Below are 143,818 nucleotides of genomic sequence, written 5' to 3' on the forward strand. Positions count from 1 at the left end.
GCTTACTCCACCCTGCATGAAACAGAGGTCAGAAAGAGCACCCAGTGGGACAACATGTGACGTGGCCCTTCCTCAGGGCAGGAGCAGCTTTCTGACTGTGCCAGAGGCAATTAATCATCATGTCTTGGTTCAGAATGTGGATGATAGAGGGCTCAGGATAGCGGTGGCCAGATGGAGGGTTTCCCAGGACAGTCAACAGTCAAATAAATTTGTGGTGACTCCTGTGGTGTGGTCTTCACCTCCCTCTTCACCCCTCACCCCAGTGTTAAGGTGTGTCACTTTCTGATCTTCTGATTCTCACCTCCTAGCTGCAGGATGGCAGCTGTGCGTCCAGACATTACATCCATGTTCCAAACAGGAAAGAAAGGTTGAAGCAACATCAATTCATGCCTCAAAATATCTTTCCAGATATTTGTGACAGGGACAAAAATCTGACAAATGTTTGAATGCTCCTTCTTTTACTTATGCACTCCACAACTACCACATCCAGAGAGGATTTTCTATTTCACCTGCCCAATTTTCTGCTCTCTTCTGTGCTCCATAAACAGCCTGGCCTGATCCTGGGCCTTTGAGAAAGATGAGTGAGAAGTGATGGATAGGGACAGAGAGACTGGTGAGATGAGAGTCACAGGAAATGAGGAACTAACTCAGCTTGCAGAATCTTTGAGGTTGTGTCAGTTCTGGTCCTCTGGGCTTCCACCAAACCTGTATTTACTTCTATCACATCAAATATTTGATTTCTTCTATTCATTCATTCATTCATTCATTCAAACATTCCTTCCTTCATTCGTTCATACATTCATTCATACATTCATTCATTCATACATTCATTCTACATTCATTTATACATTCATACATTCGTTCATTCATACATTTATACATTCATTCATGCATTCATACATACATTTATTCACGCATTCATTCCTACATTCATTCACTCACATACATGCTCATTTATTTATTCCCTTTCTGATGTTAACAAAAACCAAGGGGCTTTACCTCATCAGCTGCAGTGTGATTGTCTTATACTTGTCAGTGTCTTCCATGAGACTTGAGCTCCTTGAGTCTCTCAAGGACCAGGCATCTGGTGTGCTGCATGTTTATTAGGCAAAGGAACGATGCAGGGACCATGTCATGATGCTTCCCCAGGAAGGACCCTGGCTGAACAAAGCTCAACTAACCAGAAATCTCTGAATCAGAGGAAATGGGGATAGTGAACATTCCAGCCACCTTTCTCCATGATCCCTCGATGGTGGATATCTTGCTGAGATACCTTGACCTGTCTGTCTGCCATGGTCAAGATCCATGAACTTGATTGACTTGATTGGATCTCTCTTTAGCACCTGTGGCTCTTAGAAAGCTTACCACATCACCTTGAGAGTGGAGGCAGATGGAGAGGCTTCTAGGAGACTGGCTGGACTCTGCCTTCTCCCGGGACCTGCTGGCCCTTAACTTGTTCTCCACGTGTTGTGAAGAGTAGAAGTGTCAGTGCAGAGTGGAGGCAGAGCAGAATCTGTTCAATGGGCGTGCTGATGAATTGAATGCCAATTAATTGTGGTCTCTGCTATGGTTTGAACATGGTTTGTCCCTGCCAAAACTCAGGTTGAAATTTGGCCGTGTTGGGAGGTGGGGCCTAGTGGGAGGTGTTTAGGGCATGGGGGTGGATCCCTTGTGAACAAAATAATGCCCTCCCTCAGAGGTAAGTTCTCAATCTCCAGAACTTTCTCCATCTCATTCTCTTGCTTCCTCTCTCGTCATGTGGTCTCTTTGTACACATCTGCTCTCTTCCTCATTCTTCCATGAATGGAAGCGGCATGAGGCCCTCACCAGATACAGCTGCCCAGTCTTGAACCCTCCAGCCACTAGAATCTTGAGCCAAATAAACCTCTTTTCTTTAGAAATAACCCAGCCTCTTGTATGCTGTAAAAGCAACATACATGGACTAAGATAGTCTTGCTTAGCTGAAGGTTGACTCGCAGTCTGCTCTTTCCTGCACCTCCCAGATCAGACAGCGGCCACCTACAGCAGAGCAGGGATAAATTCTACTGACACAGAATCTATTGTGTTTCTTGAAGAATAGCAAAACGAACATGGTAATAATAATAAGAGCAATAGTAACACCAGTCACTGTGTACTTTAATTATGTGCATATTTTCACAATATGCTCAGCACATGATATTTATTTTTCTTTTAAATCTTCACAACAGCCCTATGAGGTAGGTGCTATAATTACATCCATTTTGTAGATGAGGAAACCAAGGCTCAGGGAGGCCAAATAAGACAGGCAATGAGTGGGTGGATGTGGGAGCTAACCATCAAGGCACACACCAGATGGTCCTCTTTCCCCACCAGCCCCACCTCTGCCATGTCACCCTCCTGCCTGCCCTCCAGCAACTGCCTTACACTGGGCTTTCCTTCATCTCTGTGTAAATTAATTTATTCTCTCATGTGATGACTGCTAAGCTCAAGTCATCCTAAAGATATTTGCCTTTTTAAGTCCTAATCCAAACGTGTACTTCATTCGTAGAATGTGGAAAAGCACCAACCAAACAAAAGGGCATCTCCTGATGCCATCCTCATGGCATGGGGTGGACAGAGGTGCTGAGAAAGGTCAGCTGCCTCTCTCTTGCAGCTACAAACCCCACTGCAGCAGAGACAGTGAGAGCACCACCTCCAGCCCTGCCCTTGGCTGTGAGTAAGTCCTCCCAGGCTTTTCCATGGTGATTGTTAATCTTCAGCCCTAAACGACCAGCCTGCTCTCTGCACTTCCAGGTCTTGTTTGGACTGGAACCATTTAAAATGCTGTCTTATAATTACAGAGGTTGCGCGGGCGGGGGCTGCACTGCCAGGCGGCTGTTGGACTTGCACGTCTCTGCTGCAGCCAGCAATTTCAGTAATGATAGTCATGCACACCGTTTATCTTTGGGGTTTCCAGAAATACAGGGACTTTTCCAGACACTCACGGGTGTCTGACATGAGTGATTTCATCTGCATCGTTCTCTGAGGCCGCGAGGACGTGCTTCCTGCATGAGCTGGGATGCTGGCAGGGGCTGTTTGGGGAACACTGAACACGAACAGGTTCGGAAATCCAGAAGCCTCAGACGTCATGGCTGGAGAAAGGGTCTCACCTGGACTAAGGGGTTTCCTGGGAGGTAAAACTTCCCGTTTTAAAACCAGCGAGTCCTGAGCAAACCCAGGCAATGGGTCACCCTGTTCGCGGTAAACACAGGGAATGGAACAGAGGCATTTTTCTTTGCTCCATCCAGAGACCTTTCTATAAAGGTAACAAACTGTTGAACAAAGGTATAAACCTGATGAGCAATAAACAGGAAAAGAGGAGGCGACAACAGCAGTTGAAGGGCCCTGCCAAATGCGGGAAGGTGGAAAGAGGTGGGAGGGGACCCCCCATAGCCCCATGGAAAAGCTGACCCTTAAGAAGCCTGGGCTCTGGGACAACAGCAGGAGGCCAGGATAACAGGCCCCCAGTTCTATTGCCTTCCCAGAAGGAGCTGGGAGGACTGCCCCTCAGAGGCATTGAACCTGAGACTCCAAAGCCTGAGATGCCGGCACAGTGAAGGGTGGGGGCGACCCTGTGGTGAAAACAAGACCTGGGGTGTGGGGAGGACTCCAGTCTCCCATCACATGGAACCAGAAGCTGAAACCCACAAGCAGAAAATGATGGAAGGCGCAGGAAGCAATGATGATGCAGGGAAAAGAAAAGTTAGAAACATTTGTCAACGGAAAGAGTCAAACTCTGTACAAGATTTGAAGAGATTTATTCTGAGTCAAACATGAGTAACCAATAGCCCAAGGCACAGTCTCAAGAGGTGCTGAGAACATGTCTTAGGTGGTGGGGCTACAGCTTGGATTTATCCAATTTAGGGAGACATAAGACATCAATCAATACATGTAAGCTGTACATTGGTTCCGTTCAGAAAGACAGGACAACTCCAAGTTGGGGAGAGGGCCTTCCAGGTCATAGGTGGATTCAAGAATTTTTTAGTTGGCAACTGGTTGAAAGAGTTGAGTTATTGCCTAAAGACCTAGAATCAATAGAAGGGAGGCTCTGGGTTAAAATAAGGGGTTGTGGAGATCAAGGTTCCCATTATGCAGATGGAGCCTCCAAGTAGCAATATTCAGAATCAATTGTAAATGTTTCTTATCAGACTTAAAAAGAAAATGTGCCAGACTCTTAGTTGAATCTCTCCTGCATGAGGAGAAAGGCCTGGAAAGGGAAGGGGATTCTCTATGGAAGGCAGATTTTCCCCACAAGAGACAGCCTTGCAAGGCCATTTCAAGATATGGCAAATAAATGTATTTGGGGTTATAATATTTAGATTTCCTTTTTTATCTGTCATGTGAGGTGATGCCAGCGTCAGGTTGGAGAGTGAGCTATGTTACACAGGGTTAAACAAGACAGCTCTGATGAGACTTTATGGTTTGCTGGGGGGAACTCCCTAGACCTCTTCGATATGAATTTGGGCAAGAGAAGAAAAAGGTCAGAGTTTAGGCCTCACATTGTTAATACCCTCACACAGACAAAAGATTGAATTTATGAAACAAGAAGGAAATGCTGTTTTTTAAAAAGAAGATCCTTCCAAGAAGCAAGTGTTCACTGTCATAAAATTATTAGTCGATAGGACAGTCAGAAGGTAAAGGTGAAGGAATATTCCAAAATTTTGCATAAGAACCTGGAAATAGAAAACAAGAAGAGGTAAGAAAGTTAAAGGATCCATCCTGGAACCCAACTTCCCTGATCAGTGGGGACCACCAGAGCACAGTGAATTTTAGCCTAAATGATCAAGTTTGCTCATCTAGAGTGGCCAGAGAGCAGGAAAACGGCCAGATCTCCTCCTTATGCTGCACTCAGTGGATTACCAGTAAAGTCACTTGTTTTTTATTTTAATTCACCCACATTCAGGTTTGGGCACGAGGCTGTTTCCCGGGTTCCATTTCAAGTTCTCTGATCATGAGGCCCCACGTTTTTGATGTTCAAGGGCTGGAGCAGAAGCCAAGAGGAGAAAAACAAATTGCTGGTCTGTGGGAGTAGTATCTAGGTTCTCCCTTACCTGGGCAGTGGAACCATTCCAACAGGCAGAATAGTGCAGGAGCTAGCAGCAGGAACTGGGGTGGGACCAATCTGGCCTCAGACCCCTGCTCTGAGCTGTGAGTCCCTGGCAAGTTGCTGTCTCTGGGCCAATCCACTTTTCTCCTGGGCCGTTGATAAGCCCATCCAGTGCCTTTGTGTGGGAGGAGGAAGGATCCTACCTTTCTGGGTAGATGTGGCCCCACACACAGCTCAGGAGTGGAGCTGGGCTGGGTTTCAGCGCCCACTGTTAGTTGGAGCCAATAACAGCACCTTCCCTTGCAGGCTGGACTGTGATAAAGGATGGAAGTGCTCAGGCCACACCTGGCTCACGGAAGGTCTGCAATGCACGGCAGCAAACAACTAGCAGAGAGCTTGCCCCTTTTCAGGCTCTAGTCTTGACTGTTATGTGGGGTTGTGAAGCCCCCCCAAACAAATTCAAATCAGTAAATTCAAAATTCAATAAAATAGCTCACCAGAAAATGTAAAAGGAAAATGACAGTATCACACAGTGGCAAGGATGTTGAGCAAATGTCTTCCACATGCTGCTAGTAAGGGCTAGTAAAGGTTCAGTCACCTTGGAAAACAGCTAATGGGCAGATTCAACTAAAGTGGATAATTTACACATACTATAACCCAGCTATGCTATTCCATTCCTAGGATTAGACCTGACCGAATCACAGACATATGTTCACCAAAAGATGTGTTCAAGAATGTTCATGGTAGCATTTTCTCATTAGCAAGAAACTAGAAACTACAAAATGCCCATCAACAGTAGAATGGAGAAACTAATTTGCTCCGTTCACATAATGGAATATTACACAGGAATGAAAATGAATGAACTACAGGAAACACAACTGCATTGGTAAACCTCACGTAAACACATCATTGAGAAAAATTTCAGACACACAAGAGCATATATTATGTCATTTTGTTAACACAACTTCCTAAAACAGGCAAAACCAATCTACAGCGTGAGAATTCAGGGTAGTGGTTACCCTTGCAGGGAAGGGGACGAAACCTGTGGGGGGCACAAGAGCACCTCTGGGAACCACGATGCTGTTTGCTCATCTCTCCCAGGTGTGGAGGCCTCACTTTGGGAGTATTCCTTCTTATAATGTCGTGCCCTTTTGTATGAGTATCACATTTCAACAGAAAATTAAAAATAAAGTACAGTCACATAAACAGGGTCATGGTTCCCCTGCGAACAGGGGTTGTTGGGACTGCGTTAACGGTGACGTCCCTTGTTGCTCTGGTCTCCTCTGAAATATCACCTTCTCAGAGGAGCCACCTCTGCAAACTCGTCCCCAAGGCACTGTCACGATCGCCCCTCCTCTGTAAATATCCACAAGGGCTTGTTTCTCCTGAGTGGTACTTCCTTTGGGGTGGGCTGTCTCGGGTTTGTTTGGTTGTGCTTATGGATGGTGTCTCCTCAGTCTCACCTCCCAGACAGCCAGACAGCGAGCCCTGAGAGTGGGGCATTGTCTGTCTTGCGTCCTGCTGCGTGCTCATTTCTAGAACAGTCCCTGGCGCAGAGTAAGGAGCTAAGTGAGTCCTTGTGAGTGTGGATGTTGAAAGGGCTAGTCAGACATCGATCGACAGAACAGAGGCGTGGAAAGGCATGCGCCCAAGTCGGGTTCTGGGGCTAAGCAGGCCCTGAGCAGACAAGAGCCTCAGAGGCCTGGGAGATGAGGCTGTGGGGTGGGTGGATGAGGCTAGACCATGGTGTGAGAGGCCCCGGGGCCTCAGGGTCATTTGAGACCCCACCATGAAGGCAATAGGAGACCACCAAAGTGTCTTCCTGCTGAAAATATATTTTTAATTTTTACATTTTTTTACTTTACGTATTTATATTTCATGTATACGTATTCTTCTGATTTTGTAAATATATTGGAGAGTCTTAAAACCACAGAAAATCATAAAGAAGGAAATAAACATCACTGATAATCCCACCAACCTAATATAATCAATATTAATATTTTTTTCTTCCAGTTTTATTTTTCTTTTTGTTTTTCTATACAAAACCCAGCTGTGATCAAGGTCATGAATCCCAGACATTGAGGCAGAAGGAGATGCCATGCCAGGTGGATCTGGAAGATGCAGCTGCACATAGGACTGGAGAGTAGCTGGGGGATCGACAAGGAAGAGGCTGGGTTGGAGTCCAAGGAGTGGGCTGGGGGCAGTGAGGCCAGAGAAGAGGGTCCACTTGGACTTCTCAATGGGGAGCTGATTGGATGGGATGGAGGTTGGGGTGAAGGGAGAAGCCAGGGGCCAGTCTCAAGAGACTAGGAGATGGTGGTGCCTGGAACTGGAGTAGGGGAGAGGATGGCTGCAGCTTCATACCTATTGATGTCAAGGGGCCAGCAGGACCCTGCATGATGACGTCCACATGGCCAGAAGGGCAGGCTCTGTCGGCCAGGGTGAGGAGTGAGCGCTCATGATTCATTATAAAAGTGAGGAAGTTTTTATAATGAATCGTGAGTGCTCACTCCTCGCCCTGGCCAGCACAGCCTGTCCTTCTCTCTTTATTGCAGCACTATTCACAATAGCAAAGACTTGGAACCAGCCCAAATGTCCATCAGTGATAGACTGGATTAAGAAAATGTGGCACATATACACAGTGGAATACTATGCAGCCATAAAAAAGGATGAGTTCATGTCCTTTGTAGGGACATGCATGAAGCTGGAAACCATCATTCTGAGCAAACTATCGCAAGGCAGAAAACCAAACACCGCATGTTCTCACTCATAGGTGGGAACTGAACAATGAGAACACCTGGACGCAGGAAGGGAAACATCACACACCGGGGCCTGTCATGGGATGGGGGTAAGGGGGAGGGAGAGCATTAGGAGATACACCTAATGTAAATGATGAGTTAATGGGTGCAGCACGCCAACATGGCATGTGTATACATGTGTAACAAACCTGCACATTGTGCACATGTACCCTAGAACTTAAAGTATAAAACAAACAAACAAACAAACAAACAAAAAAAACAAAGAAGTGTCTTCCGAGCATGCCTCCAAGGCAGTTCTGTGCAGCTCCTCCTGCTGGTTCTGGGGCTAAGAACCCAGCTGGTCTGGGACAGCTGGGCGTGAACTCTGTGCTGAGTGAATTCCTGAGGTTCGGCAAACCTGCGCGAAGGTTCCAGGGACCCATTTTCTGAGGGGCTTCTCCTGCAGGTGGTCCAGGCAAGTGGAGGGGACCCAGCTCTACGTCTCCTGAGTGACTTGAGTAGGAACGAGAGGAGGCTAAACCACAATCACCCCAGAGCTTCTAGAGCCTAGGTGGGTGCACACAGCCTGCCCCAGGGAACCACAAACATCAGGAAGGGAAAAATCCATTGCCACACAGCATGTAGATTGTCAGCAGGGCTCAAGAAGAATAAGCAAGAATTGTTGTCATGGGCAGGAGTGATGGGGATGAGGAGAAGCACACTGTCAGCTTTCTGTGTAGATGGAAAATTTCAAATGGACAGAGAAGTGAGTTTAACAAACACACCCACATGCCCACCACCAAAAGCAACACAGGTTCATTTTCACGTTTGTTTCCGATTACTATAAAGTGTTGCTAAATAATAAACACAGCTACAACCCTATGTGATGCACTCATTTTCCAGGTGAGAATACTGAGGCTCAGAGAACACAGCACCAGCCCAAGGTCCATGAGTGAGAGTCCAGTTCTGACCAAGCTTCCTCCCACTTGCTGCTTGACCACGGGGCACTTCCTGCCCCTCTCTCAGCCTCAGTTTTCCCATCTGTGGAGTGGGGGGTGTGTGAGTGCTGAACTGGATGCTCTCCCAGGGCCCTGCGCAGCTCAGCTGGGCTGCCCCAAGTTTCCAGCTCTCTATCCAGCAGCCAGAACAGTCTCAGTGGGATGTGGCCAGACCACTCTCCAGAGTGTGATCATACTGGCTGCCTGCTGCTCTCAGATGCGGTCCCTTAACTGTGTCAGCCCAGCATGCTTTTGCCTCCCTGCGCAAAAGCCACTTAACAATTGCACATGTGTAAAGAACAGGAGGCACGGGGAAGATGGTGTGGTAGTAGTGATGATGGTGATGGTGATGGTCATGATGATAATAGTGGTGGTGGTGATGGTGGTGATAAGTAATGGTGATAATGGTGGTGGTGGTGATGTTGATGGTGGTGATGATGATGGTGGTGGTGGTGATGACGGTGATAGTGGTGGTGATGGTGGTGGTGGTGATGCTGGTGGTAGTGGTGATGATGGTGATAGTGGTGATGGTGATGGTGGTGGTGGTGACAAGTGATGATGATAATGGTGATGTGATGGTGGTGGTGGTGATGATGATGGTGATGATGATAGCGGTGGTGGTGCTGATAAGTCATGGTGATGTGATGGCGATAATGGTGTTGTTGATGATGGTGGTGATGGTGGTGGTGGTGGTGGTAGTGATGGTGGTGGTGGTGGTGATAATGATGTTGATAGTGGTGGTGATGATGGTGGTGGTGATAATAATGGTGGTAGTGGTGGTGATGGTGGTGGTGATGGTGGTGGTGATAATGATGGTGGCAGTGGTGGTGATGATGGTGGTGATAATGATGGTGGTAGTGGTGGTGATGATGGTGGTGATGATGGTGATGATGATAGTGGTGGTGATGATGGTGGTGGTGATAATGATGTTGATAGTGCTGGTGATGATGGTGGTGGTGATAATGATGGTGATAGTGGTGGTGATAGTGGTGGTGGTGATGGTAGTGGTGATGGTGATGGTGGTGATGATAGTGATTATGATAGCGGTGGTGGTGATAATGATGGTGATAGTGGTAGTGGTGGTGGTGATAATGATGGTGATGGTGGTGGTGGTGTTGATAATGATGGTAATGATGTGATAGTGGTGGTGAGGATGGTGGTGGTGGTGATAATGATGGTGATAGTGACAGTGATGATGGCGGTGTTGATGATGGTGATGGTGGTGATGATGGTGGTGTTGATAATGATGGTGATAGTGGTAGTGATGGTGGTGGTGATGATGGTGGTGGTGGTGATAATGATGGTGATAGTGGTGGTGATAATGATGGTGATAGTGGTGGTGATGGTGGTGGTGGTGGTGATAATGATGGTGATAGTGGTGGTGGTGGTGGTGATAATGGTGATGGTGGTGGTGGTGATAATGATGGTAATAGCAGTGGTGATGGTGGTGGTGGCGATATTGATGGTGGTGTGGTGGTGGTAGTGATGATGAACTTAACAGTGATGATGGGGACAGTGGTGCTGGTGGTATTGCTGGCAGTACTAATGGTGAGGATGATTTAACACTACCCATACTCACTGTGAACCAGGTACTCTTTCTTTAAAATTTTTTTTTAGGTTACTAATTCTTTCCACTCACTCTTGCTGTCATCTTATGAACCAAATACTCTTCTAAGCACTCCACATATTAACTCACTTAATTCTCACCATACTCCTATGAGATTAAAAATGATTATAAGCCCCGTTTTACATGTGAGAGGACCACAATAGAGAGGTTGTCACTAGCTCACAATCATACAGCTAGTTAGGATCAGGACATGAGCCCAGGCAGCATGTGTGTGTGCTCAGTCCAGACGGCAGGCAGGCGGCCAGCAAAGACGGGGCTGCAGGGGCGTATGGGGCCCAGGACAACATTTGTGATTCAGTAAGTGAAGAGAGAAGGCTACAAAAATTGGGTATAATCTCTTTTTATTAAAACAATAACAAAACGATGAAAGTATGGACAGAAAAAAAAGTCTAGAAATAAGTATAGCTAATATCCAGTGGAAGCAGAAGTTCGGATTTAAGGACAATTTTTTTTTTTTTTACCTTTTCCTGTGTGCTTTTCTTTATTTCCAAATCTAGGACCAAGAATGATAAATGTGAACAAAAGAAGCATTCTGATGATGAGCTGTGGGCAGCCAGAGAAACGCTTAAGGCACGCTATTGAAGGTGAGCACCCTTCAATATCCCTGTCCCTGAAGCAGGGACAAGGAGGTCACAGCTGGGCAAGGCTGGGAGGAGGAGTTCACAGGGCAGAGGCAGCAGCAGGTGTCTGTGCACCGTGGCTTTGGTTGAGTGTCACATACCAGGTGTGCCAGGCTCCGCCACTGCTGCCATGCCTGCACAATCAGACGTGGAGCCTCTTGGACTATTTATACCCCTTGGAATATCAGCAGGCCAACTAGGAGGCAAAGACCTTCGCAACACGTCCAAGGCCCACAGCTGCTACCCCTCCTCGCCCAGGGCTTCCGTGAGGACCTGCTCAGTGTTATCAGCGCACCCACTCCACAGATAAGAAGCCGTGCCTGGCCCCACTAATGGTATTATTTTAGGGACCACTCAAAGGACAGGCCAGGATTGGGGCCTGGGTCATCTGTCATTCCTTCCTTCATCGACACACTAAATAAGTGTCAAACAGAGACCAGCACTTGTTTGCAGGGCTGGAGGGGCTCTGCCAAGCCGGAATATCATCCTCCCCAGAGACTGCTGGGAAAGGCATTTGCTCAGAGCAGCTATTTCTGTCCCACTCACAGCACCTCTCGGTGACCCACCCACAGGTCGGGGTGACCTTGCAAGGTGGAAGGACAAAGACATTGCTGCCTAACTCTTGGCAAGAGGGAATGTATATGATGGCTTATGCTAAAATATCCCAAAATAGAGAGACCACAGATCTGGATTCTGTTAGGAAGGGTCAGAGCTCAAATATATAATTTCTCTGCTGGCTTTAGCATTCGAAACCATTTTTATTCAACATTTCTTTTTCTTTTTTTCTTTTTTTTTTTTTTTTTGAGACGGAGTTTCGCTCTTGTTGCCCAGGCTGAAGTGCAATGGCACAATCTTGGCTCGCTACAACCCTTCCGCCTCCTGGGTTCAAGCGATTCTCCTGCCTCAGCCTCCTGAGTAGCTGGGATTACAGGCGTATGCCACCACGCCTGGCTAATTTTGTATTTTTAGTAGAGATGGCGTTCTCCATGTTGGTCAAGCTGGTCTCGAACTCCCGACCTTGGGTGATCTGCCCATCTTGGCCTCCCAAAGTGCTGGGATTACAGGCATGAGCCACCACGCCCAGCCCAGCATTTCTATAATTTAATTGTGTTAGATATGCACCACCGAGGGTCAAGTACAAGGTTGTGGACCTTGGAGAAAATTGTGGCCAAAGTCACCACCCACCATCCATCTCCACCTTCACCCCCACAGATACCCCCTGCCAACACACACGCATGCGTGCACACACACACACATAAACATTTCTTGGGAATTATTTAGTCTGTTACTCAGTGACTTGCTTGTGGCATTAAACAATGATGTGAGTTTGAGCAAACATGCATCTAAGGTCAGATTCATCACACGTAATTTCTTTCCTAAAGCCACTTCCTTCTCTAGAACAAAAAAAGAGCAGAGGTAACAGCTACAGGGTTTGGGATGAGGGTCAGCAGGTAAGGCCACTGCTCTGTGGGGGGACGTACTCCTGAGTACACCTGAGAACACTTTTCACTGATGACCTGAAGATGCCGCCCAGCACTACCAAAAGGGGCCAATCGGATGACGCCTACCCACAAGCCCCCGACAGTAACCTTGACCTGAAAGTGGGAGGCCCAGAAGACCAGGGTTAAGGCTCCCCCCAGGGTCACTCAACTGTGAGGGGCAGAGCCCACGTGTCCTGATTTCCAGCTGGTAACAACAATGACATTTATTCGTCAAAACATGTCAGATAAGCTCTGCTGTGTGCCAAATCCTGTGCTGGGAACTGGGGACACACAGTGACCAAAGCAAAGTGGCTGCTCTCCAGCAGTGGAGACAGACAAGCTGTCTTCCGTAAGGCATTCCATCGTTGGATGGCGATCAGCATTAAGGAAAGAAAAGCAAGTGACACGGGAAAAGAGACTGCCAGGAGGAGACTCAGGATCAACAGGGGTCAGAAGACTCTGGGCAAGGTGACTTTGGACAAAGGCCTCAAGGCGCCGAGGGAGTAGCCCTGCAGCTGTCTGTAGAAACAGTATTCCTGGTCCCAGAACCAACCCTCATTCACCAACCTGGAAGCTCTCTGAACCCCTTTGTTCAGGGAGGGATATGCGTGACTGATTTAATCTTTAGCCATTGGTGATTAGATCAACCTTCAGCCTCTCTCCCCTCCCCAGGGCCAGGAGGTGGGGCTGAAAGTTCCAACCCTCTAATCACAGAGTTGATTCCATTGGCTATTCAAAGGTTACCTGATTAGCATAAACTCAGGTATGGTCAGGAGGAGATTGGTCTGAAGGACCACCGACGCTCCCATCACCCCCTCTGGGGGAATTCCAAGGAGTTTAGAAACTCTGTGCCAGGACCAAATATTTATTTTTTTATTATATCACACTTTGCACAAAAGACTTTGCAGGTATGATGGAGTTCAGGATCTTGAGATGGGGAGACTATCCTGAAATAAGTGGGTGAGCCCCATGTCATCACAGGGTTCCCGTAAGACAGTCAGAGAGAGAGATGACAAGACTGTCGAGAGCAGAGGTCTGAATGAGAGCGAGTGGGGAATGCTTCAGTGCTGGCTGTGAAGATGGAGGGAGGGGCTGTGAGCCAGAGTGAGGGAGGGGCTGTGAGCCAGAGTGAGGGAGGGGCTGTGAGCCAGAGTGTAGGGGCCCGAAAGGCTGGACAAGGGAAGGTTTCTTGGAGCTTCTGGAAGAAGCCAGCTCTTCTGAGATGTCTGACCTTAAAAGAATAAATATGTGTCATTCTAAGGTACTAAGTCTGTGGTCATGTATTACAGCAGTCATAGGAAATGAAGACTGGGGTGGAGGGGGCAGATGTAATGCCAGTGGGGAGTGGGGGGTGTCCTGTACGGCCCTTCTGGTGATTTTACCCGAGTGAGGCGGGAGCTCTTGGAAGGCTTTGAGCAGAGGACCCTAAGTGTCATTGGATCACGGTAGCAGCTTCAATAAGCCAGCTCTGTGATAAAGGTTCTGCTGACATCACCTTAATGAATGACCCCAGCAACCCTAGGAGGTTATTATGGCTGTGCACATTTTACAGAAGAGGAAACTAAGGCTTCAAGGAGCTACGTGACATGCCCACGGTCACTCAGGTCACAAGAGGCTCTAAATTCTTCTTTTAAAAGGACATACAAGGTCCTTCGTCTGGTGGCCCTATTTGCCATAGAAGTTTCCCTTCAATAAATTCACAGCTCTCCATGTCCCTTCCCAGCCTCCTGCAGATCCCTGCGGCTTTCATAAGGAGACAGATGCTGGCAGACCACAGGCTCATGATGGCCAGCCCGGCAGGCTGGATGTCACTGGGGTCTCCAGGAGGCAGGACAGGGCTCAACCCCAGCTCCTTCACTTGTCCACCTGAGGATCCTTGAGTAAGTGGACCCCATCCGTCGAAACCCCCTGCTTCGCCCCAGACCCCAGCCTCCAGCCTCATTGTTGACTCCAACTTCTCTGATGCAGTGGTTCTCAAATGGGGGTCATTGTGTCCCCCAGGGGACACGTGGCAATGTCAGGGGGATGTTACTGGTATCTGGTAGGTAGAAGCCAGGGCTGCTGGTAAACACTTTACAATGCACAGGATGTCCCCACACAAACAATGCTTCAAACCCTAACGTCACTAGTGCAAAGGGTGACTTCCGGAACCTCTCCAGCTTCACTGCCTTTCCCCAGAAAGGGTCCCCTCTGGCTTTCCCTCGGGGTCTCCCTCATCCCTTTAGGCTTGGGGGCATTTTACATGGATTCCGTGCACTCCGCGTTACAAGGCTTTGTACCTGTCCCAGCCCCTTCTCTTCCACCTTCCCAGTTGGTCCTAATTTGAGCCAATTTTGTTTCCTACAGGGATTCTTTGCTAATATTTTTGTTTTGTTTTGTTTTTGTTTTTGTCTTACCCTGTCACCTAGGCTGGAGTGCAGTGGTGCAATCGTGGTTCACTGCAGCCTTGAGGACCAATGATCCTTACCTCTCAACCTCCCAAGTGATTCGGATTAGAGATACATACCATCACACTCAGCTAATCTTTGTGTTTTTTGTAGAATGGAGACTCACTATGTTGCCCAGGCTGCTTTGTTTTTGTTTTTGTTTTTTGAGACAGTTTTTCTCTTGTTGCCCAGGCTGGAGTGCAATGGAGCCATCTTGGCTCACTGCAACCTCCGCCTCCGGGATTCAAGTGATTCTTGCCTCAACCTCCCAAGTAGCTGGGATTACAGGCGTGCACCACCACGCTCAGCTAATTTTTATATTTTTAGTAGAGATGGGGTTTCACCATGTTGGCCAGACTGGTTTTGAACTCCTGACCTCAGGTGATCCACCCGCCTCAGCCTCCCAAAGTGCTGGGATTATAGGCATGAGCCACCTGGCCCAGCCTACTCTGTTAATATTCTACCTGACACCCACCATTGCCTGAGGGCTTCCTTGATGATGTACTCACGAGCCTGTCCAGGCAGGGGCCACATCATCCCAGAGCCCAGAGCCCCTCCCTCCTCACCCTAGAGCCCGGCCCCCTCCCTCCTGACCCCAGCGCATCCCTCTGCCCAGAACACTGCCTGCAGCTCGCAGGTGCTCAAGACGGACTTGTTGAACGATGAATGTGACAGACACCAAATTGGATTCTGAGTCCTTGCTCTGTCCATTGAGCACAGGACCAGCTAGAGAATCTGCAGGGCCCAGGGCAAAATGAAAATGTGGGACCCTTATTCAAAAGGTATGAATAAATTCAAGACAGCAACAAAAAAAGCGTGAAACCAAACTCCAGGCCCTCCTGAGCACAGAACCTGAGGGACTTGGCTGGCCAATAGTTTGTACCTGTCTTCCAACTCGGGCTGCCAGTGTGGGCTGGTGATCTGTGGACACCCTCAGTCCTCACACCAGCCTCCAAGCCACTCAGAGCTGGGAAAGCTCTGGGCATTGCATTCTGCGGAGTCACAGGCCTGAGACCCGGCCCCGTCTTGTCTACCATGAGAGCCATGTCTGAGAGGGGCTGGGAGAAGCACCGAGATTCAGTCAAGGGACTGTGGCTCTTCCAGCCCAGGTGCACACTGCTTCTGTCCAGACGGCTGCATCCACTCCAAAGCTTTGGAGAGTTCTGTGTTTTTCCTCTTCTATTTTTATTTCCTCAAATCTGAGACCAAGAAAGATCAGCTCTAGAGTCCTGGAGGGGTCTAAGCCAGGAGGAATTGATCCACAAGCAAGAAGGAAAACATGTCTGAAGAAGGTCACTGTGAGTGTCCTTGTCAGGGATAGACGGGTGCCAACTCCAGTGTGGGCTAGGCCCCGACAAGGGCTGGGTCCTGTGAGAGAGGGTCCGTCCTGCCATCAGATACCCCGGCCTGGGGCTGGCCAGGGCCCCCTCTGCTCTGCCCCACCCTGGAAGAGTTGTTTCCATTGACGCTTGCGTGAACAGCGCCCCCTGGGGTAGTGAGGACCCAGCCCAGCAAAAGGTTAAAAGTCCTGTTTGGTCTACAGAGGCAAGGGCAGTTTGTGGTGCAGCTCTCAGGTTTGTGAGCGTTCAGTGAATGAGATCAAGTGTGGAGCACTTGTTATGCCTTCAGCAGGGTCCTTGGCCCAGAGGGAGGGCTCAGAACCTTGTACTGTGTTTTGCAAAGATTCAGACCGGTCATCCGTCCTCCTTCCCAGCCACACGTAGGATAACTGGGGTGACAAGTGACTCTATGAAGAATTGGGGGCCTACAGATAACAATGCCAAGCACATAAAACTCAGGCCTCAAATTGCTCAAATCATCAGATGGGGTGGGGGGATTCTTAGTGGGAGGCCCCTGGATTCCACTGCAGTCCCTGTTGTTTTATTTTGCACCTCCTCTGTACCAGGTACTTTATTCTTAGTGCAACCTGTGGTGTGTAGTGTAGCTTAGGTACTGTGGGAAGCAGAATTCTAAGAGGGCCTCAAAGGTTTCTGCCCTCCATATAATCTCCACCCCTTGAGTGAATACAGTGGGTATTGCTCTCCAAAGTAAAGGGATTCTGCCTATGTAATTTAGGTCCCTAATCAATTGACTTGGAGTTAAGCAATGGGAGATGATCCTGGGTGGGTCTGACCTCATCAGGCGAGTCCTTACAAGAAGTAAGAGATATTCTCCCACTGGCTTTGAAGGATTCACTGCCAAGTTGCAAGAAGGCCACATGGAAGGGAACTGAGAGAAGCCTCAGGAGCTGGAAGTGACTTGGTTGACAGCCAGCATGAAGATGGAGCTTCAGTCCTACAATTCCAAGAGACTGAGTTTGGCCAAAACCTGAATGAGCTTGGACAAAGACCCTGAGCTGCAAATAAGAACACAGTGCTGACATCTCACATTTAGCTTTTGTAGGATCCTGAGCAGAGAACCCAGCGAGGCCATACCTGCACTCCTGATCCATGGAAATTGTGAGAATAAATGGGTGTTGCTTTAAACCACTAAGTCCATCGTAACTGTTATAATCATAGGAAACTAATACAGATAGGTAATTGCCAATTGCCAGAGTCTTTAACATTCTGCTGGTGATAGGACTTGGACTTCTGATTTTTGGCTGTGCCTAGTGTCACTTAGAATAAAAACCTATAGTTCCCAGTCTCCCTTGTAGCTAAGTGTGACTGTATTTGTGCTAAATGAGAGGTAAATGGACTTTTTGTGTCTCATCTTTGGGTTGGCTGCTTAAAGAAAGCACACAAACCTAGAACACAGATGATATGGTCTGGCTGTGTCCCCACCCAAATCTCATCTTCAATTGTAACTGCCACAATTCCCACGTGTCGTGGGAGGAACTCGGTTAGAAGGTGATTGAATTATGGGGTTGGGTCTTTCCTGCACTGTTTTTTTGGTAGTGAATGAGTCTCATGAGATCCGATGGTTTTAAAAACGATAGCTTCCCTGCACAAGCTCTCTCTGCTGCTATTCATGTAAGACATGACTTGCTCCTCCTTTCCTCCTGCCATGATTTTGAGGCCTTCCCAGCCATGTGGAGCTGAAAGTTCATTAAGCCTCTTTCTTTTGTAAATTTCCCTGGCTTGGGTATGTCTTTATCAGCAGCATGAGAAGAGACTAATACAACAGATATGACTGGCACTCCAACAGCCATCTTGGACCATGAGGTGGGTTGTGAGGATGAAGCCATGAATTAAGACGGTAGAGAAGAAAAGTAGGAGCGTAGATCCTTAGGGGCAGAGTAAGACAACTACCGTCCTGTCTTTGGATGGCTGACCTTCAGACTTCTTTTAGATGAGACAAAAACTTTTATCTTCTTTAAGCCACTATTATTTGGGGTTTTTCTGTTACATGCAACTGCTCTTAAATATCCAAAGTATGGGTGGGCAGCACACCCATGTCACAGATGAGGAAACTGAGGCACAGAGAAAGTGATAAGTTGCCTAAGATGGAGGTCCCACAGCTGACTAATTAACCGGGTCGGGCTCTGAGCTGGAGCCAACCCTGGCCCCTCTGCCCAGCATGTGCTGCCTCTTGCCTAGTGGCATGAGAATTCTCCTTTTTCCCAGATAAATAAGAAGGTGGCAGATGTCTTCCCCAGAGGAAGTGTGTGTCCTCTCAGCCGCCTCCACATGCAACCTGACTGGGTACCACTTCCCACTCTAAACACTGGACAGAGTGGGCTTGTGCGCCCGTCCCACGGCCAGTCTCTGCAGAGCAACCTCCCAGGACGAGGAGGAGGAAGGGGGAGCAGCTTGACTGGTGCAAAGTGGGATTGGAACGCTGCTTCCTCCAGGTACCCTTAACCCTCCCCACTGTGGCTTCCCCTGGTCTCCACATTTCCAATGGCCCCCAGTGCACTTTGGATGAAACTCAGGGTCCCTCTGTGGCCCTCAACGCCATGCACAACCAGCCTGCTCTCTCCCTGCTGACGTCCTGCCTGCCTCCCTGTGCCGTAGCCACATGGCCTTCCCGCTGTTCCTCCCGCCTGCCACCCCAGGGCCTTTGCACACACTCCTCCCTCAGGTGGAAGAGCTCTTCCCTGCAGTACCCCCGCCCTGTCACAGCCCACTGTGGCCTGCATTCAGGTCTTAGCTGAAAGGGCCTTCCTCAGGGTCCGTCCCTGACCACCCTATCCTCCCTGTCACCCCACACGCTGTGGCTTCCCGACACACATCGTTCCTTGGCATTAAATGGCTCAGTCAGGTCTGGCTTCTCCACTAAACATGGTAGACACAGTGCCCGGGCCCATGGGACTTTCAGGGACCCACAAACGCATTTTAATGTCCTTTAAAATCAGAGCAAATGAATATAACTCTGCCTGATTGATATTCATCTTTATGCCAACACAGTAAAAAGTAACAATTTGTCTTATTTCCAGATGGACGAGGGGCCGCAGTCATCCTGGCATGGCGCTGGGTCCTGTTTGCTTGCTATGTCCTCTGATTGGGACCCACTTCCCTGAGCGCAGGCACCTGTTACCTGTACCTACTGCCCGCCATGGTGCCTGGTGCACGGTGGACACACAGTGAATTAGTGAATGAGCAGATGAAGAATGAACACTTCCAGCCAAAGAGGAAGCTCGTGCTGTCCCCAGAGCCCACCCTGCTCCTAGAAAGGGCATCGCATCACAGTTTGGCTGCCCCAAGCCACCGTGGTCATCCTTATTTATGGCCACCTGCTCCTGGATAGGGGACCCTGGCCTGGAGCGCCCGTCCATCCGCCAGGCCCCTCGCGGACAGCGCCTCCCGTAGCGCACATGAGAGGAGTTGGAGCTGGTGGGAAGCTGAGGTTGGGCTCCTGCAGCTCCTCCTCCAGCTGTGGGAGCTCCAGAGTTCACTCTGCCCAGCGTGGGTAGCAGTGGTGGCGCCAACCAGGAACAGTGAGGACCAACTGAGGCTGGATTGAGAAGCTCTGAGAGGCCCAAGAACCCTGTGGTGGGAAAAGGAGAGGGTCTTGTGATGGATTGAATGGTGGCCTCAAAAAAGATATGCCCAAGTCTGAATCCCCCAACCTGTGAATGTGCCCTTACTTGGAGAGAGGCTCTTCACAGATATTATTAACGATCTAGAGGAGGTCATCCTGGGTTATCTGGGTGGACCCTAAATCCAATGACAGGTGTCCTTATCAAAGGCACACAGAAGGCCAGGCACTGTGGCTCAAGCCTGTAATCCCAGCACTTTGGGAGGCCGAGGTGGGCAGATCATGAGGTCAGGAGTTCGAGACCATCCTGGCTATCACGGTGAAACCCGGTCTCTACTAAAAATACAAAAAAAAAAAAAAAAAAAAAAAAAATTTAGCCAGGCATGGTGGCGGGCGCCTGTAGTCCCAGCTACTCAGGAGGCTGAGGCAGGAGAATGGTGTGAACCCGGGAGGCGGAGCTTGCAGTGAGCCGAGATTGTGCCACTTCTCTCCAGCCTGGGTGACAGAGAAAGGCTCTGTCTCAAAAAAAAAAAAAGAAAAAAAGAAAAGAAAAGAAAGAAAGAAAGAAAGGCATACAGAGGAGCGATGGAGAAGGCCATGTGCCATGTATAGACAGAGGCAGAAATTGGGATGATGCAGTCACCAGCCCAGGAACACCTGGAGCCACTAGAGGCTGGAAGAGGCTGGGAAGGGTCCTCCCTGAGAGCCTCCCTCTGCTGTGCACCTGGGTTTTGGATGGCTGCCCTCCAGAGCCACAGGAATGAATCTGTGCTGTTTTAAGCCAGCAGTTGGTAGTGATTTCTTATGGCAGCCCCAGAAAACTCACACGCTCAGTGTCTCCAAAAGATCCGAACAGAGGGCAGGACTCAAAACATGCCAGTGAGAATCCACTCTATAGATGGCCCCGGTGACCACTGCTAACCCTCCCAGCCACCCAGCATGGTCCACACACTGTTGTCACCAGGCGATGGAGGAGAAGACAGAGGGAAAGGACTACTCATGTGCAGCGTCCACGGTACAGCAGGCTGGCCATCAGCCCCACCCACCAGGAAAGCTAAAGCTCAGCATCAGTGCACACTGAGGAAGGCCCTCAGGCAGTCTGGAAGCAGGAGGGAGGCCGAGCCCTGAGCATTGGTCCAGCGACTCAGTCGTCAGGGCCTGACACACAGGACTGGGGACGGACATTGGGAGGCTCAGAACTGCCAGCCAGGAATCCCCACGTTTCTCCAGCAGCCCCGGGAGATTCCAGCTCAGGAAAGCCTGGGGTTGAGTCCAGGTTTTGAGGTTCAAATTTCAGTTCCAGTAACTATTAGCTGGGGGACTTTGAGTAAATTCCTTCACCTCTCTGTGCCTGACAGTGGGCGGGACTGAGAAGAGAGGCAACAAGAAAATGCTCCGGGGGGAAATGAGCAAGAGAGGTGGAAACCAGGAGGATGGAAGGTAAAGAGGAAAGGTGAGGCCATTTGTGGTGCTACAGCCACAGATGCACATGCCTGCAGGGCCTGCCCAGGGGGCCAAACAGGAAAGTGGGACAGCGGTGACAAAATAATGTTTGTCCTTTCCAAAGTGTCCAGCTCTCCCAGGCTAGCCTCTAGTTTCCTGCTCTTAATAGGGACATTAGGGACATGGATGCACATAAATAAGCATCTACAATTTTAAAAACAGCAACTGACATTCACCCTTTTGTAAGAGAGGCGATAGGGAGCAGTGGAGACTGGGCACCAGCTATCCCTCTGCAGCCACCCAGAGCGGCCACATGTGTGTGGGGCCCAGAGTGGCCAGGCCTGCCGATTCTCAAGAGAATCCAGATTTGGGGAGTTTTTCTTCACCCGCATCTTCTGATACTCAAAAACATGTTGGCAATGAATGCACATTTTAACACACGGATAAACACCATGCCGGGGAGTAAGACCCATGTGGAGGCCGCATCTGGACCTCCGGTGTGTGGCTCTGGTCTTCAGCCTGGAAAATAGAACAAACGCTGAACTGCTCGTCCGGACAATGGCAGGAGGGTCTGGAAATCACAAGGGCTGGGACCTGTGAGGAGCAGCTGCTTTATTTCGGGCAACAGGGGAAGAATGGGCAGCCTGTCCAAGTACCAGGCTGGGATTCCAACAACAGACATCAGGTGACCTGAGTGTGCTCTTCAAAGTGGAAAGGCGTCCAAAATGTTGCTCCACGCTACACGGCCGAGTGCTGCTCCATGCTCGGCGAGACACCTTCGCCAGGCCTGCTGGGGGCCGTCCACATCCACAGCCGCGCTCCAGCAGCTGCTCCCAACTGCCCCAATCATTTGCACTGGACAGTGTCAGCTCTGGGGCCGGCACTGCTTTAAAGTTTTGGGTGTGCACCTCCTGCCCTTTTTCTCTCTGTGCTGCCTCTATTTTATTGGGATGACTAAATCTTTCAACTATGTTAGCAGTAAACACAGCTAATTTACCCCCTGCCTCTTTGAAACAGCTGCTGACAGCTGCACTGTAATTCAATCAAGGACCTTTGTAGTGGAGCCTCTACCAAATTCACATGTGTTGTTTGGTTCCATCCCTCCTGCCCAGAGCCCCACACAGCTGCACCAAATATTGACGAGCGCCCACGTCCCCCCAAGGCCTGAATGCTAAACAGTGCGTTCACGGTGGAGGCGAAGGCAGGGAGCTCTCAGCAGTGTGAGAGAAATTCAGTGTCCAGGAACTGAGAGAAAAACACAAGACACACACACAGACACAGGCCAAAGAACCAGAACCAAACATCTCCTTTTATTGCAAAGTCAAACCCTTTTTATTTTGTCTATTTATACAGAATTTTCACTAAAGACTGTTCGACGCAACAGCCAGGAGTACATTGGTCCAACCATTAATAAATATTCTTAAATAAGAAAACAAACAGGTTGAAGGAAAGCAAGCTCGCCATCCTGAACGAGGGATTAAGGGGTGGGGGTTTCAAAAGAGCTTTGGATGGAAATAAATAATCTCTTTGCTTTGTAACAACTATTTACAGGTTTAAATGTACAAATGATGCTAACCAGAGGCTGGTTGGGTCAGTAAGTGGTGAGAAAACCTGCACCAAGAGGGATCACACAAGAAACCCCAGCTCTGCCAGCAAATGAAACCAAACCTAACAAAAAATACTTCTCCCCAGTGACTAGAGAGTGGAGGCTGCAGCCCAAGCTACTAAAGAAGAAAAACATCAAGGAAAATAAAAACAGAGCCCTGGTGTTTCCAGGAACCGTCTGAGTCAAGACAGAGAAACAGTCCCCCACAAGACCGGGTGCCACATGGCCACAGTCTCGGATCACCTTGCTTCCTTTATAGATGTGGAAAACGTTTGTAGACAGTGTAGCCCTCCCTCAGGCCTTGTGTTTGTGGCTGTAGGCTGACTGTGTACTATTTATGGGACTCACCAGCCAAGGCAAGGCGGGCTTACACCAAGAGCCATGTCAGAAATGCCACCTCCAAATCAGGACACTTGGTTAGGATGTTACCCTCAATAAGGCTTCTGTTTGCAATGTGAGTCCAGCACATCCTGCACCCATCAGACCTCCTATTATGCCATCTCCCCCTTACTTCAAGGAGCAAATCTGTTTGCAGAGACTTCTGATCAGGGTCTGCAAATGAAGAGACAGCCACGGGTACCCCTGCCAGGGCCCAGCCTTGGAATACCGCTGCAGACAAAGACCAGAGGGTCCACTGGGAGGATGTGCAGTACCCTCGCTCACCCCACTCCTGTGGAGAACTAGGCTTCATTGGTGCTTCCTTTTTTTTTTCTTTTGAGATGGAGTCTCGCTTTGTCACCGAAGCTGGAGTGCAGTGGGGTGATCTCCGCTCACTGCAACCTCCGGCCTCCTGGGTTCAAGCGATTCTCCTGCCTCAGCCTCCAGAGTAGCTGGGATTACAGGCGCGTGCCACCATGCCCAGCTAATTTTTGTATTTTTAGTAGAGATGGGGTTTCACCATGTTGGCCAGGCTGGTCTTGAACTCCTGACCTCAAATGATCCACCCATCTCAGCCTCCCAAAGTGCTGGGATTACAGGCGTGAGCTACCACGCCCAGCCCATTGGTGCTTCTTAACAACAGGGTCGAGTTGCAAGTTCCATCCTATGTGCTGTCCTTGTACCCTCTGCAATTTCACATGGATTTACTACCACTGGGGCGAGCTGAAAAGCCAATTCCAAATGTCTGTGGGTGTTTCACATACCTAGTTTCATTTCTGCCACTGCAAATCCAGCTGAACAACAGAACATATTTTTCCTCCAAAGGTCAACACACAACTCTCCTCCGAGCAGACATTTGCTCTTTCCCCTCCCACTAGATCTTGGATTTGGGCAAACCTCGGTAAACACTGGACCTCTGCAGGCCTCAGAATGAAACCTGTAGGGAATCCCCACCCTCCACATGACACAGCTTCTGTTTATGCATCAGGATAAACCGAGAAATGGGGATAAATTGTTTAGGAAAATATATCTGTAACATCCTAACCATTTTAATTCATTCGTTTTATTGTGACATTTATTACAGGAACTTCCGGGTCAATTTTCCTTTCGCACAGACACCAATGTGCCCACCCCTTGCCACGCCCCCTTCCTCCCACGGCTGGGTGGCCTGGCTGGCGGGCCCTCATAATTACCTCTGGAAACGAGTCCATGCATGGCTGAGGCTTGCCAGCCAATGACCTGGCCCGACCATTTTTCTTTATGCGTGTTTTTTTTTCCCTGCTAGGTTTTGCCTGCACAGCTTGTAGGATCTTGTTCATTGGATGAAAAATTGGTCAAAAGCCATATGCTGCTCACGTTTCCTAATACTCTTACACCTTTAAAGTTGGGGATAGGGACGGAAAGGTCTCACAAAAGGCAGTTGGTCTGCTGGTTCCTGGCCAAGGCGAGCAATGGAGGATCCAGAAAAACTTGGCCCCAAAGGGTCTGAATTCCCGGAGGGGCTAGTGGCAGCCACAGGCCCGGACCACCATGTTTCTGTATTTCTTCAGGATGACATTGGAGCTGTCATCGAAGTAGAGGACGGAGATGGCATTGAGCTGTGTGGGCGCACAGCAGGGCTTGGGCACTGTTTCCGGGTTGATGAAGTGGACCTGAAACACATACCGAAACATGGGCAGTGGTGAGAAGTGGTGAGTCCTTCTAACTGGCCTCCACATTTTTATAAAGAAACATCCTGTCTGGGCATAATGAATGACCGCAGGTGACACTCCCCAAGCCAAGCGCTCCCTGTTCTAAGCACTTTACCCGGACAACTCAGTTCTGGGATTATCCCTGTTTTGCAGACAAGGGAACCAAAGCATAGAGGTTTTCACACTATGCAGTTGGGAAGGAAGGGGCCAGATCTGACATTCAGGACCAGGTAATTCTCTGTTGGGGAACTGTCCTGTGCACTGTAGAATGCTGAATAGTGTCCTTGACTTGGAACCACCAGAAGTGCTCCATCTTGCTCATGGGCTTCTCTGCACCTTACAGAGGATGTGGGCCAGGGACACACAAACTCAAATGCCTATGGGTGCCACATGAGTGGCAAAGTAGACCAGGGGTAAGACAATAGGGAATAGTGGGGATTAAGGCAAACTAAGGGAAGAGGCCGCTACTCAACCTAAGCTGACGGCAGCCGACCGAGCTCAGTATTGGCAGATCTGCCACGTGTCCAAGACAGGCCAGAGATTCCACTGTCCTGTTGTTTTTAATGTGAAACTTCTGGGTTTCCAGCAACTGCAGGTGCCAGGCAAGAGCGTCAATGACTGGCACTCTGTTCCCAGTGTCCAGGCTGTGACCGCTGACATAGGCTAGCATGTTTTTACACATTTTATGATGGACAATTTCAAACTCTTACACATCCATACCCTTCCCTACCTGCTCCACCTTGAATGATTTTAAAGTAAATTCCAGCCATCAGCTCATTTCCTCTAGAAGCATTTCATCAGAACTCTCTAGAAGACAGTCGCCCCCTTTTAAACATGACCACGATTGCATCATTTCACAGTCCCTGGAGAATTCACTTTGATCCTGCAGATCTCTGGTGAAATACTGATGGAAGTAGGTGCACACAGGACGATGGCACTCCTGTTCCATGGGCCATGAAGGCAGCGGTTGGAGAAGGATAGAGATGTGTCCCTGGCGGCTGGGGAGACATGCCTGGCACCTTCTAGGGCATACTGGGACAGCATAGCACATCCAGGCCAAGGAACACGTTGGGGAGGGCTCCTCCCTTTCCAGCCTAAGGATCTTCAATCCCAAGTCAGGCTTTGGAGTTTACAATTGAGGAGAGGAGAGAGGGCTTTGGAAAATCAATGCTTAAAAGGGCAAAGAAATAAAAACCCTTGCCCTCAAAGAGCAGAACCAAATGAAAGGGATAGATGAGATTTTTCTCCAGGATTTAATACACAGGACAGGGGCAAGAAAAGGAGGCAGATTACTAAATGAAAGGAGGGAGTAGTCCCAGTAGTGAGCTCTCTGTCACTAGAAGCATTCAAGGCAGGGTGGATGATCAGTTGGCAGGAAAGGTTCAGATGATGTTCATGGCAGGGAGCTACATAACCAAGGTCCTTGAACCTTGGATTCTAAGCAAAAGAACACAATCCCTATAGCTCTTATCACTATGGTGGCTGTTGGCAGAGCAGGAATAACATCTACTGAGTGTCGCCACGTGCTGGGCACGTTCATCTCATTATCACACAGAATCTTCCCAGTGACCCCACTGAAATTTAACTCGAAATGGCCCCGTGGGTCCCCACTCATCTCCCCATCCCATTATTCCACTGGCCAGCTTCTGATCAGTCTGCCCCTTGCTGAAATTTCTCATCTGTTTACCTGTTTCCTGTACAGGAAAATGAAGCAGGGCCCAGTGCTCTGTTAGGCACAGTAACCAGCACCCATAATACTACAAGCGTCCTCAAAGGAGCCCATAAAACTTTTGGTTACTTTTAAAATTAGGAGAAATAAATGAACTTCAGGGTCAAAGATTATACTCCTCTTTATATCAAACCAGTCATAAAATACAATTTTTGCTTTTTTTTTTTTTTTTTTTTAATGGGGCAAGGAGCCCCTGGAAGTCATGACATGGCAATGGGCTGATGTCTACTCAGGCCCCAGCTTGGAGGCAGCAGGATCTGGTGGCCCCACAGCCTGCCCGGCCCAGGTAACCACACCCCAAGATGGCGTGACACCCACCAGTGTCTGCACGATGGCGTGGTTGGTGGCGTTCATGTAGGAGTTCAGAGGGAAGGCACACTCCCCCTCACAGTAGTAGGCGGCATAGCCTTCAGGCGCGATGATCCAGTCCTGAAGAGGAGAAGAGAGTGTGGGAAACCATGCGGAAGGCCTGAGCCACATCATCCCAACCCCCATGCTGGCCAGAAGCCACCACGCCAGGCTCACGACCTGAGGTTTGAAGGCTCAGATCATGCCTTCTGAGCAGCAGGGGGCCCAGCAGGGGCAGGAAAAATGGGTGGCCTCTCATGGTCCCACAAGAATGGAAAGGAGGACCATTCTATAGTCTTGACCTACAGTCCAAGCTACTTGGGAGACTGAGTGGGAAGACAGCTCAAAGCTGCAGTGAGCTATCATCACACCACTGCACCCCAGCCTGGGTGACAGAGCAAGACCCCATTTCCAAAAAAAAACAAAAAAACAAAAACAAAAAACCATAAAATAAACATGAAGGACAACCCCACAGAGCTTGGCTGATCGTAAAATGGACATCCATGGCTGTGTCTTCTGGACAGAAGGTGGCACAGCAAGGAGCCTCTGGTGTGAGGCAATCATCAGCTCTACCCACCACTAGGTGGTCATACACTGGCAGTTCACCTTAAACCAACCTCCATGGCTTGGTGTGCCCACCTGCCAGAGAGGCTAATAACTCCTAATGGCATCACCCATGCTGGCTCAGGATGAGAATTCAGTGACAGTGTAGACAGGTATGTACACTGGTCAGGAAGGGATCCATGTGCCATACCTGCCTCTAGGGTCTGCGTGGCACAGAAACGTTGCCCAATAATCAATACACTCCTCAGTGAGGCTTAAGCGCATGGAATCTCCCAGCAGAGGCCCCTGGAATTTGGGTTCTGTCCCAGCAGCGGGTGGATGTGGTCGTCAGTCCCGAGGGCAGGCTCACAGGAGGGCTCAGAGCTGGCTGTGTGTGTGCACGCCCTGCGTGTGTCGGGGCATAATCCCCAGGGAAGATTCTGGACTCTCCCACTGAACTACAAGCTCCCTGAGGGTAGAATACCACCAGTTGCCCTGATGACCTCATGACAATACCCTCTCCAGGGGTATTTGAGCCCCACGGGGCAGATACATTGCAACGTTCAATGCTGCGTCTCCAATCCGATACCAGCACAGGGCCCAGAATGCTGCAGAAGCTGCACGCTTGCTGAATGAGAATCACACCAGAGCTCAGAGCAGACACATGGTGGATCACATGACCCTCACTCCACTCCTAGGATTCATCCCCTGCCTTTTGCCTCACTCCATGCAGATGGCTCCAGAGGGGGCAGCCGGGTGCCAGTAACATGACCACGTCCCTAAACAGTTGACTGGTCCAGAAACAATGGCCTGAACCAAGTTGGGGAGATCCGTCCCTCCCATGGGAATGGGAATGGGATGAGGACAGAGGGCAGAGGGGGAGATGGCTCCCCAGGTATCTGGATTCAAACACACAGCCCGGCATCATCTTGAGAAGCAGCCAGCCAATGGATGGGAATGAGGTGCATGCACAGAATGGGGTTCAGAGTTCAGTGTTTGGGTTCCTGGTTCGGTTCAAGTCTCACACACATTTCTGCTCTTGGATTTCATGAGGCTGCCTTGTATCCTCAGCCCAAGTTCCCTTCTGTAGCGAGGCCACTTGATACTGGAGTCTTAACTGGCAGAGATGAGAAACAGGACCGAGCACAGACCCGCTGCCTTGTGGGAGCCCACGCCAGAGGCCCCATGCCCAAGACAGACCCAGCCAGCCCCTTACCTGCCAGCCCAGGTCTCGGAAGCTGACATACAGCTCGTGCTTCTTACAGGCCTGCCTCTGGTCACTGCTGCTGTTCTCTGCATTGACAAGGAAGTGAAGAAGCAGAGCCCAGTGAGGAGAAGGAAACACACACATCCGAAGTTCCCTCCATCTTAGGCGGTGATGTGCACAGCAACCACGCACAGATGGCTGAGGGGTAAATTTCCTGATCCAAAAGCCAGGCCAAGGGTCTAACTGCCTTAAAACTCATTTCTACCCCCAGCAAACGCCCTACTAAGGGAGGTGCCAGTGCCCCCATTCCTCTCTCACGCAGTCTTATCCCATAATACTTTCTGGATCCTTCTGCGGACCCTGGTTTCTTTTATACACGTGTGTTGTTTAAATGCTGACACCTGCCTGGATTCCATAAGGGAATCAAACCCCAGCCACCTCCCACAGTGACACTGCGGGGCCCTGCTCAGAGACCTGCTTACAAACGACCTCGACGTGTGAGGCCCCAACACACTCATCCCTCTGCAGGGGCAAGAGGATGCAGGGACCAGGCCTGGGACAGGCCCCCATCACCACCACCAGCAAGAAGCAATGACACGGCAAAGAGTCAAAACCTGATGACCTTTCAGAAAAAACACCCCTGAGGTTTCTTTGAGCAGTGAAAATTACACACTGGGATTTTCCAGAACTATGTAAGTTTGTAAGCATTTGGGTCAGGGCCTGAGCACTTGTAAACACTGCCGCAGTTTCTGTCCGTCTCTCTCTCTCACACACTGCAACCTTCCTTCCACCCCATGGCAGAGGGATTGCTTTTTTCTTAGTCATGACCTGTCTTTCCTCCACCTACAACTTCCCAGGGGCTCTGTCATACTCAGAGCAGGGCCCAGTGTGCTCTGACAACTGATTGATCAAACACCAAGCTCACTCCCACCGCAGGGCCTTTGCGTGCGCCGTTTCCTCGACCTGCAATGCCCCTTCCTGCAATCTTTGTTGTGCCCGGCTCAAGCCTTGGTTCCAATGTCACCTCCTCAAAGAGGTTTTGTAGAGTCACTGTCGGATCCCCATCAGTGCACATCCTGTCCAGGAGTCAGGAAGTGGTTCAGGGAAGGGCAAATGACCCGGCACAAACTAAAAGAGATTGGGACTTCCGGAAACAGTTCCCCCGTTCCTAAGAAAGACCCATGGGGAGACATTCATTCTCTTCCTCCTACTGCCCGGGAGCAAAAAATAATGAAGCCCCACTGGCTGTCCCCATGGCCACCTGCAGCTATGGCCTTGAAAGGAAGCAGCACTGAAGATGGTGGGGTGGGGGCAGAAGGACCCGGGGCTTGGAGGACACTGTTGAGCTCCTGAATCCACCAACCCTAATGTCCACCCAACCCCGGCTCTGTGGGCTGATGAATTTTGTACTGGTTGAAGCGCATTTGACTTGGGTTTCTGATATCTGCAGCCAACCTTCAACTCATCGCAACTGGCCGCCCTGTGAAGGCTCATCCCACATAGAAAATGGTGGTCAGCTTGAGCTCAGGTGTCGCCCTTAGAGGTGTAGACCCTGCAGCACAGTCAGCCTCTGAGTGGAGTCTAACCTGTGAGTCAAGACCAGGTCCTGGGGGCTGCTCCAGCTATGGAGTCCAACCCCAGCTCTCCTAGATCTTGGACTCCTGGTTTGCAAAATGAAGAGAGCTCCTGGGGTAACCTTGAGTGTGCATGTCAGTTTCATATTTTATTCTTCTTGTAGCCCACTTGTTAGGGAAATGTAAAACTACACACATTCTCCATTCACACACACACACACCTGTTAACTATTTGAATGCATGGCTGTTTCCTCCACATCCACTACATGCCATTAGGGTATATATCAAAGAGTGGAACATCACTCAGTTTTTGACTTTTCTCTGATTCATGAGAATTCTATCTGCATGATTTCTAGGATAATGAAAAATGGTAAGATAAGAAGGGCATCGCTGAACTCCCTTCCCTGAGCCTCACTTTCCTCATCTGTAAAATGGGTGGGACAGGAGTGGTGCAGTAAGCTGGCCTCCCATGGACCACACACTGCAAATTAGGACACCTCCTCAGACACAGACTGGACATTCTGTTGGTCCTGGAAATCTTCAGTGTGCAGCCGCCTTAGCTACCCCATGACTGAGAACAATTCTGGAACGAAATGGGCTAGAGACAGCGAGCGAGAGCGGAAAGCAGAAAGAAGAAGAAAGAAGAGTGTTGAGGGGGAAGGAGGCAGGAGAGGGGAGAACAGCATGGAGAGTACAGAAGGAATCAGGAACCGGCCTCCAAGGCTCAGGCTGAGACAGAAGCACCATGCTCCCTGCTGGGGACTGAAAAGCAGGCTGCTTTTGTTCTCATCAGCAATTTTTTTTTTTTTTTTTTTTGAGACAGAGTCTTGCTCTGTTGACCAGGCTGGAGTACAGTGGTGCAATCTTGGCTCACTGCAACCTCTGCCTCCTGGATTCAAGCGATTCTCCTGCCTCAGCCTCCCAAGTAGCTGGGACTATAGGCAGTCATCACCATGCCCGGCTAATTTTTGTATATTTAGTAGAGACGGGGTTTCACCATGTTGGCCAGGCTGGTCACAAACTCCTGACCTCAGGTGATCCGCCCGCCTTGGCCTCCCAAAATGCCATGTTTGAATGTATCTATTTATACAGATATAAAATTTATCTATAGTTCAGAAAAGCAATGTGGAAAGATATGCACACCAATGAGGAAATGACATTTAATTGATTATAACTGAATCACGTGTGTTTAGACCTGGTCCTGAGGAGACACTCGAGACTCTCTGTGAAGTGACCTCTGTGAAGGCTGGGGCGGGGCAGGTGGCCTCCAGGCTGTGGGGTGGAAGCGCTTGTGCCTGGGTGCCCTGTCCTCACGGCCTGCGTGCCTGGTGGAGTCACTCATTCATTCAGCCATTGCTAGGGGCTGCTTCCTAGTGTCCAGGCATGAGATGAGTCCCGGGTGTAAGACAGCAAAGGCCTGCCACTCAGGGGCTTTTCCAGAACGAGAGGCGGGTCACAGATAAGTGAGTGCACATGACTTACAAGAAGATGAGGTCTACAGAGGAAAACAAGGCAGGAGAGGCTGCAGCGAGTGGGCATGCTGCAGGGGTGCCAGCAGGCGCTCTCCTGAGGAGGTGAGTGTGGATAAGAACCAAGAGGAAGTGAGATAGGAGGGTGGGGAGGCATCCGAGGGCGAGGCATTCCTGGATGAGGATGCCGAGCAGCGGGGCGAGGCGCCCTCCATGCCTGAGGCCGTTGGAGCAGCATCGGACAGAGGATCCGAAGCAGGCACGGAGCCCCACAAGGAATGAGAAAGCTGGGGCCTGGGTCAGCAGACTGTGTGGGCGGAGGGAAGATCAGCGTGGCTGGAACCAGCCCCCAAGGCTCAATGCTGCAAGGGGCTGCTCAGAGTGGATGGAGGCAGCCAGGGAGAGCCCGGAGGCCCCTGGTCCCCACCCTCAGTGGGTGAGTAGCAGGGCTGGGAGAGAGAGAACCAGCTCTGGGGCAGCAGGGACCTCCCCAGGGTCAGGGTGTCCTCAACATGAGAAGGTCAAGGTCAAGGAACCATCAGGGAAGAGCCCAAACAGCTGGACTCTACAGCCTGCCCTCGAGAACACACAGACGCCAAGCAGAAACCTAAGATGGCCTCCGTGGCTGCGGCAATGTCCAGGGCCACAGGTAGCCACGCCTCTCCACGACTCTACTCCCTCTTCCTTATGGGGAGGCAGAAGGCAGGGCAGAGGAGAAGGAACATCCCCTTAGCTCAAGGAAGTGCCGGGTGAAGCTGCTAGCTGGAGCCAGGGACATTGCTGACTCCTTGGTGTCCTGAGTCAAGGAGGATTCTGCAGCTGCGTGAAGGCTCTGTCAGAAGGAAGTCCCACGATCTATTAGCAATGTCTGTCATGAGCACAGGAGGGGCCATGATCTATTAGCAATGTCTGTCATGAGCACAGGAGGGGCAAGGAGTGGCCTGAGTGCTACTTTCCCCAACCCTGTCTTAAAGCAAAGCCACGACATTTGGCATGACTTAGTTCAAACCCAAGGCCAAACAGATCAAGGCCGAACACAGCTCATGAAGCTAGTTGTGGTGTGCGAGTGAGGTGTGGGCACTGGCCCTGCCACCAAGAATCCCAGACCCTGCTCTGTACTTCCAGGGCTCTTTGATGATGGCTGTCCCAGCAGAAAGTGGCCGGAGCTCCAGTGTATCCTTAGGACTTATTAGCAGAAAAGCAAGGAAAGGAAACAAAAGAGAGACTCCCAGCTCCTGTCCCTCCAAGCCTGCCCCACCCGCCCCAAAGCAACAGAACGTGAGCAGGAGACAGCCCAGATGCCAGCCCTGTGGATTCATCCACCTCCTCAACCCCCTGCCTGGGCCGCAGACAAGTCAGGACTGGTGCTCAGGCTCAGCTCCCGCCCCCACGGGTCATCTGGTAAAGGCAGCTGCTTACCAGGGAGCTGGGTCCAAACGTGGGTGGGGAGAAGGAAGTGTAGGGACCCAGTTTCTCAACCCCAAACCGCACCATCTGAAGAGCACGTGAAGCCCCGGGGAAGGGGGCTGGTGGGCAGGAAAGCGAGCTCCGCGTGGGGTAGCGTGCCAGAGCATGTGCCCCCCCCCCCAGCATACACAAGGCTGCCGAGATTCAACTTGTGTGGCCCCAGGGCAGGGCTCCAGCCCATCACAGGGGTGGGGGGACGGAGGGGAACGAGCGATTCGAAGGGGCAGGCACACAGGCATACATACTCATACTGAGGGACTCTGGCCTAAGCCTAGGGTGGGGCCCGGGCCTTGGTATTTTTTATTTTTACTTTTTCTTAACTTCCAGGCAGGTTTTAGAAGAACTTCAAACAGGGCCATGAGCGATCCGCGGGAAGGAGGCAGGTTCCCAGCAATGAATTTCTGCCACGGGAAACAGTGAGAGCCCCGTCCTAGGAGCTGTGTAAATGGAGACTTGGTGGGGCTTTGATGAGGAGGTGGTGGGGAAAATCTGATTGAATTCTAAACCTGCGAGGCCTAGTTCCTCTCCCGCTCGTTACCCAGGTGCGTGCACCCGATGGAGCTCCAAGACACGGAAGTCTTCGCCAGGATGGAGTTTGCTGCACTTCCTGCCTGGATGATCTGTAAAAATCCTCTAGGGAGTCTCCAGGCTCCGAGCACCCCCTCGGCACCCACCCCGTTCCTCACCTTTCTTAGAGCAGCCAGAATGATCTTATCACCTGCACCGCACACCCCAGCTTGAATCTCTGCAAAGACTTCTGAACATGCTTGGCATGAAGTTCAAATTCAAGGCTCCCAAGAGAAGGCCTGACTCACCACCCTCACTCCCCTCCCCTGCTTCAGCCCCCACAGCCTCCTCCCCACTCCCCAAAGCTTCCAGGAAACCCCACAGCACAGGCCTCTGCCCCTGCAGGTCCCACAGCCCAGAGCAACCTCTCCGGACCAGCCTGGCCTCATGGGCACCCACTGGGCCCAGAGCTCTCAGCTCATTCACCACAAAATCTTGTCTGCACCCCTCGGGATGGGCTGGGTTCCCTGGGCACCACCCTGACTCTGGGCCTGTTACTATGTATGGATGTGAATGGCAACCCTATCCTTCCTGTCCTAAATTAACACCCCTAAGGGCAGCCTTTGTGTGGGTGTTCAGCATTGAACCCCAGCCTTCAAGAGTCCAGCATAAAAGAGACTTCAAATACAAATGAAGGAATTCAGTTGGTTTTTGATTTGGGAGACCACAGACCCCTTTGAGACACCTGGAACAATGGATCCACCTGCCAGAAAATAAAATACACAGAATCCCTATGCCCCCTCTGGGCCACACAGACGCACTGAGGTCCACCTGGGGGCCCCAGGACATCTGCCAGGGGTCAGGACCCCTTGTCTGAAAAAGGCCACCAACGCTGCTGACCTGCCTTCTCCCTTGAAAAGTAAAATGAACACAAATTTCAAGCTAGGCTAGGTGAGGAGGAAGAAGCTATTGGCACTAGAGGGTTAGTTTGGGGACGGGGCTGCTGCTGTCCTCTCGCCAGGACCTTTCTCGATAGCCCCCCTGCTCCCCTTGGGTGCTTCCTGGGACCAACCGCAGGCCCCAGAGCTGATAAGCAAGTCATAGCTTCCCACATAGCGGCAGGGCAGGTTTGCACCTCAGACCTTTTTCTGCCTTGTGATCAACCTGGAGCCAAGAAGGCTGCAACTCCTCCTGAGCCGGCCACCAGACGGCTGTGTCCCAGCTCCTTAGCTGGATGAAAGAAGCACTCTGAGGAGGCCGGGAACTGTAACTTGCCTGTAATCTCAGTACTTCGGGAGGCAAAAGTGGGAGGATAGCTTGAGCCTAAGAGCTCAAGACCAGCCTAGGCAATATAGGGAGGCCCCGTCTCTACAAAAAATAGCCAGTTGTGGCATCCATCTATAGTCCCAACTACCTGGGAGGCTCAGGCAGGAGGATTGCTTGAGCCCAGGAGGTCAAGACTGCAGTAAGCTATGCTCACACCACTGCACTCCAGCCTGGGCAATGGCGTGAGACCCTGTCTCTAAAAAAAAAAAAAAAAAAGAAAGAAAGAAAAAGAAAATCACTTTGCCAACAAAGATGTATTCTTTCCTATCGCTGCTTTAACAAATTACCAAACAAATTATCAAAACAATACAAACGGATTACAGCTCTGTGGCTCTGAAGTCCAACACCAGTCTCAGCAGGTAAATGCCAGTGTGGGCAAGATGGGCTCCTTCTGGGGGCTCTAGGGGAGGATCCCTTCCTTGCCTTGTGCAGCTTCTCTAGGCCACCCGCATCATGGGGCTGGTGGCCCCGCTCATCTCCACCCCTGTCCTCTGTTCTCACATGGCTCCAACCACAGCTCGCAAAGGCTCTCTCCTATAAGGACTGATAGGGCCACCCTGCTACACAGAGCCTGCATATTGGAAGGCCAGCTGATTAGCACCTGTGATTCCAAGGGCAGCCTTAACTCCCCTTCGCCCTGGAAGGTGACACGTTCACGGGTTCCAGAGATTAAGACACTGGCATCTTGGAGAGGCTGTTGCCCTGCTCATTGCAAATGGCTTCCTGAAGAGCCAGAGAAACAGCACCCCCAGGCAGCAGCTCCCCTGGCCGGCGGGATGGGATTGGGGATAGGGAGCAAACTGGGTTCCTTGGATCTGGGGGTGTGTCACCCCTCCAGTCCACTGGAAAATGGTTTGTTGTGAGGTTCATTGATTCGAAGCTTTGGTTTTGGTCTGGGAGGAGTCCAGATGCATCTTCTGGCAGACTTGACACTGCATGTGCAGGGGGCGTGAGCCAGGCAAGGGGTGTGGGAGGGCTGTCCACAGATGCCCACAGTGCCAGTAGGGCTGGTCCAGGCCAGTCCACCCCTAAAGCCCAAAACCAGAATGCACCTTCTTGGGACACCAGCACCCGCAGGCCACCAGAGGCTGTCAATGTCGGTTCCCCAATCAGCCTATGGGGAAAGGGATTGCACCCCAGCCACAGCCCCAGTGCCCGGGACAAAGCCAGGCTCCTGTGGGGGCCCCACAAATGCCTGGTGACTTGTCAGAAAGCACTCAGTGGGATTACTGGGGACACTGAAGTTCGTCCAGGCCAGGCAGATGGCCCTGGCAACGTCCGACAGGGAAGAGGGCCTGGGGCAAGGGACAACCCGGACCCCAGAGACCCAATCCCAGGGCTGCCACTTACCTACACCGTGCCCTTAGACAAACCACTTACCCTCTTCGAGCCTCAGTTTTCCTCTCTGTGAAGTGGGAGGCCATCTACCTCAGAGCCTCAAGAACCACACAACATGATGGGCTAAAAGCTGTCTGCTCTAGAGGACCTGCAGAGTGCGACCCCCTGGAAGTCTCCTTCGCACAATGCGTTAACTGGACTTATATTTACTGTTAATGTTTGATTTGCTTGCAATGAAAATATTAGCTTTAATTTTTAAAAAATTTGTTGTAAAGAAACATTTCAAACAGACTGGAAAGTATCGCAAATCATATATTCTTTTTTTGTTGTTGTTTTTGAGACAGAGTCTCGCTCTGTCACCCAGGCTGGAGTGCAGTGGTGCAATCTTGGCTCACTGCACGCTCCGCCTCCCAGGTTCATGCCATTCTCCTGCCTCAGACTCCTGAGTAGCACAAATCATATATTCTTTAAACACCTACCACCTGGCCAGGTGCAGTGGCTCACGCCTATAATCCCAGCACTTTGGGAGGCCAAGGCAGGTGGATCACTTGAGGTCAGGAGTTTGAGACCAGCCTGGCCGACAAGGTGAAACCCTGTCTCTACTAAAAATACAAAAATTAGCTGGACACAGTGGCACACACCTGTAGTCCCAGCTACTCGGGAGGCTGAGACTGGAGAATCACTTGAACCTGGGAGGCAGAAGTTGCAGGAAGCTGAGATCGCACCACTACACTCCAGCCTGGGTGACAGAGTAAGACTTTGTCAAATAAACAAACAAAGAAAAAACCATATATATATAGACACACACATATATACAAACATACATATATACATATATGTTTATCAAGTATTAAAGTTTGCCATGAATTTAAAATATTTTTCATTTTATGAAATAAAGAAACAGCAAACTCTTCTACCTCCCCATTTCTTCCTCCCCCTCCTTCCATGGGGTAAGCCCCCCGGGGGTCTTCCCATCCACGTTTCAGAGTCTTCCTTCATCCCTGTGTAGCTGCAAGCGCTGCCACTGTTCTATTTAAATATCTATATGCTTGGCATTGTATTATACTCATGTTTCGCAACTTGCATTTCTAAGCTAGTTTATTACTTTTACAGAATGAAGATGCTCTGTGTAGGGAAGGATTTGGGGATTTTCTTCCTGAGCCATCTGGCGAGCACCTGAATGGATTTTGAGTCAGTCCCCTGCTGGGTCCCGCTGGGGCCCTGCTGGGTTCCTGTGGTGAGTCTGTGATCCCCCCTACCTGGGCGTACCTGCCACATTGGCCATCCGCAGGGCTTCCTGGTTCTTGGGCGTCTTGGAGCGGTTCTGGCTGCGCTGTTTGCTCCCCGTGGACCGGATGCTGCGGAAGTGGACCTCCGTGGCCTTGAAGAAAGCCACCATGAAGGGCTGCTTATTCTGGGGCCCGTGCCGCCCAATCAGGCCCGCCAACTTGGGGTTGATGCTCTGCCCTGGACAGGAAGCAGCCAAGTGCACAGAAGAGTAGTTACAGGAGGGCCACGAGCGGGACAGGGCTGCAGAGACGCTATGCCTCCCGGTTCATTCATGAGCTCTTTATTCCTCCATCCAGCAAGTATTTATCGAGTACTCACTCTAGGCCAGGTATTGTTTAAGGAACTTGGAACACAACTGCAAAAGCAGCCAAGAAAACGTCCTGTTCTCTGGGTTTCCATGCAAGTGGGGAAGGCAGGCAGGAAATATAAGGGGTGGGGAACCAGGCTGAGGGCTGCGGAAGGTGGCAAGCTAGCGAACCCCATAAGTGCCACTCACATTCCATTGGCCAAAGTAGGTCATGGTATGTGCCTAATTTCAGGGAGTTGGGGGGCAATCTTGCTCTGTGCCAGGGAAGGTGGGAGCAACTGCAAACAACCCTAATGACTACATGGGCCATCCGAGTAGAGATCTGGGTAACAGTGAGTGAGGGGGCTCAGTGGATGTTTGGGAAGAGTGTATTCCAGGCAGAGGGAACTGCAGAGGTGAATGTATGGAGGCAGGAGCGAGGAGGGTGTGTTCAAGGGGCAGGGGGGAGTAGCAGGGACAACTGGGAGGGGCAGAAGGGGCATGAGTCAGGTTGGATCCTATGGGCAACATGAGCACCTGCCTCAGTCCAGTGTCCTGCGTGGCTGGTGTCCCCTAATATTCACACCCACAAGCACCTGCCTCAGCCCAGTGTCCTGCGTGGCTGGTGTCCCCTAAAATTCACACCCACAAGCACCTGCCTCAGCCCAGTGTCCTGGGTGGCTGGTGTCCCCTAAAATTCACACCCACAAGCAGCTGCCTCAGCCCAGTGTCCTGTGTGGCTGGTGTCCCCTAAAATTCATACCCACGAGCAGCTGCCTCAGCCCAGTGTCCTGCGTGGCTGGTGTCCCCTAAAATTCACACCCACAAGCACCTGTCTCAGCCCAGTGTCCTGCATGGCTGGTGTCCCCTAAAATTCACACCCACGAGCAGCTGCCTCAGCCCAGTGTCCTGCGTGGCTGGTGTCCCCTAAAATTCACACCCACGAGCACCTGCCTCAGCCCAGTGTCCTGCATTGCCAGTGTCCCCTAAAATTCACACCCACACAGAACCTCAGGATGTGACCTCATTTGGAAGCAGGGTCTTTGCAGATGTGCTGTCATCGGTTAAAATAAGCTCATACTGGATTAGGATGAGCCTTAATCCAGTGACTAGTGTCCCCATAAGAAGGCCACATAAAGACACAGATGCAGACAGCCCGGGGAAGACAGAGGCCATGAAGCACCAAAGATGGCCAGGAGCCTCTGAAGCCGGAAGAGGCAAGGAGGGATTCCTCCCTAGAGCCTTTGTAAGAGGACAACCCTGTGGCACCTTGACTTTGGACTTCTAGCCTCCAGACTGTGAGAGAATAAAGCCCTGTTGTGTCAAGCCACCCAGTGAGTGGAACTTCACATCCAGGGCCCTGGTTAGGACATCAAGGCACTCTGCAAGAAGTGAGAACCACTAGGGTGGGACTTTCAGGGGTTTTTATAAGGTCACTCAGGCTGCCCCTGGAGACCTGACTGCAGGGTCAACCTGGAAGCAGGGAGACCAGGTGGAGGCAACAGAATGGTCCAGGTCGGAGGTGACGTGAAACTGGACCCAGGGTGGTGGGGAGGGAGGCTGGTGAGAAATGGCCAGATCCTCAAGAGTTCATTTTTAAAATCCATCTTTAGAATTTATTTTGGTTTTAACTTTTTGCTGTGAAATGATTACAGATTCACAGGAAGTTGAAAGATGATGTACAGCAAGGTCCCAAGTGTCCTTCATCCAGTTTCCCCCAAAGGTGACGTCTCAAATAACAAGAACACAGCCTCCAAACCAGGAAAGTGGCGGATTTAGGACTGAATTTGGGGAGGGATTATAAAAGGTGTGAGAAAAAGGGGAGTCTCATAAGACTGGCATGCTCTTGGCCCAAGCCCCTGGAAGAAGAGAGGGGCTCTTTACCAAGGTAGGGAAACTGAGGCAATGGAGCATAAGCTGGGAAATAGAGGGGTGGAAGACAACATGAAGTTTGGTTTAGCAGATATTATCTGAAATCCCTACTTGACACCAAAAGGAAGGTGTCAGGTGGGCAGCAGAGGTCCAGCCTAGGCTTGATCAACTAACTGATCAGTTGGAAGAGATGAGTTCTGGGCTAGTAAGAGAGGCAGCCGGGCCCAGGCCAGACCACCTTGGTTCAAAGCCCTGCCTCTGTCACTTAATGCACAGCTGGGGCTCAGGGCAGAGCTTTGTGCACCCTAAGTGCTCAATAAATGCTAGCTCAGGGCAGAGTTTTGCACACCCTAAGTACTCAATAAATGCTAGCTCAGGGCAGTGGTCCAGATAGTAATGTAAGCTTGGGCATCCCCAGCATAGAGATGGGATTTAAAGCCAGAAGACTGGATGAGCTCACCTGGGGAAAATGTGCAGCCTGAGAAGCAGTGTGAAGACTGAGCCTAGGTGGCCTCTGTCTTCCACTGAGAGGTCAGGAGAATGCAGTGGAGACTGTGCAGGAGAACCCGGTAAGGAAGGATCTGAAAGAAGCTTGGGCAGGAAGAATGGGGATACCAACAGGGTATGGGGTCCCGGAAAACAGGGGAGGAAAGTGGAGGGAGCAAACTCCATGTCCTGTGCTCTGCAGATGGACCTAAGAACACACTATCTCTCCATTGCCTTTGACAGTGATGAAATCATTGGCAATAGATATGTAGTACCATGCCTGGGGGTGATGAGTATTTCAAAGCCAAGAAAAAAAAAAGCATCCAGTGGAAACAAAGCCTATTTTACACATGACAGCACAAGCTCAGAGAGGCTGAATAACCCACCCAGGGATACCCAGCTTGGAAGCAACAAATCAGAATCTGAACCCAGATGAGGACAACAGGGAGTCGGGAGGCTGAGCCTCTGCAGATACGGTGCCCCCAAGTTGGGTGGGAGGGGTCGGAGGCCAGCAAGTGATGGGCTCGTTCACATCTGGAATTAACTTCACCTGGAGTCCCCCAGACGAGCCAGAAGTCAAGAAACCCAGCCTCCCAGGACCAGATCGGCACCAGGGGGTTCACTTTGGTTTTCTAACAACTAATGTTTAAAAGAACAAAGTTCCCCCCACCCGCCACTATTCTACCTTAACTCCCTTTACCATTCGGCTTTCCTGCATTCTTGAGCGGGGTTTCCCCGAGTTCAGGCATCTATAATTTGAATGGTTCTATAAAAGAAACCATTAAAGCTGACCCCCTAGGAATTCTGTTTCCCCCCAGAAGGCTTTTAGGGCAAAATAAAAATGCCTGGCCTGAAAAGCTGATGCTGTTCCAGATACCTTAAATCCACACGCTGCAAAAAGTCTCTCCGCACCTCTGAGCGGAGGCATCTGGGTTGCTTTGGGCAGCTGTCAGGAAAGCCACATCCAGGGAGCCACAGCCTCAGCTGGGAAATGTCAGGACAGAGGGGCAAGAAGTGGGTCTCAAGGGTGTTTAAACCCACATCTGCCACTAACCAGCCTATGCGGGCTGAGAGAGGCAAGTTGTATGCTGGGGCCTGAATGTCCTCATCTGTAAAATGGGGGTGATGCCACGAGACACATGTTCCCCCTTTCCTTGGTAGCCAACCGGATTTTCATTGAGGCAGTTGTGCCTTACATAGCCTCCACCCTGGCCTTAGAGGTGGGGCCTGTGGTTTAATAAAAGGCAACTAATCCTCTGGCTACAGTGATTAGTTCAGAGATGAGCACATGACCCATTTTGGCCAATGAATGAAGGAGAGGTATCCTGGAGGTTTCTGGAAAAGAAGCCTCCCACTCTAGTGTCCAGAAGGAAGCCTGCCCCCCGCCCCCTCCCCCCGCCCTCTCTCTCTCTCTCAACAGGATTGAGGGAGGAGGCATGGATGGAGCCACAGAAATGGCCACCATCTGGCAATCACAGGTGACCATGTTTCCAAAGAGGCCACCCTGATAGAAGGCAGAGCAGAGAGACGGGGTCTCTCCTGACATTGCTAAGTCACTGGATCAAGTCAGCCCTGAAGTCCGCATTCTCACCCCAGCCACTAAGATGAAAAACCCTTTGACTGCTTAGTCTGAACTGGTATTTTGGGTTGTTCTTGCCCCTTTCGTAGAGACTTGGGGACAGGGAGCATGGTGCCAGCCATCTGGGCTGGCCGACATGGAACAGGTGCTCTGAGGGCAGGTATGGAATCTTCCTTCTGTCACCGAGTTTGGGAAAAGGTTCAGGTTTTTAACTTAAAGCCTGAACAACACCACGGCAGACACTTATTCACCTTCAACAACATCAGCAGAGGGATACAGAAAATACACTGGCAATTCCTAAAAAGGGTTTAATTTGTAGTCTTCACGTGACCCAACAATTCCACTCCTAGGTGTGTACCCACGAGAACTGAAAACACAGGTTCACACGAAAAACCTGTACACGAGAGTTGGCGGCAGCATTATTTATGGTGGCCAAAAAGTGGAAACAACCCGACACCCATTAACTAATGAAGGGATAAACAAAATATGGTGTACCCATACAGCGGAGTACTGTTTGCCATAAAAAGGAGTCATTTTCTGATCCATGCTACAACACGGACAAACCTGAAACTCGTTACACCGATAGGAAGAAGCCAGATGCAAAAGCCACACATCGAATGATCGCATTTCTGTGATATGTCTGGAACGGGTAAATCCATAGAAATAGAAAGTAGCTGACTGGTTGCCTGGAGCTAGGGGTTGGGGTAGCAGGGAGTGGCTGTTAAGGGATATTTCGGGGGGAGTGATGGAAATATACTAGAATTAGACAATGGGATGGCTGCACAACAATGAGAATATACTATAAAAAATAACTGAATTGTACACTTTGAAATGGTGAGTTTTATGTTAGGAAAATTAGATCTCACATTTTTAAAAAACTAAAAAGCAAAACAGGGGTGGGAATGACCCACTCACTGCGCCTTAGAGGGACAGTTTTTATGAGTAACTGTAAGGATGCCTACCGCAGGGTCTGGCTATATACTCAATAAATAAATGCCTGCCTCACCAACAGCAGACTGGGAGCTCACGGCCATCCTCAACACAGCCCCAGGGCAGATGCCGCAAGCTCACTTTGCAAAGGAGGAACAAGACTGAGTGAAGAAGGCCTTTGAGCTGGTCCCTGGCAAGGCCAAGATTCGAACCCTGGTCTGTCAAAACCAAAGCCTGCATTCTCTGCCATGACAGCCACAAGCCCTTGTGCTGCAAACACATCCAAGGCCTCCCTTCCATCTGGGTATACAGTTGGTACTCAACTAGGATCAAGGTTCCCCAGAAGGGCGTGGGGCCTACACATGAGCTTGGAGGTCAGCACCCCAGGGGTGGGGAGGGGACAACTTCTCCCAACAGCTAGGTCTTTTTGTCCCTGGTATTCCTTGTAATGTCAAATGCCTGACTATAGTCATTTGGAAGAAATTGGACTGAAATACTCTCAACTCAGTTATCTGACTTTTTCTTGGGGTACAGGGGCTCTGAAAACAATGCCTGATGCCTGCAAACAGAGGAAATCACAGAGAAGAACGCAGGCCCTGGAACGTCTTGCTCAGAGCCCATTTGTGGGCAGCGACCTCCCATTCATCTCCAGGCGCCAGCACCAGCTATACAATTTGCCAGGCCCAGTGCAAAATGAAAACACAGGACCTCTTGCTCAAAAGTGATTCATCATTTCAAGGTAGGGACAGCAGAAGCAAACCCAGCACGGGGCCCTTCTAAGTTCACCCGCACCCGTGAGGCTTGCCCCGTCACACACGCGTGACGCAGACACAGGGTGCGATTCCACGTGATTGGGATGGCACCGTCAATCCTGTTTCATATAACTCTGCCCTTTACGTAATATATTGCAGACATATTTCCACGTCAATGAAACACACACCGACCTCCCTGGAGGCCACAGAGGAGCTTCGCATCTGGAAACGCTGAGATAAAAGCATCCTTTGCCTCGTCCTCTTCTCCTCATGTAGGTGCTATGTCCCAGGCTTGAACAACTAACTTGTTTTTTCATTGATTCATTCAGCAACTATTTCTTGAGCACCTACTATGTGCCTGCCAGGGGCTGGGGCACATCGGTGAACGAGAACGCGACCACCCAGGGAGCTGACTGGAGAGGGAGATCGGCTCAGGGGTGTAGAGTGCTGTGTCTGATGGTGGCAAGGACTAGGAAGGACTCAGGACAGGGCAGCAGGGACACGACAGTGAGGCACAGTGGGGAAGGTGTCTGGGAGGCACCTGGAGCACAGAGCGGAGTGAGCCATGGGAGGCCTGGGGAGGGAATATTCCTGGCAGAGGGAATGGCACATGCCAGGTTCATGAGAAATACAGTGTTTCAGCACAGTGAGGAGGCCAGCGAGGCCGGAGAGAGTGAGCCAGGAACCAGACGGGGTGAGGCTGGAGAGAGTGAGTGAGGAACCAGAGAGTGTGAGGCTGGAGAGAGTAAGTAAGGAGCCCGAGGAGATGAGGCCGGAGAGAGTGAGTGAGGAGCCCGAGGGAGTGAGGCCGGAGACAGTGAGCAAGGAACCAGAGCGGGAGAGGCTGGAGAGAGTGAGTGAGGAGCCCGAGGGGGTGAGGCCGAGGTAGGTAGGGGCTGGGTCACGCAGTGTCTCCCAGCCCAGCGAGGGATTTGGGCAGGGGGCGATGTGGCCAGGGTTCTGTGGTGGGAGACCCATTCTGAATTCCGTGTGGGGAACCAACAGGGCTGGGAGAGAGAGTGGTGGTCCAGAAGCACGTCCCCTCCTGTCCACCCCTCCTCCAGGCCCCACCATGCTCAGGGCCAGCCTCCCTGGAACCCTCACACATACTACCCTCCTCCTCCTCCAAGCTCAACACCTCAGGGAAAGGATGGTCTCCTTCACCCAAATGCTCCTACACAGAAGCCAGCTTTAATGCTGGCTCCAAAGCTTGCTCGCCAGACAGGCCACAGCCAGCATGGTGGGCCTGCCCACTCGGGCGCGGTCGGCATCGGGGCTGCCTCATGCATGGTGGGATGTTTAGCGGCACCCTTGGCCTCTTCTCACTAATGCCATCTGCACCTCTCCATTTCATGACAACCAAAAATGTCTCCAGACATTGCTACATGTCCCCTGGGAGGAAAACTGTCCCTGGTCAAGAGCCGTGGCTGTACAAACACACTCCCTAAACAAGCCAAGAAAGGAAGATGTGTAAAGGTGAGTCATCGCAGCGGAGTCTGACCTACAAACCCCGACAGAGAATGTAGTGCTTTATCAAGGTGAGATTAATGAACTTAGAAGGTGCCTCATGAAGCATCAACCAGTGCCTGAAGATTCATTTACCGAACACGTGTTCACACCTCGGGTACTGAGCCCAGCACTACCCTGTGCTCTGGGGTGTTCCAGCGGCAAGACAGGCCCAGGCTCTGGTGGGGCCAACAGAAGGAAAGTTCCCTCCCATGGGGAGCTGCACGCAAATTAGCCTGATTACACCTAGGAAGAAAGAAATGTAGGCTGAGTGCGGTGGCTCACGCCTGTAATCCCAGCACTTCGGGAGGCTGAGTGCGGTGGCTCACGCCTGTAATCCCAGCACTTCGGGAGGCTGAGTGCGGTGGCTCACGCCTGTAATCCCAGCACTTGGGGAGGCTGAGGCAGGTGGATCCCTTGAGGTCAGGAGTTTGAGACCAGCCTGGCCAACATGGAGAAACCCCATCTCTAGTAAAAATACAAAAAAAATTAGCCAGGCGTCATGGTGCATGCCTGTAATCCCAGCTACTTGGGAGGCTGAGGCACGAGAATCGCTTGAACCTGGGAGGCAGAGGTTGCAGTGAGCTGGAGATCGTGCCACTGCGCTCCAGCCTAGGTGACACAGCGAGACTCCACCTAAAAAATATATATATATAAAATATACTATGATATAAAAATGTATATTATATATAGTATATATATCATAGTATATAATATAGTATATACCATATATAATGTAGTATATATGGTATATATATATAATATATATTTATAAATTTATATATTATGTATATTATAAATTTATATATTACACATTATATATTATTTATATTATAGGTAAAGCAATATATTATGCTATAATATGTACTATTATATATTACATATAATATATACTTATAATATAATATATACTATTGTACATAATGTGATAGAAGACATATTAATATATATTATATATATATAAAGCACATACTAACGTAGGTGTTTGCATATGTAACATCTATTTTGTTCTAATACCACAGGAAGGGCTGAGAAAGGTTATTTTGCAGGAGAACAATTCCTTTTCATTTTATATTATAAAATATCAGATTTAGTCAGTGCGTGTAACTATTTACTTTATTTGTATTTAAATGTCCTGGACAAGTCACACTGGCTAGGGAGCCAGCCCGCATCTGTAAGGCATAGGGGTGAGGTGGGTGAACAAACTGACGTAGGCAGGGAGGCAGGACGTGCATCATATTTTAACCATAAAATCTGTATCTTTGAGAAAGTTGGAAAACATATTTTAGCAGAGGTTTGATAGGTTTTTTTTCAAGCCTGCAGATTTGCCCAAGAATAGCAGATTTTGCAAAAAAAAAAAAAAACAAAAAACAAAAAACAAAGAAAAACACAGGGTGCCTGATTGAATTTGAATTTCAGATAAACACATAATGTTTGCATCATGGAGGACATGCTGAACTAAGTGATTCTTTGTTATTCATCTGAAATTCAAGTTTAACTGGGCATCTTGTATTCTATCTGCCAAGATATGCTCCTTAAGGTTGGGATAGAAAGGTTTTCCTACGGGCTAATGGCATCTGAGCCCTCTGCAGGCTGCACCTCTTTACCAGGTGGGAAAGAGGCCTGGCCTACCTGAGAGGCAGGTAGAGGGGCCCAGAGGCCATGGCTTTGCTGGTTTCTTCACTGGGACTCAGTGCTTGTCTCTCTGTGGTGCGTTTTGCTGCATTTTGCAGTCTTAGTTTTTAAGTTACCGTACAGTAAAATCGACCCCTTTCGGTATGCCGGTCTGTAAGTGCTAGCGCGTGTACAGATGCCGGTACCCAGCTTCAATGGGGATACAGAACAGCTCCACGCCACAAAGAACTCTCCGAGCTGCCTTTTAGCTCAGTGGCTCCCAACTGGGGTGATGCTGCTCCCCAAGGGACATGTGGCAATGTTTGAGACATTTTTGGTAGTCGTAACTGAGCAGTTGCTACTGGCATTGAGTGGGTGGAGGCCAGGGAAGCTGTTAACATCCTAAGATGCACAGGATGGCCCCACAACTGAGAATTACCAGTGGTGCCAAGGCTGAGAAACTCTGCTTTGCAGTCACGTGGCCCCCACCGCCGGCCTCTGGCAAACACTGACCCACTCACATCCCTATGACTGCATTTTCTAGATATTTCATGCTAATGCCACTCTTTGGCATTGGCTTATTCCAACCTGTATAATGCCTTTGAGATCATCCACGTAGCTGCGTGTTTCAACAGTTCATTCTTTTTTGCTGTATGTAAGCAGCACAATTTTTATCCATCCATCTGGAGGTTCCAGCTTTGGTGATTATACATATAATGAGAGACACAGTGTACAGGTTTTGGGGTGAACTTACCTTGGCATTGTTCCGACATAAAGCAGAAATTGAGTCCTTCACATTGTCAAAACTTCAGCCCTTTGCACACTGTAGGCGCCATCTGTTCACAAAGCATCACAGCTACTATTGTCTGAAGAGGCCAGGAAAGCTGTCTGACCACACCTTTGCTCAATGGTCCAGAGCAGAGTGGAGAAGTCCCAATTATTGCAGGGAGGTGAGGCAGAAGTGGCTAGTGTGGACCCCACAGTCATGCGCGGCCCCCTCATGCCTGGCCTTCCTTCGTCCATGAAGGTTGCACATTAGACCCTTTCCAGCCTCCCCTGCAGCTCCCGCTGGGGATGGATACTGCAGGCTTCTCAGAAATGTCTTCTTCCCAAAAAAGGCAGGCACATGATGAGATAAACATCCTTTCTTCTTGCCCATTGCATTTTCCTTCCATGCTTGGGGACTTGGAGGCAGCCACGTTGGCAACCATGATGAGAGAGCCTCAGGGCAAAATGTCAACATTGTCAAGGTGAGGGGGCCGGAAGGGAAAAAGCCTCGAGCCTATTGATACGCTAGCCCAGGGGTCAACAAACTACAGCTTGCAGGCCATATCCAGCCCACTGCCTGTTCTTGCAAATAAAGTTTAATTGGAACACAGTCGACGCACAGTCAGGAACACATGACCTGTGGCTACTAGTAGTTACACTAAACAGCAGGCAAAAACAAACATCTGACCCTCAAAGCCTAAAATATCCACTCTCTGGTACTTTACTGAAAACCTTTGCTGACCCTGACTCTAACCAACCCTAGATCCACTTACTTCCAGACTTGTAGGGAAAACCATCAATATCCTCATGAAATAAGACATCATTATCTTCAATTATTTGTTAGCATAAGTATTCTGGGTACAGCTGATTCCCTTGTTGCTTCTCAACAAAAATGAAAGCCCACCAATGTGTGCCAAGCACCGTGCTGAGCCCGTTCTATGTATCGCTACTTGCTGGAACTTCTCAAGGTAGAATCGTAACTCCCCATTTACAAAGGAGGAAAGCAAGGTCACAGGCGCAAAGTCACCCACCAGGGACCCAATGCTAGGGAGTGCAGAGATGGAGTCCACTCTGGCCCAGCCAACTGGAGCCTGCGAGCTTGACCCCTGCACCATCTGCCAATCAGTCCAGGTGATGGCAGGGAAAAGGATCCCCCAAAATTCAGAGAGACTGCCCAGGCATGGACATAGGTGACCTACGGGGACTCCAAAGGTAGGAAGGATTCACTGAGGAATAGAGGGAAAGGCCTCCCAAGAGGAGCCAGGCGGAGGCAGGACTCAGAGTGAGCTGAGGACAGGGCCCAGCCAGTGCATCCCGGCACCACTGGCAAACCCCAGGCGACCTGAGCAAAATCGGCGTGGCCAGCCTGAGGAACCCAGCGAGCTCTGCGGAAAGAGCCTGGAGAGCAGGCAGGGAGCACGGTGGGGCCCCTTGGTAAAGGAGGGGATGTAGCCCACCCACGCCGCACAGGGGTGGCATCTGGGTTTCCTTGTGGCTTCTTTGTTTTCCAGGCCCAGGGCTATAGGCTACCCCTCCAAGGCCCACACCACAAGAATGTTTCTCATTAATTGTGAAAAACACGTTCACTCCAGTTATTTCTCTCGATGGACCAAGGCCCAAGTGACAAGTGAGAACTTAGTTAACACTTGTGACATCTGCCTGGCCCCAGTTACCCAATTCCGCCCTCCCCATCCCTGCCATCCCAGCCCTGGAAGGGCCGATCCCAGCCACTGGGTCATCAGGCCTTTTCTTTCCTCTCCCTCTCCGGCTTCTGGACAAACAGGATGTGAAGCAATCGCATGGAGCGAAGGCACCTTGGAGCCAGCTGCACCGTGGGCAGCATCGCTCACCAGCCTTGGCTTTGTGGGGCTTAGTTTCTGCAGCCGCCGCAGGCGAGTGGCTCACCTCCTGGCTCCTTCCTCAGCTGCCACAGCTGAGCGTCACATTGGACAGCACATGCCCTTCAATCCTTTAAATGCTCTGCAATCCCATCCAATTCAATCTGGAATGAGCATGAAGCGAGACACGTGCTCTTGTGTGTCACAGGAGAGACGCTCGGGGTTCTCTGCATGCAGATAGCCAAAATGCACATGCTCCTGACCCCCAGGCGACTGCAGGAAGCAAAGATGGGGTGCAGGAGGGAGAGAAGGTGCCCTATGGCCTTGGAGTTCAGGGGATGGAGAGCCAGCGCTCACAGGAGCTGGAGAAATGGGTCCCCAACGAGGGAGTATGATATGAGGCAGACAAGCCTCCCTGATCATCTTCTTGGATCTGAGAGGCAGGGCTGATTGACATGGCCCTCCTGAGTCTCGAGGGATTTCTTCTGCAAACAAGGAAGAGAAGGGGTACACCATGAACCAGGACAAAAGGGTGCAGCCCCTTTCTTGGGACAAATGACTTGCTGCTTCCATGTCTGCAAGGATGAGAGTCTCCCCAGCCCAAATCAGTCTTCATCTCTCCGCAGCAGGCTTTGCGGGTGGAAGACGGCACAAAGAAAATGGGCGTGTTGGTTTGCACAGCAGCAGGAAGCCCTTGTGAACCATACTCAGAGCCTCAGACCTCATCTGCATGGCTCCACCCCTGCCCTTCAGTACGTGGTCTCTCATTACTGGTCGGCCTCCTCCTAGAAGAATGTGAGCAACACAACAGCCAAATCTTCCTTTTGTTCAGGCTATACCCCTGGTGCCTAGAACAGTCCTTGGCTCGCTACAGGGGCATGCAAATGTTTGTTGAGTGAATAACTGTACGTCCAACACAGGTGGAGAAGCTGATTGCTGTAGGAAACTTGTTCTAACAGTGGGGGTGGGGAAGACCATCATTCATCATTCACTCCCCATGCTGCAATGCAGGGCCCATGAAAATGCAATAATGTCTCTTAAAATCGGAAGATAAAACATGAACTTTTAGTATCTGAGAATGTTTTGCGTTTTAATTCAAAGCTAGCACCTGCGATTCCAGCTACTCAGGAGGCTGAGGCCAGAGGATCGCTTGAGCCTGGCCAGCCTGGGCAACATCACAAGACCCCATCTCAAAAATAATCTTTAATTTTTAATTCACCCGGAATTATAATATTCATCTTGATACCAACATGACCATAAAACATACTTTAATTTAAATTTTTTTTTTTTTTGAGACAGAGTCTCACTCTGTGGCCCAGGCTGGAGTGCCGTAGTATGATCTCGGTTCACTGCAATCTCCACCACCTCCTGGGTTCAAGTGATTCTCCTGCCTCAGCCGGGACTACAGGTGCGCACCACCACACCTGGCTAATTGTTGTATTTTTAGTAAAGACGGGGTTTCACCATGTTGCCCAGGCTGGTCTCACACTCCTGACCTCGTGATCTGCCCGCCTCGGTCTCCCCAAGTGTTGGGATTACAGGCATGAGCCACCGTGCCCAGCTCTAATTTTTTTTTTTTTTTTTGTAATGGAGGGAGGAGCCCATGGAAGTCAAGTGCAGCCCTGGCCACTTCTGCAAAGGGGGCTCCTACAGTGAGTCCTACAAGAAGACTACTGTCTTCTGAGTTCTTTTTAGAAACACTTTCCTTCCCAGGTGAGAAGCCAGGCAAGACCTAACATGTTAGAGGGTCCTGGCATCTCTACCTCTGGACGGCCAGGCTGGGTCCCCTGCAGGGGCTCATCTACCCCTCCAAACCCCATCCTGAGGCTGGAGCCTGGTGAACACATTCGTTGGAAGATTTTCCAGCAAAGAGGAAGGGGGTTGGAGTCACGATTCTCTGGTCAAAGCCCAGGTCTACACCTGGGAGTCATGAGAAAGTTTCCCAGCCTTCTCAGTTTCTATTTCCTCATCTATAAAATGTTGGTGATATCAATTGTGCTACCTGGGCAGGATTATTGTGAGAACTAAATAAATCAACAATTAGAACATCTAACATTCATGAGCACAGACAGGGAGCTGGGCCCGGGATTCAGCATGTTCTGTGAACTCACTTCCTTCTTCCAGCCGCCTACAGAATCCGTGATGTTATTATGTTCATGGAGCAGACAAAGGAACAAGACCCCAAGACATTGGAGCAGCTGCTGAGACTACACAGAGGTGACTGAGGAGCTGTGCTATGACAGGGCCTTGGGTGCCAGAGTATGTATGTGCAGGGGCTGCTCTTCCATCCTGCTTCTAAAAGCTGCACCGACGCTGGCAGCTCAGGGCCTGGCCTGCAGGGAGGGCTCCTCTGCCTTAAGGCCACAAGGTGGGAGGAGCCCCAAGCTGCAGGATTCCCTCCACTCAAGGGGTGCCTGGCCTCTCCTCTCCTCTCACTCTCCTCTCCCTCTCCTCTCTCTCTCCTCTCCCTCTCCTCTTCTCTCGCTCTCCTCTCCTCTCCTCTTCTCTCGCTCTCCTCTCCTCTCCTCTCGCTCTTCCCTCTCCTCTTCCCTCCCCTCCCCTCCCCTCCCCTCCCCTCCCCTCCCCTCCTCTCCTCTCCTCTCACTCTCCTCTCTATCCTCTCCTTTCTCACAGGGCTCTGGGCAGTGCTAGATTCACCCCCGGTCCCTGACACCAGCATCTAGCGTGGGGTGTAGGGCACAGCCAGTCCATGGGTGGGAAGCATAGCCTGGGGGCTGCAATAAGTGGAGAGGCTGCCTCTCCTCGCTTCTGTACTAAGGGAAAGATAAACAGACTCCAGCCCTGATTCCTGCAGCGCCAGCCCCTCCCCAGGGAGATGAGACCGGGCTCCCCGCTTGGCCCCTCCTGAGGCGCTGCAGGTGCCTGGGAGTTACAGGCTTCCCCCCATGAGGGCATGCTGGCCCGGAGCGGAGCCCCAGCTGCGGCTGCTGCTCCGTGTGGTGACTCACAGGAGGGCCCAGCTGGGAGGAAGAGGGAACAGACGCACGCTTCCTGGGTGGTCTCAGAAGGGCACCTCCGCACTTTGACCTCAAGACCCCCCACCCGTGGCCAGATGGGAGGGAAGGAGGGCGCCATCTGGGCTTTGGAGTTTTGGAGACCACTGGCAGGCAAGGGCTCACATAGGGTCAAACACCAGGCTTCCGCAATAAGGTCTTTGATGGCTGCGCCCCACTAGAATGGAAGCACACTGGCCCCAATTACTCTCCTCCACATGCCCATTGTGTGCATGAGAAAAGTAAGGTCCTAGGAGGTGTATAGACTCCAAATTCCAGCAGCTGCCACGGCCCCTCTACATCCAGGCACAGTGTAACTGCCTAGTGGTTGCAAGGTTCAGGTGACCCTGTCTTTACCCCTTCTGGATGGTGACATGGGCATGGGCACTGCTGCCTGGGCCCCTGTCTTCTCTGGATGCTGGTGCAGGCAGATTATTCTCTGAGTTAAGGTCAGTAAGAAGTTCCCAGGGTAGGGACCAGGGCCTCTGCAGCCAGCTCGGGGCCAGGCACAAAGCAGGTGTGCACTGATTTGTCAGATGCACACCACCTCCCACAGGCCCTGCTGTCCTTCCCCGTGCAGGATCTGGCAGGGGAGGGTTGAGACCTAGAACCTGAGGGGCACCTGTCAGCCCAGGCACCATCTTGTAAACAGGCTGCCACAGGCACTGTGCACAACTTTGCCAGAGTATTGTCACTGGGCCAGGCCTCAAGTTACCCAAGTCTTATTTTCAAAGGTGACTAAGGAATAGAAAACTCCATGTTGGGTGCAGTGTATACTACTTGACTGACAGGAGCACTAGAATCTCAGACTTCACCACTATATGATTTGTCCATGGAACCAAAACCACGTGTACCCCTAAAGCTACTAGGGAAAAAGGGCATATTCCTGGGCGCATCATCAGAATCCCCCACAGTGGGTCTGAAATGGAGCCCGGGCACCCGCATGTGCAGTTTGCCCTGCAGGGTGACCCTGATGGACACCAGGCTTGAGATCCTCCACAGTAGGGAAAACAAAGCATTTTCACAGCCACGATGTCTCGAAAATCCTGGACTCACTTGCTCCTTAGCTCATCCCCAAAAGGTCCAAAACTCCACACAGCCAACTGGCCATTATACACTTGGCCCTTGCCTGACAATCTGAGTGGGTGATCCTCCCCTGAGTTGGGCAACCACACCAAACTCACTGCCTGGGCGCGCACAGCACCTGGACAAGCCAAGTCCCTGGGCGGTGGCACCACACCCAGCCCCCAGGGCCCTGCCCAGGAGGGGCAAAGAGGGTGTCACGGAGCCAGAGGGGGTCATGACACAGCATCTAATCCTCGATCTGACTCTAGACAGCAACGTGCAGCCACTAGGCTGCAAGGAACGGAGAGGGTCTTGGGTGGGCTGCTGAAATACAGAACCCCAGCAGGTTCTCAGGAGCCTCCATTTCCTGCCTGCACCACGGGGATGTGAACCATAGCATCTACCTTGCTGGGTAATTGTGACAATCACAAGAGACAGTGGTGCTTCGTAGCAACCACACACTGAGCAATTAAACTCTTCACTCACATGAGCTCATCTAATCCCTCACAACCACCCTTGGGGATGGAAACTATTATTAACCCCATTTTCCAGATGAGACACTTTACGTGACTCACCCTGGGTCACAAGGCCGGAAACAGCAGGGCTGGGATTTGAACCAGGGGAGCCTGGCTCGGGAGCCCGAGCTCTAACCATTGGGCAGCACTGCCTCCACCAATGCTGAGCCTTTTCCCATAACCTGGACAATGCGGGGAGTAGGTGCTGGAGGCAAAAAGGGCAAAAGGACTCTGAATGTGTCTGTGGCGAATGGTGAAGGCAGGAGCGGTACTAGGAGGAGCTGGCCACAGGGCTGGCATCAAATAAGAGAAAAATCACCTGAGCCAGCCGGGCAGGCAAGACAGAGAAGCACAGAACCCAGTGGGGCCCAGTCGGAAGGTCTCCCCAGCATCTACAAGTCCACAGAAATGGTTACTGTGAAGAAGGGAATTAAGTCCACCTTAGCCATATGACTTCATTTTTATCTTATCCCTAGAATGTTCCACAGGGGCTTTTAGGGAAAAGAAGAGTCAAATGATTCTGTTGCTAGATGAGTTGGGAATTCCTTGAGGCAATATTTCCTATCCAGAGACTCATAATGGACACCGGCAAAATAAATGCTCTGATAAGTCCTGCAGAGAAATCTGTTTCATTTATTCAGCCTAGCATTCCTCATACTTACACGACTGTGAAACTCTTCCTTTTTCCCTGAGGCACCTGTTAGCACTTCACGGAACAGTCTGAGGACTGCTGGTATACAGCAGGCATCACAAACTTTTTCTGTCATTATTTCTGAGAATAATACATGTTTTCAGCTTAGCAGGCCACAGAGTCTCTGTTATAATTACTCGACTTTGCTGTGAAAGCATAAAAGCAGCCCCAGACACAATGTAAACAAATGAGTATGGCTGTGTCAATAAAACATTAGGTATGGACACCAAAATGTGCGTTTCATGTAATTTTATATGATATTAAATATTCTTCTTCTTTCGATTTGCCTCAATCATTTAAAAATGTGAAACTATTCTTAGATCACAGGCCACACACACACACACAAATCAGGCTGCAGGCTGACTTTGGTCAGCGGGCTAGAGTTTGCTGACCCCTAAGACAGCAATGGAAAGCTCCAGTGTCTTCTAGGACCACTTTTAACTCTCAGGGGCATGGAAAGGGGAAGAAGAACAAGTTGCAGGGTGGGGCGGAAGTGGGGGACAAGCAGTAGAAAGAAGACTGGTCTGGGATGCAGGGGACAAGAGTGTGGTGCTAAACTCTTCAGTCCCCTCACATGGCCTGTGACTTTACGTGAGTAATTCTACAACTCAGGCAGAGCGCATGTTCTGGATGGTCTGGGGTGAGGAGGGTCTCCGTTTTCTCACTCAGACCTCCCGCAGGCCTATCAAAGGCTGGAATTGTTCCTGCTACCCACATCCTACTGCCAGGCACCTAAGCTGGAGAAACAGATAAGGGCCCCTAATTTATCCACTTTGATAAATTGTCCCCAAGATGCTGGCCAGGATGTGCCCCCAACTCCAGACTAAGGCAGTGGCCTTTGATAGGAAGAAAAAGAGGCAAAGGCCAGGATCAATCAAGGAAAAGGTTATTACATTCAGCTCTATTCTTTTTTTTCTTTTCTTTTTTGAGATGGATTCTCTCTCTGTTACCCAGGCTGGAGTGCAATGGTGCCATCTGGGCTCACTGCAACCCCCACCTCCCGGTTTCAAGCGATTCTTCTGCCTCAGCCTCTCGAATAGCTGGGATTACGGGTACGCACAAGCACGCCTGGCTATTTTTTGTTGTTGTTGTTTTTTGGTTTTTTTGTATTTTTAGTAGAGACAGGGTTTCACCATGTCAGCCAGGCTGGTTTCAAACTCCTGACCTCAAGTGATCCACCTGCCTCGGCCTCCCAAAGTGCTGGGATTACAGGCGTGAGCCACTGTGCCTGGCCAAGCTCTACTGTCTTAATCTACGTGGCAAAATCCAGCATACGCAAAGTAAAAATTAAACTGAAAAACTGGGGAAATGTTTGCTGCTCAAACTGCAAAGAACCAAAATCATATAGAAAAAGACCAAAACCTACCAGAACAATGGGCAGAGGATATGAACATACCATGTGTAGGAAGAAACTGCAAATGGCACACATGAAAAAAATTCCCCACCTCACACAGAATAAGAAAAAAAGCAAAGTCAGGCTACAAGATACCATTTGTTATCTGTTGGATTAGCAAAAATCTACGTTTGAGAACTTGAACTGGCAACAATGGGAAAACAGGCATCCTCACGCACTGCTGGTGGAGACGCAAGTGGAATGGCCTCTAAAGAGGCCAAACTGACATTATCTATCAAAACTACAAATAGGGTGCAGCACACCAACATGGCACAAGTATACATATGTAACAAACTTGCACTTTATGCACATGTACCCTAGAACTTAAAGTATAATAAAAAACAAAACCACTACAAATAGGCCAGGCACGGCGGCTTGTGCCTGTAATCCTAGCACTTCAGGAAGCCAAGGCGGGCAGATCCCCTGAGGTCAGGAGTTCAAGACCAGCCTGACCAACACGGTAAAACACTGTCTCTACTAAAAATAGAAAAAGTAGCCAGGTGTGGTGGCAGGTGCCTGTAGTCCCAGCTACTCAAGCAGCTGAAGCAGGAGAATCACTTGAACCTAGGACGCAGAGGTTATAGTGAGCCGAGATCGTGCCATTGCACTCCAACCTGGGTGACACAGTGAGACTCCATCTCAAAAAACAAAAACAAAAACAAAACAAAACAAGAAAACAAAAAAAAAACTACAAATAGACAACACCACCTTCAGGAACTGGTCCTAGAGTTACACTCAAATGAAAAATGACCTACACACTGAGGTTTCCCACTGAAGCCCTGTTTGTGAGACCAAAAGACTAGAAAACACCTAGGCATCCATCCCAGGAGAGCTGGGTAAGTCAGTTATGATGATGATGGTGGTGGTGATGATGATGATGATGATGACTGCTCTCCTTTACATGTGTATGACAATTAGGTCCTGTTCTAAGCCTCATTACTCAAAGCATGGTCCAGGGACCAGCAGCTTCTGTTACCTGGTGGCTGTCTGAAAACACAGACTCCTCTGCCCCAGGCCAGCTGAATCAGAATCTGCATTTTACCAAGATGCCTGGGAAGATCCCATGCACATTAAGGCACTATTTTTAAAAACTCTTCCCATAATAACCCATTACATCTTGTAACAACCCAATAGCCCAAACCCTCTCATCACCTGCATGCTGGAGATGAGAAAGCCCAGGCTCTGACAGGCTAGGGAAATTGTCCAACGCCACAGTGTGTGTGGGTGGCAGAGCTACATGGACACAAAACACATGGAACAAGGAAGCTCTTTAATGGCTGACAGGACCAATCTCTGAGATAAGTCATCAGTTGGAGAACACTGTATATGCCAGGCCACCATTTATGGGAGGGGGAAAAACTGAAAGCTGAATCTCCATGTAATTTCTGAAATACCCAGAGAGCATCTCTGAAAAGAAGGAAACAGCAATTGTCCCTGGGAAGTGGAACTCAGCAGCTGGAGAAGAAAGTGGGAGGGAAACTATTTCGTGTTACACATGTATCGCTCATAGCTCCAAAGGCAAACATTGCGAAGGTGTTTATTCAAAAATAAATGAAAAAAAATGTTTGTTCATAAAACTGGTGGAAGGAAGAAGCTACACAGCTGGAAACCATCACCACTGAATTTTAAGCAAAGTCAAGCTACAAGATACCATTTGTTATCTGTTTGGGGTGGGGGAAAATTAGCATAGAGAAGCCCATTCCCACTTCCCCACTCACCATCCTTCCTTCTTTCCTTCTCAAAGGAGGCAGAACTGTGGTGGGAATGAGAGGTGTGGGGGAGGGCAGACTCACAATGGATTCTCCAGGAACTGGGGACTCAGACCCACATTCAGGTTCTAATGTGGAAGGGACTAATGCCTTGCATGAGGGCAACTTTGTCCCACAGGGGACAATCTGGTGATGTCTGGAGACATTTTTGGGTGTCACAACTGGGAGATGCTACTAGCATCTAGTGAGTAAGAGACGAGGGATGCTGCTAAACACCCTGCAGTTCACGGACAGTCCAGAATGTCCTGTGTCCGGTGGTGTCACCTTGGAGCTCTAGTTAAAGTGCAGGTTCTGATGCAGCAGGTCTGGGAAGGGCCCAGGTTTATGCATTTCTCATAAGAGGGCTGCCCTCACCCCTGCTGATGTGGGACCACCCTTTGTGTAATGAAGCCTTACCCAATTCTGCTATGGCCAAACATGTAATGTTCTCATGGAAAGAGGGGAAGGGGCTGCTTCCGGTTTGGATCAAAAGTCTGCACATGGAGTACTGGTTGGGAGGGGTGGGGAAGCCTGTTTATAGTGAGGCAAGCATGAGCACTGCTGACACCCTCCTGAAGTCCAGGAGCACAGGCTGCATTAGGACTGGTGGTGGCAGTGGCTGGGGGACTCACCATCCAGCGTCTCCACCGAGAGCTGCAGGCCCAGGTTGTGCCGCGGATTGACCACCCAGTGGTTGCTGGTGGCTGTGATGTCGAACACCAGCCAGCCCTCCTCCGAGGCCCAGAGGGTGCGGCTGTCGAGCAGGAAGAGATCCGATTCCCTGCGAGAGAGGAGGAGAGACACAGGCTTTGCGTCAGCCAGGTCACAGCTCAGCTTCCCCAACAGATGGGAAGCAGAGCCTCATGGGGTGGGAGGGGAGGGAAAGAGTCCACTGGTCCCCCACAAGTGGGAACATCAGACCAAGATCCAGGCACAAAGACCCCTCAGTAGTTGTGGTGAGGAAAGAGAGTGCAGAAGAGCTACAAAGAGACACATGCAGGGAACAGGCAGCTGTTACAAGGCGATATCACCCCACAAATTGTTAGGGGCATCCCAGCGGGACAGAGTACAGGAAGACAGGGATTATGCAGCCTCCGTGTTGCTGGAAGAGTCTCAGAGAGCAGAAGTTGATAGTGACTGAACTATTCACCATGTGCCAGATACTGTCCCACAGGCTCAACACTACGCTGTCTCATTCAATTCCCACAACCCTAAGTTCATTTCCAGGACGTGCACCATCTTCCTGAGCCCACCAAGAGGTAGGAGGTGAATCTCTGGACTGATGGTATTAATAGTGAAAATCCTTTCATTCTCTCTTCCTCACTTTTTACAGTAGCAAAATGGGTAAAATCATAATTAACTCGATAGGGGATGGAGGGTGGATGGATGGGTAGATGGATAGGTGGGTGGATGGATGGGTATGTGGGTGAATGAGTGAATGGATGGATAGGTGGGTGGATGGATGGGTACATGGGTGAATGAGTGGATGGATGGATGGATGGATGGATGGATAAGTGAATGGATGGGTAGATGAGTGGGTGGTTGGGTGGATGGGTGGATGGATGGATGAGTAGATGGGTGGGCAGGTAGGTGAATGAGTGGATGGGTAGATGGGTGGATGGATGGATGAATGAGTAGATGAGTAGATGAATAAGTGGGTAGATAAGTGGATTGTTATGTTTCTGGATAGTAGAAATTTAGTATGAAAAATCTTCATAACATTTCTTGCACACTTTTAATAAAGATTCAAAGTTTCAATACTTTAAGTCCTTTAATAGCCAACTAGAATGTTTATACCTCTGTGTTGTACCAGAAACCAAGGCATAATGATGAACAACGTGACACTGGTCCCTGCCCCAGGGCAACAACAGTCTCTATCATACCTGGAGTCATCTAATCTTCCTGGGGATTACAGTGAATCTTCTCTGCTCACACGTAAAGATGGCAGACATACCCTTTATGGAGCACTTACCATGTGCCAGGCTCCGGGTTGAAATGCCTGACCAGTCTCATGTCACTTAGTTCTTACAATACTATGTGGGGTAGATAATATTCCCCATGCCATTGTGCAGAACTCAAAACTCAGGCTCCGAAAGTTTGAGTTATTTGCCCAGGGTTATACCACTAGGACAGTCCAGGCAGGACTGGAAACCAACCAGGCTACCTGCAAGCCCAAGCTTGCAACCATACACAAAGACAGTTCTTCTGGACACTGCCTTTTCAGAGCCTTTCACCAGTCAACCTCATTGGAATGTAACCCACTAAACCACAGGCAGGAGCTGAGCCACCGATGTCCCTTTGATGAGGCAAACATCTCCAGTTGGCTCCAGCCCCCAGCTCTCCCTACTAACACTGTGGAAAACCACCCCTATTTATCTTCCTGTCTGACCTGGACAACTCTAGGTTTGTGAGGTCTGCTAGATCATCCTTCTGCTGCATGCCATAATCTGTCAGACATTCATCAGGCACATCAATGTGAACAAGGCTCAGAGAAAGCACATGGGAAACAGATCTGTAATGTTAGTGAGTACTGGGAGATTAACAGACCCGGAGAACCCTACACAGGGAAGAAGAACCAGAGTCAGAAACAGACAGGAACCAAGGCAGGTGCGAGGGCACAGGGCAATTTTCTCAGGCACAAGCACAGAAGGAACAAATCGGAGCTGCTTTTCCCTCTGGGCCTCTCTCCACCCAAAACTCTGGGGGAGAGAATCCAGTTGGCCCGGTCAAGTCATGTGCCCACTCCTAGCCATGGGAGGGTGGGCACCCCACAACAATGGACAGCATCACCAGGACCAAAGATGGGGGCAGGAGTCACCTCATCCCATGCCCCCCCAAACTCTCCTTTTTAACAACCCCCAGAACCTGATTCAGAAAATGCTTAATTCTGTTATCGCTGTGGTTTCAATGTTTTGTCCTTCCCAAGACTGATGTTGAAAATCCCCAATGCATCATTATTAAGAGGTGGGCCCTTTAGGAGGTGATTAGGCCACTGGGGATGGATTGATGTATTTATGAACGAGTTTGGGCAAGTCTGGTCCCTTTTTGCGTTTCCACCTTTGGCCACGTGAGGACACGGCAACAAGGTGTCATCTTGAAGCAGAGGGCAGCCTTCACCAGACACTGACCCTGCCGGACTTCCCAGTCTCCAGGACTATGAGGAATGAGGTTTTTGTTTTTGTTTTTTAAAGATTGTAAAGGACTCATTCCTCTCTCAAGCACAGAGAGATGACAGAAGCAAGGAAGTCTTTTTAGAGCCACACAGGACTTTGAAGACCCTAAGTTTGCCTTTCACATCCAAACTGAATTAAAATAATGAGATGATTTTTCATGACTCATTAACTTCTTCTTCCCCATGCTCTTTTAGAGGTAGTTTCAGGCTGGCTTTGGGGATGTTTACACAGATTTTAAACTTATAAACAAGAATTTCCTGCTGTCTTATCTCCAGTTTGCCTGGATGACTTTCCTGGCTTTGAAAAGCTACCAAGGTTGTCAATGAACCATTAGCTATTCTCAACAATTAGCAGATGAGACAAGAAGCACTACTCCAAGTTGAAACAACTTCTCCTACTGAATCAGGCTCCCAAGGCCCCTGTAGGAAATATCCACACCCCAGCACAGAAGTCACAATCCCAGGTGGTGATTTTGCTGGAAAATTGTTATTAGCAGGAAAATGTGACCAGATAATCTGGACAGGCCCTCGAGGACAGTGAAACAATGAATGGTAACCAGAGGAACAGAGTGAGGTCTTTAAACAGAGAACACCTCGCCAAACGATACTGAGCATTCTCTTATTGCAGGCTATGACACTGAGGCCAGATGCTACAGGCCAGCGCTGACTCATCCATGAATCAGAGTGAATGCGTCAACTCCCCTCCTTCAAGTCATAGTTTGCAATGTGTCCCAGGCACGTTTAGGAGAGCCAAATCTTCATTGGAAGGCACCGGGAGACGGGAGCCTTGCTGAGATGGGTCAAGTGTGAGATGCTAACACGGGCTTTGCCTTCAGACTGAGAGCCCAGGTGTGAGGTTGGACCTCATGGGAAGGACAAGGAAGGAATTACTCAGCAGCCAGGTCCAGTCTGACAGCTGGGAGAGGGGGAATTTCTAGCTGCCACCTCGAGCATCACAAAAGAACACTGGTTCTTACAACCAGGAGAGCACTGAAGGAGCCCTTTGAGACATTTTTATTTACCTTGAACACATTGGCCTCCCTGGCCCAGCCCAGGTGAGAGAAGAGGCAGGGAAGGCTCAGGGTGAAAGGCCTTGAGGAACCTAAATGCGTTCTTTCACCTTCGCCACTGCTGAGAATCTCGGTGCTTTCCACACTTTGGTTCTCCGAATCTCCCCAACAGCCCTTTGAAATGGTCAAAGTCCTGTTACCGTTTTACAGATGAGAAAAGTCGGGGTCAGTGAAAAGAAGCCAATTGTTTGCAGTGACACACCTGATAAGTGGCAGAACCAGGCGACAGCGCAGGAAACCTGACTCAAGAACCTGAACGCTTAAACCCTGCCACCTCTTCCACTCACCTGGGGACAAGAGACACACAGGAATATGTCGAATCCTGTATGATACGTGTTGTCATCACAGACAGAGAAAATACTAGAGAGGGATGAAACCCAGGTGATGGAGAAGGGATAAGGCAAGGTTATGCCAGATAATTCCTGTGTCTTGGTTTCCTCTTAAGTAAAATGAGAATAATGCCATCTTTTTCAATGATTAGGAAGAGCCAAGTTAAGACCAGCCTGGCAGCAAACTCCCAGATGCTCCTGAAATGTAGTTATTACAAGGTGTATTAGTGTTGGTGTCTACTCTCTGCTAAACTTCAGGAAACCCTAGGATGGGGACTTTACATGTCTTGGCCCCAGAGGTTACGTGACTTGCCCACAGTTCTCCAGTCAACAGACTACATGTCCATTCCAAGCACGTTTACCTTGGACTCCAAAATCTGTCAGAAAAGTGTACTATGTTCACAGTAGTGTTAGATTTTCTGCAAATACGGCTACCAATAATTCCTTGTCTCTGTACGCAGATGCTGCTGTCCCATAAACTTGTGGAGTCTGTTCCCTACCTCTGAAGTCTGGACTGACCATGTAATCTGCTGTGACCAGTAGGACCCAGTGGAACTGAGGCCCTGCCAGGCTCAGGATTAGGATTTAAGAAGCCTATCATTTCTATGTTTGCCCTCTGGGAAGCAAGCCACTGAATCGAGAAATCTGACTACACTGCTAAAGGAAGAGACCACGTGGAGGGGAAGGAGGCACAGGCCATGGAGGATAAGGATCTATAAACCAGAGAGAGAGAGAGAGAGAAACCAAATCAATCCCCAGTGAGGTGCCATCTTGGGCCTTCCAGACCTAGTCAAGCTCCTAGCTCCATCAGTGACCACAGAAGACACCAGAAAGAGTAGAAGAACCACCCAGCTAAGCCCTGCCTAAATTCCTGAGCAATAAAACAATGTTGTTTTAAGCCACTACATGTGAGTGGTTAGTTTCAGAGATACATAACCCAAACAACAGTCACATTGTTTATAACAGAAAAACTGAAAACTAACCATCCAGTGAGAAGGACTGGTAAAAACATTATGGCACGTCCAAGGCAACAAAGCCCTGCACAGTCGCTTCAAAGGACCCTATAAAGCTACACTTGTTGACAAGGTGGAAATATGATAGGAAAGTGTTTAAGAAACAGAATTTGTAGGATGTAAACTTCTGGGAAAATGCAAAATGCAAAAATTGGTGCAAAAAGAAATGAAAATTTTGATTTGCCCAAAAGAAATTGAAATAGGAAGGTCTTTCCCACCCCCATACCCCAGTTGGTTTTATAACCACAAATTTTGCAAATTACCAACAGATAATTCTTTCTTATATAATTTGATCAAGAACATGGAAGAGGGAGAGTTTGAAACCCATATTGTAAAGCTAGCATGCCAGTGACTCCCAAAATAGAGAAGGCTGATTTGAACAGATGTTTTCCTAAAGAAGACGTGCAAATGGCCAGTGAGCCATGAAAAGATGCTAAACATCATCAACCATTAGCGAAACATAAATTGAAACCACAGTGAGACAGCACTTCACACCCACTAGGATGACCAGAGCCAAAACCACAGATGATAACTAGTGTTACTGGCAAGGAAGTGGAGAAAGCAGAACTCTCATACACTAATGGTAGGATTGGAAAACGGGGCAACCACTCTGGAAAACAGTATGGTGGTGTCTCAAAATGTCAGATGTAGAATTACCATGTGACCCAGCAATTCGACTACTCACAGAAGCAATTAAAATATATGTGCACCCAAAATCTTACACACCAATGTTCATAGCAGGATTATTCACAGCCAAAAAGGTAGAAACAGCAAAGTGTCCATCAACTCACGAACAGATAAACAAAATACAGTAAATTGATACAACAGAATATTATTTGCATTAAAAACTGAAGTTCTGATAAAGGCTACAACACAGATGAATCTTGAAATCATTATGCTAAGAAAAAGGAGTCAGACTCAAAAGATTGCATAGTATATGAGTTCATTTCTATGAAATGTCCCAAATAGGCAAATCCATAAAGACAGAAAGTAGGGCCAGGTATGGTGGCTCACACCTATAATCTCAGCACTTTGGGAGTTAGAGGTGGGCAGATTGCTTGAGACCAGGAGTTCAAGACCAGACTGGGCAAGATGGCAAAACCCCGTCTCTACAAAAAATATAAAAATTGGCCAGGCACAGTGACTCATGCCTATAATCCCAGCACTTTGGGAGGCCAAGGCAGGCAGATCACCTGAGGCTGGGAGTTCAAGACCAGCCTGACCAACATGGAGAAACTCCATCTCTACTAAATTACGACATTGTACTCCAGCCTGGGAAACAAGAGCGAAACTCCATCTCATAAATAAATAAATAAATAATATATATATAAATTAAACAGGCATGGTGGTACATGCCTGTAGTCCCAGCTACTCGAGAGGCTGAGGCAGGAGAATCGCTTGAGCCCAGGAGGCGGAGGCTGCAGTGAGCTGTGATCACGCTACTGCACTCCAGCCTGAGTGATGGAGCGAGACCCCATCTCAAAAAAAAAGAGAAAAAAAGAAAGATGAGTGGCTGCCAACAGCTAGAGAGGTAGGGAAAATGGGGGTAACTGCTAGTGGGTATGGAGTTTCAGGGTGATGGAAACATTCTAACATTAGACAGTGGTGTTGGTTGCACAACTCAGAATGTACCAAAAATCACTGAATTATACACTTTATATCTTAATAAAGTTATTTTTTGAAAATGGGTAAGACCAATCTAAGCCCCAAACATAGTGCCCCAAATATAGGTGCCATTATGCTAATAATTGTTTTAAAGTATACACACATCTGCATGAAACATTTATATGCATACAGACCAGAGTGGCAGCAGCAATTCACTGTGAAATATTTTGCTTCCCTTTACAAGCTAACACATGTCTCAATTTAGTAAGCACGTCCTATTTCTGGAAAAAGCTAGATCTGTATGGGGCAACATATTTCCATGTTATACTTGATCAGCAGAACAAACCTAGGTAAGGTGGCAAGCCTGGCTCTCACCTTCTTTCCTGGGTTCGGACAGTTTTTGCCCCTCCTCTAATCTCACAGAAAGGCAGCAGAGCCAGGAGACAGGCTACACGTCTTTTGTCTATAAACTTGATGATCCTTCCACTTTCTCAGGCTGTTTCTGATTAAAGAAATAGCAAGACCCCAAAAGTCGTTTTGTCTTCTCTTCTGAAATTGGGTTCTCCCATAGCCCTGCTCTACAAGGCATGAGCCGCTGGTGACCCCGATGCCGCAGCACTGAGAGACGTTAATATTTAACCACCAGCCTGGGGACAGTGCGTTGCTGGGCTTTCAGGTGCCTCCTCCCAGGGACACCCAGGTGAACCAGCTGAAATCTAATTCTAGAGGGAGCAGGAGGAGGAACCGCATATCCCCAGGCTCATTTCCACTGTCTCCCAGCCCACCTTCCCCTGGAAAGTTCTACCACAATGGAAAAGGGAATATTTTAAAATCTCAAACGTGGGAAGACAGGAAGTCCTTTTTTTGGCCTCTGGTTACCTTCCTAGAGGCTATTTAGAGACTGATTCTCATGGGCCTTCACCCACCACCCCACTCCCAGGGGAGTAAGACTCCCATGTGGGATACAGGACCAGGGCCTCAGCACAAAAACAGATCCCAGGGAAGCTGGCCCTGAAACTCCCCCAGGGCAAAACACAGCGGAGTTAGGAGTCTGAGGATCTCTCTGGCCCTGAGGCACCCAGGCAGGTGTTGGAGCCACAGGAAACACAAATTCCAACATGGCCATGCAGTGCACACTGCCTCGTTGCCTGGGATAGTCCATGTCCTGTCTGTGCCCACCGTCAGGGCTCCTTCAGCCTCCTGCCCCTGGGCCCAGCCATCCAGGGTCTTAGGAGCAGAACAGGCCCTTGGAAATCCATTCTGGTCATTTTAATTTTCAGCTTGGAAGATCAGAGAGTTTCTGTCTTACGCATGGGCAGCTGGTGGCTGAACAAGGATTAGACACACCAGTTCTGGGCCATAATTTAGGGCAGTGTAATGAAAAATCTTCTCGCCATCACAGCCTGAGAGCCAGCCTGATCTCCCCCTCTGCTACCTTCAGACATAGCCCCCCACCACCTTCAGGGAGCTGGTGCAAGCCAGGTTTGGAAGGGCTGCATTTGGAATCACCTGGCTGGTGGACAGGGGCCCTCAGTACCCTGATACCTTGTCCTGGGCACCTACTGCACACAAGTCTCTTAAGGGACACTCTCCCATCTCCAATGAGGTCAGTACAATCTGCATCCCCACTTAATATCACCTTAATACCACCTATTACATGGGGATGGGAATTGTACCAAAAAATGAGGGGCAGGGAGGCTCAGGACAGGCCTCCACTGGGAGCAGCAGGTCCCAGGCCAGAGGTTACTCGAAGCACAGAAAGCTGTCTCCAGGGGCCCCACCCAAGTTAGAGGAGGCAGGGCAGGAGAGCACAGGGCTGGCCCAGGCCCACCATCAAAAAAAGGAAAACACACTTCAGATGATACGGTAGGCAGAATAACACCCCCTCAGACACGTCCAGGTGCTGATCCCGGAAGCTGTGGGTATGCCACCTTCCAGATCCGATTCCGGAAGCTGTGGGTATGCCACCTTCCAGGTCCAATCCCAGAAGCTGTGAGTATGCCACCTCTCAGGTCCTGATCCCAGAAGCTGTGGGTATGCCACCTTCCAGGTCCAATCCCAGAAGCTGTGAGTATGCCACCTCTCAGGTCCCGATCCCGGAAGCTGTGGGTATGCCACCTTCCCAGAAGCTGTGGGTATGCCACCTCCCAGGTCCTGATCCCGGAAGCTGTGGGTATGCCACCTCCCAGGTCCTGATCCCGGAAGCTGTGGGTATGCCACCTCCCAGGTCCTGATCCCGGAAGCTGTGGGTATGCCACCTCCCAGGTCCTGATCCCGGAAGCTGTGGGTATGCCACCTCCCAGGTCCGATCCCGGAAGCTGTGGGTATGCCACCTTCCAGGTCCCGATCCCGGAAGCTGTGGGTATGCCACCTTCCCGGAAGCTGTGGGTATGCCACCTTCCATGTCCTGATCCCGGAAGCTGTGGGTATGCCACCTTCCCGGAAGCTGTGGGTATGCCACCTTCCATGTCCTGATCCCGGAAGCTGTGGGTATGCCACCTTCCCGGAAGCTGTGGGTATGCCACCTTCCAGGTCCGATCCCGGAAGCTGTGGGTATGCCACCTTCCAGGTCCTGATTCCAGAAGCTGTGGGTATGCCATCTTCCACATCCTGATCCCGGAAGCTGTGGGTATGCCACCTCCCAGGTCCTGATCCAGAAGCTGTGGGTATGCCACCTTCCCGGAAGCTGTGGTATGCCACCTTCCGGAAGCTGTGGGTATGCCACCTTCCGGAAGCTGTGGGTATGCCACCTCCCAGGTCCTGATCCCAGAAGCTGTGGGTATGCCACCTCCCAGGTCCTGATCCCAGAAGCTGTGGGTATGCCACCTTCCAGGTCCGATCCCAGAAGCTGTGGGTATGCCACCTTCCAGGTCCTGATCCCGGAAGCTGTGGGTATGCCACCTTCCCAGAAGCTGTGGGTATGCCACCTCCCAGGTCCTGATCCCGGAAGCTGTGGGTATGCCACCTTCCACAGCAGCAGGGACTGTGCGGATGCAATGAAAGATTTTTGAGTTGGGAGATTATCCTGGATTATCCTCATGGGCCCAAAAGAATCATAAGGGTCCTGATAACGGGGAAGGCAGGAGGCCAGAGAATAAGAGGTGACAGTGAAAGCAGGGAACAGTGTGGTGTGACTGCGGCTGGGGACCTTGAGCCAAGAAAGGGGGGCTCTGTCTCCTAGAAGCCAGAAAAGGCAAGGAAACAGATCCTCCCCTAGGCCCTCCAGAAAAGATGCAGCCCTACGGACACCCTGATGTGGGCCTAGTAAAACCCATTTCAGACTTTAGACCTCCCAAACTCTAAGAGAATAAATGTGTGTTGTCTTAAGCCACTAAGTTGGCGGTCACTTGTTACAGCAGCTAGAGGAACGAATAGTTGCTCTCCTGAGATCCACACTGAAACGCCTCCTCTCCACAGGTGCTCTGCTAGGAGCCAGAGACACAACGGCAGCCAGAGATGGAGCTCCGGGTCCAGAGGCTGGGCGTGCGTAGCACAAAAGAGGGTCATTCAAACCCTAATTAAGTGGCGTGAAGGAGGGAAGAGTCCTCTGGGTGAGCAAGACAAAAGAAAAGGACTAGATGTGAGGTGTGAGGGTGTGCGGGAAGGACGTTCCACAGAAACATCTCCTGTCGGGGCTCAGAGGATGAGCAGCGCTAACACAGCTAAAAGGGCAGGGAAAAGCGTTCCTGGCAGAGAGAACTGAATATAGAAATCATGATGAGAAAGTAGCGAGGAGAGAGCACAGGTACGTGATGTCCCCTGCAGGGCCTCTGGCCGGGGGAGGTCAGGTCTTGCTGAGCGCTGGGAAGCCGGGAGGAGTTCTAAGCAGGGGTGGAGATCACAGGCTTTGCCACTCGCAGACCCAGCTGACTCTCCCTGACCGCTAGTCTGACTCTCACCCTCGCCTCACCCTGCTGCTCTTTGGAAAACTGCAGGCTGGACATTCTGAAGGCCTGCGTGTTGTGAATAGTTGCTGGGCCGCAAGGATATTCCTCAGAAGAAAAGGAGCAAGAGAGCGAGCCAGCGAGCGCAGCCAGAGCATTCCCAGGCTAGCATGATGTCATGGAGGGAGCACAGGCTTGTGGCTGTGGTGTCAGGCCGGGAAACTGCAACCCGCCGCGCACCTGGAGTCAGCCCAGCAGCAACCCCGGCCTGCAGGGAAGCCCGGGAAGGAGATCAAAGGAGCCCAGGAGGAAGCCGGCCCCACCCTGGCAGCCAGCTCCCGGGTCCAAGGGGTGCCCCTCCTGAGCTGTAGGCTGGGCAGGACCCAGCCCGGGGCCCAGGCTCCCCCACCTCAGTTTCAGGGAATGCCCTACTTTCCTGCCAAATCATAGAACAGTCCCTGGCATCCCCCAGACGGGAAGATGAAGTCAGGGAGGTCCAAGGCTTTTTTAAAATACACTTTCTTGAAGATGGTGTATATCCAGGAAGTCTAAAATTAAAGCTCTGGGGAGTAAGGTGGAAAAATACAGAAAGAGGCACAATATCCTCCTGCCCCAGACGGAGCTCGGGTGGCCACCCACGGCCCTCTCACCCACCCCCCGGCTGTCTGTCTCCCTCTGGGCAGGGCTAGCTGACTGCGGACAGCACCCGCCCAGCCACTCATGGGAAGGTCAGGAAGACACCCATCCAGCGCCCGGAGGCCAGCATTGTCACAGTCAGAAAGCGAGTCAGTGGCCCTTATGTTCTAGCCCTCAGTTTCTCCACCCACAAGACAAAGGGTTTGGAGTTTTTCAAGATCTCAAAAACTGCAACTTATTAATAGGATAGCTAAGAGAGGAAAATGGGAGGGTCAAAAATCCAAAATGCGCTGTGGTGAAATAAGGTGGGGAAGCGCCACACGACACATTGCTCCTTAGAGATGTCATCATGCACCTTAGCTCTTTAAAGGCTCTGAGAAGTCCTGCTGCAAAGAAATGTCTGCTCCGGCAATGGAGCACAGTCATGAGTCGTTCAAACTTGTGTCTAGGTGCGGATCACAGAGGCAGGGGGTCAAGAGGGACGAGAATCATGGCGACAAATGGAAGGCTCTCCCTCGTTTGAGACACAGCCACCAGCAGAGACAATCAGGAGGTCAGGGGCCCGGAGTCCTCTCTGTGATGAAATCCCCAGAGTGGTCCTCTGTTCCCACAGTGGGTGCTCAGGGATGGAGGCTGTAGGGCTCCAGGCTCTGGGTTGAGGAAAAATGGAATTAAATCTCAGTGGAGTAACCCTGAGCAAGTCGGCCTCTGCCCATCAGGTTCTTAAGTTTATAAAATGGAGGTAGCCATGAGGATTGTTCTGAGAATGAGTTAAATGGAAAGATACGCTCAAGACGCCAGCTCAGAGCCACATACTCAAGGCTCTCAGCTGGTTGGAGCAAACCTCAATGTCAGCGTGAATCTTCCACCATGGGATTCAAGCTGCCTCGGCTTTTAAAGCAAGATCACAACTGCAGCAAGCTGACCCCGACTCAAGATGGAACCATCTCAGAACAAGGCCCCGAGCGAGCTCACTGAACCCTATGGCACCTGAGAGGCAGGCACTGTTGTCCTCTCTCACAGGTGGGACTGAGGCTCAGGGAAATGCAGATAGTGAATGGAGCCAGCCCAGAGCCCTGTTCCAGCAAAGCGCCAGCCCTGCACGGTGATGGTTTGATGGCGGAGGGAGAGCTGCCACCCAGAGAACCCCGAGGGTTCCACTTCCACTCTTCTCACCCCACACTCCCCCTGCCCCAGCAGCCTGCAGGGGCTGAGCAATTAACTTCCCTGCTTCAAACCCTTTAGCAGCTCTTAGGATAAAAAGCCAAAGCTCTCTAATGTGTTCTGTGATAAAGAAGACTATGGTACTGACAGTGCAAACCGAGAAACTGGGGAGAGAGAGGAGGCATTATTATCAACTCCAGGTCACCCAACCTGTAAGGCCCTGGATGGTCTGGCCCCTGTCTTCACAGTCTCCTCCCACCCAGCCCTCCTCATCTGTGCCAGTCTCTAGCCCACCACAGCCCTTCACACATGCTGTTCCCACTGCCTGGGACACTGTTCCCTGCCTTTTCACCTCCCTCACACCTGCCCGTTCTTGAGCTCCCCAGGGAGGCGTCCACTGATGCCCTCCTACTGGCGCATCCACGTCGGACACCCTCCAAGCCCAAGTCCTCTCCCCTGCGCCATCTGGGCTGGAGTTTCCGTTTGTTTGTGTCGTTTTTTGGGTTTTCCTCTTTCCTCGCCAGGTTTGAAGCTTTTTGTCAGCAAGAACCAGCCCTATTTTGTTCAGCCCTGCCTAGAGCAGCCTCTGCACCGGTGCTCTGCACCAAGCACACAGCTTAGCACAGAGCAGGCCTTGGATGCACACTGGACAAACGTGCTGGTATCCTCTGCACCCTTACAGCCAGTGAGGTTTTCCGGTTTCACTTCCAATAGTTTATATTATTAAAAGAGAAATGGTAAATACTTTTTCAGATTATTCCAGTAGCTCCAGAAATGTCTCTGACTCACAGTTCACTGGGGCCTTAGCCCACCCTATGCCCCACTAGGCGCCCGCTCCCAGGCCATAGGCACCCAGCTGCACATGCTAGTTGAAGGGAGACCCTCATCAGCCCCTGGGCACCTCCATACCCTCCACCTTCACAGGCCTGGCTGTGGAACCAGGGGACGGTCGAATTACCTCAAACTGACCCCCCGCTGGAAACTGCCAGGTTGCATGGGCTTCCGGTTTAGTGCCATTTCCTGTCCCCGTCACCTCTTCAGAGCCACCTTCTTTCCTCACATCAGGAAAAAATCAAGAGGACTCAGGCAGGCAGAGAGCAACAGCTGGGAAGAAAACATGCCTCACATTTCCTTTTGGACCCGACTCTTGTCACTCTTTGCTTAAGATACCAGGGTTTGAGCCCCAGAATTTCTGGAAAACTGAAGGCTCTAACCATTCCATTCAACCCAGGCATGATCCATCCGGAAACCCAGTGGAACCGAGCCGCGAGCGGGATTCCAGCCCACAGAACACATCAAGAACTCTGGGGAAACGTCAAGAACTCTGGGGGGTCCCCCAGAAAAACCTGGGGGCACTGCAGAGCTTCTGACACGGCTGTGGGGGAAATCCCACACGGATGGGCAGCTCCCTGCGTCTGGCACTGTGGAGGCGGGCGGGCAGCCATGGCGGACGGGGAGACTCATCTTTCTAGACTTCCCCTGGGGGCCGCATTTCCTCCAGCCTCCAGGTCCAGACCAAAATAGAATGAGGTAAATTCAGCCCCTTTCACGCAGCACACTCAAGGAATAAACAAGCACCACAAATACAGTCTTCGAGCTGGGTCATCTTTCCAACCTCTTTTTTTTTTTTTTAAGAGAACCACAGGCTGTTTTAAGATTCCAAAGCCAGAGACAGAAAAAGTGCAGCAAAGCAGGGAGACAAGGGGAAAGAAACTTGACAGTGCTTTGCAGACAGAAACAAGTGACGCAATTTCCAAATTCAAGAGTCTCAAAAACAGAGGCTGGGTTGGAACCTCCAGAAAGGGCTAGAACGGGGTGTCTAAGACTTATTCTCATGGTAGCATCCTTAAGCCAGGGGGGTCCAGGAAGGGGGCAGACTGAGGACGTCCGCTTGCACTTAGTAGCCCCTCACCAGGTCCCAGGAGCTGTGCCGGTGCCAAAGCTGCCCCTTGCCAGGGAGCCCTCCCAGCTGCCCTGTGTGGTGGACACTTGGCCTCTGTCATGCTTCAGTGACCCTAGAGGCAGATCCTGAGTCAAGGACTTGAATGCAAGTAGTTTGTCTGAGAGGTGACCCCAGGAACCACCTGGAGGGGGCGGGGAAGTGAGGCAGGCTTAGAGATCGTCAAAACAGAACACTGCGGGCCTGGGACTCAAGCCGGTCAGAACCTCCTGGAGACTATGCTCCTGAGGGGTGCACCTGAGGGCAAGGGGGCCGTCTCCTGAGGGCGAGGGGCTGTCTCCTGAGGGCGAGAGGGCTGTCTCCTGAGGGTGAGGGGGCCGTCTCCTGGGGGCGAGGGGGCCGTCTCCTGAGGGTGAGGGGCCGTCTCCTGAGAGTGAGGGAGCTGGGGAATTCTCCATGGGCCTTGACTCCGACTCCTCAATGGGTCAGAGAAAGCTCCCAGCAGAGCTCCCGCATAGGGAAAGGTGTGTGGGGAGGGGAAACCTAGAGGTCTGCGGCTCAGCTGGTCCATCTCTCCGAGGAGAGGTGGAGACCCTGTCCAAGGTCGCAGCTGGTGAGGCTGACGTGGCAGGAGTCGCCCCCTGAGGAGCCAGACATGGGCTGGAGGAGAAATGCTGTTTACACACATGGCAAGGACCCCTGCCAGGACAACCTGTGGTGGCATCTGCAGAGAAAAGGCTCAAACACCAGTGATGCAGGAGAAGCTGGAGGATCCCTCTTATATCAAAGAGCAAGACTAGGGCTTCAGAGATGCTTTTCCTACTGCGCCGTGGGCCCCCGCACGCGGAACACCCGAGGGGAAAGGGATGGAGGCAGGGCTCAGCTGGAGAAAGCTATCCAAGGAGAATGACCATGACAGGTTTCTTGGGAGGCTCCTGGTTCCAGCCCTCAATCCCACTTGCAAACCTAACTCCCAAACCACCCCCCACCCACCCTCTCCCACTTCTGGAACCTGTGGGTTCAACCCCAGAGCAGGAGGCTGAGCCCACTCCCTAAGCCCACAGCATGGAGGGGAAAGAGCCTGCTTCTGAGGATACCTCAAGTGCCACCTTTAAAGCACCCCTACCTAGGCCCTGGGGAAGAGTTAGGAGACAAAGAATCTTCACCCCAAAAAGGCTTTTATAATCTAGTTTCCACTCCAGAAGCAAAGCCACGTGGAGTGGTCTGTGCCAGGCACTAGGGTCACCATAGCTGAAAGTCCAGGGGTTACAAGACTCCCGTCTGGGGACCCCGTGTGGCTGTGACCCAGGTCACCCAAGTTCAGAAGACATCGAGCCACAGCCAGAGCGTAAGGATTCGGGTTGAATTTTAAAATAGGTGGGGCTGAGATAGACTGAACAATAGTGGGAGAGGATTCTGCATCAACTCCCTAGCAAACGCTGGGTGACTGTCACCTTCTGAAACAAGCAAAGCCAGAGAAACACACAGGCAGGAGGAGCCCCAGGAGATGTGGCCACTGAAGGGTAAGTGGCGTCCTGGACAGGACAGAAGGACAAGAAGTAAAAGCAAAGGGGTCCAGAATAAATGACTGACTTTCATTAATAAAAATGCAGATACTGGGTCCTTAATTATGAAAACTGTACCCTATTTGATGTAAGGTGTTAAAACGGGGGAAACCAGGCATGTCTGCGCTTCCATGTGCTGTGTCTGTGTTTCCGAGGATCTGTCTGTGTTTCCACGTGTTTACGTGTACAGGAGACTGCTGGAAATGAGGCTGGGGCTGAAAGGTATCTGTATAAAGATATCTATCAACACAGATATCAACAGACATCTATATCCAGGGAGATGGCAAGGCCAGGGCTGACTTCACGGGCGTGTGACTCATGCAGTCACACGGGGCCCAACACACAGAAGTACTCCGAGCTTGGTTTCATGCTGTGCTGTTGCTGTCTTGAAATCCTTTATACATTTTTGACAAGGGGCCCAACATTTTCATTGTGCAGTGGGTCCCAAAAGGGACACAGCCAGTCCTGGGAGCTTGTTTTCAAACGTTAATGATGAAAACTCCATGCCCTACACCTGACTAGTTGGGGTTAAACATGGGAACCTGTATTTTTCTCTTCCGATGTATTTCCAGGAGGTTCTGACAACAGCTGGGTTTGAGCACCACCCCAGACAGATGTGTGTGAGGAGCTGCACAGCTGGTGTTTGGTGGTAGGTAGCCGTGAGCAAGGTGAATGGGAAGGTGGGAAGAAGATAGGGCAGTCGAAGCACTTCCCACTTAAGTATGTTCAGCTTCGGCTGTGTCACCCAGAGGCACCTGACATCCCTCCCTCCACCCTGTGCTTCTCAGTCAGCGCCATTCTGCACTGTCTCCTAACTCTTCCCCAGGGCCTAGTTAGAGACCCGTTAAAGATGGGACCCTGAAAAGGTCTGCTGACATTTTTGGTTTCACAACTGAGTGTGGGGATGTGTCATTGGCATCTGGTGGGCAGAAGCCAGGGCTCCTACTGAATGCCCTAAAATGCCCAGGATGGCCCTTACCCCAGAGAATGAGCCACCCCCAAAGGTCACTACTGTGGAGGATGGAAAATAGAAACCCTGCCTCAAATGACAGGGTATAAACACTTCAGCTCTCTTGATGGGACTAGGGTGAGGGTGCACCTTTGTCTCCAGAACCTCTAGCAGGAAGAGTGAGCCAAAGTCACCCTACGGGGTGCTCTGCAGCAGCCCCGCTCCCTCACCTGGCCTCGCCACCTCCCCACTGTCCGATGCTCCTAAAGGCCTTTCTTGGAAACATTTTCTAATCCTTCACTCTCACAGCCACACAATCCTCAGCTGAGGGTCAGCTTCTGAGAAACCTGACCTGAAACCAGTTTCACTTGATGGCAGCTTCACTCAATTGGCAGTGGCTGCCTCATTTAGAGACCTGTACCAAGGATCCAGGGAAAGAGAGGGCTGGGATCCATTAGCAATGCCTGCCTTGGTCCCGGGAGGAGAAGGGTGGCTTGCGTGCTGGAATGCAAGGCCAGGTGTCAGCTTTCCTTCTTCCTTTCTTGGGGTGGCAAAATGGAAAGCCATGGACATTACTGAGGAAAAAGAAGAATATGGCACCGACAGAGGTGGCAATAGGAAGACAAAGGAAGAAGCAGGGTTTGGAAGAACCTTGAGTATTTACCCACATGCCTACTTCCAATCTGAACTTGAACTAGCTTCATTAATTGTGGTTGTCTCCTTTAAAACATCATTTTCCTGGTAAGCCTGTATTCCTCATCCTTAGAGTTAATATTTGAGCAGACACTTTTCTTCCCAGCTACAGATGACTGCTTATGACCAAACTGAAAAATATTAATTCTCTTTGTCTCCTGCCAAAAAGGCTAAAGCGATTACAGATCCTGATTCGAAACACAGATGTTAATACATTTGGAAAAATGAGCTTCTATAGGCAAGCAGAGGCCCAGGGCCAAGCATGAAGTGCTTTTGGAATCAAAGTGCCAAATCAAGTTATCCAGAGAGCTGCCTCCACGAAAGCCTATTCTCCCCAAATGCATTCCAGTGTAAAGAACCCCAGGCTGCCGCACACATGCTGATGTCTCCCCTATTTGCAAACAAGAACCGACCTGCCCTTGGGTACCCACTGGCACACAGCTCTAAATAACGTAATTATAATCATCACAGGGAAACATCCATAGGATCAAAAAGTATCATAATTACAAGCAATTTTCACTTTTTGGAAATTGGGCTCAGATGCTGAAGAAAAAAGGCATTCTCGAGTTTCAGTTCTGGAAGAGAAAGCATGTTGGAGCGTTTGCTAGGACGGACTAGCCCCAGGGCAAAGATACTGTGGCCAGCACCCGCTCATCCAGCAGGCATCTGCTGTGCGTGCGCTGGGGCACACAGGACCAGACCATGCGGTGTGTGAATTCAGGAAGCCCACATCCTCAAAGGAGAGGCCGGGTCATGCTTTCATCCTTTCATGTATTCAGTGTCTTACTGAGCACCTATTACGCGCCAGGCTCTAGGAAAAATGGATACCACAGTGAGCAAAACGAACAAAACTCCTGCCCTTGTGGAGCCTCCGTCACTGTCTCTGCTGGGCCCCACTCAGATCCCGCTCAGATCTTCACTATGCAGCCCACGCTGGCTCAGCAAGGGTCCACATGTCGTCCAAGTCCATGCAACTTCCAAGGGATGGAATAAGAGGCGGCTCCAGGTGCACCTGCAAAGCCTCACTACACACTGCTGGGACAGGCTGGGCAGGTCACTGGTCTCTGCCTCAGTTTCCTTGTGTGGAAAATACGAATTGCCCCACCATTTCCCAATTTACAGGACTGGACTGCCATGAGGAGAAAGAAAAAAGTGTATCCACCAGCCAAGGAAGAAAAACATATGTGACTGGGGAAAGATGTAAGCTTCTCACCCTTAACCCCCAACCCAGAATTGTGCCCGCATTTCCTTGTCTGTGAAAAAGGGTGTGGGAGCAGGCACGGTGGCTCATGTCCGTAATCACAACACTCTGGGAGGCCAAGGCAGGAGAATAACTTGAGGCCAAGAGTTCGAGATCAGCCTGGACAACATAGTGAGACCTCATCTCTACAAAAGTAAAAAACTAGCCAGACATAGTGGTGTGTGCCTGTGGTCCTAGCTACTTGAGAGGCTCAGGTAGGAGAATCGCTCCAACCCAGGAGGTCGAGGCTGCAGCGAGCTGTGATCACACCACCGCACTCCAGCAGAGCAACAGAGCAAGACCCTATCTCTAAAAAAAAAAAAAAAAAAAAAAAAAGAGGGGTGGGCAGGGATAAGGGTGCCTCCATGGGGGTTTGTTGTGGGAAGCAGTAAAGAGTCCCTGTTGCATACAATTAGCTTTTGTCATCATGACTGTTCCCAAAGGCAGACATCCCTTCTCCCAGTATAGACAAGCGTCATGGGAGAGAGGAGGCTCCGAGATCGCATTGTGGACCCGGCTAAATCGATGGAAACATAAAGGGAGCAGACCTTTCCCACAGATGGTCTACAAGAGGGCAGGACTGACCACCTTGTGGGGACACCTGCTCAGCTTCAGCGCACATGATATAACACCTATGGGGAATCAGGGAAAATGCGGGCAACCTGCTGAGCCCCCGCCTGCCATAAACACTCAGCGAACGGAATCTGTTGCCGTTGATTCCCAGCCACCACCTGTATGCTCCCTGTGAAGCCAGGCTTGGGATGAATTATGGGAAGAAATAACAGGGACAGAGATCAAAAAGAGCCACCAAGGCCCACCAGATGGCCTCAGACCACAGGACAGGAAGCCAATGGGCATTTGGCCCCCAGATGCTGAATAGGGGATGCTGGCCGTGTCTCCAGCATTAACTGGATTGAACACAGTGGTTTGCTGTCTCTGCCCAGCTGGGTGGCTTTTTCCAGAGGGATCCCTGCAGATCCATGAGAGGACCCCAAGTGGAACCAAAAACATTAAGGCCTGCCACTCCCGCTCAGGCAGCTTCAGCCTGGGTTCTGGAGTGGGGCCCAGAGAAAGGGGCTGCAAGGAAAAATGCCAAGGCTCCTTGGTGAGGACTGCTTTCCTCTGACCTTCTAGGATATCCTGGAAGTTCCCAGTAGCCAGAAGGAATCCTCCTTGCCTTCTGAAAAGGCTATTCAGGAAGTTGAACTGGCACATCCTGAGAAGGCAGCTCAAAACCAGAGCTCATGCCCTGGGGCTGAGGTGTAGTGGCAAGAGGTTGAAGTCAGGAGATGAGGAAACAGGCACATAGCCTTCAGGAGCAGCAAGAAGCTCCAGAGGCTTCCAGAAGCTTCCAGAAGCCTCTGGAGCCAGAGTCCAAAGGGATCTTCACCCTTAGCCAGTTCCTTTCCTGTGCCATTGAGACTGACAATTGTGTTCTGGACTATACTTTGGGCTCAGTCTTATAGCAAGAAAAACAGTCTTCTCTGAGACACCAAGCTGAAGGGAACATGGAATGTGTCAGAGAAGGCCAACATGGTGAAACCCCATCTCCACTAAAAATAAAAAAATTAGCCAGGCGTGGTGGTACACACCTGTAATCCCAGCTACTTGGGAGGCTGAGGCAGGAGAATCACTTGAACCTGGGAGGTGGAGGTTCCAGTGAGCTGAGATGGTGCCATTGCACTCCAGCCTGGGCGACAGAGTGCGACTCCATCTCTCTCTCTTAAAAAAAAAAACAACAACTATTTCCTTCCTCTTGGGCATGTAAGACAGCTCATGGTGAGAAATTAGAGAGATCTTAGCCACCTGTTCATACCCTAGCACACAGGAAGCTTTTAAAGCACACCAATGACAGTTCAACCCCTACGGATCAGGACTATTAAAAAGCTCTGTAATTCTAATGCACAGCTAAGGCTGAAAACCAACTCAGGACTCATCAATGGACCCATCTGAGCCCCAGGTGAGGAAATCAGCACTATGGAAATCACTGAGGCACGGCCATGGCTAAGATGGTGAGTGCTGGAATCTAAGAGCCTGGGTTCGAGTCCCACCTCTGCCGCTTTGTAGCTGTGTGCTCTCAGGCAAGCTACTTCCCACCTCTGAGCCAGGCTCTGCACCTGTAAAATGGGGATGATACATCTTCATAGGAAACTTTCCAAGGCGTGAAACAAAGCTGAAATGTCCAGCACAGCCATAAATAGTAAGCACCACGCAACGAGAAGCCTCAACCACAGGGTGGAGACGTGCTCTGGAACGTGACCATGGCTCTCTGCCCAAACACGCTCATGGGGGCTAACGGCAGGGCAAAACCCACCCAGAGTCTTGCTACCAAGTCATGAATCTGCACATCACAAGTTGCCGCCACCCCAGCATCCCCGGGAGAGGACTGGGCAAGGAGCCCTTGGCCCACTCCCCAAGGGCTGTCCTGTGAGGGGCTGCAGCATTCCTCCTACCACATCCAGCCCCATCTACCTTCTCAGGTTCATGGACCAAAATCATCAGGGCGTCCCCAGGGAGCTTGTCAGAAAGGCAGAAACTCAGGGCCCCCATCCCAGGTCTGGTTGAGGGCAAGAGCCTCTGCCTAGGCTGAACGTACCCAGGAAGCTGAGCCCAGGCCTCCTCTGCCAATCCATCCTGTGCAGTGGGGACAGGCAGGGGGCAGCTCCCTCTTCCTCAGAGTGACTCAGACTGCAGCTGATCCAAATCTTGGCCCTGGAGACCACACTGAGGTCACCCTCCTGGCAGCCAGTTGCTGAGATGAACCAGGGGACATTTTCATCCAGTTGCCGACATCATCTCAACCTTGGTGGCAGCTGACTCCCTTGGAGCAGATTCTGCTGCCCTGACTGGCCTTGGCCTTCCAGGGAGGTTCTCATAGGCCAGCTCCCAAAGCAGAGTGCATCACCTACATGTGGGGCAGTGCTGCGGAGTAGGGCAAGCCTGGGATATGCTCGGGGAGAGACGGGGAAGGCTGGGATGGAAGATGCCAGGTCCCAGTTCCACAGTAGAAACAGGGCAAACAGCATGACCCCTACCCCAAACATCTTCACCTTCACCTGGAACCAAAATCTGCACCAACGGGGAGAGTAGCAAGTCCAGCTCCTGGAAGCCAGGCCCCAACTGGCCTGGCCTCAGGCCTGGGGTTCAGAAAATGAGGATAAGAGTCCAATCCTTTAGCAGTCCCCTCTCGCCCCAGCGAGGCCTCTGGAGCCAAGGCCACTGTCCCCAGACCTGCCTCTTAGCCCTCACTCGCTCCACAGCCCGCCAAGGGTGGATCCAACTTGTCTTTCCAGGTGTCTGGGGCCGCTCTTTAAACAGAGCCACAGGGCTGTGGAAGGCCTCCAGCTCAGCTCATTATCGGAATTTAATCTGGATTCCGAGAGATCAAGAGGACTCAGTGGAAAGTGACTCCCACAAGGGGAGAGACGCTGAGGCCGACCCAAAGCCAGCTAATCCCCCGCACCCCCAGGGCTTTCCTGGAGCTCAGGCACAACTTGTCAGATGTCCCAGCCCTACACAGCTGGACGGCTGGCAGCACAGAGACCAAGGCAGCCACACGGCGGGGGCAGCAGGGCAGGGTCTGGGCTCCCCTGGGCTGAGATCTGCAGGAGGCCTTCAGCTGGAAGAAGCCGTGCGGGCCCAGGCTGGGGACACGCAAAGAATAGCCCCATCTCTGAACAGGCGAGCTGGCACAAGTGTGGGGGATTCGAAGAGCATTTTCAAGCTCGGGCCTTTATTCCCACTGGGAGACTGCAGAATTAGGGAAACTGGCTCAGTGGACATACACAGGAAGGCAGTGCCACAGCCACCACCCAGGGCTCTTATCTTCCCAGGGAGGTCTTGCTCCACTTCCTGCTGTGATGACGATGATACTAACGCAGGTGACCATTTATTGAGCACTTCCTGTGTGTGAGACACTGTTGTAAGTATGTCACCCCCTTCCATCCACAGCACAACTCTGGAAGGGAGATCCAATTATTATCCCCATTTTACAAAGGAAAAAACTGAGGCTCTGAGAGATGACTCTTTCCCAAGGTCACACGGGCACCTGGTGGCAGGATTTGAATCCATGCTCTTAATAGCTAGCGAACTACATAATAGGGGTATCTTGGTTCTAGATTCAAAAACAAAACAACCTGTCCAAAAACATGAATAAATAATATTTGTTCAATTTAACCATTTAACTTCTGAAGAATGGAGGCTTTGCTGCAGGAGGCACAGGAAGAACATGTAGAAACCTAAAGAAAGCGGCTCGGTCTTTCCCTCCACTGCTTCTCACCCTGCTCCCTTCCCTGCTCAATGCTCCCACCTGCCATGTCCTCTCCTCTGCTGGAACGTGAGCTTCCAGAGGGCATGGACTCATGTCTAGTTCGTTCTGGTCGATGCCCTCAGGCATGGCATGCAGCAGGTACCTGTGCTGAGGGGGGACTCAGCCACCCAGCAGCCCAGAAGCCCCCAGGAGCAGGACCCTAGCACCAGAATGGGCATCCCCAGCCCAAGTTGCTTGTTGCCAGCAGCCTGGCAGGGAGGACGCCTGGAACGCCCGTCCCTGCTCCAAACACAGTGCTCAGGCCTGCTGCCCAACCCTGCAGCCCTCAGGATCCACCCCATGGATCTCAGGCAAGACAGCAGAGACACCTCAGACCATGATGGGACCAGGTACCCATGAAGCCAGCAGGAAGGACCAAGAGCTGCCAGAGCTGAGTGGAGAATCCAGATAACAGCCTGGACACAGAGGTTGTGGTTGCATCCTAAGAAAGAAGCTCCCTGGCTGCTGGGAGTAGATGCTGATGTCACCTCCCAGGAGAGCTGCTCAGCAGTGTCTACCAAAGCCACCGGCATGTGGGCTCTCTGACCCCACAGTTCTACCTCTAGAACTTTATGGGACTGATAGACATGAACAGTTGTGTCAGCGAGGGTACCTGCCCTGCGGCACCGTCCATCAGAGAACAGAGGGGCCAGTGTGCACGCACGAAAGACAGCACACTCCATGCTGTGGAACAGTGGGGGGACTCAGAGGACGAGGGCACCCCGCGTGAACCACTGGAAACGGCTGCCAAGGCTCATCATCCAACAACAAAAGCCAGGGGCAGGAGGGAATGCATTGTGGGGTGCCACAGGGGAAAACAGCAACACAGATCCCTTCGCTGATTTCAGGAGACTCCAGAAACTGGCAGCAGGGGCTGCCTCAGCAGGAGCTGGGAGCCTTCATTTTCACTGTGGTTCCTTCTCTTTCCTTTTGATTTTATACCATGAGCATGTCTTGCCTACTCAAAAACTCTTTTTTTTTTTTTTTTTGAGACAGAGTCTTGCTCTGTCACCCAGGCTGGAGTGCAGTGGCACCATCTTGGCTCACTGCAACTTTCTCCTCCTGGGTTCAAGCAATTCTCCTGCCTCAGCCTCCCAAGTAGCTGGGATTACAGGCACGTGCCACGATACCTGGCTAATTTTTATATTTTTAGTAGAGACGGGGTTTCACCATGTTGGCCGGGCTGGTCTCGAACTCCTGACCTCAAATGATCTACCCACCTTGGCCTTCCAAAGTGCTGGGATTACAGGCATAAGCTATCACACCCAGCCTAAAAACAAATTTTTGAAAGAAATATCGTTCATAAGCGTGGGCTCCAGCTTTGCAAACCTGGGCTCACGTCCTGACGTGGCCACGTTCTCTCTGGGTGGCCTCATTCTTTGGCTTTGGGCCACTTTAGTTCTCCCCGTTTTACAGATGAGCCACCACTTCTGAAGGCTACGGTGAATGTGAAACAAGATATCTCAAGTGAAAAACACTGGAAACACTCAAGACAGTTTTGTTTTCTTGGTACTCAGATGACTGCCCCCCCGGCCCCGCCAAATAGCAGTGCTTGGCAAACATGGCTGTGATGGTTTTTTCTGTCCCTGTCTATGGTAACAAGTCCCCTTTCTAGCTGAAGATGCTAGGCCTGCACATCACAAGGAGGTGCCCACACCACCTTTCTTCCATTAATTTCCCTGCCCAGTGGGGACGGCAGACGTCTGACAGCCTGAGGGGTCCAGTAACCCAGCCACTAAGTAATAGGACCTTGGTCATTTTCGCCTCCAGACTGTCTGAATAGAATGCACCTGCTAAATGTCCCAGCCCTTTTTCTTAGCCTCCTACTTCTCACAAGACCTTGAAATTAATGCATCTTGATAAATTAAAGACTTTCAACACACATGTTTGGTTTCTGACCTAGTGATTCTTGGAAGCTAAGAGTTCTCTGTTTATTTTTGGTTTGGGTTTTTTTCTTCCCCTAACATTTTATTTTAGATGGCCACCTTAATTAGTTGCCTGACATCGTGCACTGGGTTTCAGAGTAAGGAATGGGAGAGAGGTAGCCCTTCAAAAATGTTTTTTCCCCTTCCCCTTTTCTTTTATGTCCCTTAGCACCCAGCCAGATCCAGACTGCCTATATATACCCATATGGTACCATGCATCCTCAGGCTCCCTGGCCTTCTACTATTCCTGAATTCGTTGTCGGTCATGGTTTTAAGAAAGTGACATACACCATACACCTTCTTTAGAAGGGATAATCTGGTACAGGGCCTGGCACGTGGCTGCACCAATCTGTTCCATCCTCTGGCCATCACCCCCTTTTTCCTCTGCCCCCAGAGGAAACTCAGCACCTCTCCCAGATACTCGTACAGCACCCACCTGCCCAAGTGTTCCTGGAGCACCTGATAAACGCTGATCCGGAACGTCTCATTGTCGAAGCGTTCCCGGATGTAGTCCTTGTAGATCCGGAATTCAGCTGCCGTGACAGCTTCTCCTTCTGGGATCTTGGAAAGATCAAACCGGAACTCTCGATGGTGGTAGCGTGGGTGGAAGAATTCCTTGTCATGTTCCACTGGAAGAGGAAGAGAACACACACCAACACCGAAAGCTTATTAGTGTCTGGGTTTCACTCTCAGGCTCTGAGTTCAAGCATCTTGCCTAAGCTAGATGGAGGCATTCCTGTTGCCAGTGACCCCAGTGACAACTGCTCCTTCCGCACTGACACACTGCAGACTAGAGGGTCACGGGCTCAGACCCCATGGTCCCCATGGTCATCCTGAACGACAAGAGCATGATTTTGCATCCAACCTGCTGGGAAAAGTAGAGCACTAACCACAGCCATCCAAGAGGTCCTGGCCAGACTCAGGTCCCAGGGGCTCAGGCCTGGGTTGGAATCTGGCCTTAGCCAATAACCAACAGAGTGGCCCTAGATAAGGTAACAAAAAAACCTCTATGGAACCCAATTTCATCATCTAAAAAATGGGGATCATAATCCTCCTTCACAGGTTGTGGTCTGGGTTGAATGATCTCATTCACACAAATAGTTTAACATCTGCTAGGGCTGGATAACTGTTAGCTATTTTTGGTAAGCAGAAACCTTACTGTGCCTACTATGGGACGTCTCAGGGGTTCTCAGCCCTGAAAGCACATGAAAATCATTGTGGACACTTTTAGAAAATATTGATGTCCTGGCCCAGGTGTGGGCTGGTAAACATTTAACAACCGGCTCTCTGGGACCTGATCTGAAGTGCCTGCTGACTCCACAGTGTAAATACCACCATCTTGGCAGATTTCAAGCTACCAACGTGAGGTCGCTGGACATGGATGGGAACAGAAGCACACAGCGGGCTCCAGCACACAGCTACTCCTACCCCCTCCTGAACCAAGGGAATCAATATCTTCTTAAAGCACCCCCAGACATTTCTAATGAGGTGCCAAGGTTTACAGCCACAGCAGTAGACTAACAGCAGTAAAAGAAGTGAATGGCAGAGTGGGGGTGGGGGTTGAAAATGACCTCAAGACAAAATAAGGCAAAAGGCCTCCACCCTTCTGCCTTCTCCTGGCAGCAATATTAGACTAAGATGTCATTTCCATTTAATGAATGATAAGCACCAGGATGAAAGCCCAGGAATGGTGTTTCTGGGTTGAGAGCTGTGGCTCCTGTGGATCATGCCCCCTCTGGACCAACACAGAGCAGGAATGACACTGGGAGCCACAGAGTGCTGGAAGGGACAGGATGACCACACTCAGACCAGTGGGCAGAATCTCCAGACACCTTTCATCTGCTGGAAAATACAAGCCCATCTCTACTTCCTGTCTGGGGGTGGGGAACTGGAGAGAGAGGGAGAAAGAGCAGAACCAGTTTGGCCACCAGACTGGTCAGAAGAAAGGAGAAATAGGATCAGCAAGCTCCAGTTCTCAGGCTGGGTTATGGCTGCCTGGCTCCCAGTGGAACAGCAAGATGGGAACACCAATGAGGAAGAAGTTCACAGCACTGGCAGCCCCAAGACCCCGGCTGCACTGCTCCATTAAAAATAATCTGGTTTAAACCTTAACAATAGTCCAAAAAGAGAGGAGGGCGAGAGCAGGGAGCGTGGGGGAATTATCCACTCAGGCTGTTTCCTATCAGGAAGAAGGGGCAGATGGAGTCCCTGAGGCTGGGGGCTCTGGCTGGGCACAGGAGCATCCGTGTCTTTGGAGACACCTCAGGAAGACGACCTTTGAACCACAGGTGCTAGAATCCTGGGCCATATATGGAGAGCTGGCAGGAGGGAAGGACTCTCTAGAAACTGTTTCAGGGTTCCTCCAGATGACCGCCCTCCTTGTCACAACACGCCCCTTCTCACACGTTCCTTCCACAAGGAACCCTTCTCTCCTGACTAATCTATGGGACAGGCCATGACTCCACAGTGTAAACACTGCCGTTCTGGCAGTTTCAAGCTACCAACGTGAGGTCGCTGGACATGGATGGGAACAGAAGCACACAGCGGGCTCCAGCACACAGCTACTCCTACCCCTTCCTGAACCAAGGGAATCAATATCTTTTTAAAGCACCCCCAGATATTTCTAATGAGGTGCCAAGGTTTACAGCCACAGCAGTAGACTAACAGCAGTAAAAGAAGTGAATGGCAGAGTGGAGGTGGGGGTTGAAAGAGAGAGAGAAGGCCATGGGGATGTCACCAATGCCCCCCTTTGATTTACAGAGAAGGCAGGAGTCTCTGTAAAGGGCAGCCACTTGGGAACCAAGTGAGCCTCCGGAGGTGACCCCAGGTGGGAAGGCAGGGCAAAGGGTCTGACTGTGTACCGTGGGACTGCCCTGGGCCAGTCCTCTGTCACCTTTCCAGTTCAGTCGACCCTCATGCCAGCCCTAAAAGGTGAGCAGCCCGAGGAGGTGAGTACAATCCCACATAGGTAGGTGGAGCATGCACCTGAGACCCAGGAGGTGTCCAGTGACCTCCCCAGGGTCAAAGACCTGGGATTCAAGCCCAGGTCCTGCCCAAACCAGAGGCCTGAACCACCATGCATCTCTGTGGCTGTATGAACAGCTCAGCAAGGGGCGTTCCTTTGCTTGCTTGCTAGAACTTTTTAACTGCACTGCTGCATACATGTAGCATGTGTATAAACCAAAGTAAAACCAGTCATGGAGATTCCTCTGGGTCAAGAGACAGAACACCCCACTTCCCTCCCTGGACTTCTCAAACTATAGGTTAGTTTTGCCTGGTTTTGAACAGTCCCTGCAGGGCCTCATACACTATACCCTCTTTTGTATCTGGCTTCTTTCATTTAGCAGTGCTGGTGTAATTCATCCACGTCACCGTGCATGCTCGTTCATCCTGACTGTCGTACGACAGGCCATCGTTGTATTAGACCACAATTCATATATCCATTCTACAGTTCATAGGCATTCAGGGAGTTTCCAAACTGGGGCTCTGAAAGCAGTGCTGCTATGAACACCACAGGGCATGTGTTTCATGTCTAGAAGTGGAATTGTGCATGTACAGCTTTAGTTACCCTGGAAGCTGTTCTCCCAAACCATTGCATCTAAGAGGTTTTGAAGCGTGTGCTAGGAAAGAGGTGGAAGAGGCCAGGTCTGCCCATGAAGGAAGTGGCACAGTCTTGGGACAACTCATGGCTTCTCAAGTGCTTTTCTCCAGGGGACCAGGAGAGGTGAGGCACAGATGAAGTCTTGTTCCAACCATGTCTGTTCTCCACCGGAGCACGGCCAGACCTCCAAAGGCCAGGGGGAGCCTCTGAAGTGTGCCGTGATTCAACTTTCAGCAGAGAGGGTTGCTCCTGCAATCATGCACAGGAGCAAAGTGCAATGCCTTGAACACAGTGGGTCCCTAGCAAACCTCAGTTCCCTGCTCCCAGCGCTGGATGAACCCAGCTTCAGAACAGCCCCACTGGGAGATACACAATCAGACTGAGCAGAGAAAGGGGCTGGGGAGCATCTGTTTTACAACTGAGGACGGCTGAAGAGCCCAGAAGTGCAAAGAGCATGTTTACTGAGTGCTTACTCTGTGAGCCCCACACTGAGCACTCTTTGCCAGCATCTGATGGAACCCCATGAGGGAGGATTGACCTCATTTTACAGATGAAGAAACTGAGGCTCAGGGGGGCCAGGTAACTTTCAAAGGTCACAAGCCAGGTGAGCGGCTGAACTCCAAAGCTCACCCTCTTGACCTTCACACTCTCTAGAGCCAGGTGGCCTGAGTTTGATCTTGGCTGTGCCACTTACCAGCTGTGTGACCTTCCCCAAGCTACTTAATCCCTGTGTGTTCCCCTCTCCCTAGAGATAGTAACAATGGCCTTTTCTCATGGAGTTGTTGGGAAGATCACAGAAGCCATTTGCTCACAGGAGAAAGCCACAGGAGAGCCATTTGAGTCTGCCGTTGTTACAGGTCCTCTAAAACAATGAGCCAGAAGAATGACAATCAACATGTGCTGTGGGCATTTACACAGTGCACTTATGATTACATTTGAAAATAAAAAGTGCAATAGACCGAACAATAAAGATATGTTTGAATAAGCATGACACAAACACAGGTTCAATCACTAGAGTCATGCCCAATGAAGAAAGAAAACACTGACACATAATCACAAACACAAGGTTTGTTGCAACAGCTGCAGGTACAACTGTTTTTAATATGTAAGATAAACTGTATCTTAACTGTTAAGGTATCGGAGTTACAAGGTTTCTCTTCTAAAAAGCAACTCAGGGATAAAGTGAGGAACTAAATTTCTTGCAAACATTTGTGGGCTCCTTGGTATGGCTTTCTGAGAGGATTTCCTTCATTAATTAATTGGAGACTATGAGAAGCAGGAGCCACAATGTTACTCTGTTCTCCCTGAAACCCACATTGTCACATGTTCTGAAAATAATTTTGTATCCATTATCAAAGAAAGAACAGTCATGAAGTACGCACGCGCGCACACACACACACACACACACACACACACACAAATAAGCAGTGGATAATTCAAAGTCCAAACCAAATTCCAAATCTCATCTTTCCAAGGTTTTCCTTTTCTACAGAAGCCACTCCACAGTATGGAATCTGGACCATTTCAACTCAAGTCTCAAGACAATTGAATTCTTACCACTAAAATAGGTAGAAGCTTGCATGCATTTTTCAGGTGAAAATACGTCTTTACACTTTCTTTTAAAGTTACTGTATATAGTTGATTACCCAGGACTTGAGTTTTAAACTAAATGTCTAGAGTGGACATCTCCCCATGCCTACAGGGAAAAGCTTCCTTAGGAAGCCAAGAGCCTAGGATTCCAGCTTTTCCTCCCTCTACCTTGCTACATCCCAGCACCCCAAGGGCTGAGAGAGCTCACAGGCATTAACAAAGGTCTTTCATCTTCAAAAAATTAAAACGACCTAAATCCCCAAGACCAAAAGATAAGTCCAATGAAAATGGATTCCAGAAAACACCATCCTGACAGAAAGCAGCCCCATCACTGTCCCAAAGACAAGACCAGTGTCTTTCTTTTACAAAAACCCGAAATAGCCCCAAAACTGACCCTAAGAGGGGAAATTCTGGGCTGTAGGGTGTCGATAATGGGTTAGAGGCAGGTAGGAACAAGAAGCTGCCCACCCGGGCCCCCCCCCGCGCCGCCACGTGATCCTTTGTCACGTCAGGGAAGACTTATGTCCCAGATAGGAGTCACACCTGCCCCCAGCATCACTCAGGAGTACCTTGCCTCTCCCTAACATCTGGCGTTCTTCCGCCCACCTACAGTTATGAGAAATATTCAGGCAAACCCCTAAGTTGTGGTTGTCTGATACAAAGGGAGGGTCACAACCAAAGAAACTGGCGACCCACTGTGTAGACTTGCCAAGGGCGGCTCATGCTTAAACAGAACCTGCAGTATTCAGAGTCGTGCTTTATGGGACAGTATTTAACATCCTAAAAATTAGGGGTAGGAACCCAAATATATGCATATGTACAGCTGTACATCATAATACGCAAAACTAAATGAACACAATAAATTGTTACAAACACAAGAAAACAGTACAGAAGATATATTTCTATTGCCTGGGGGGTCACTTTGTGCTGGGCATACATAGCTCATCAGGATGAACAAAGTTGGGGCATGGCTCACTGCGATGCACAGGTGATAAGGAGCCTTGTCCATGTCCCCCCACCCCCACTCCCCATCCCTCGTGTGTCTGTCTCTCTTGGAGAATCCATCATCACTATCCCAGTTGAGCCATGGGACTCCAAGGGAGCCACCATCTTGTTCCATGACCCTCTTCTCCCCAGTTGAGGGACGGGACGAAGCCAGTCTTAACCTTGGCCACACATAGGCCTTCTTTTATTTTTATTGGAACCTGGTATGAAAGAGCCCCTATTCACTCTCCCTGCCTTGATTTCTAAGGATGTAATCCAGTGCTCCGGGAAGCCCCTTGCCAGCACCCTGCAGGGAAGGCTGGTCTGTGAGAAAGAAGCTTCCAAGTACAGAGGACTGAGGTTGGAATTGAGGAGAAAGACCTGCTGGGTTGATCTCCTGGTCTGGTAGTCTCTGCCCTTCCTGAAGTTTGGGTTTCAGCTCTTCTAATCTATGAGTTACGTTGAAATCCTTCAGAGAAGTCCCCTTTAAGCTAACTCTAGTCAGGCTGCTGCCTGACTGCAACAAGGCACTTCTGAGCAAAACACACACAAGCCCAATTATATATACACCCAGAAGTGGAAATGGATGGGCAGGAAACACTTCCAGGTAGCTGTGTTCTCTCCAGATGACCATTCACCATGAAAACTGCTTTCTTCAGACTTGGATCATTCCCAAATGTAAGTAATCTCCCTTGACTGAGCTCTGTAAGAACAGGACCCATGACTGTCTCAGCTTTAGATCCCATGCCCTGCACAGCCTGATGTTTAGCAGGGTCTCATAAATCTTCCACACTGAACACATTCCTCTTCACGCAATTCCTTTCTAGTTTAAGTAAACTACTTTGTTGACAATGTACACACAGTAAGGCACACAGACAAGCATTCAGCAAGTGTGATGAATTTCCACAACGTGAATACACGTAGAGCAGGACACAAAACATTTATTACCAGCTCTGAAGTCGTCCCGATAGGGGCCCCTCCCAAACACCAGTCCCTGCTTCCCTAAGGCTGACTGCCTTCCTAATACCCAAAACCGCAGACTGGCTCTGCCTCTATGACACCTGACTATGGAATCACAAATGTGTTCTCTTCTGCGTCTGCAGCTTTCGATAGCCTCATTCATGTGGTTCTGCGTACCAGTGGTCCATGCATTCCCACTGCTGTCTAAAACCCTGTCATATGAATAGGACACAACTCATTTTGTTATAGTCATTTGGGGAGTTTCCAGTTTGAGACAAACTGTGCTGCAATGCATACTCCTGTGCATGGTTTTTGGTGAACACGTTTCCACTGGGTAAATGTCTTGAAGCAGGATTTCTGGGTCAGAGGGTAGGCACATTCAGCTTTAGTTCCACATCTGACTGTTTCCATGGCAACAATTTTGGGGAAACAGGGTATGAGGCCAAAGGAGACATAGTCCCTAAAGAGATCGTTCATTTTCGCTGATGTTGGCAAATCCCAGTGCCTGTGTTTAGGTATAAGGAAGGTGGGAGGCAGCTCTGCAGGTGGTGGTTCTTCCCAAGAGAGGTGCTGAATGGACGCTTAAGGAAGAACGGAGGCCGACTAGCCCCAGAGGACAAGGAAGGGCACTGCAGGCAGAGGGAACAGCGTGACCGAGGGCCCAAGAGACAAGAAACAGGGCATGCTGGAGAGTTTAGGTGAGAAGTTTGCCGAGAATAACAAGAAAAAAGCAACAAATTCCTCATTGGGAAAATGCCTGAATGTCAAGCTAAGGGGTTGATCTTTGATGTCATCAACCATGATGGCTTCCTCCCTTGTTAGACACAAGGCAGTGCCCTGACCAGATCTATTTTAGATAGAGGACTGGTGACCCTGTGGAAAGTGGATTGGTTATAGGGAGTAAGGACAGAGGCAGGGAGCTCAGAGGCGGCTCTGGATCAGAGATGATGCATACCCAGTACATGCGCCCTGCTCCTCCCTCCTGGCACCCAAGGCAGGCATCACTAAACAATCGCAACACTCTTTTCTTAATTCTGGCACCCAGGCAGCCACTATCAATCCTGGCTGGCTCAAGAGAAAAGATGTTAGCATTTTCCATCCCTTGTCAGGACCCCAGAAGTGTAATGGACCAGAAGTGCTTCTCTAGGGGAAGGGACAAGACAATGGGTCAAAAGCAAGCACATGAAGAGGGGGAACTAGAGGATGCTGCCCACTGCTGGCCTGGAATGCCAGGAGGGTGATAACACCATCAGTAGATGTCAGTGCAGGAGAGACTGCTCAGGTGAAGCGGTGGGGAAGAAAACACGTGTGGCTGCAGACAGGTGAAACTTGAGATGACCTGCAGAAAATTCAACTGGACAGTTGAAAAAAGAGGTTTAGATAACCCTGGCAAGAATGCTCAAGCTCAGAGCTGTTGAATTGGGTTTATGGATAAAGTTATGCAGGAAAAATGCATTTATGATGAGAAAGACCAGCATGGCCTTGAAGCAATATTTTGGGACTGCCTGGGAGAAGGAGAACGATGCCACCAGAAGGACTTGGTCCAAAGGAAGGGCAGGACCAGAGGACAGGCAGGGCAAGATGGCCCAACAGTGGCCAGATTCAGAGAAAGGGGGCAGGGAGATTCCTCTTCCAGTGACCATTCACTGGATTTGGTCACTGGCTGCTCAGAGACCTCAGGAAGCAGCTCTCATGGGGACAGCCATGCAGAAAAAAAACACCTGACGAGCAAGACTGTGGCCAGTTGCATATGAAAGATATTTGTATCCATGAAAAGGGAAACCATCAGCCCAGGCAAAGCCGCCTTCATTTCCTCCTGAAGCCGCTCTCCCAGCCAGGGCTGGAAAGAGTTGATAAATGGATAGTAAATAATCACCCAGCAGCTCCTTCCAAAACTTTATGGTCTTCAGAAAAAAAAACGGTTAATCTTCCAGACTATGCGGTCCTCTCACTGCCCCCAAAGATGCTGCTAAACTACGAGGCAGGAACAAATATTTTATGAGCGAATGGATGCTTTCCAGGCAAAAACCACAAGTCCAGCATTAGAGTTCCTCACTCAGAGTCTGGTTTCTGTGAGCACAAACTAGTCCTAAGCGTTCTTCAGCTCCAGTTAAGGGCTGGGGACAGACCTCTGCACCCCGCTTTAATGAGGATGAGGCTCAAGGAACTAAAAGAACTTATCAAAGTCTACATTATAACCAGAAGTTAGAACTGGGTTTTCACGGATCCGAGGACTGCTTAGGGCCCCATATCCCGGCACTTCCCGGGTGCCCATTTAACTCTGAAACTACCAACCCTGGCTCGTTCTTTTCCTGGAGGGCTATAGCTCATCTGGAAGTTTCTGGCATACACCAGAACTCACTGGAGCTGACTTATCCCGGCTGCTGTTAGAAGGCAGTTTATGGCCCGCAATTTCAGGGATGTGAAATTTGATGACGACTCTTCATTCATTCATTCAAAGATTTCCATGGCAAGATTAAGGAGCTTGAAAAAGCCGCCAGAGGCATGCAATAACTCCACTACTCTAACAGGAAAATGTTCTCTTAATAACATGAACAGCCTGGGGAGGCCACACTGACACACGCAGCTCTTGGGAGAAGGGAGGAGAATGCCCTATGCCCAGAGAAACAGAACATCGCCTAGAAGTTGACAATGATACGTATTGTCCAGATAACACCTCCACTGTACTCATTCAACAAGGACTTTCTGGCCACCCCAGCAAGGACCTGAGAGCCCTCAGCTGTACTGTACCAGAGCAGTTCATAGAAGCTCACTTAGATTGCAGCTCTGACAACCTATGGAACCCCTAAGCCAGGTAAACAGTCACCATTTTTTAAAATTTTATTTTGAATTGTGGCAAAATACACAGAATATACAATTTAATATTCTAACCACTTTTATGTGTACAGTTCAGTCATTTTAAACACAAGGGATGCCATTCTTGCACATCCAGTCTCCAGGACTCTTTTCATCTTGCAATGCCGAAACTCCGTCCCCATTAAACACTAACTCCCCTTTCTTCCTCCCTCCTGCAGCCCCAGGCACCCACCCTTCTACTTTCTGTCTCTATGAATCTGACTGCTTTGGGCAACACCTATAAATGGAATCACACAGTATGTGTCCTTTTGTGACGGGCTTATTTCACTTAACAAAATGTCTTCAAGTTTCATCTGTGCCGTAGCCTGTCAGAATGTCCTTCCTTTGTAAGACTGAATAACATTCCACTGTCTGGATGGGTCACGTTTTGTTTATTCATCCCTGAATGGTGGGCTTCCACGTTTTTGCAATTGTGAGGAACGCTGCTGTGACTATGGGTGTGCAGATATCTCTTGGAGACCCTGCTTTCAAATCTTTTGGGGATATACCCAGAAGTGAAATCGCCAGGTCATATCGTAGTTCTATTTTCAATATTTTGGAGGAAGCACCATACTGTTTTCCATAGTGGCTACAGCATTTTACCTTCCCGCCAGCAGTCGGGAAGGGTTCCAATTTCTCCAGATGTCCACCACCACTTGTGATTTTCTGTTCTGTTCTGTTTGATGGTGACTGTATTAGTCCGTTTTCATGCTGCTGACAAAGACATACCCGAGACCAGGAAAAAAAAAAAGAGGTTTAACTGGACTTACAGTTCCACATGGCTGGAGAGGCCTCAGAATCATGGTGGGAGGCAAAAGGCACTTCTTACATGGCAGCAGCAACAGAAAATGGGGAAGAAGCAAAGCTGAAACCCCTGATAAACCCATGAGATCTTGTGAGATTTATTCACTATCGTGAGAATAGCATGGGAAAGACCAACCCCCATGATTCAATTACCTCCCCCTGGGTCCCTCCCACAACACATGGGAATTCTGGGAGATACAATTCAAGTTGAGATTTGGTGGGGACACAGCCAAACCCATTTCACCCCTGGCCCCTCCAAATCTCATATCCTCACATTTCAAAGCCACCTATGCCTTCCCAATAGTTCCCCAAAGTCTTAACTCATTTCAGTATTAACTCAAAAGTCCACAGTCCAAAGTCTCATCTGAGACAAGGCAAGTCCCTTCTGCCTGTGAGCCTATAAAACCAAAAGCAAGCTAGTTACTTCCTAGATACAATGGAGGTACAGGTATCAGATAAATACAGCCATTCCAAATGGGAGAAATTGGCCAAAACAATGGGGTTACAGGGCCCATGCAAGTTTGAAATCTAGAAGGGCAGTCAAACTTTAAAGCTCCAAAATGATCTCCTTGGACTCCAGGTCTCAGGTCCAGGTCACGCTGATGCAAAAGGTGGCTTTTTGTGGTCTTGGGCAGCTCTGTCCCTGTGGCTTTGCAGAGTATAGCCTCCCTCCCAGCTGCTGCTTTCATGGGCTGGTGTCAAACGTTAAATGACTGTGGCTTTTCCAGGCACACAGTTCAAGCTGTTGGTGGATCTACCATTCTGCGGTATGGAGGACGGTGGCCCTCTACTCACAGCTCCATTAGGCTGCACCCCACTAGGGACTCTGTGTGGGGGTTCTGACTCCACATTTCCTTTCCCCACTGCCCTAGCAGAGGTTCTCCATGAGAGCCCCGCTCCTGCAGCAAACTTTTGCCTGGGCATCCAGGCATTCCCATACATTTTCTGAAATTCTAGGTGCAGATTCCCAAACCTCAGTTCTTGACTTCTGGGCACCCACAGGCTCAATACCATGTGGAAGCTGCCAAGCTTTACCCTCTGAAGCCACAGCCCAAGCTGTACATTGACCCCTTTCAGCCATGGCTTGAGTGGCTGGGACACAGGGCACCAAGTCCCTAGGGTGCACACAGCAGGGGGACCCAGGGCCTGGCCCATGAAACCACTTTTTCCTCCTAGGCCTCCAGGCCTGTGATGGGAGGGGCTGCCATGAAGGTCTCTGACATGGCCTGGAGACATTCTCCCCACGGTCTTGAGGATTAACATTAGGCTCCTACTACTTATGCAAATTTCTGCAGCAGGCTTGAATTTCTCCCCAGAAAATGGGGTTTTCTTTTCTATCACATAGTCAAGGTGCAAATTTTCTGAACTTTTGTGCTCTGTTTCCCTTTTAAAATTGAATGCCTTTAACAGCACCCAAGTCACCTCTTGAATGCTTTGCTGCTTAGAAATTTCTTCCGCCAGATACCCTAAATCAGCTGTCTCAAGTTCAAAGTTCCACAAATCTCTAGGGTGGGGGCAACATGCCACCAGTCTCTTTGCTAAAACATAACGAGAGTCACCTTTGCTCCAGTTCCCAACAAGTTCCTCATCTCCATCTGAGACCACCTCAGCCTGGATTTTATTGCCCATATCACTATCAGCATTTTGGACAAAGCCATTCAACAAGTCTCTAGGCAATTCCAAACTTTTCCACATTTTCCTCTCTTCTTCTGAGCCTTCCACACTGTTCCAATCTCTGCCTGTTAGCCAGTTCCAAAGTCACTTCCACATTTTCGGGCATCTTCTCAGTAACGCCCCACTCTACTGGTACCAATTTACTGTATTAGTCATTTTCATGCTGCTGATAAAGACATACCCAAGACTGGGAAGAAAAAGAGGTTTAATTGGACTTATAGTTCCACATGGCTGGGGAGGCCTCAGAATCATGGCGGGAGGTGAAAGGCATTTCTTACATGACAGCGGCAAGCAAAAATGAGAAAGAAGCAAAAGTGGAAACCCCTGATAAAACCATCATATCTTGTGAGACTTATTCAATGTCACAAAAACAGCATGGGAAGGACCGGCCCCCATGAATCAATTACCTGCCCCCTGGGTCCCTCCCACAACACGTGGGAATTCTGGGAGATAAAATTCAAGTTGAGATTTGGTGGGGACACAGCCAAACCCTATCAGGGGCCATCCTGATGGCTGTGAGGTGGGCAGCCAGCATTTTAGAGGCCCTCCCGCTGGCCTGGCTGCCACTTCACATGTCCTGTACATCATCTCATTGAATCTTTACGAAAACCCCACTCAGGCCGGGCGCGGTGGCTCAAGCCTGTAATCCCAGCACTTTGGGAGGCCGAGATGGGCGGATCACGAGGTCAGGAGATCGAGACCATCCTGGCTAACACGGTGAAACCCCATCTCTACTAAAAATATAAAAACTAGCCGGGCGAGGTGGCGGGCGCCTGTAGTCCCAGCTACTCAGGAGGCTGAGGCAGGAGAATGGCGTAAACCCGGGAGGCGGAGCTTGCAGTGAGCTGAGATCTGGCCACTGCACTCCAGTCCGGGCGACAGAGCGAGACTCCGCCTCAAAAAAAAAAAAAAAAAAAAGAAAACCCCACTCAGAGGCAGGGGCACACATCATGCCCGCTTTCCAGACGAGGACACTGAGGTTCAGACGGACTCTTGCCCAGGGTCACACAGCTGATGTAAATCCTCAAAGGTCCGTACTCTTCCCCACTCAGCCATACCAGCTCTCTTCCTCACACAGGAGCTACCAGTGACCTCAGCTGTGGTGATGATTCGACAAGGACAGCTCTGAGCTGAACCACGCTCTTGGCACACTTAATGTGCTCGCCACATAAATCTCCAAAGCTAAACTCAAAGTGAAGGCTCTGCATCCGACTCAGCTCCCTCCCAGGCTTGTAAATTTTGCTTCTGCCTAATGCCAATCCTTGAGGGAGAGAGGCTGACGGCCTGAAGGTTTTGTAGCATTCACCCATCTCCTCGTCACCCCTCCCCAGGCCCCTAGATTGGGGGGCAGGGCCCTGCCTGGCAGAGGGCACACAGGCAGCATTGTCTCTCCTGTCCCTGAGCTGCTTCACCTCTCGAACTTTCCACCAAATGCTTCAGCTGCCAGCAATACCACCTGGAGTCCTACCCGCCCGGCTCTCCAAGAGGGTCTTTGGAGACACTGCCGCCTTGTTAGGTGCTGAGGGGCTGCGTCCAGAGACATGAGACCCGCAGGCGAGACCACAGGCGGGCCAGGCATCTCCCAGGCCATCCTCTAGTCATGAGCCCTGAGTCTGCAGCCTGCACAGATGTTAGGGTAGGGGCCAGAGGGAATGATTGTACCACAAGATTAAACACTTCAATGTCAACATGTGTGCAGTGTTGCTTGAACAATGTTATCATTGTGAATTGAATGAACCAAAGAGTTTAGGGGATGGGGCAGGGAGAGGGAGAAAAGATGGGTTTAATTATCTCTAGAGCTGAGGCCAGTTCTTTGCCTAAAAAAACCCAGACGCCCATAGAGCTGAAAAGAAAAATGGGCTGCAAGCACATGGCGCTCCTTCTACTACAGACCCAGGCAGCCCCTGGCCTATGGCTTCCCACCTCCCAGAGGGAGGAACGCAGTCCCCAGGGATTTCTGAGTTCCAACCCCATCCTCAGCTCATTGAAATTGACGGAAAAGAATGAAAAGTAGTTACTATCTTCACCTAAACCAGTGGTTCTCAGCCAGAGCTGACTGTCCTCCCCTCACTCCCATGAAGGCACCTCGGGACACTGCTAAACATGTTTACCAGGGACACTGCTAAACATCTCGCAATGCTCAGGATGGCCCCCCATCCAACCCCAAATATGACTACTGCTGAGTTGAGAGTCCTTGACCTGAACAGACAGGCAGAGTTCAAGAGGGTCAAGAAACCTGGGGTTTGGTCTCATCTGAACTGTGAGCTGGCTGGTATAACCCCAGGCTCACTGGGCCTCAGCTTCCTCCCATAACAAAGGAAAGGACTGAATTTCTCTGAAGTCCCTTTTCTCACCTATTAGACTATACCATGTAACGCTGCTGATACTCTACCAGTTTTGACCTGTATGTGGTTCACCCTAATACCTCGGGGCAGCTTGGAGGCTCTGTCTGTGCTGTCTGGTAAGGCACACTGAGACATGTGGGGCTACTAAGTGCTGGAAATGTGGCTCCTGTGACTGAGATCTGAATGCTTAATTGTATTTCATTGTAATTAATTTAAATCTAAACAGCTGCCAGGCACAGTGGTTCACACCTGTAATCCTAGCACTTTGGGAGAGTGAGGCGGGTGGATCACTTGAGGTCAGGAGTTTGAGACCAGCCTGGCCTGGCCAACATGGTGAAACATTATCTCTACTAAAAATACAAAAATTAGCCAGGCATGGTGGCACACGCCTGTAATCCCAGATACTTGGGAGGCTGAGGCACAAGAATCACTTGAACCCAGGAGGCAGAGGTTGCAGTGAGCCAAGATGGCACCACTGCACTCCAGCCTGGGCAACAGAGCAAAAATTCCATCTCAAAAAAATAAAATAAAATAAAATCTACACAGCTGCATGTGGCTCATGGCCTTCCTAGTGGACAGTCAGATCTCAGGTGTCCCCATCACTACAGAGGTGCTGTTGCCCACACTGCTTTGTTGCACCAAGGGCTTGCAGGGGGCCACTGCAAATGGGCGTCCTCGCCTATGTTCTCAGAGATGCAGGAGAAAGTTTTTCTTTAAAACCTTGGGATTGGTGGCTTACGCCTGTAATCCCAGCATTTTAGGAGGTCGAGGCAGGTGTATCACTTGAGTCCAGGAGTTCAAGATCAGTCTGGCCAACATGCCGAAACGCTGTCTCTACTAAAAATACAAAAATTAGCTAGGCGTGGTGGCACATTCCTGTTGTCCCAGATACTCGGGAGCCTGAGGCACAAGAATCGCTTGAACCTGGGAGGCAGAGGTTGCAGTAAGCTGAGATCGTACCACTGTACTCCAGCCTGGGTAACACAGCAAGACTCTACCTAAAAAATACATAATTAATTTAAAAAATAAAGAAATGGCATTCCCAGTGTGAGAAATTCTGTGGAAGCAGCAGGAATTCAACTCCTGACTTGTGGGTTTGAGGCCTGGCATGGGGGCTGTTCAGGTATGAGGATCCCCACTCTGCTCCTGGGGTCACGTGGGGAGCAAACATTCCCCACCAAGCACCTGGCGAGTGGTATCCTGCTGATAACTGTCAGACATGCCAAGTTCAAGACGGCAGAGGCTTTGCTCCAGGCCTGCCCGGGCACTGTGGCCCCTCCCCACAGCTGAGTTGGTCTCACCCCCACTGACACTCTCCCTGGGCCTCCTTCCCTCTCAGCCTCTTTCATTTCCCTCCCATAGCCTAAATACTGGGATTATTTTGGTGAGAGGCCTGCTGACCTGTTTCTCCACTGTCCTCTCTTCTAGATTTTAACTCCAGGAGAGTAAGAACTGAGCAAAGGAGCAGGACTCAGGTTTCCAGAGCAGAGCTGGGCAACAGGGCGAGTCTCGGCTCTGCCACTTGCTGGGGCGTGTCACTCCTCTTCTGTAAAATGCAGGTGGAGCAAGTAATAGCACTGACTCCACTGGGCTGCCAGTTAAAGCCCGGGAGTACAGTAGACCAGGCATGCTCCGCCTTCCGGATGCCCAGAGTCACACGCAAACTTATTAACGCACAGGCCACTCGGCCCCACTCCCAGCATGTCTAAGGTGGGTGGTCTAGGGTGGGCCCAAGAGCATCAATGTCTAACACATGCCCAGGTGATGGTGATAACGCAGGTCTAGAAACCCCACTCTGAGAACCAGAGGAAAGGAGAGTGTCCGTGGAGTGCCTGGCACATGTGATAGTCTTGCAAGCTATTCGCTCTGATTGCTCTGTTGCTTAGCACTGTTCACACACCAGCTCCCACACTCACTTGCTGGGCACTCAGCAGCTTCTCCGGAGACTTAGTGAAGTGGGTTTTGAAACTCTCTCTATGAGCAAATCAGGAGGAAGACACCCGCTCCTCAGCCTCACTCAGCCCAGGATGCAGGAGAGAACTGGGGTTGAGCATGGGCCGTGGGGCCTGGAGGTCTGGTTCACATGCAGGCTCTGCCAATCACCAGCAGTGACCCAGGACAAGCTAACCCACCTCTGGAAGGCTCAACTTTTTCTCCCTATAAAATGGGGACGGACAGAGGCCCCCAGTTCCACGGCTGTTGGGAGAATTCAAGGACATGGAGGCTGGCCACCAGGGAAGGCAGCAGAGACCTGTGTGCCTGCTCCCAGCCAGGCCAGAGCAGGCCCCAGGAGCAGCCAGGTGGGGGAAGTGAAGCTGCCATCCTCCCTCCTTTCCCCAGGACAGGAGGGGCCTGCTCAGACCTTCCCCCAGAGCAGCCAGAGACGCTTGGGTCAGCTGGGCAGACACAGCTGGTTTAAGGTATTTTAGAGGCAAATCAAATCAAATGAGAATTTATAATCCTTCCTGAGGCCTGGGTTCTATCAACCTAAACTCATTAGGCCCAGGAGATGCAGGTGCAGTGAAGGAAAAGATGGTTCTGCCTTTCCTTCCTGCCCAGCCCTTGTCTCCCTTTCAAAATAAGAGTCTTCTTTAAAGCCACACTCTGTCCCTGGACCAGAGTAATCAGCTTCATTTCTGAAAACAGGATGGTGCAGAGACGTACAAAAGCCACCCCAGAGGCTGATGGGAGAGATTTGGTGGGAACTGGAAATCGTGGAGAGCCTTACTCATTTGAAGTCCACATTGTAAGAACTTGAACTTAAATTCCTAAGCGAAACTATCAAAACACCCTTAAAATTGCATGGTTGTCCTTTGAACCTATTTCTGGTGCGGGAAGCAGAAGAATATGAGATCACACCAAAAAACTGGTGTTTTTTTTATTTTATTTTTATTTTTTATAGAGATAGGGTCGCACTCTGTCACCCTCAGCTGGAGTGCAGTGATGTAATTACAGCTCACTGAAGCCTTGGACTCCTGAGCTCAAGTGATCCTCCTGCCTCAGCCTCCCGAAGTGCTGGAATTACAGGCATGAGGCACCCCACGGGGCCCAGAGAATGGTTTTTAAATGACATTTTGTATTCTATATGAAATGTAACTGGAAGAGTTGCAAACAGACTCCCAAAAGTTCTACTTGGGGTCTTCTTTCCAAATCATTGCTCCTGTGATTAGTGATTTAAAAGCATTATTGTATAATTAAATGTATATAAAGTTTAGAAACAGGCAAGATTAATTTATGCTACTAGAAAACAGGACAATAGTTACCCCTGGGTACAAGTACAAGGGGGTTCTGGTCGATTCTGTTTCTTAATCTACACACTGGTTACCCTGTGTGATTGCCTTGCAAACACTCACAAGTATTCTTGATTTCTATGCTATGCTACACATGTTACACCTCAATAAGCAGTTTTATTAAAACTCAATTAGCAGTTTTATTCATAAGTGTTGTTAGCTTTACTCATTGCCAGCTCTACTCAACATACACGTCACCATACTAAGAGGCACAATCAATTCAACAGCAGCTCTTTGGGAAAAGATACCAATATCTTAATCAATTTAAAGACATCCTGGTTTCAGAGACTTTGATAAGCAAATATATGGGGCATTAGGCCTGACACACGTAACTGTAAAACCCCTACGTGGCTTCCTCCTGCCCTCATGTGAGACTCTCCAATTAGCATTGCTGTTGTCTGGTCTGCTCCAAATCTACGCTTCAGGCCTGAGAGGCAGTTCAGGATCAAGTGTAAGAGGGAAGGCTCAGGCACCGGATCTCCAAATCCAATGACGCTTAACTGGGTATGTGTTCTTGGGCCAACTACCGCTCTCTGCTCATTTATCTGCTAATAATAGCCCCCACCTGAAATGGCTATCATGAAAATTAAATAAGTTAATATTAACTAAAGAGGACAGGCTGGGTGCAGTGGCTCATGCCTGTAATCCCAGCACTTTGGGAGGCCGAGGTGGGCGGATCACCTGAGGTTGGGAATTTGAGACCTGCCTGGTCAACATGGTGAAATTCCGTCTCTACTAAAATACAAAAATTAAGCCGGGCGTGGTGGTACGTGCCTGTAGTCCCAGCTACTCGGGAGGCTGAGGCAGGAGAATCACTTGAACCCAGGAGGCAGAAGGTGCAGTGAGCCAAGATTGTACCACTGCATTCCAGCCTGGGTGAGAGAGCTAGACTCCATCTCAAAAAAAAAAACCAAAAGAGGACAAAAGGGTGCTTGGCACATAGTAAGCCTTTGACAAATGTTTGCTACTGGGATGATTATTACAATGGCTAACATAGCTGCAATCAGACAGTAGCCACACCTCCACACCCCAGCCCAAGCATAAAGGGCCAGAGGCTGACTCCAGCAACTGTGTTGATGTAGCCTGGTCTACCCTCTAGACCCAACTGATTCACGAGTGAACATGTGATTCAAACTGCTTAAGAGCCTCTCCCCAAAAATTGTAGCTGAATGTAGTAGTTCAACCATATGACTAAGAACCCCAATTTCTTCTGTCTTTTTTGCTCTGTCATTGTCTGCATGTTGACTTAATTCTTAGGCCTCTTGTCTCACGGTCACAAGATGGCTGCTGTGGCTCCAAGCAACATGTCTTCACAAAACCACATTCAAGGCAAGAAAATGGGGAAGAGAACAGAGACTTCCGTTTGCTCAGTGGCCACTTATTAGAAAGCAAAATATTTTTCAGAACCACCTCTCAGCTTCTCCCCTAACCATCTCTTCAACCAATGGGCTTAAGGAGGCACCCAGACCTATCACCTCAGTCTCCCATGGGAACAAGCAGAAAGAATATAGGTGCCCAGAACCCTTTACTAGAAAACATCTGATCAGGCTCTCAGTGTAAGCATGAAGTTCCACCATTTCACCAGGGCAGGCAGGCGTTTCTTTCAAGCAGCTCTCCACCCTTGGCTAACAAACACTGACACAGATTCTTAAAATGCTTTGAGTCTCTTGATCTGTTCATCCTCCACTCAGGGGAAACAGGAGCCGCCTGTCTCACAAGCAGAACTCAAACCAAGCTCCACCCCAGGCTCTGCTTCCTCCCAGGGGACAATAATTCCTGCCCTCCTCGGGTCATTTTCAAGAAATTTTGGACTGGGTGCGGTGGCTCAAGCCTGTAATCCCAGCACTTTGGGAGGCCGAGACGGGCAGATCACAAGGTCAGGAGATCAAGATCATCCTGGCTAACACAGTGAAACCCCGTCTCTACTAAAAAATACCAAAAACTAGCCAGGCGAGGTGGCGGGCGCCTGTAGTCCCAGCTACTCGGGAGGCTGAGGCAGGAGAATGGCATCAACCCGGGAGGCGGAGCTTGCAGTGAGCTGAGATCCAGCCACTGCACTCCAGCCTGGGTGACACAGCGAGACTTCGTTTCAAAAAAAAAAAAGAAAGAAAGAAATTTTGCCCTTATCTCAGGAGATCAGGAGGGTTACGTTAATAAAACAAAGCTTGTTTTCAGCAAACAACTGGCTGTTGGCTAGAGTTCTATATAGTCTTCAAAGTTAGAGCTAATGTTGTACCTACACATCAGTCTACTGTCATGTTCACAGATGAGCCTAGAAGAGGCTCTGCAGCGAGACTGGACCCCCAAGGCAGTCAGGAGCAACCCTGTTTACTGAGAGTTCCCTGTAGGTGAGGACTGAGCCCTTTCCTGCCACTATCTCGTTTAATCCCAGTGTCCTGAGCCTTGAGCGGCTCACCATAGAGGGAAACTGAGGCCCAGAGCACTCCGACCCTTTCAGTGACTTGCTTGAGGACACACACCAGTGATCTGGACCCAAAGACAGACAGACTTGCCGTCGCCAAAGCTGGGCGAGTGATTTCTCATTCCTGATCCCATTTTCACATATGTAAAAATAAATGTTGAAATCATGCTGTTTAATGAACAACTGGCATGGGCAGGTCCTCACTTAAAATGAAGAAATGGGCCAGGTGCAGTAACTCACACCTATAATCCCAGCACTTTGGGAGGCCGAGGCAAGAGGACTGCTTGAGCCCAGGAGTTCGAGACCAGCCTAGGCAACATGGTAAAACCCAATTTCTACTCTCTCTCTCTCTATATATATATAATATATTTTTATAAATATAAATACATATCTATATTAAATATATATACACATATATATACACACATATATACAAAAAAAATTCGCCAGGCATGGTGATGCACACCTGTAGCTGCAGCTGCTCAGGAGGCTGAGGTGGGAGGGTCACTTGAGCCCAAGTGGTAGAGGCTGCAGTGAGCCAAGATCGTACCACTGCACTCCAGCCTGGATGACAGAACCTGTCATCCTGACTCTGACTCAAAAAAAAAAAAAGGAGAAATTCATTTATCCATATCAAAAAGTGGGGGTAACACAGAAATGCCACCCACTAAGTCTGACATGAATGGTATTCAGATAAATAAAAGAAAAACATACAACTTTACTGTGAAAGTTTTATTTATGTGCTTTTTTTGGAGTAGGCCAGCCCACAGTCAACTGTCTAAACCCAACAGGTTGCCTGTGCCCCCAGCTGACAAGGGTGGGCAGATCTGGGTGTCTCCTTAAAACTCTGCACCAATAAACACAGATCTTAATCAGCAGAAGGCAATTTTCTAGTATAACTGGATTCGTCATAATACAGCCAGTTTCCTGTTTGCCTGTGCCCAGTCGACACCAACAAGCCTCCAATTTCAGCTGGGCTTTCATCACAAAGAGAAGGCCAGCTGCCCTGATCCAAGTCCTGTGGAGTCACGGCTTGGAGGCCACCATGCCCACAGCCCGCTCTGGATCCCAGCACAAACCAGCAGCACATCCTACCATGGTGGGTAACAGAGCAGCTGAGCAGAGAGCACAGGCAGGTCCCGTGCACAGTGGGTTCCTGATCAGTTATAGTGTGGCAAATGACAGCATCGCTGCCTACCACTGGCATCCCCAGCCACCAGCAGCAGGCGGCCCGAGGTCAGCCCTCCTCGCCTCCCCACACGGGATCTTCACAGCAGCCCAGGAGACAGGCACCCACATCAACCCCAGAGTAGGAAAACAGGAGACGCAGGGTTTAACAACCTGCCTGAGTGAGTCGGGGAGGTGAGGGCAGAGCGGTGGGGGCAGAGCGGTGGGGGCAGAGCGGTGGGCGCAGAGCGGTGGGGGCAGAGCGGTGGGGGCAGAGCGGTGGGCGCAGAGCGGTGGGGGCAGAGCGGTGGGGGCAGAGCGGTGGGGGCGGGGAGGTGGGCACAGAGCGGTGGGGGCAGAACGGTGGGGGCGGGGAGGTGGGCGCAGAGCGGTGGGGGCAGAGCGGTGGGGGCGGGGAGGTGGGGGCAGAGCGGTGGGGGCGGGGAGGTGGGGGCAGAGCGGTGGGGGCAGAGCGGTGGGCGCAGAGCGGTGGGGGCAGAGCGGTGGGCGCAGAGCGGTGGGGGCAGAGCGGTGGGGGCAGAGCGGTGGGCGCAGAGCGGTGGGGGCAGAGCGGGGGGGCAGAGCGGTGGGCGCAGAGCGGTGGGGGCGGGGAGGTGGGCGCAGAGCGGTGGGTGCGGGGAGGTGGGGGCAGAGCGGTGGGTGCGGGGAGGTGGGGGCAGAGCGGTGGGTGCGGGGAGGTGGGGGCAGAGCGGTGGGTGCAGAGCGGTGGGGGGGGGAGGTGGGGGCAGAGCGGTGGGTGCAGAGCGGTGGGGGCGGGGGAGGTGGGGGCAGAGCGGTGGGGGCAGAGCGGTGGGGGCGGGGAGGTGGGGGCAGAGCGGTGGGGGCAGAGCGGTGGGGGCAGAGTGGAGGGTGCAGAGCGGTGGGGGCGGGGAGGTGGGCGCAGGGCGGTGGGGGCAGAGCGGTGGGCGCAGAGCGGTGGGCGCAGGGCGGTGGGCGCAGGGCGGTGGGGGCAGGGCGGTGGGCGCAGGGCGGTGGGGGCAGGGCGGTGGGCGCAGAGCGGTGGGGGCAGAGCGGTGGGGGCTCTGCAGTCAGATAGTCTGACTCAGACCCAAACTCTTAAATACCATCTGAGACATTTTAGAACTTTTTCAAAAACAGAACACAGGAGAACAGGGTGCTGGGACCAGGCAAATGCAGGAAAAGCCTCACTGTGTCCGACACCACCCTTGTGGGGACTCGGAGCACACACCTCATGTTAAAGACGCAGAGGAGTCTTCAGAGGGGACATCTTTCAACCCAGAGCTTTCGCAGACTCAGAGGAGCTCCATCGAACATGGAGGGGAGCAGGAAGTGTAGCTGACTCACTGTCTGCAGAAGGACAAAAGGGACCTATAAAAAACTTAGGCTTTTGGCCGATCACGCCTGTAATCCCAGCACTTTGGGAGGCCGGGGCAGGCAGATCGCTTGAGTTCAGGACTTTTGAGTCCAGCCTGGCCAACACGGTGAAACCCCATCTCTACTAAAAATACAAAAATTATCTGGGCATGATGACCAGCACGCCTGTAATCCCAGCTACTCGGGAGGCTGAGGCAGGAGAACTGCTTGAACCCAGGAGTCAGAGGTTGCAGTGAACCGAGATCGCACCACCGCACTCCAGCCTGTGTGACAGAGCGAGGCTCTGTCTCAAAAAAGCAAAGCAAAACAAAACAAAAGTCAGGCTTTTTTACTTTTTGTACTTTCCCAGGTAGGGGACATAGCCTGTGGAAAGCAGGGCTCAACAAACTCCATGAAGAGCCAGGCAGAAACTACTGTAGGCTTCGGTCACCATCGTGTCTGTGCAAACTCTCAACCCTGTCACAGCGGCAGTAAAGAGAGAATGAGTAAGTGGATGGATGTGTTCCAATAAAACTTTATTTATAGACCTTGAAATTTGAATTTCATGTCACTTTAGTGTCATGAAATATGATTCTTCTTATTTATCACACTTTTTAAAAATGTACCAGCCATTCTTAGCCCACAGGCTGTACAAAAACAGGTGGTGGGGCTGGAGTTGGCCTGTGGGCTGGGGTCGGAAGGAAGCAGCACTTAAGTTACAGGGAGACACGAAAAAATACAGCTTCTGTGCTCACCCTCCGTCTCCCAACCCCGAGTAAGTTACCTGCCAAGAGAGGGGAACAAGGTGAGAGAGAGATGTGCCCTATTCCTCCCCAGGAATGTCCAAAGAGAAAAATAAAAGAGGGGCCAGTCCTCAATGTGTGTTTAATAAACTTTTAGCATCATTGAGCAAAAGGTGCAGTAAAGTATTTTGGTTTCCAGGAGACAATGCTTGCTCTTTAGAGACCTGAGCTCCATTTCAGTCTCCAGGGTGTTTCAAAGCCAGGTAGAGCTGTGCTCCCAGGAGAAGGCTTGAGTTTTGATCGCAATCTGTGCTCCTTTCAGCCAGAAAATAACCCACCCATCTAGAAATGCTGCTTTTCCCACTCACCACTGTGGGTCAGTGGGTTTGAGGCTAAGGCTTCCAGATGAATTCCCAAGGTTGAGGCAAGCTATCCTAAACCAGTGGTTCTCAAATGGGGGCAACTTTGCTCCCCAGGGTACAGTTAGCAATGTCTGGAGATACACTTGGTTGTCAGATCCTGGGGGAAGGGCCAGAGATGCTGCTAAACATCCTATAATACACAGGACAGCACCCAGCAGAGAACTCTCTGGTTAAACACACCAATAGTGCCCAGGCTGAGAAACTGTACATTAAACGTACTAAAAAGGGGCGCTTCCAAGTTCCAGAGGTGCAGAGATTTCTGGGTCCCCCTCCTTCCATCCCTGTTTCCCGCCAGTATATTAAGATAATTAGGAGCTCAGGGTCTGAGTAGGCATAAGGCAAGTAGCTTCATTTATCGTTTCCTCCTAAAGGAAATGACCAACCAGTGCCTCCATCCCATAAACATTTACTAGCCTGGAAGGTTCTGAGGCCCTGCTGCCATTTTTAAGGGCTTCTCTCTCAAGAAATGTTAGGTCAAGTCAGTCAAAAACTGAAACTTGAGAAGGGGGAAGACTGGGGAATGGAGTAGGGGGCATTTTACAAAATTCAGGACCAAGAAGAAAATAGATCTTTTAGATCTGCTCCCACCCTGCCCCTACTTTCTTCACCATAAACAAACAGCTGCTTTTTATCGGGCACCTTATGCATGAGGAAAAGAGAGTTTTAAAGTTCTCAGGGCACTGTCCTGTGGGTTTTTCTTTTACTCGCTGAGTCCCTGTCGTGTTAATGGATCTGCAGATTGATTCGTTATTGGCCTTCGGGGCGTCGTACTGAACAGGCTCTGGGACTGGCTCTCCTGCCCCCAGCCTTGGAAATGGCAGGACCACCACAAACAGCAGCTGGTGGCTGAGCTCGTGGACACTCATGCACCAATAACAGAGAAGTGATGAGAGCTCCCATCATAATTGCTTCCTTTAAAAAAAAATAAACTTTTTATTTTAGAATAACTTTATAAGAACATTGCAAAGCTAGTACAGAGAATTCTTGAGTACCCTTCACCCAGTCCTCCCAGGGTGAACATCTTCTACAAGCACAGGACACTTGACAAAACTGAGACGTTCACATTGCTGTGTAACTGTCAACTCCACTCCAGATTTGTTTCAGACTATACCAGTGTTTCCACAGATGTCCTTGTTCTGGTCTAAGATCCAGTCCAGGACATCACATTGTACTTTATTTTGGCTCCTTTTTTTTTTTTTTTTTTTTTTTTTTTTTTAAGACAGAGTCGCTTTGTCATCCAGGCTGGAATGCAGTGACATGATCTTGGCTCACTGCAACCTCTGCCTCCCATGTTCAAGCGATTCTCCTGCCTCAGTCTCCCAAGTAGCTGGGACTACAGGTGTGTACCACCACACCCCACTAATTTTTGTATTTTTAGTAGAAACAGGGTTTCGCCATGTTGGCCAGGCTGGTCTCGAACTTCTGACCTCAGGTGATCCACCCACCTTGGCCTCCCAAAGTGCTGGGATTACAGGTGTGAGCCACCACACTCGGCCTCTTTTGGTTTCTTCTTATTAAAAGACAGAAAACTTGACAGAAATAGGTGACATTTATTTGAAACTCTCATCAAAACTATCCTTTCCCTCCTCCCCAGGGGCAGCTCTCACCCTGAAGGTAGGGAGTCCTTCCTGCACATGTGTCCACAGTATTACTGCAATGTGTATGAACCCACAAATAATAAATTTATAATATGAGTTGGTGCCCTGGTGTGGGAGGTTGGGGGTGCCTGTGTGGGCAATTAACAAAGTTACATCCTAAACATCCTTCTGTTACTTGCTTTCTCCTTCTGACACTGTTTCCAGTCTACATTGATACAGTAAAAAAATAAAAAAATAAAAACAAAGAAGTCCCTGCTGGGGTAACTCCATTCCATATCCCCTCCCAGAGCTACACCTGCTGCTTTCTCGAATAATCCCCTGTTCATACGCATTTTGATTCTGGGGACTTTACAATATTACAGACCATACACAAAGGCATGCTGGCACATACGGAAAAGACTGTTTCTGTGGTCTTTTTTATATGGCATCTTGAGGAATTGCTATTAAAATACCAATCTCTGGCTGGCTCTGGAATTTCCCCATGGAGGGGGTATGGGGCACATGTAGGTGCCCCCCACAGGCACTCAGGGCCCTATGCCCTGACAATTATTTTTAAACCATAAAGACCGAGGAGAGGGAAGGTATCACAAGCAGGGTGGATAACAGAAGGGAAAGGTACGTGCCTGCTTTTCTCTATGTCACTCATCAGAACACAGGACCACAGAGTCAAGGCTCGGCTTCTGTTTTAATAGTCTCAACATCATCTCCTCCACGCTCCCCACTCCTTATTCGATACCCCACAGGTTCAGGAGGAAAGAATGGGCAGCTCCACACCCAGCAGGAGCTGGACAGACACATCGGCCTCATACTTCCTAGCTGTGCATATTGGGGCCTCTTCGGTGTCCTCCTCTCTAAAATAGAAATGACACTGCTTCCCTGGCAGAATGCTGAGAGAATGCATGAGGGCCCCAGAAAGATGGCTACTCTGAATCTATTGCTGCTACACAGAAAGATCTTAGCCCTCTGAGGTCTACAATCCATTTCAGTGATGCATTTAGATGATGAAGGGGTCTCTGAATTTAATGTCTAGATTCAGCCATGCAAGATCCTGCCTGGACTAAGAAATGTCTCTAGGGGCCAGGTGTGGTGGCTCATGCCTGTAATCTTAACACTTTGGGAGGCTGAGGCGGGTGGATCACTTGAGGTCAGGAGTTCAAGACCAGCCTGGCCAATATGGTGAAACCCCATCTCTACTAAAAATACAAAAATTAGCCGGGTATGGTGGTGGAAGCCTGTAATCCCTGCTACTCAGGAGGCTGAGGCAGGAGAATGACTTGAACCGAACCCGGGAGGCAGAGGTTGCAGTGAGCGGAGATCATGCCACTACACTCCAGCCTGGGCGATAATGAGAGACTCCATCTCAAGAAAAATAAAAAAAAGAAAGAAAGAAGGAAAGAAGGGAAGAAAGAGAGAAAGGGAGAAAGAAAGAACAATGTCTCTAAGGCCCAAGAGAGAAAGCAAGCAGCTCTTCCATTGTGGACAAGATTTCATGGCAAAGTGATAACCTGCGCCTTCCAGGGAAACGCCAGCAGTCACTTCATTAGCCAGGAGCAGAGTAGTGCTCCTTAATTCTCTAGGTAGTGAACTGGACAAAAGCTGAAGCTTGCCTTTGCTGAAAGACAAATCATAAACAGGGAAGTCATTTTACAAGTGGGAATGGAAAGAGATGTTATTCTTGTCAAACCAACTGAGTACTTCAGTGAGATGGAAGCTTCCAGAATATCAGTCTCCAAAATGGAGCACAAGTGGGGAGGAGGCAAGAGGACCCCATTGGGAGGCAGGGAAAGATACATTACAATTATAATTGTGAAGCAAATTCCAACTGACAATCATGGGAGTTCACTAGCTTCAACAAAAATATATGACAGGTAGGGTTGAAAAATGAAGGTCTGGTTTCAGTAACGCACCCCACAACCTACCTCTCACATTTCTGCCTTTGAACCTTGTGAGAGATGCTTCAGCCATGGTAGTGTGGTGTCATCCGTGCCATTTCCTGGACACTCTCTGGTGCTTTGCCCTTCTGAGCAAGTGGTGGCACCGTCATCCCCTTGCTCACCTTGGGTCAGGTTTGGCCACATGGCCCACTTTCACCCAGAAATGTGAGCAGAAGCTCTTTCAGGTGGAGGAGCAAATTCTGGGGTCCATACCCTAAACAGAAATAAGTTGTGGCTGGATGAGGTGGCTCACACCTATAATCCTAGCACTTTGGGAAGCCGAGACGGGTGGATAAAACCTGAGGTCAGGAGTTCGAGACCAGCCTGGCCAACATGGTAAAACCCCATCTCTACTAAAAAAATAAAAAATAACAAAAATTAGCCGGGCGTGGTGGCAGGCACCTATAATCCTAGCGACTTGGGAGGCTGAGGCAGGAGAATCACTTGAACCCAGGAGGCAGACATTGCAGTGAGCCAAGATTGCGCCACTACACTCCAGCCTGGGCAACAAGAGTGAAACTCCATCTCAAAAAAAAAAAGAAAGAAAGAAAGAAAAGAAATAAGTTGTATAACTACTAGTTAGGATAGTTTGTACTTCATAAAACATACACAAAAATAGAAAATTTTGAAGTTAGAAAGTCACTTCCAGACAGAAGTATTAAAAGCCAAGGCACAGTTCACATTGTCTTTCCTTCTGGCACCTTATTCGTGACATTCTGAGGACCTAAGCCTCTCCCAGGGACCCTGCTGCCACCAATGTGCAGAACTCCACACCCCAACCCTGAACCCACGATAGAGCTATAACCTGATACAAATGAAAAACAAACTTCTGGGATTTTTAACCCACCAAGATTGTGAGTTTCTTCACACGCGATAACTTCACGTATACTGACCAGATGAAGGGTCATCGAAATTTGGGACCAGGCCTTTAGATCAGTAATCCTAAACTGTTAAATCACGGTTTCGAAAACATCAAAGAACAGTCCATTGCATTGCAAATTTTCGTGACTGCAAACTTAATTATGTTAAAATTTAATTAAGTTTCAATTAAATGTATATTAATTAAAATTGTGTTAACAATTAAAATTAAAATGATTCACTAGCTAAAATTTATATTAACACCAAAATTTTGTATTGCTTTAGATTTAGTATCTCCTACTTAAATTTCTAGTTTTGTCTATGTTTTATGAAGTACAAGCTATCCTAGCTATCCTGCAGTAGTTATACAACTTATTACTATTTAGGGTATGTACCCGAAAAGGTAGTAGTGGGAATTGGAGATCAAAAGCATTCAGAAGAGACTGCTTAGAATGTCTTCATGCCATACATGCACAGAAACAACCAATATCTGAGCACCTTCTATACCATGAGAATTCTGCAAGGCTGTGCATGGGCGGGAGAATAAGGCTGTCTGGAAAAAAAAAAAAAAACCGGAAAAGTGTCCTTTATTGAAGGCCAAAACACAAGCCACAAAAAAAAAACTTGCCTGCCTTTGTGTGTGTAAGTTGCCAGGGGGATGAGTACTTGGACCATTATATGCCAACTGTCATGCTAAGAGCTTAGCTTTTTTCTTTTTTCTTTTTTCATGTAGTCCAAACTACATGAAAGCAGAAGAGACGCTGGAAGCACAAGACAGGGCAGGCCTAAACCCAATGCTTAGAAACACGCAAGTTCTCCATTTTGGAAATGGTGCAAGTTTTTATTCATGGCCAAATTTAATTAAGCCAGGCAACGAAAGACTGAAACTTGAAAGCTACTCCAGGGAGATAAAGATGTGACAGAACACGTGACTTCAGAGATGCAGGGAAACCTAATACTTGGTAAGTCGGATTTTCCAAACAGTATAGAAAGAGCTGAAGGGAATTTACGGAAAGTCTTGAGTGAGAAATGCCACCCCTCGGTATCTGGCCCCGGAGACATTCTCTTTCGTCCTCTGGTCTCCAGAGGCTTCTAAACACGCTGAATTCACACAGGGCTTTGTTGTTGCAGCCTAACCCCAGCTGCGGGAGCCTTGGGCAGCCTTGCACCTGCTCCAATAAAAAGTGGGGAAGTTGTGCAGTTCTGTTAATGAATGCTTTGGGCTTGTCACTCCCTTGAAGGGAAAGACAATTTGTACTTTGACCGTCTTCCAGAAAGGAGTGGGAAGAAATACTTCAGTAATGCGATTTTTAAAATTACACATTTTATTTTGAAATTAATTTTTAATTCAAAGTTGCAAAGGCACTACAGAGAGTTCCAGTACACCCTCTCACTGACTTCCAGTTTCCCAAGTAGTAAAATCATTAAATAACCATAGATGCTAAAATTGGGGGAAAGATTCAGCCTTAGACTCTATTCATCCTCAAATAAGTTTGGTGCGTTCATTCAAATTCCAGTGATCTCTGAAAGAGGGAGGCGCGCGCATATTCACACTCTGGAGATCATTTTGTTGACATTTAAAACAACATGGGCAGTTTAATCTCAGTATTTTAAGAGTAAGTACTTAAAAACTGAAATTTGGACTACTATACCAACGTAAATCTTCATCTGGCCAAAGCAGTAAAAACAAGAGCTACCATTTGTTGTACACCTACTAGGTGATGGCCTCTGCACGTGAGTGATATGATTTCTGTTTCTTCAGAATTTGTTGAGGAAGAGATTCTATTGCAGCCTTTAGAAAACGAGGACACAAATGCAGAGATGTTAAGTAACTTGCCCAAGGTCACACAGCTAATGTGCAGTCATCGTGGAAACAGACACATGGGTTTAGGCTGTGTCTAAAGAGAATCATTGTGGATGCCGTTCCAACCTCTCTTGCCAAGTCACACCCACTGCTGTCACCAAGAACTTCCGTTACACGGCAGTGAAGCCCCCAACCCCTCACTCCATATATCACCCAGAATTAGCTGCAAAGTGTCAGGAGACTTGGCCAGGCAGCCCCAAGCATCAGCGAGGGCTGGAAGCCTTCACTGTGAAGCCCTTTATAGAAAGCCGCGGTTGGCAGCCCCCGCTCCTGCATGGGAACAAATTAACATTGGCATTCCAAACACAGGAAAGGAAGGAAATTGGAAACACAGTTTATACTTGGCCAGCCCTTTGAAATACTGTACCATGCTACCGACATCAATTAATGAAAAGCAGGGTTGTGTGAGAGGCTCTGGTTTAGAAATGCATTAACACACGTTCAACATGTTTGCACAGGAACCGGATTATAAGCACCCTGGCTCCAAAACAATAAAGCAATTACCCTAAAGCTGGTGCTCTCAGAGTTGTCATTAATTCAATCCACTCCACGCGGATCAGCACAGGCTTTGCGCGGCTCCCCACCATGCCTTCCGACACAAATGTTGAAAAGGCAGTACTGCACACGCTAGCCTGAGTTTCGCATAAGTAAGTGTCAAACTTCATGCACGCTAATATCCCCCCAAATCATAAACACTCCACTTTGGAGAGGGAAAAACACACAGCAGCAGCCCTGGTATTCCCTGGCATTGCTGTTTCAGTTCGGGTTTGAGCAATTTTTTTTGCCAGGGAAGCTTAAATGACCTATCTGTTCCATATTAAGAAATACCAAGTCACATTTTTTTTGTCAAATATTATTTGTCAGATGCCATTTGCTGCGAAAATTCAATCCCAGCTTGAACACACAGCTAATACCAAACGGCTCACATAATAGCCGCGGTCGTACATGGGATCATTTGCAGTGAACAAACCCCCCTTCCTCTATAAAACTGTTTCAGGGATTGGAAAGAAAAGCACGTGAAGCTCTGGAATAAATAAAGCACCATGCCTTGAGCTGCCCAGTGCAAATGACCCTTGCATACTGGGAGAACAGGCTCAAAATGACCGGGGAGCAAGTGCCCCCTTCGCAATTTTGTAAGAATGCTTCCAAGAAAGGATTTTAGATGATGTGGGTAAATTTCACTGTTTCTGATCTGCAATAGAAAGAACCAGCTCACTTCTCTGAAGGACCAGCCTCCCCAGGCACTGCCTCTACACACATGTCCACCTGCATCTGGAATCCAGGGTCCAGGCAACAGACATCACGGTTGTCTCCTCCCCGCTCCTGGTGACGTCATCTCCTCAGCTCAACTCCACGTTGATCTGGGATCCATCAGGCTGGAGCAATTTGAGTGTGTAAAGCTAAATGTGTTATCATTTTCACCACAAATTAACAGTTTCTATGTAAATATTGGTATTTCCTCACCCCATGAAGGCGAGAGGAGGCAAAATGGCACTGGCGCATTTGATTTAAACTAATTAAAAGCAGAGGGTTGTGCAATTCAATATATTGATTTTACCAGTGGGACTTAAATCTTTTATAATAAGTGTACACAGCTGCAGTGCTCTCCCACCACTATGCTGTAAAGGCTAATCCGCACATTCCTTCTGACGATAACATGACAGGTCCCACACATCCCCGCCTGTGCCCTCACCCCAGTGACAGTGTCAGAGTGCATTAAGGTGAAGCCTTGCAGTGGCTTGCCAAGAAAACAGTGTGCCGACAGCCCCCCAGCTAAGCCTGAAGAGTGAGCGTGAAAGCATTCATGTGGCCGGAAGCATGGTGCAAAGGGCTCCCCATTCAAAATATTCAGCCGGTTACACGGATGGGCAGACGGGGAAGGGTGGAGAAGGGGGAGACTCAGGACATGCTGATTCTTGCAATGGGCCAAATATGACCTTACCAAATGAGGGGGAGATATTAAAGTGATAGGAGTGATCAATCAACTTAGATGGGACTCTCCCTGGAATGAAGTCATCACTTGTCTCTGAGTTCAGCGGACATGTGATATTCACTCACATCACAGGCATTCCGGTGGTCAGGGGATTGTGCACCAGCTGTGTTTATCTCGGCCAAGTCTTGATAGCCTACTACGCCATGGTAAAGCCCCAAACTGTAGCTTGAGGGGGCTGCATCTCAAAAGCAGTTTCTTCTCTCTGTGCATTCAGAGAGTCATCCCCCTAAAGCTGATTTGCAAGTGGGCCATCTCTGTTACCCCTTCCATGGGGACTGCTCCACTACCAAATGACAACCCTGGAACCCAAACCAAAAACAGCCACCCAGGCTGGCATCCAGGTTTCAGCCTTACCCTGCCTTGATTCCAGAAGGAAAATACATAGAAGATGAAAAAAGTTCAAAGCTGGGTCACATACATGCTTGGGAAAAGTGGAGGAAAATCTTTGATTTATATAAGCAGGAAAATGAGGTTTAAAAGAAGTGATTTTGAAAGGGTTACGAAAAACACAGCTGTTGGTGCACTCCTATAGCAAAGGCGCTCTGCAGAAGGAAAGAAAGAGGGGGGCTGTGTGACATCTATATTAACCTTTGGCTGCTCACCAGGGAGGGCCGGCGCTCCGAGCGCTGGAATGTGGAACGGCCCTTCCAAATTTTAACACAAGCCAGGTTACAGCTGCAAATGCCTGCAGTCCACGCTCCCCTTTGCGAAGCACTCCCTGAAGGAAATTTGTAAACTGTAACAGAATCTTTTTCTAATACTCTACAGTGGTAGGGACTGCTCTTGAGGGGCAATGGAAGAGGTCTTAATGCCAAACACTTGTCAACAAAAAGGACAGCCAGATGGCATAAAAGCAAAAATCAAACTGCACGGCGTTCTCCCTACTCTTCAGCTACATTAACAAAAGCCACTTTTATAGGCTGACTCCAATAATGATAGGTTTCCAACTTTCTCTTCTTTTCAATTTAGCGTCAAAGATTACACAAATTTCATGCCTTCATTACCTGGACCAGAGATAAACATGATGACTTCCACTGCCCTAGTGCCAGCCGGCTACTTTAGAAGATCCCTAACACAGCTGCTGGGTCTTCCCAAAGAAGGAACGGTAATGGGCTACGGCTAGATTCAGTGGGCAGAATCGCCATTGCCTGGGGATTATTTAAGAGAGGGTAGCTGTTTTGAATTCCAAAATTAAGTCTACACAGAGGAGTTGGGGTTGTTAATCCAAACCAGTTTACAAATCTTGCCATTGAACTTAAGGGGCCCAGGCTGGGAAGATGGGAGTCTCACTCAGGCAGCTCAGCTCACATTGCCCGGGGCTTTATGGTACAGGCTGGGCTTTGTCATAAGGTGCAGCCTTTAGTCCTCATTCCCACCACCTGGTTTTGTCGTAAATTCCCCTCTAGTTTTCCTTCTAGTTTAGATCCCGCTCAGCCTGGCAAAAAAGTTGAATTCCAAGAACAACTTACAGGAACAAAAACCAGTTTGGCGGCAGACAGAAGGAAGAATAAACGCACCAGGTCTGCAAAAGCCTTCAGAATTCAGGCAGGGGTCCCCCAGCGTACGCAGGCCGCCTGCCTGCAAGACAGCAGAGCTATGCAGTGCAGGGGGAAGGGGCAACACAGGCTGCCAAGATCCTCACCCATGCCCCACCCCCCGACAAAGTCCCACCATAATAATAAGGAATAGTTTGATATGTGCTAGTGATATTTTCTCACTCTTCTGTAAATTGTGAGAATAAACTTACCTTTAGAAAACTGAATACTACAGATCAACATGATTTGCAATCCAAGGAAAAACAGTATAGCAGTGTTCTTTCTCAGCAAACTCAGTGGCCAGACAAGTCTGCTACACCTCCCCCCAACCCTCTTCAACCCTACTGCCACCCCCAAGTCCCTTCTATGGAGAAATTCCAGGCTACAACAGAACAGAAGGGACAGGCAATTTATTCCTGTGCTGCTGCTTAGCAGAAATTAAAGGCCAACACTAGAAGCATCTACAGGAAGCGTCTCGCCAAACTGCAGCCCAGGTCTTCACCTAACTAATGACCTCGAGTTTAGGGACAGAGAGAGAAAGAAAACAAGGTCAGTGCGCTCTGTTAAAAGCCACTCTGCCATCTAATTTGGAGTGATGTCCCAGAACGCCAGACCTGAGAAAGTCAGGGTCCCACAAAGCCCAAAGCCAGCCTGGCTGATTAAGAGGCTCAGACAAGCCGGTCTTTGTCCTTTCAAGATGAAAGAAATGGATTGAAAGGTGTGTGTACAGCCAGAGGAGGAAAACCACCCAGCTGTGGCCTTCCCAAACAAGTCCCAGCTTGCTCCTGCCGCCATGGGGGAAGCAAATAGCCAGCACCAAAGTTCCCAGAGGCACCCTCCGAGCAACCTGGTCTTTCTCTGGGGGACAGGGAGCCCCTGGGGCCTAGCCCACACCTCCAGCCCATAAGCAGTGGCGGCTTTTTTGCTCTTGGTTTGCAGGGCCTTCTACAGAAGCCAGAGATTACAAATACCTTTTTAATGACCCCAGCCAGGCTCTGAAGGCAGCCGCTGGGACCTGCACCTTCAGTGGGAGTCCGGGGTACCCAACAGAACGGAAGATGACATAAAGCCCCCAGCAGAGAAAGGGCCCTGGCTAACCCCAGGCTTCAGGAGGGCAACAGAACTCTGCGTTCATTATTTATGTGTATGTATTTGGAATTTTCCTTTAGTTTTTGGTATAGTTAATAAATACACATTTTTTTAAAAAAAAATCACCAATACAGAAGTGCAGACAATGAAAAATCAGACCCCAGCTCCCACTCCCTAAGCCCCAGCTGTGCCCCCACCTCTCTAGCCCTCCAGTAAAATCTCTCTCCAGTTCCTGGTGTCTTCCTCCAGGAGGACACCATGATATACAAAAGCATCCATGCAGGCCACTCACCTGCACCTTGCTTCTTTCCACCTCATGCATCTTGGAGATGGTTCTAAATCAGGTCATATGTTGCTGCTTCCTTCTTAACTGGCTGCTTAGTATAATTTAAACTTTCTTAAAGGTAGTTTGGCATCTAAACCTCCCACCCCTTGCTCGCTGAAGCTTGGCTCACTAGCTGGATTTGGTTATTAAGTACAGACAATGGCCTCCCCGGGAACTCCAGGGACCTTATCAGGAGGGGGAAGCATGAAGGCGGATCTGCGCTTCCCCGCGCCCCCAGTCCACGCCCCAGGTGCCCAGCGTGGGGCTTCAGTATCATTATTTCCATATTGACACAGAGCCCGTGGGCGTGAGTTTGCTGTCTTGACTTGGTTCGGGTTTTCGCAGCAAGTTACACAAGTAGAATGAAAGCGCTCAGGAAACAGCGCTATCGGGGCGTGTTATCTCGGAAACCAAATATTTGATCATCAGTCCCGCAGTGCGCTGCCGGGGTGGGGGTGGGGGGGGTTAGTTTGAGCAAGTCTGGAGAATGAGTGCGCGCAGACGGAGGGGGAGCTCCCCGGCCCTCGCGGCAGCCCCAGGCTCGCGTCCTCGGGGTCGTCGCGGCTCCAGTCGTAAACTGGGACCCCCAGTCGCCCCCGCGGCGTCAGCTCGGAGATCCCGCGCAACCCAATCGCCAAAACCTGTGGTTTGCGCGCCACACGTGATAAATGCTGAAAATGGATTCTGCCAGCCCGAGACCTCCCACTAAATATTTAAAATAGAAAACTAGCGGCAGGGCACAGTGGCTCACGCCTGTATTCCCAGCACTTTGAGAAGTTGAGGCAGGAGGATCACCTGAGATCGGGAGTTCGAGACCAGCCTGAACAACATGGAGAAACGCAGTCTCTACTAAAATACAAAATTAGCCAGGCGTGGTGGCGCACGCCTGTAATCCCAGCTACTCGGGAGGCTGAGGCACGAGAATCGCTTGAACCCGGGAGGCAGAGGTTGCGGTGAGCAGGGATTGCGCCATTGCACTGCAGCCTGGACAAGAAGAGCGAAACTCCGTCTCAAAAAAAAAAAAAAAAAAGAAAAGAAAAGAAAAAGAAAAAAGAAAGAAAAGAAAGCAAACTAGCAAGCTCCCCAGCTCCAGCCAAGAGAGAATGGGGCATCCGGCGGCCCGGAGAGGGGCCCCAAGGCGTTCGGAGCGCGCGGTACGCTAAGGCGGGCGCACCACTAGGGGACAGGTAGGGCTTGTCAGGGCGGGTAAGGGAGTGCGACGGCCGCGATGCCAGGGCCAGGCAGGGCTGAGAGGGGCCCAGGAAGGGCGGGAAGGCAGCCTCGCCGGGAAGGGCCCTTTACATCCAGGTAGCGCGAGCCGCGCCGGCCCGGGACAGCTCACATGACCAAGCCCCGCGCTTTGAACGGCCGGCGCCTCCAGCCCCAGAGATGCGGCCGGCGGCGTAACATGGAGGGGACTTCGGTGGATCCCTCCTTCCCAGTAACCCCCACAGGCCCACCGAGCCCAGCGCGCCAGACTCGGAGGCGCACACAGCTTGGGAGCCATAGGGCCGTGGGTGGGAGACCCTGGGGCAGGCACTGCGATTTCAACCAGGAGCAGAAAGCTGGGCGGGCTGTATAGAAGAAGCGGCTCCCTCCCTCCCGGTCTCAAAGTGCCCCGGAACAGAGACGCATACCCCCGCCTGCCCTTACTCACCGAGGTTGACGAAGCTCATGACCATGTCGGCGTCGGTGAGGAAATGGCTATCTTGCAAGCTGGCCAGAGGGGGGCCCTGGGTGCTGAAGACGGCCTTGTAGGGGTAGGAGAAGCCCTGGCCTCCGGGCCCGCCGCCCTCCTCCACCGCCATGGCGTTGTACAGGTCCAGCATGAACATGGGCGCCGAGTTGTGCTTGCCCTGGAGGTGCGGGCGCGGGCGGTGGGGCAAGCCCAAAATGGAGAGGATCTCGCGCTGCATCTCCCGCCGCTCCTGGCTGCGGAGGCGCCGATGGATGAAGCTCGAGTGCACCTCGTTGTCCAGGCTGAAGTCGGCCAGGGCGGAGCGCAGCAGGAACAGGGATGACCAGAGCGCCACGAAGCTGTGCGGCGCCGCAGCGCGCAGCGAGCGCACGTGCATCGCGCCGGCTCTACGCGCGACCCGGGCTCCGGGCTTCGGGCTTCGGGCTCCGGTCCCGCACCGCCCCAGGTGGCAGAAGGGGCAGGCGGCCGTCCGCGCCGCTCGGTCACTTGCTGCAGACGGGCCCCGCTGCGCCCGCGCCAGACATGGCCCCTCCCCGGCCTGCCGCGCTCTGCCCGGACCCCCCGCCCCCTGCTGGGTGCTGGCCCCGGGCCCCTTGCCCCGCACTCGCCCGGGCGCACCGCCGGGCTTGGAAAGCAGCCCCGGCGAACGAAGAGGCGAGTGAGGAGGCGGGCGCGGGTGGGAGGAGCAGCCAGCAAGCCTAGGAGTCCAGAGAGCCAGTGCCGAGGAGGCAGGCGGGCGGGCGAGCGCTCCTTCTTCCCGCTCCTCTGGCGCTCTCGCCCTCAGGCGGCGGCGACCCACCCTCTTCTAACCTCTGGCGTGGAGAGCAGCGGCCCCGGGGCGCTCTCCCAGCCTTGCGCGCCCTGGATCGCACAAGAGGCCGCCTCAGGAGCGCCAGAGTGGTACACGCTGGGGCCTGGGCGGAGGAGGAGGAGGAGGAGGAGGACGGGCTTCAAGGGGCCCCTCCCGCGCCGGCGGCCTCCCACCTGCCCTCGGCCCCGCCCTCCCCCCAGCTGTGCCCAATGGGTTCATTCATTCCCTCTAGAGCGCTCGACAAATGTTTACTGAGTGCCCACGGGGTGCCTAGAGCCTGGCGGGACGTCGCAGGGATGCGGCTGGAGGAATCCGAGCCGGCCCTGCCCTCTTGGCACTCGCGGTCCGGACCAGGAAAGCGGCCCGAGCGGGACCGGTGGGCTGCGGGCCGCGGTGGGAAAAGTTGGGGGAGCGCGGAGGTGGCGCGGAAATAGAAGGCTTCCTGGAAGCGGTGACCCTTGAGGCGGTCTTGCCCCTCAGTCCCCGTCTCCTTTTAAGCCAGCCACGCTGCCCCCTCCGCGCCTCTCTGAACCGCTTGCCAGCTTGTCTCTGCGCTCGCCATTCCCTCCGCCTGGACCGCCCCCCGCTCACCACCTCCCGCCCCCCATCAGACCCTGCTTTCTCCCAGAGACCTCCAAGACCTGCCAAGCTGAGGTTGTTTCCTCGCCTCCCCCCCACGCACATTTGTTTTCTTTCCTGTCATTTCTCTTGCTGTCTGGAATTGCTGTTGGAGTTACTCCGTGCCTTCTTTATTGCCTTCTTATCCCCGCTAGGCGCCCAGCGCACTGGGGCCAGGACCAGCGATCTTCTCCGCAGCTCTGGTGCCCGCAGTGCCTTGAACCCAACGCCTGGTAGCCACTGTGGCTGCGCAATCACGATTTGTTGAGTGAATAAGTGAACTTCGTGTGAGCTGGGGGGTTCTTCCCACCTTCTCCTCCAAGGGGCCCTGTATCTTTCCAGCCACCCCTCAGCCTGAGACCAGACACCCCAGCCCCACCCCTAGGGCTTCCCATCAGCCCTCCCCCTGGCAGTGCCTGGGGAGCCAGCCGCTGGTCTTCGCATCCTCTTCCCCTCCAAGGGTCTGTGCCTGAGACCTCCCCATCAGCCTCCTCTCTTGCCTCTCCTCATCTATTCATCCCTCAATCAATACCGAGACATGCGCGCTGTCACAGGGAGTCCCCAGACCACTCAGTGAGGGCAGCGGGGTAAAAGTTCATCCTGTCTCCTTCCCCTGCTGGGGCTGGGTGAGAGAGGATCCCCAGAGGGGCTTTGGGATGAACTGGGAAGGGCTGAGGTTAGGAAAGCGGGCGGGGGCAGGGGGGTTGTCTGGGGGGGGCTCTGGCTAAGCCTCACTTTGGGGCTGTCCTTCCTGGAGCAGGAGAGCTGGGGAAGAGAATTATGGTCTTCGACAGTTTTCTGGAGCAGAAGTAGTTTGGCCAAGTGGTCCTCTGGGTCTCCCTTGGGGGCTTTTGGACTAGATAGCAGCCTGAGGAGCCACATGGGTAGAGAAAGGGGAGGCCAGGCAAGAAGCAGAAAACTACCAGCCTGCAGGTCCTGGCCATTTACACACAGGCCCCAGGCTGTGAGATGGAACAGGTTCTGAGCCCCCATGCCAGCCTGCAGGTCCTGGCCATTTATACATAAGCCCCAAGAGTGAGGTGGAACAGGTTCTGAGCCCCCATGCCAGCCTGCAGGTCCTGGCCATTTATACATAGGCCCCAGGCTGTGAGATAGAACAGGTCCTGAGCCCCCATGCCAGGGAGGGGCCTCTGCCCACCCACCAGGCAAGGCCCTCAAACCACCCCCACGACCTGGTCTTCATCCATTCACTCCTTCCTTCAACAGACCAGCATGGAGCACAGGATATCAGGTGGGGAGCTGTTGGGCCTGCAACCTGAACAATCGTACAGGGCCCCCCAGCTCTCAAGGGCCCCACACTTGGTTTCCTACTCTGGGGTCACCATATGCAGTTCTAAATCACCTATGAACAAAGTCCCCCCTGCCCCGTATTAATTTTGCACCTGACCCAGATATTATGTGGCCAGTCCTGGGGCCAAGCACAATGCTGGGCAGGAAGACATGGCCATGAGCGAACCCACATGGCGGACTCCATCAAGGAGCCACGGCCTCCAGGCCAGGGAAGCAAAGCAAGTGCCTCAAATAAGAGTCAGAGACTGGAGGAGAGGCAGGTCTTGTCCATCACTCTCTCTGGAAACAATTCAGAAGCCAGGCAGAGGAGGACATGCAGGAGGGAGAAGGAAAGGTGGGCATCGTGGCGTGCAGGAATCCTACCCCAGGGCCACTGGGGAAATTGCAGTAGCGTCACAGTCATCCAGGATCCATCTGAGAGTGTGCAACTGGAGAACCTGGGTCACTTCAGCCTGTGATAACTGACAGGCAGTCGGGGGGGGGAGGGGCAGATAAACAGGGTGAGGTGATGGAGGGTGGGGAGGGGAGCTTTTGGAGGAGATGCCACTGACCTGAGTTCTGAAAGACAAGAAAGAGACAGGCTTTTCCAGGGAAAGGCATCCCAGGTGGAGGAACAGCAAGTGCTTGAGCCCTAAAGAGAAGGGAACAGAAACCAGGCTCAGTCCCCAGCCCTGCACATACCCTCCAGCGCTGGCTTGCCAGGGGCAGGCTATGCCACCTCCAGTGCCAGCAGAGAGAAAGGAGGTCACTTTCTTCCAAAGTCTGAAATAACAAGGAGCCAAAGCAGCCCTGCCCTTCAGCAGTAGTCTCTGCTTTTTATCTACTCTCAAATCTTTTGGAAGGATCTTCACAAGCAGGTGAGGCTGGGGGCAGGGGCAGCAGGTCTCATTGCTACAATTTACATATGAAACAACTGATCTGTCAGTGTCTAAGCAAGGATTCTAGTTTACCCTTCTTTGTGCATCTCACCTGAGCCTATTCTGAGCCTGGCACACAGCAGGTGCTCAATTAGTACCTGTTGAATGAATAGTAATAAGCACAGCCAACACCTAAAGAGACCAGTTGACTGAGGGCTGACCATGCAGGCGCCAGTGCAGGCGCCAAGCTAAGGCATCTCCCAGATCCCTCTCCCCAGAAACCCTTCCTCTGAGATGCCATCTTTTCTCATGCAAGAGGAAGAGACAACATGCCCTTCATATCCAAGACCTCAAGAGATAAGGTTTCCTCTGAACTCCCACAAACCCCCATTTAGCCTTATCTTTCCTGTGATCCATGCTGGGGGAGGGGGGTCTTTCTTTTCCCTGTTTCCTCCCCCAGAGGCATCCCCAAGACTGCACCAGCCCCTCAGTGAATGCCGAATGAATGAATGAATGAATGAAAGAAAGAAAACTAGCAAGCAAGAAATATCCATCTGGGAGTGCATCCGATGCCAGTTTGGGAGCTGAGGCCACCACCAGAAAAGGCTTTGAGATTGCCAAGGTCAAGTCTTGTGTGGAGGAGGTAGCATGGGCACTGGAGCCTGCCCACCCACATTCACACTCCAGCTCTGTCTCTTCCAGCTGTGCACCATGGGCAAGGGACTTAACCTCTCTACACCTCAGTTCCCCCATCTGTAAAATGGGGGGACTGATAGCACCTGTCTTCTGGGATAGCTGTGAGGTTTCAGAAGTTAATTCATGGAAAGGGCTTTGCACAGTGCCTGGGACACAAAGAAAACCCTTGATAAATGTTATTATGTTACCATCTGGATGAAAAGGAAAATATGGTAACAAAAAAGCCTCCTGAGTTACAAGATAACAACAAAACTTTTCATGATGATCTGCTTTTTGGCCAAGCAAAGAAAAGCAAATGTATCCTGACTCTGAGAGCAAGAGCAACAGAGAGAGCGAAGTGGAAGGGAACATTAGAGATGAAAGGGTCATCACTGCATTCCGATCCTCACATTGTGCCCAGGCCCACGGCAGGCCAGCCGGGCCCAGGGACTTCCCTGGGGCCTATCTCATTTCCCCAGCAGCTAGTCCCCCACCCACACACTCCCAGTTGTGGCTCCCCTGGCCAGGGCACCCAGCACTAGGCTCCAGGACCGTAATCCGATCTGCCCCAGTCTGCTCCACACCTGGGGCCGCCTTTGCCTGGATGAAAGATGGCCTGGAATTGTGAGGGGTGTTATTGTGTCAGGCGGCCCTGGCCCAGGGTCCGTGCCCCTCGCCTGCTGGCCTCCCAGTGCTGGGCCAGGAGTTTTCATTTCCTCCGTCATCAGTCACATCTTGCCGAAGCGATTTTGACCAAGTCAGCATGTCTCTCTAAGGCAGTAAAAAGAAGAAAAGAATTCTGCTGACACACACATTGTTCAGCGAGGTGGGGACCTCATCTTCATCCATCTGCCCTAGAGGAGGTTCGGCTGGTCCTGGGGCTCCCTGGAGAGCACAGTCAAGGAAGCCAGTGGGCCGCTCTCTCTGTCCACACCACCTGACTAAGGCCAGATGACCTGGACCTCCAACCCCAACAAGGAATAGAAGGCCAAGAGCCGCCTGGTGCACAGGCTTGAAAATCCTTGTGTGCAGAGAGGTGGACCCTGCAGAGGAAGTTATTAGAGCACACCTGTGGTGAAATTTTGTCTCCCATGCAGATCTCTCATTGCACGTGAGGAGGCTTGGACTCCTCACGTTTGCCCACTCTGAGATTTTCTTTGCACAACTTTAAAAGGAGCAGAATGAGAGACTAAACGTCTTCCATCAGTCTTAAGTACACATGGTAGTGGCCATAGTTCCAAATGGAAAACACAGACGACACACACACTCTAGAGAAAGCTGATACTATGCAGGATTTCTAGGATCTGGAAGCCAGCTAGGGGGAAGCAGTGTTTTGTTTATTATTATCAGGGCTGTATTTCTTCCTTGATTGGAGGAAGTCTGGTATGGTTTTGAGCACTAACTATCCTTGGTTCAGCATCAGAGGTAGCCCTTTCCTCCTTCCAAAACGTGACAGGGAGTGGCCGACCTGTCACCTGTTGGGAGCACTTGCTTCTGCTGGACACCTGCTAAGCCTGCACTGCCCAAGCCCACATCACCTGCAACCCCTCACTGCATGGAGAGGCTAGTTCTGCTCCTCAGATGGCAGAGAAGGAGAACCAACGTCCAGAGAGCACCTTGCCCAAAGTCAGACAGCCAATCTGTAATGGAGCCAGGATCCAAAGCCACATCTGTCTATGCAACACAGGCCTTTAAGCATCAGTGAATGTTTAGTGACCTGGGAGCAGCCCTTCCTTCCTTGTTTTAACTTCAAGCAACCCTTCTCCAACCCAACTGTGCATATGAATCCCCTGGGGGTCTGCTAGAACACAGATTCCCACACAGCCAGTCTGAGTGGGCTGAGATTCTGCACTCCTCATCAGCTCCTGGGGGCTCAGAGGCTGTGGTCTTCAGACTGTATGTTGACGATCGAGGCTCTAGATTTCTGAAATTACAGCCGACCAACTGGGGCTTCAAATTAAAACTTCATTATCTGTGATTCCGGCTGTCTTTTTAAATTAACTCATTACTTCTCCCAACTACCTTGTATTATTTTATGATTATTATTATCCCCATTTTACAGATGAGGAAATTGAGGCTCAAATACTTGAGAGAACCCACCCGAAGCCACACCAATGGTGAATGAATGGTAAAATCAGAATTCTGACACCGGCTATCTTATTCCAGGACCTAAGTCCTTAAACATTGAGCTACACCAAAACACAGGGTTTGTCTTAGTCCTGGATGGACCTCCCAGTGCCCATGGAGACCTTGCACACAGTAGATGCCCTATCAGTGTTTGAGGAACATACCTCTGAGCCCCTCTTCAATTCCTCCTTTATTGCAGAAGTCATGCACTCAAAAGCCAATGGGTACCAGCCAGGTAACATAAATACAGAGATGCAATGTGAGGCCCAAGGAATATTTCTGGATGGCATCAGAAATTTGATTCCAACATCACCAGATAGTTCTAATTTTCCAGAGAAGCTAGAAACTTGAGTTTGAATGGTGACATCTCTCAATGTTTATCTATTGGCAACTAATTGAACTCGTTTTGGTCATTAGACCAAAGAAGACACATCTACCAGTCAGATCCAATGAATCTGGTTTGCCCCTGGCCTCATGAAGGGCTCTGCTGTGTCTGGAGGATGTGCCCAGACTCCCCCAACCCATCACCCAAACCAAAGGACCACCAAGGATGGTGCATTTCAAGACAGCTCCATTGAATTCATGATTTGAGGGCTACTGAGCCAGTGGTTGAAAAGGCTGGAACTGTTGGCCCCTTTAGGCAAACTCTGACCCTAACTTTCCCCAGAGTCCCTTCCCAGCAAAACTCTGCTGTTTGGCCCCTGGTGACTGATCTGATAAACTCCCCTTCTCCCCAGAAACATCAAACACCAGAATTCCACCTGCAAGAGCAGGAGTGAGGGTTCATTGCTCCTGCTTTTCAGCATCTCCCTCCTCCCAGCTAGATCTGAGCCCTCTCTTCTGGTTGAGGATGCCCCATCTGGTGAATATCCAGAAAAGCACTGTCTTGCCTGCTTTGCAGCCAGAGCCCTGACAGGTGACCAAGTTTCAGTCAGTCAGAGGCACCGACCCCAGAAGCTATCAGCGCAGGCCCAGACCATTCTGCAGAGTGATCTGGGGCCGTGTCCCAGCTACAGAGCCCCCAAGCCTGGTTCTCTGGCCTTCCCAGGGGTTCTGTGAGCCTCCAAGATCCTCTAGTGGACTTCTTTTCTGCACCAGCCTGCCCAAGCTGGTTTCTGTTGCCTGCAGCCAGGAGCCCTGCTGGATACAGCACTGGGGAGCTGGAGAGGGCATGGCAACCATGTCAGTTAAAAGGATACAGGCCTTCTCTTTTGTTCAGCAGCTAAAACTTTTGGTCAAGGAAGTTTTCCACACAGGCTCGACACAAAATAGAAACAGAGCTTCTTTGGTTAAATAGAGCAGGGGAGGGACTAGGGTTGCCACATTTAGCAAAAAAATATAGGGTGTGCAGTTCAATTTGAATTTCAGATAAACAATGAATGAATTTTAGTATGAGTATATCCCATTATATTGGAGTATATGTATTAAATATACTCATACTGAAATTCACTCATTGTTTATCTGAAGTTCAAATCGGACTGGACACCCTGCCTTTTATCAGGTGATCCCAGCAGGGGCCCACAGTCCCCAGGCTTGGTTTCTTTCCACTACCATTTTCTCTGCTCCCAGGGTTTCATAGAAAACACTTTGGAACCCACCTAATTTGAGACCCTGCCTTTTCTCCTTCTTCTGCAAAGATTTCCTCTGTTTTCTTTCTTTCTTTTTTCTTTTTCTTTTTTTTTTTTTTGAAACAGACTCTCCCTCTGTCCCCAGGCTGAGTGCAGTGGCACAATCTCAGCTCACTGTAACCTCCGCCTCCTGGGTTCAAGCAATTCTCCCTCCTCAGCCCCCTGAGTAGCTGGAATTACAGCTACTATGTGCACTACCACACCTGGCTAATTTTTGTATTTTTAGTAGAAACAGGGTTACACCACGTTGGCCAGACTGATCTTGAACTCCTGGCCTCAAACAATCCATCTGTCTTGGCCTCTCAAAGTGCTGGGATTACAGGCATAAGCCACTGTGCCTGGCCCAGATTTCCTCTGTTTTCCTCAGTGGAAATGTCCCTTCTTCACTGTCAGTCCCTATATTTCAGGTTGAACTATCCTCTTCTCTAAAATTCAGAGTGGGTACGTGACCCAGCCTGGTCAACCAGAGATGCACGTGCGATAGGTTCAGTGACAGTCATGTGACCTAATCTAAGTCAGTGAGATTCAACTTCAGAACTTTTGCTGGAACTACCAGGAAAAGGGGTCTTTCCTCCCACTGGGGTTGCTAGGTCAGGGGCTGCTGCTGGCAGTCATCTTCCCTCCCTTCAGGGAGAGCCTGCCCTGTGAGAGAAGCCACAGGACAGTAAAACAAGAGGAGGCAGGAGACCGACAGCATCAGTGAGTCCCTGGAGCCCACCATCCCTGAAGCCTGCCCCACCCAGGACTGTTCAGCTTAAGCCATTGTGTACTGAGTTTCCAGTCCATTACAACAAAAGTCCTGCAGACATGTGGTTCAATTCCTTCATCTTGAAGATAGAGAAATTGACACCCAAAGAGAAACTGTTGAACCCAAAGTCTTACAGTGAATCAGGGCAGAGCTAGGATTAGGCTGGGCTCCTGGCTCCCAGGGTCCTGGGAACTCCTCACCACCCCACGTCGTGCTTCTCTCCATCTCTATTGTTTTCTTCCTTCTCTCACGTCCTTCACTGTGTTTCTGCTCATTAAAAAAATTGTGTTCTTTCTTTTACTTCGAGTTTTATCTTTATTGCCTCCCTGTTGGTAAACCATTACTCTAAATATAACAGGTTAGTCCCAACTCATGTGAAAAGATCTTATGGGAAGATTAACAGATTTGAGCTCATCTGACACATGATGCAACAACTAATAAGAGTGAGCGTGAATGACACAGCTATCTGATGTCCAAGCTTTGCTGATTAGCTCTTGTCTTCGAATCACCCTGAAATTGGATGCAGTATCTCCCATTTCACAGATGAAGATATGGAGGCCCAGGGGTCAAAGGACTTGGCCAAGAAACATGACTAACAAATGACAAAGCCAGCATTCAAACCTGCATGACCCAATTCTGATCCCCTATTTCACCCAGCCAGTTGCCCCTGGAAAGCCAGCCTGAGATTTTTATTTCCATAGCTCACATGATGACAAACCACTGAGTTGAGTTGCCAGATTTGGCAAATAAAAAATATAGGATATCCAGTTAAATTTGAATTTCAGATAAACAATGACTCATTTTTTTTTTTAAATATATATGTCCCAAGTTGCACAGGACATACTTATACTAACAATGAGCCTTTGTTTATCTGAAATGCAAACTTAACCTCTCACCATGTACTCTATCTGGCAATTCTACACTAAGGGCTTTTATGCATAAAGCAAGACGCATCAGCTGTGTCCTTGGTTCCGCAAAAGCCTCAGGGTCTTTGCACTTGCTGTGCCATTTGCCTGGAAGGCTCATGCTGATATTCACCTCCTTCACCTCCTCTGGGTCTCTGCTCCAATATTTCACCATTGACGTTTTCCCTTGCCCGTCTATCAGAAGCAAGCCATGTTTTCTTTTCTCTTACCACCACCACCGGAAATACAACAGTTACATGTTCATTTGTTCATTGTCTCTCTCCTGCCATGGAAATGTGGGCATGTGTTTTGGTCTGATTTGTTCACTACCATGAGTAGAGCCCACAACAGTGTCCCATATGTAGTTGATACTCGGTGAATATTTGCTGAATGAGTGAATGAACTCTCTGCGAGCACGTCTTGGTGTCTGTCTGGAATACTGCCTGACTCGGGATTGTCACTCACCTGCTGAGTGGCAGTGGGCATGCCCCTGAGCTCCCCACTCCTTGAGCCAGACTCATCACACATCTCAGAGTCACTGGGAGATCAGGTGACAAAACAGCCTTGAGAGCCAGATGCAGACTTGCCGGAGCACGTGTGCAAGTGTCCCGGGGAGCTTTTCTCTTCTTCAAGCACTCGTGCCCCAGACAACTGAGCCTCAGAACACAAACCCTAAAAAACAAATTTTTTCATTTTCGTCAAGTGTTCAGAGCACATGCAAGCTCCTCCCACCCGCAGCATCACTGCAGACAGTGGCATCAAGCACTTCCGAGTCGGAGAGAAGGACAGCACACCAACAGACATCAGTACCAACGATGTCTTTCATCCTCACAACTCTTTTGAAATAGATATTTTTGTGCCCAATTTACAGATGAGGAAACTGAGGCTCAGATTAATCAATTCCACTGCCAGAAAGCAAAAAGGAACCATGTTTTAATTCAGCCAGCCTGATAGCAGTCTCTGAGCCCATTTCCTCACCTGTAAAGTAGGTATAATTATAGTGCTGCCTGGCCGGTCACAGTGACTCATGCCTATAGTCCCAGCACTTTGGGAGGCCAAGGTGGGTGGATCACCTGAGGTCAGAAGTTCAAGACCACCCTGACCAACATGGTGAAACCCACTAATAAAAAATACAAAATTAGCTGGATATGGTGGTGCATGCCTGTAATCCCAGCTACTTGGGAGGCTGAGGCAGGAGAATCACTTGAATCCTGGAGGAGGAGGTTGCAGTGAGCTGAGAGCATGCCATTGCAGTCTAGCCTAGGCAACAAGAGCAAAGCTCCATCTCAGATATAAATAAACAAACAAACAAACAAACAAACAAATAAATAAATGTGCTGCCTTGTTGTGGGAATGTTGTGGGGATAAAATGAGACATTGTTTGTGAAGTATTTGCATGGGTCCAGGCAGGCAGCACACACAGGTGACCACCACAGGCAACCTTGCCCCCTCCCCAGCCTGAAATAATCAGGATAGAAGATGTCATGTGAAGGCCATTATTCCAAGCTGCCCAGAGTGACCGATGACATGGCTTGAGGCAAGACAACTATCCAGAGTTATCAGATTCACTTCCTTGGGTATTTGAAATAGGAAATCCAGAGAAAACGAGGTTACAGGAGTAAGGCCAGGTCAGGAGGTAGAAAGTGTGGCCATGATGGGTGGTGAGCAAGCTTGCCTTACAAAGGAGCTCAGGCCACTGGGGTCCAGTAGTGTAGGTTGTACACTGTGCACTCTGGGATCAACATTCCTATTCTTGCCTTTGACAACAGTGACCTCCAGAGCTGTGCAGTACACACTCTCAGCAGCCCTGAAATTTTATTCATTCATTGATTCATTCACATATATATTAATTTATTCCCACCATGTGATAGTCTCTTTCAGACCATGAGACAGTAGCAGTGGAAAGATATTCAAGACTTCTCACACAGGTATTTTAGTTAGGGGAGATGGACGAGAAGCAGGAGTCACTGACAAGTGCCATGGAGAAAAAGAAAGCCCAGTGAGAGGCTGAGAGCAGAGGGTGGGAAGGCCTCTCTGAGGAGGGAAGGTCTCCAAAGCCAGGCCTAGGAGGAGTAGGGGGAGGGGACTGTGGGCAGAGGCAACGATGGGTACAAAGGCCCTGCGGTGACCACAACAGCATCTGGGATGCTTGGCTCCAGAAGACCCTCCTAACTCCGGCTTTTCCTGGAGCTGATGGTTCCCCACAGGGGTCTTTATGATCCCACCACATTCCTTGGGGTGACTCGAGTTGGTGCCCAATTCTCACAGCCCAAAGAACTGCGACCCAACTTCCAGCTGGGGCCCCTGTCCCTGAACAGAGTCTCCACACACGAGCATTGCTGGCCCTGGTCTCTTCTCCTCTTCCAAGGCTCAGTGTCCCTCCTCAGCCAGACTTCTGCTCCACCCATCTCCGCTCCCAGCAAGCTCCCAGTGAGCTGCCTGCATCTGCAAAGCCAGGAAACACGATGTTCCCAGACATCAAAGAGTTTGCAAAAGATCATGGTCACCTGAGAGACAGATCATTTCCTAAGGCTGCTGTTTAGATACCAAGTCCAAGGGTTTTTCTTTAGGCCTCCAGTGAAGCATAGAAGCTACCCTACACCTCAAGCCACCACCACCTCCCTTCCCTGGACCCCTCCGTAAACCATGGCTCCTTACAACCCTCCACATCTCTGGCACTGGAGCCCTGATTTTGTTTTTATGGGGTAATATTCTTTCATCCCCAAATGCCATGTAGGAATTTGCTGGGGGTTGGGGGTGGGAACCACCTCATTACAACCAGAAAATTCAATTTACAGACATTTGGTTCTTTTATTTCCATTTTTTTAAGGAGAGAAAAGAAATCAATCCAGCGTGGACATTTTGAGTCCCTTGCTTAGAGGTTCAAGGCATCTGTGACTTCGGAAAGGCTTCTTGGCATGAAGCGCTACACAGGCTGAGCAGATAAAACCACCCTGTGTTTAAAAAGCAGGCCTGTCTCTGAGGCAGAAATTTTATAGATAAAACCACAGAACGTGACTCAAAAAAGTCGTGTTGTGAAAATGGCCCCGTGTAGATACAAAATTCCTGACTCAGGAGCTAAGTTCTACAACAGCACAGGAACATTGATCCAGAGAATTCTCTACGTCTGGCTTCGAGGAGCCACTTTGAAGCCCTGTTTTCCAGAGGAGTTTCGTGTTGCAAATACCACCTCCACTCCTTCAATGTTTCACTGCATCAAGGACCCTCTCTTTTTCTCATTTGTAAAAATGTTTGCACATGTTGTTAGGGAAAATGGCTTTCTGTCAAGTAAGTTTAAGAAACGATGGGCTCCAGAAAGGGAAACACGTTTCTTCACTGCGGGACTTCTCAATATTTTTTGTTTTTTTGTTTTTTTGAGATGGAGTCTTGCTCTGTCGCCAGGCTGGAGGGCAGTGGCGTGATCTCGGCTCACTGCAACCTCCTCCTCCTGAGTTCAAGAGATTCTCCTGCCTCAGCCTCCCAAGTAGCTGGGACTACAGGCGTGTGCCACTACGCCCAGCTAATTTTTGTATTTTTAGTAGAGACAGGGTTTCACCATGTTGGCCAGGATGGTCTCGATTTCTTGACCTTGTGATCCGCCCGCCTCGGCCTCCCACAGTGCTGGGGTCACATTCTCAGTCTTTAATTAGGGAGGAGAAGGTAGAGTGTTTCACAAGCTGCTATATTCAGTCAGAGATCTATCATGTGCAAGTGTCAGAAACCCACCTCAAAACGGCTCAATGCCCAACTCAGAGTGGAGTCCCTAACAGGGAAGTCCTATCAACAGTGTGCCCAGGGGCTCATGGAGTGACCTCTGTCTCCATGGCTCTGTTTCTCTCTGTCTCCATCTTTCAATTTGGCATCTATCTGAATGCTGGCTTCATTATTTCCTACCGCAGAGAGGTTTTCCTCTGCATTGCCACATGTCAAGGCCAGCAAGTGACCCTGGGAAGAGAGAGAGAGAGAGCCTCTTGCTCCCAGGAGAGGATATCCAGGTCTTGGCTCACCTCGCACGCCAGTAATGGCAAACGGGGAAGGGAGCACCTGGATTTCCCAGCCTCACCTGCTCACCTCTGAGTCAGGGTGGAGGTCAGGGCACTGGGTCAGCCCCACCAGAGACCATATCGTAGGGCAGGCACCATTTCCCCAAAGCAGGGGGATGCTGTCACCTGAATCCCAGGAAGGGACACTGGATCAGTAAAAAGAAAACCAAATTTGCCTAGGTGCAGTGGCTCACGCCTGTAATCCCAGCACTTTGGGAGGCAGAGATGGGCGGATCACCTGAGGTCAGGAGTTTGAGACCAGCCTACCCAACATGGTGAAACCCCATCTCTACTGAAAATAGAAAAACTAGCTGGGCATGGTGGTGGGTGCCTGTAGTCCCAGCTACTCAGGAGGCTGAAGCAGGAGAATCACTTGAGGCAGTGGTTGCAGTGAGCTGAAATCATGCCTTTGCACTCCAGCCTGGACAACAAGAGCAAAACGCAATCTCAAAAAAAAGAAAGAATGAAAGGATGAAAGAAAAGGAAAGGAAGGAAAGGAAAGAAAAGAGAGAAAGAGGAAGATAAAAGAAAAGAAAATTTGATCAAAAAACTCCCTTGATGGCCAAGCACCCAGCTGAACAGGGGCTCCGCAGACAGACAGAGGCCCAGGAGAGCAGGCACTTACCCCCGACAATGGCCTTTCCAGCTCTGAATTTCCACACTGGCATGGGTTTGCAGGTCGTTAGCACTGGGTGCTATGTGCCCATTGGTTTGTGAGCTCCCAGAGGACATGCCACATACACTGTTTTATACTTTCTGTATCTAACATGGGACTCTGCATACAGTCAGTGCTCAATGAACACTTGATCGATAGAGGAGTTCATAGAGCCCCTGCCCCTTTTCAGCTGCAGCCCTAACTCAGTCCAGTGTGGTTCCTGACTTCTCATCCACCTCCATCATGAGACCATCTGCCGCAGGCTCCTGCCTCCTGGTTCAGCACTTGGCAGGTAGCAGGGACTCAAGACACAACTGCTCAATGAGGGAGCGGCTGTGGCTTGCCACTGGGTTTTGCTTGTGTGTTGGTTTTTGTGCCCCTGTCTTTGTTCCTACTTTGAATTTTAAACTCCTTTTGTCTGCTTTTGGAATAGATTCTTCTAGGGGTTCATTCTATCCTCTTGCATTAATTATTTAATGAATATTACCAGTTGCCAGACATTGTTCTGAGCGTGGTGCATACAGTAGTGAACAACATGGACCAAACTTCTCCACACGAGGCTTTTACCCTAATAGGGCTGTTAGACAGGGCCCAGTAACACAGGGCAGGGGTGCAGAGAGGGACAAGGATGCCACTTTAGCTACAGTGATCAGGAAAAGCCCCGGATCTGAGCAGGGACCCCTGAGGACAGAGGGGGAAGGAGCCGCTCACATCACTGGGGAGGAGCATTCTGGTTTTTATTTTTAGAAAAAAAAAGGCTGGAGTGCAGTGGCGTGATCCTGGCTCACTGCCACCTCCACCTCCCGGTTCAAGCAATTCTCCTGCCTCAGCCTCCCAAGTAGCTGGGACTACAGGCGCCCACCACCACGCCTGGCTAATTTTTGCCTATTTAGTAGAGACGGGGTTTCAGCACCACCAGGAGCAGGACCTCAGCCCACCCAGGACTCCTGAATCAGAATCTGCCACTCGCTCACCATGTGACCCTGGACAATTTGCCAAACCTTTCTGGGTCTCTGTTTTCTCATCTGTAAAATGGGCAAAATTATTTCTCTCATCTGTCTCCCTCAGATTGCTGGGAAGAACCAATGAGATAATCCACGGAAAGTGCCTAACACAAAATCAACTTAAGAAATGTCAGGGCTGGGCGCGGTGGCTCAAGCCTGTAATCCCAGCACTTTGGGAGGCTGAGACGGGCGGATCATGAGGTCAGGAGATCGAGACCATCCTGGCTAACATGGTGAAACCCCGTCTCTACTAAAAATACAAAAAAAATTAGCCAGGCATGGTGGCGGACACCTGTAGTTCCAGCTACTCAGACTCAGGAGGCTGAGGTAGGAGAATGGCGTGAACCCAGGAGGCAGAGTTTGCAGTAAGCTGAGATTGCTGCCACTGCACTCCAGCCTGGGTGACAGAGTGAGACTCTGTCTCAAAAAAAAAAAAAAAAGAGAAAAGAAATGTCAAACTGGCCAGGCACGGTGGCTCACGCCTATAATCCCAACACTTGGGGAGGCCAAGACGGATGGATCACTTAAAGTCGGGAGTTCAAGACCAGCCTGGTCAACATGGTGAAATCCTGTCTCTACTAAAAAGACAAAAATTAGCCAGGTGTGGTGGTGGGCGGCTGTAATCCCAGCTATTCGGGAGGCTGAGGCAGGAGAATCACTTGAACCCGGGAGGCAGAGGTTGTAATGAGCTGAGATCACCCCCACTGTACTCCGGCCTGGGCAACAGAGTGAGACTATGTGAAAGAGAAGAGAGAAAGAAAGAAAGAGAGAGAGAGAGAGAGAGAGAGAGAGAGAGAGACTGGCAGCCAGTGCCACTCTTCATGTCGGCCTCACAGTTGACATTTCCTCAGGAGGACACTTCTGAATTCCTCAAGGGAGAAAGAAAAGCAGTCTCCAGGAATGTCCTGGTTGTTGGGCACAGGGAAAGCAATATAGCTGATGTCCATCTGATATAGAATTCTCAGAAATGCTGTGATACACCTGTTGGCCTGTAGATTTCTGGCTCATTCTTGTTTGCACTTGGGGGTCGTCCTCAGGGCCTTGCAGGGACATTTTTTTTGGAGTTGAGAATCCAAAACAGCAAAACTGGCTCCTGCAACTCTTCTATTTTGACAAATTCATGACCCGAATGAAAGTGGCTCTGAGCTGCGCTAGGCCCTGCACACAGACACTGACTGGCAGTTTTGAAAATGACCATTCTGGAAATCTGCATGAGGATTCCAGAGTTCAAACTAAATAAGCTGCTGAAACTAGTCATCTCTCGAAATTTCATCTTTGGCAGTACAGAAAAAAATTTTTCAATAACTTTTTTTTTTTGAGATAGAGCCTCCCTAAATCACGCAGGTTGGAGTGCAGTGGGGTGATCTCGGCTCACTGTAACCTCTACCTCCAGAGTTCAAGCGATTCTCCTGCCTCAGCCTTCCAAGTAGCTGGGATTACAGGCGCCCACCACCACACCCGGCTAATTTTTTTGTATTTTTAGTAGAAATGGGGTTTTGCCACCTTGGCCAAGCTGGTTTCGAATTCCTGACCTCAGGTGATCCATCGGCCTCGGTCTCCCCAAGTGCTGGGATTACAAGTGTGAGCCACCACACCCTACCTAAAAATAACTTTTTTAAAACAAATAAAAATTTTAAAATAACTTCTTTTAGGCAGTCCATTCCGTGGAATTGGTGGCACTGACCTCATCTGATGTCCCAGAAAGTTAGCCACAAAAGTTTCCATCCCCCATGACAGACCAACAGTTCCTCTCTGGGGCAGTTCTCCCTGTGTCCACACCACAAATGCCCCTGCCTGCTTGGTGTGTCTCAGCAGCAGAAAATCACCAACCACAAAGCTTCCAGGGCAGGCATTTAAAATCAACCCAAAGACACTCCCCTTCCACATGCTTCGGGCTCCGTGCGATCTTTCCTAGTGCAGCTCCACACTCTTCCTTGCAGACAAGACTGGCATTCAAACCAGGAATTCTTTTAAGGGGCTCTGTGTGCAGGAATACAATCACCTCGAGCTCGTGTAAGAAGAGAGCTCCAGTTACCGGGGCTTCCGAAGGCTTTTAATAGAAAACATTTGTGCCAAATAAAAAGCTTCTCCTTGTGTTTTGCTTTAGTTGTAAATTATCTGCTCCAAGGATCCATCCAGAAATCCCTACTGAGGGCGAACTCCACAGCCTGGTTGGGTCCAGATTTGTTGCTCGGTCCAGATAGATTTTCAACTGCTGCATCCAAACTGCAGCCCAGGGGACAATAAGAACAGAACCTCTTTTGTTCTGATGAAACTGGTTTTAACGGTCCCTTCTAGGCCAGGCCCTAGTGGAAGTCTCGACAAGGCTGCTCATTGAAACGCCCTTGAAAGAGCCACGTGGGGAGCGCGAGAGACCCTGGGGAGGGGCTGGCGGCCCTTTGCTCAGCCCTGGTGGTCCTGCCGCAAAGGAGAGCTGGGTTGTTTTATTTGTTGTCTGAGATGGAAAAGGGGGAGGGGGTTGGCGAGACGAGGACCGTCCCGCAAATTTCTATAATTACTGCCTGTAGAGTGTTAGGGACACACACACAGTAACATCATCCCCTGGAGGGACAGGGGTTCCCAAAAGCTGAACACCCAGAAGCTGGTAGAGCAAATCCACTAAATGGAACAACATGTGTTCCCCGGCCTAAGAACTCCAACTGCATTAAGGGAGGCACGTTTCTGACCACTTTTTCATCTTCAGGCCTCAGGGGGCCCTTTGGTTCATGCAGAATCCAGGACACAGAAGGGAAAAAACAAATGGAAAGATACCAACCGCTGCCAGGGCACAAGTAGCTGCCTGCTCCGCACCCCTCTTAAGCCCTGACGTCTGCAGGTGTCAGTCCTCTGAGGGTCCCCCAGTGGCACCTGAAGGATGCTGTCCACATAGCAAGCGGGACAAAAGAAACAAGCAAACAAGCCGGGCACGGTGGCTCAGGCCTGTAATCCCAACACTTTGGGAGGCCGAGGGGGGAGGATAGCTTGATCCCAGCAGTTTGAGGTCAGCCTGGGCAATGTAGTGAAACCTCCTCTCTTTACAAAACAAATTAGAAAAAAAAAAAAAAAACGGGCATGGAGGCACATGTCTGTAGTCCCAGCGACTCGGGCTGAGGTGGGAGGATCCCTTGAGCCCAGGAGTTTGAGGCTGCAGTGAGCTATGATCAGGCCACTGCATTCCAGCCTGGGCAACAGAGCGAGACCCTGTCTCTAAAAAAAGAAAAATGAAACAAAAGCTGTGATTTATCCCTCAGAGGGAGTTTCCCCACTTTTGAGTGAGATTTTAAGTTTGCCTCTGAAGAACATGCTCTGGTTCCCCACCAAAGCAATCAGTGATTCGCGGCAGGGGGCGATTTTGCCCCCACAGAGAACATGGAGCAATGTCTAGGACATTTTTGCTGTCACAACTGGGGAAAGGGGATGCTACTGGCGTTTAGTGGGTGAAGGTCAAGGATGTTGCTTAACACCCTCTGATGCACAGGACAGGCCCCCCAACAGTGGAGGATCCAGCCCAGAAGAGAACAGTGCAGAGGTTGACAAACCTGGGCTAGGAGGAGGTGACTCAGACCCCATTAGAGCACCTACCCCCACAGAGATGGGAAGGACCCTCATCTGTTTTGAGGTTCAGGAAGGATCAAATTGCTGTTTGACTGGTGGAGGCACAATTTCTCCTTTCCAAGTGCATTAGAACAAGGGCGACTAGGGCTCTTTAAAGAAACAGCTTTTAGGTTTAGTCTTTATTTGACACTAAATCATCTTAAATTGTGTGGGGAAATGGAATACAATTCAAGTTGTATTACTAATCAATTTTTGAGTAGAATAAATCACACCGAATGATATTCTATTAAATCTGAAAGTAATTAAAAACCATGCAAAATTCTGGACTTCCATCAAATTTTGCTCAGCTCAAACCTTCTACCCTGCCCCAAACACACCTGCTCCATCACCAGAGACTGTCTGGAGGTAGAACATGCTTAGTATTTGACATATTGATTTGTTAATCACATCGCTTTGTCTCTAAGAAGTGATGAGAAGGCGCTGATATCAGAGAACTTTGAGCAGAGAGGGAAGGGGTGAAGTTTAGGATCTGAGTCCCAAGGTTTGAGTCCCAGCTCTGCCAGTGGTGTGACCTTGGGCAACTTGCCCCCACCACCCCAAAACCTGAATTTTCGTATCTGTAAAGAGGGAGTAAAAATAGTTTCCTCCTCCTAGGCTTTTTTTGTTTTTGGGGTTGTTTTTCTTGCTGTTGTCGTTTTGAGACAGGGTTTTGTTCTGTTACCCAGGCTGGAGTGCAGTGGTGCAATCATGGTTCACTGCAGCTTTGACCTCCTGGGCTCAAGCAATACTTGAGCCTCAGCCCCAAGAGTAGCTGGGACTACAGGTGTGTGCCACCATGCCCAGCTAATTTTTTGTAGAGATGGGGTTTCATCATGTTGCCCAGGCTGTTCTCGAGCTCCTGGACTCAAGTGATCCACCTGCCTCAGCCTCCCAAAGTGCTGGGATTACAAGTGTGAGCCACTGCACTCAGCCTCCCAGGGTTCTTATAAAGATTGACATAAGATGATGGATGTAAATTTCTCAGCATACTCCCTGGCCTCTGGGAAGTATCAGAAGGTGTTGGCTTTTTTTTTTTGGAGACAGCGTTTCACTCTGTGGCCCAGGCTGGAGTGCAATGGCGCGGTCTTGGCTCACTGCAACCTCCGCTTCCCGGGCTCAAGCGCTTCTCCTGCCTCACCCTCTCTAGCAGCTGGGACTACAGGCGCATGCCACCACACTGGCTAATTTTTGTATTTTCAGTAGAGACAGTGTTTCGCTATGTTGGCCAGACTGGTCTTGAACTCCTGACCTTGTGATCCACCTGCCTTAGCCTCCCAAGGTGCTGGGATTACAGGCATGAGCCACCACGCCCAACCAGCCAACTTTATAGTCCAACCTTGCCCCTCTGCAGGCTCCAGGAAGCCTGGAGTGATGGAGTCCATTCCCTTGCTACGTGTTGGGCACCCCGCTTCTTTGCACCTACATAATTATATGGGTCCCAATGACTTTTGTGGCTTAGAGTCTGCCTTCCCCTGGAGAATAGAAGTTCTGGGAGGGCAGAACAAGGCTGTCTCAGCACCTGGCACAAAACTCAATAAATGTTTGTGAAATGAATGGCAAAGTGAATATTTGCCCCATGTGAAGAACCTGGCTCCAAGTCCTTGCTCTGCAACTTACTAGCTGTGGACCTAGGGTAACAAAAACAATAGCCTTCTTCTCTCCCGTGCATCTAAGTCATCAGCAGGTCCTGCTGCTTCTACCTTCAAGGTAGAGTCTGACCCTACCCACTTCTCCTGCCTTGGATCCAGGCTACGTCTTCCTGGACTGTGGCCCTGGAAGTCCATGCCACAGCCCACAATTGCCCCCCACCTTGCTGCCTGCCAGCATCACTTTGCCCCATTCTAGATGTTCCAGCTACCATGCCTCTTCCTTCTATATCACCACCCAGACCACCTTAGCAAAATCTCTCCCCCTGGGGGCCAGCATTGTCTTTAATACCTTTTATTTATCTGCCGCATGTTACCTTTCTCCATGGAAGAGTCTCTTTCTTCCTTATCATTGCATTTCAAATGCCTAGAACAGTGCATGGTTCATTAAAAGAAAACTCCATAAATATTTCCTGAACAAATGAAATGTATTGATTTAATTAATTGATGGTTGACTAATTAATAGTGGAGGGCCCAGACTCTGAAGCCAGACTACCTGGGTTCAAATCCCAGCTGCTTCACATGCTAGTAGAACGTCCTGAGGCATGAGATTTGGGCTGTTTGAGCCTCAGGTGCCTCATCTACAATATGCGGAAACAGCCACATCCATTTTTGGGGTTGCTACAGGGATTAAGCAGATCCACACTACGGACCAACTTAGCCTCACACCGACATCTCAGAGATATCGGTGACTGTGTGGGGAACGCGTTACTGCCTCGTAGTAGGACGAGGCTTGCCCACTGGAAAAGTACTCCCATGCTCTATTCTTTTAAGCAATTCAGGTGGGACCTTATGGAATTGCTGATATCTGACCATTTTAACCTACAAAAATGGCAGCTTCATTGGGGTTAAAAGATGTTTCCCCAGGCCATACGGCTGGGAAGCGCAGGAGCCAGTCTTGAATCGGAACTCCTGCTCAGTGTGTTAACTGGGCCCCTTTGAGCCTTTAGAAGCTGGCGTCTGACGCCGAGAGAACTCCAGGTTCACTTTGTTCCTCCCTGGTGGCAGGGAGGAGGCAGCTGTGTAAACGGTGGTGCCAGGAGGGATGATGGCCACAGGGGCGGGCGAAGGCAGGGACCGCAGTGCAGCTGAGCAAGAGATGGGGTCTTGCGTGATAGGAAGAGATGCCCCCTACCCAGCCTCTGAGCCCATTTCCTGAGTACATCACGCAGCTCCCTTTCCTCTCTTCCTTTCCCCATTCCTTCCTTCCCTCCTTCCCTTTTTCCTTCTTTTTCTTCCTTCCTCCCTTTTCTTTTGCCCTTCTTAGCCTTTCTTTCTGCATTTTTTAATTAAACAATGACTGGATTCCTTTCTAGCAGTTTCACAAGAGGTGAAATCACTTAGCAACCTTAATTATTTCCAACTTAATAATGTCCTGGGGTGGGGGGACAGGTCGAGCCCCCAGTGGGCGGAATGCCTTGCTGGGTAAGCTGCTCAGAGGCAGGCTCTGGAGCAAATGAAGCGTCCGACCAAATACTTCTCATATTTTCCCTCTCCCTGGTAAGGGCTTTTGTTTGGCGTGAACCTTTTTTTTTTTTTTTCCTCCCCCGATAAACATGAATGACTACAGTTGACTGCAATTTTTTTCAGCTGGCTGTAGCTTCAAAGATTTGAGGGGTTTGAATTCCAGGCTTTAAATCACTTTTTTTTCCCCTTTTTGCTCTCAGACACACCTATAGTAGATAATAGAAATATGAATTTCATCTTCAACTGAAAGGAGAATAGGGAGATCTGTTGCTGGGAGTAGAGGAGTTATCGGCGGGTCAGACTGGTGTGAACAGTGTGCAGTGGTGGAAACCCCATAGATCATCGCCACCCACTGAGTAATGACAGGGAGGCCAGCATGGTCCTGCCAGATCATCTCAGCCAACAGTTAGCAAGCCCTGACAGTGGGCAGGCACCGGGCACAGCCCCTCATAGACACTGTGCCTCAGACCACCCTAGAAGGCAGGTGCCAAGCTTCCCACTGAAAAAGTTGTGGCACAGAGAGGTTAAGCAGCGTCCCCTGGGTCACACAGCTCCATCGTGAAGCTGAACCCAAATGCATTTTGCCTCCAAAGCCTGCCTGCCTCCCCCAAGACCTCTCCTTCCTCAGCAAAGGAATAACACTCATGAGCAAGCAGCCATACATCAAAAGAAAGAAAACATCGACTTTGAAGTGCTGCTGTGGCACTTCCATGAGATAAAGGGCACAGAAGATTCTGGTTCGTGATTCCTGAAGAAACACTCGCCCATTTCCTGCCTCTCCCAACTGGCAAAACACTTTTGTAAATACCAAAGGCAAAGATTCAGACAGATTAGGGTTCAAATTGGGCACACGTCACTTACTGGCCATGTGATCTGGGACGGCTCGCTTAACTATTTCTAAGCCTCAATTTTCCTCATCTGGAAAATAGGGCTCATGGCAGCGCCTACCACGTGGGTCTGTGGAGAGGATTAAGGGAGAAATAACAGTGAGTACTCGATAAATGTCATCTATATTTTTAAAACTAAACAAAACAGTAATAAGCTGGCAGAACTACAGAGGATGGTGGAGACTGCAGGGCGCTTGCCAGATGGTGTCTTTGCTGAAAGAGGAATTTTGTGATCCAGCCTAAAGACAGCCCCAAGTGACTTTCCTCAGCATTTGCTCTGTGCCGGGCAATGTGCTACGTTCCTTCCAGGAACTGGCCCAAGAACATCGCCACTGTGCTCTCATTTAACCCCTGCGACAGCCCTAAAACAAAGTCTGGGTGTGAGCTCCGTTTTACAGACTAGAAACTGAAGCTTGGAGAGAAGTCACTTCTTCAAGGTGAGGGTGGAGAGA

General features: G+C 50.1%; 1 protein-coding gene across 1 annotated transcript; it reads right to left on the reverse strand.

The window, feature by feature from the left end:
* Positions 1-22,608: 22,608 nt before the first annotated feature.
* On the reverse strand, positions 22,609-121,346 carry BMP7 (bone morphogenetic protein 7). The gene is made up of 7 exons (XM_033186818.1): positions 120,349-121,346; positions 83,739-83,931; positions 58,481-58,629; positions 37,771-37,968; positions 28,830-28,906; positions 27,041-27,151; positions 22,609-24,954 (listed from the first exon to the last, which is right to left on the reverse strand). Exons 1-7 carry the CDS (start codon positions 120,764-120,766, stop codon positions 24,805-24,807), a joined length of 1,296 nt encoding a protein of 431 aa, XP_033042709.1. The 5' UTR covers positions 120,767-121,346; the 3' UTR covers positions 22,609-24,804.
* Positions 121,347-143,818: the final 22,472 nt, after the last annotated feature.

Source organism: Trachypithecus francoisi, unplaced genomic scaffold, assembly GCF_009764315.1.
Source record: "Trachypithecus francoisi isolate TF-2019V2 unplaced genomic scaffold, Tfra_2.0 Lachesis_group21, whole genome shotgun sequence".
NCBI classification, from domain to species: Eukaryota; Metazoa; Chordata; class Mammalia; order Primates; family Cercopithecidae; genus Trachypithecus; species Trachypithecus francoisi.

Excerpts from the sequence above, each read along its gene's own strand:
- BMP7 (XM_033186818.1), bottom strand. The coding sequence starts at position 120,766 with ATGCACGTGCGCTCGCTGCGCGCTGCGGCGCCGCACAGCTTCGTGGCG. Across the intron at positions 83,932-120,348 it reads CATGAGCTTCGTCAACCTCG|TGGAACATGACAAGGAATTC; the intron begins GTGAGTAAGGGC and ends TTCCTCTTCCAG. Across the intron at positions 24,955-27,040 it reads ACGCCATCGTGCAGACACTG|GTCCACTTCATCAACCCGGA; the intron begins GTGGGTGTCACG and ends TATGTGTTTCAG.